This window comes from Sapajus apella, unplaced genomic scaffold, assembly GCF_009761245.1.
Source record: "Sapajus apella isolate SASKATOON/1434 unplaced genomic scaffold, GSC_monkey_1.0 scaffold5, whole genome shotgun sequence".
Taxonomy (NCBI): Eukaryota; Metazoa; Chordata; class Mammalia; order Primates; family Cebidae; genus Sapajus; species Sapajus apella.
The window spans coordinates 3,162,113-3,293,924 of NW_022436945.1; the positions used below are offsets into that span (position 1 = coordinate 3,162,113).

The following is a 131,812-nucleotide window of genomic DNA, read 5'->3' on the forward strand; positions in this document are numbered from 1 at the left end:
TACACCTATCAAACATAGATTAGGTCTTTTCACATAGTCCCATATTTCTTGGAGACTTTGCTCGTTCTTTTTTATCCTTTTTTCTCTAATCTTGTCTTTTTGTTTTATTTCATTAAGTTGGTCTTCGGCCTCTGATATCTTTTCTTCTGCTTGATCAATTCGGCTGTTAAAACTTGTGCATACTTCGCGAAGTTCTCGTGTTGTGTTTTTCAGCTCCATTAATTCACTTATATTCCTCTCTAAATTGTGTGTTATTGTTAACATTTCGTCAAACTTTTTTTCAAAGTTCTTAGTTTCTTTGCATTGGGTTAGAACAAGTTCTTTTAATTCCCAGAAGTTTCTTATCATCCACTTTTTAAAGCCTGCTTCTGCTAATGGAACACAGTCTTTCTCCATCAGGCCTTGTTCTGTTGCTGATGAGGAACTGTGATCCCCTGTAGAGGGAGAGGCGTTCTGATTTTGGGTATATTCAGCCTTTTTAGGCTGGTTTCTTCCCTTCATTATAAATTTATCCGTCTGTGGTCTTTATAATTACCATCTTTATAGTTGAGTTTCTGAATGGACGTCCAACTTGTTGATTCCCAGTGCTAATTTTTTTTTTTTTTTTTGAGATGGAGTCTTGTCCTGTTGCCCAGGCTGGAGTGCAATGGTGTGATCTCAGGTCACTGCAACCTCTGCCTCTGGGGTTCAAATGATTCTCCTGCTTCAGTGTCCAGAGTAGCTTGGATTACAGGCACCCACCACCAAACCCAGCTATTTTTTTGTATGTTCAGTAGAGATGGGGTTTCACCATGTTGGCCAGGCTGCTCTTGAACTGCTGACCTTGTGATCTGCCCACCTCAGCCTCCTAAAGTGCTGGGATTATCAAGCATGAACCATCACACCTGGCCTAAACCACGTTTCTTATAAATTATCTACTCTCAGGTATTACTTTATAGCAATGCAAGAACAGCCTAATACAGGAAATTAGTACCAGGAGTGGGGCATTGCTATAAAAATACCTGAAAATGTCGAAGTAGCTTTGGAACTGGGTAGTAGGTAGACATTAGAAGATCTTGGAGGGTGCAGAAGAAGACAGGAAGATGCCGGAAAGTTTGAAAGTTCTTAGAGACTGGTTAAGTGGTTGTGACCAAAATACTCGTAGTGATATAAACACTGAAGGCCAGGCTGATGAGGCCTCAAATGGAAATGTGGAACTTATTGGGAACTGGAACAAAGGTCACTCATGTTATGCCTTAGTAAATAACTTGGATGCATTGTGCTAGGACCCTAAGATTCTGTGGAAGTTTGAACTTCAGAGTGATGATTTAAGGTATCTTGCAGAAAAAAAAATTCAAAGTAGAAAAGCATTCAAGATGTGTCCTGGCTCTTTCTAACAACCTATGCTCAGATGCAGGAGCAAAGAAATGACTTAAAGTGGGAACTTACACAACGGAAAACAGAGCATAAATGTTTGCAAAATTTGCAGCCTAGCCTTGTGGCAAAGAAAGTAAAAGCTTCCTTGGGAGAGAAATTCAAGCAGGATGTGGAGCAACCATTGGCTAGAAATAGTCACATAACTAAAAAGGAGCCAAGTGCTAATGGCCAAGACAATGGGAAAAAGGCCTCAAAAGCATTTTGGAAATCTTTTCAGCAGCCCCTCTCATTACAGGCCCTGAGGCCTATGAGGACTGAATGATTTCCGGGGCTGGGCCTAAGGCCCCCTGCCCTGTCCAGGCTTGAGACAGTGTTCCCTACATCCTGGCTGCTCCAGCTTCAGCTCCAAAAGTTTGAGACCGGCCTGGGCAACATAATGAGACTCCTATCTCTTAAAAAAAAAATTCAAAAAAAAAATTAGCTGGTACATACCTGTAGGCCCAGCTACTTGGGAGGCTAATGGAGAAGGATCAAGTGGGAGGATTGCTTGAGCCCAGGAATTCGAGGCTGCAATAAGTTATGATCATGCCACTGTATTCCACCCTGGGAGACAGAGCAAGACCTTGTCTCTAAAATAAATAAATAATAAAAAAGATAAACATTTGTCTACTTAATAATGAAACATATATTTACAGGCAATTTGTGATAAGTTGAATTGCATCCTCCACAAAGATATGTTGATGCCCTAATCTCTGGCACCTGTGCATATTTGAAAATGAGATCCTTGCTGACGATGGAGTTAAGATGAAGTCATGAGGGTGGGCCTTTCATTTTAGATAACCAGTGTCTTTATCAAAAAAGGAGAGAGAAGAACACCATGTGAAAGAAAACACAGACACACAGAAAGAGAACAGTCATTAGAATCACAGGGAGAGATTGGAGTTATGCCGCCACATGCCAAGGAATGCTGGGAGGTGTTAGAAGCTGGAAGAGGCAAGGCAGGATTCTCTCCTACAGCCTTCAGAAAGATTATGGCTCTGTTAACAACTTGATTTTGCATTTCTCACCTCCAGACCTGTAAGACAACAAAATTCCATTGGTTTAAGTCACTTAGTTTGTACTACTTTGTTAAAGCAACCCAAGGAAACTAAAACACCATCCCTTCATTTTTTAACATAAATATTGTATACACTGTTCTACGCTTTATTTTTTTACTTATATGTCCTCATATTTAATTACAATAAAATATAAATTTTGCTTTACTTCTTTTTATTCTTTTTGTTTGTTTGTTTTAGAGTCTCACTCTGTCACCAGGCTGGAATGCAGTGAGTGATCTCAGCTCACTGCAATCTCTGCCTCGCGGGCTCAAGCGATTCTCCTGCCTCAGCCTCCCAAGTAGCTGGGACTACAGGCGTGCACCACCATGCCAGCTAATTTTTGTATTTTTAGTAGAGACGAGGCTTCACCATGTTGGCCAGGATGGTCTCGATCTCCTGACCTCATGATCTGCCCATTCTCAGCCTCTCAAAGTTGCTGGGATTACAGGCATGAACCACCGCACCACACACTGCAGTGAATGCGTGCTTTACTTCTTACACTTTCTTCATCTGAAGACATTAATATTTTTATCAACTCATTTTCTGAACACTTTTGATCTGAAATACACTGGATTTTTGTTTCCATATCCAGTTATTTTCTTTATTGGTCTCTATAAGATTATGCTAAATGGTTTTCTCAGCATTTTTCTTCTTCCTATTTTGACTATCATTAGTGAAATTTGTATGGTAGCAAGTAACAAAATCAAGTTATTTCCCTGGCCCACTCTGGATAAATCCTCATTATGTATTTCCATTGCATACATTTCAACTAAGCCAATTCTGCATTTTCTTTACATAGTACCAATACCCTTAGTTTAAGATCCTTATTAAACTAATAGTACGTGCTGTGCTCAGTGGCTCACACTTGTAATCCCAGAACTTTAGAGAGAGCAAGGTGGGAGGATCACTTGAGCCCAGAAGTTTGAGACCAGCCTGGGCAACATAGCAAGACCCCATCTCTACAAAAATTTTAAAAATTAGGCATGGTTGTACACATCTGTAGTGCCAGCTACTCAGGAGACCGAGGCAGAAGGATCACTTGATCCCAGGAGTTTGAGGTTACAAGGAATCGTTATCATGTAACAGCACTCTAGCCCAGACAACAGAGTGAGACCCTGTCTCTTAAAAAAAAAACATAGACTTAGTAATATGTCACCAGGCTACAGGAGTGTCCTATAAAACCGAAGGACAAGAACAGAGCTAAGCCTCACAAGAGACTTTAAGCAGGACCCAGATATCCATAAGAAAGCCTGAGAGTATTTTATCTCTCATATTAATTTTTCTTCATGTAATTTATTTCACTCTCTCTATTCAGCTTGGTATCCCCTGAGCCATGCCTCAGCTCCCAGATTTACAGCACTTTAACTCCAATTGCTGCTTTAATGAATTGTCTGTCTCTGAGTGAATCCCAATTCCAAATTACTAATGGAAAGGATCTGACTGACTCAGTTTGGCTCAGGGGCTCATTCAGGGTCAAATCAGCTTGATCTGGGGGCAGGGTTACTAGATAGGGTTCTGTGTAGGGGAGAACAATGGTCTTAGAAGGAGTGATGGCAATATGGTTTAAATTGCACACTTCATGAGGAACAAATCTTTTTTATTTTTTTGAGAGAAAGAGTCTTGCTCTGACACCCAGGCTGGAGTGCAGTGGCATGATCTCGGCTCACTAAAATCTCTGCCTCCTGGATTCAAGCAATTCTCCTGCCTCAGCCCCCCACCAAATAGCTGGGACTACAGGCACCCACCACTGTACCTGACTAGTTTTTGTATTTTTAGTAGAGATGGGTTTTCATCACATTGGCCAGGCTGGTCTGGAACTCCTGACCTCAGGTGATCCCCCACCTCGGCCTTCCAAAGTGTTGGGATTACAGGTGTGAGCCACCACACCTGGCCACAAATCTTCGTTTTCACTATCTCATCCTTCAAAAATTGTTTGAGATTCCCCTCTAACATGGGTCTCTCGGTTTGGTCTTGTTCTTCCATGCAGCAGCCAACTACCCTGTCTTCCTTTTCTGTCTTTCTCATTTCTCCTAAAACTTTAGTTTCCTCTGTCTCTGTCCTAAACGTTCTCCCTCTCTATGTTTTTGGTGCCAGCTTACATCTATATATTAGAGTTCGGTGTGTGTGTATGGGGTGGGGGTGAAGGATGGGAAAGCATCACATTTATTACTGTATTTTTCCTAAATATAGTACTATACCTAAAAGGTATGCTGGTAAACAAAATTTCTCCATCTCTTCACTTATTCATCTTTGATGTTCATCCTCTGTCTTCTTAAAAGTGATTTGGTCCTGGCGCGGTGGCTCACGCCTGTAATCCCAGCACCTTGGGAGGCCAAGGTGGCTGGGTCACCTTGAGGTCAGGAGTTCAAGACCAGCCTGGGCAACATGGTGAAATCTCATCTCTACTAAAAATACAAATATTAGCCAGGTGTAGTGGTGTGTGCCTATAGTCCCAGCTACTCAGGAGGCTGAGTCAGGAGAATCACTTGAACCCAGGAGGCAGATGTTGCAGTGAGCTGAGATCACACCACTGCACTCCAGCCTGGGCAACAGAGTGAGACTCTATCTCAAAAAATAAATAAATAAATAAAGTGATTTGAAGCAGCTTCCCTCATCTCTACATATGCTTTTCATTCTTTCTTACCTTTCTGCACCTTTTCTCCCAATATTGGCTAAGTCAATGCTTAGCCTTAATCATGGCTCTAAAATCTACAGGAATTATTCATTCCATTGACATCACCAATTCTAAACATCATTTCTTTTTTTGCCTCTGAACTTCCAATTCTCATTCCGAAAGGTCTATGGGAAGCCATCTCGTGTCTTGAATTGGGTTCTCTAGTTTAAGAGACCAAACTATGCCACCCCAAACATGTATCTTTAGCACAATTATTTTGAGTTGATTATTTTGACAACAGCATAGACAGGAAAACCTTTGAAAACAGAGTATAAGTTACCTTTTTGTAAAGAAAATGATCATTTGCAAGGGTGTCTCCCTCTGTATCAGGAAGAGAAGGATGACTCTATATCCATAAGAAATTCTTATCCATTAGAGAAGGCACCGATTTATATCCTCATTACAAACCACTACCGAGTTTAACGTACTTTTCCTGGTCACCTTCCCATAACTTGCCTCTCCACACCCTTCTTCCTTTGATTTAGCTGAAGATAGTAGTATATAAGCTCAAATTTTAGCTACCTCTTTTAGTTACTCATCCCTGAGTTTCTCCCATGTACATCTGGAACATACATGTTACCATACTTCTGCTTGTTTTTCTCTTGTTACTCTGTCTTTTGTTGTAGAGGGCCCAGCCAATAACTTAGAAAGGCAGAAAAAAAAATTTTTTTCTCCTCTACACTGGAAATAGACTCTGAGCCAGATAATCATTTATAGAAGTTTTATTAGCAAGTGCTCCTGTGAGGTGTTCTTGTAAGAAAATTCAGACTGGGCAGAGCGAGAAGCTGTCCCTGAATATAGTTGCAGCTGAGGTCTCAGCCCACCTACAAGGTACTCTGGAGCTGGAGTGGCTCTTCAGAGTTGTTCCAAATAGAAATGAGGGAGCCAGTTCTTTGTATTCCTCCATCAGTGAATCATTTATCATGGGACAGCATCTGGAAGGAAGCACAACCTTGGCCAAAGCAGTGCCCTGCAGCCATGGACAATTCTCGATGAGGGGTGCACCCGTGAGCTATTGAAAGCTGATGCCCCAGCCTCTTAGGATGAGGACATTTACAATGAAGAAAGAATATGGGCAGAACACCGGAGTGGCCACTATACGTGATATCAAACAGAAAGTCCAGTAAAGTAAATGTTGAGAGATCTGGGCTTTGGTTCTGGCTTTGCCAAAACTGTGTATCCTTAGATAAATCACTGTATCTTTATTGACATTGTTTGCCTCAATCACAAAACAAGATAACTGCAGAACAGTCTACAGGTGTTTATTCCAGAGAAGAAATACCACAAATACATAAAAAGGGGCATGCAAGTGACATGGTTATAATAATGAAATATTCAGCAATTTGAGGGGGGTGCTTAATAGTATGGACTTACATGCCCCAATTTAAAAGAATTAGATATAGCTATATGTACTAATTATAGAAAGCACTTTCAGTAATACTGCAACACACAAAAGAAGCAACTTGCATAAAAGGTAGGGTATGATTCCATTTATGTATAAAGTAAATCACACATAACTATGTACAAAAATGTATTTGTGTCTGGAAGGACAAAAACCAAAGAAACCTGTCTAAGTTTGGGACAGAAGGCCAGGCGCAGTGGCTCATGCCTGTAATCTCAGTACCTTGGGAGGCTGAGGCGGGTGGATCACAAGGTCAGGAGTTCACGACCAGCCTGGCCAACATGGTGAAACCCCATCTCTACTAAAATTGCAAAAATTAGCCGGGTTTGGTGGCACATACCTGTAGTCTCAGCTACTTGGGAGGCTGAGGCAGGAGAATCACTTGAACCCAGGAGGCGGAGTTTGCAGTGGGCTGAGATCACACTATTGCACTGCATCCTGGCCACAGAGTGAGACTCTGCCTCAAATAAAAAAAAAAAAAAAGATTGGGACAGAAAGCAGGTCAGGAGAGAAGAAAGTGTATTACTTTATCTTATATAGCTTAGGATTTTTTAATAGCCATATATTACTTGTGTAATTTGAGAGAAAAAGAATAAAAATTAAGTGAATTAACATAAGGTTGCTAAATGTGAAATCTGAAAGTTCAGCTCTGAAATTCCATGAATTTAAGGACCATTCCTCTATTTTAATTCCACCTCTCTCTCTTCCACACTGGTCCGCCAAAATATTGGCAGTCCTTACAAGACGAGGAGTTGATCTTGGCAGCCAGTTCAACCAGAAGTGATGGGGGAAGATGAGAAACCAGATACAGAAATATTCTCAAAAGTGGCCGGGTGCAGTGGCTCAACACCTGTGATCCCAGCACTTTGGGAGGCCAACGCAGGCCGATTGCTTGCGCTCACGAGTTCAAGACCAGTCTGAGCAATATGGTGAAACCCTGTCTCTACAAAAGACAAAACATTAGCTGGGAGTGGTGGTGCATGCCTATAGTCTCAGCTAGTTGGGAGGCTGAAGAGTGAGGATTGTTTGAGCCCTAGGAGGTCGAGGCTGCAGTGAGCTGTGATGATGCCACTGTACTCCACCTACTCCACCCTGGGTGACACAGTGAGACCTTGTCTCAAAAACAGAAAAATTCTCAAAAATGACTGTCCCTCACATTTAAACATGTTAGCTAAGGAAACCTTAAGAACTGATTTGATATGTCCATTGTACTTAACTCTAGTTTCGATTCAGTAGATGTAGTAACGGCGAGAAGTACTAAACTTGTAATAGATTCAAATAGATGTTAGCTGATCTACACTGTTCTCTGAGAAAGGATTTTGACTTTTAATATGGAAAGGAGAGTCAGCCTTCTAAAATGAGACTACTATCTTGGTAATCATATTTTTAAATATGTATACATTATTATATGGGATTCTTGGCTTCCGCTATTTTAAAAACAAGCTGTTGAGTCTATGAAGTTAAAAAAATTGCTTTACATCACCTTTAAGGTGCCCTAAAAGTAAAATATTTTGAAAGAAGAGTCTATTCATACATTGCACCATATAATACTTGTAATTATAAATACTAAGGCCCTCTAATACTTACACATGTACAATGCTGAAATTCTCTTCAATAATGCACAGAACACTGTAATACCCTCCAAAATTTTAGCCAAAGAAAGGATGATTGTCTGCTCTCCTTCTGCCAGAATGGGACTGTTTCAGGGGAAGGCTACTTACAGTGAAGAAAAGGGTCAAATCCAATTAAAATTGCAAAGGAAACTTCGAGAGGACGAATGCCATTAGTCCAAACTGGAATGTGGCCAAAACACAGGGTAATACTTCAACTCTTAGAAAAAGTGCCAGGGGGATATTTAACAACTGCAGGTGGCCAAATGCTTTCTCATAAGTCTCATCAGAGAAGTCATTTATAACAACAGTATTCACCAAGGTAAAGTAATATCATTTGACAAACTGCATATTCAATTACTATGTTTAAACTCTGACATTTGTCAGGTATCAGTTGAAACTGCTTCTCTCTGGGCATCATAGTGAGACCCAGTTACTAGATTAAAAAAAAAAAAATTTTTTTTTTTAAAAATAAACTACCTCTCTGTAGGACAAAAAATATGGAAATGAAATGCTCCTATTGTTAACTAAGGTTAAAACATAGGAAACAATCATAATTTAAATCTAGCATTGGACTTTCCTTAAATGAAAAATCAATTATCATTTTGGCCAATAAACTCAGCCTTGATATATGCATGTTTTATATTTTCTTTCTAAGTTTTATAAATCTTTATAAAATTTTAACCAAGATTTTGTCCTCCACAATATTTTCTTACTATATGCTTATTTTATATGACTTCAATCAGTTTTGTATTTTCCAGAATCTGCACAGGAATGAGCTTGACTAGTTTTTTTTAAAATATACAAATTAAACCATGCTGTGAAATATTATGATACCATTTCTTATTTCTTTTAAAATTTATTTTTCTTTTTATTTCTTATTTATTTTAAATAATTAAATTTTAAATCTCCCTCACTTCATCTCTTTCTCTCTTTCTCTCTCTCTCTCTCTCCTAAAGTTGTAAGAGAAACATTTTGTGAACTGTGATATAAAGGTGATGGAAAACGCAGGCCTGTTAGTGACATAACACATCCATTCTTGAATCCTGCAAAGGATATTATGTGAGCAAATGCACATAGTGAAACCTAAAAAGGTTCCAGTTTTTAAATGCTGAATGCTTGAGAGCTCTGCTTTTACCTGCTGTGATTTAAAAGGCTAGAGGCCTCATTTTAAGCCACTAAAATTCAAAGTGACAGAAACCTACAAATTTTTATTGCTGTGCATTTAATAAAATTTACATTTACAAGCTGTCAGTTTGAAATGTTGAATAACTGGTACTTTTGCATTCAGAAGAGCAGATTTGGTTGTGTAGGGGGTTCATTACTACCTACTTACACGTTCCTTAAATACTGAGAATAATCCTTCAATCTATGACTTTTGATATCTCTTAATTCAACACTGCACAAAAACACCATTGAGTTTGCAGTAAGATCAACAAAAGGAATTTATTGTGCTCCTATAAAGCAAGGCATAATTAAGAGCCCCTTTCTGCTTGTTGTAATGTGCTAATATGAGAACATTAGAACCAAGGTACAGTGTATTGCTAGGTGTCTGCAGCAGCTGCCTAGCTTTTTGGTAATTTACTTACTCAATTATGTCGACTCTCTTAAATCCACAACAGTGGTGGGTGGTAAGGTAGAGGTATAATAAAAAAACATAGAGTAGGAAACCCCTTTAATGCATGTTTTATGTGCATCTTGGGTAACATTTTTTTTGTTTGTTTGCTTTTGAGAACAAGAATTAAAGATTGTAACTTTAGGAAACTCTCAGCACAGGAATAAACCTGCATGGGTTTAAGACACCTCTAAAAATTATGAGATGTCTAATAATCCTATGATTATGTGGTCTGTTCTGAAAAAGAATATTAAACTAAATGTTTGACTCAGTATTACAAAAACAGATTATCTAATGGCTTCCAAGGGGGAAATATGAGAAGGACCATTCATAAAGTTCCTTAATAGTAATAAATTATACACACTTCCTTATTTTCCATGTAAATGCAAAGACAAGGAGAAACTCTGACAGGATGTGTTCTCACAGCTTTATAAGAAACACCTTTAATAAGATGTCTTCAAACTCCTGTCAATTTTAATCCACTATTCTTTTCAAATGAGCATCAGAAAAAAAATGCTCACTACGCTTATGAAATAGCTAATTTTTTCTTAATATTCAAAGAAGTTTTGAATCCCAACCTTAAAGTTTTAATTTTTAGAATGCATTTGTTTTGTACTTAAGTCAAAATACAAACTCGGAAAAAAAGTCCCAAAGTAGAAAATTCATACAGATTTACCTTGCCATTTACCTTTTCATTCAAATATGAAAAATTAAATTACTGTACCAAAATACAAATTAGCAACTTTGAAAATTCAAATTGATTCATTTGAAATATTATTTAAATTATCTATATAATTGCGGTATTCATATAAAAGGGCAAATTATAATGTGCTGATATAATTGCAACTTGGAGAAAAACACATTTTCTTTATATGTCAAAATTATGTGGCACTCATAGTCCATTTTTTCCCATGTTAAGTCCCACAGAATGTCTTTGATAAACCAAATAATCTCCATTTTACAGTTCAAAAATTACAAAAGAATTTACAAATATTAAGCACTAATTTCCATTGCAAATTAGATATCCTTAAACTTTCCTCCCTGAAACTTTTTACCCTCTTTTAGACAAGGTGACATCATTTAAAATAAGGAAGAACAACAACAAAAATCCTATTTTGTAAAATAACCTTTTAGTCATTACCTTTGAAATCACTTTTGTATCATTTATTTCTAAGACAATTTTTAAAATTTTTGTCTCAAAAAAGCTGAAGGTATAAAATATATTATAGCCAATTAAGTCCAATGTAATAATATGTCTAGTAATACCTTTCTAAATTTTCAAAAGCAATTTATGCCTCATTTTTAATTTTTAGTTACCAGAGGTGAATTAAATAGTTTGGAAAGAGGCCTAGAAAATTTTTGTTTCTAAAATGAAAGGTGAAATCTGAAAATGGGTGAGCCGCTACAAAATAACTGAAGAATGTGTTAGTCATCTTCTCTCTTTTTTCCCCCTTAATAATGAAGTCCCGGAGCTAAAAGAACCCTACTAAGTTTTCGCTGTGCCAACATCACATAACTGGCCTCTATATGAATTTTATGTTCATTCTCTACAACATGAGCGACTTGATATTTCTGCTAATAAGTCCATTCTGAAAGAGTACATACTGCTCAGAATATGTGAATGAAGATAATATCTATAACAGAGTAAGATAATTTCACCTCTCAAAAAAATTTAATTTAGAGTAGAAAAGATAATAGAGGAGAATCTTTTGCCCTTATTCATTAGGTCAGGGAGAGATCAGGCTAAACATTTTCAAACCTTTTCTCAAACACTTGATTTTAATGTCTGTTTAAATGCTAGGTTTATTGGTATAACGTATGCATTGAATATACATGGTCTCTATTAATCTGACTGGTTGCCTTCAAGATAACTGAACTTTAAGTAACTAAAATAACATCGATATTAATATAATTGTATTTACTAACCTCCCAGCACTCCTTCCAGCCTGGTATAAGTGTTAGAATTACAAGTCAGACAGGGCTGAGCAGCAATCTTCAAGAAAATTGCTCTAAATTGGCCTTCATTAGCTCTTACAGCACTGAAAAACAACTCCAATGCCTGCCTATGGAAGGTAAGCCAGTAGAAATAGCTCCCTATTAAAAAGGCAGCACATTAACCTGCTCAACAGGCATTCATCACATTCAATAAATACTATACAACCAAGAATCTTCAATGGCAAAATAATTCTAAATACTGGGACTGTTAGGACTGAATTTAAAATTCACCCTTTAATGGCATGTATGTTAATTCCAATTACTTTTTTTTTTTCAATTGTAGAGAATTGGAGATTGTAGCCAAATTTTAAAATTTCCTTTACATTATGTTCCTCAGATATAAATAATCAGTACTGCAGAGTAACAAAGAATAAAGAAACTAAAACTTTGAAAGAACTTCAAGAGGAAAATATATTTCAAAGAGAAGAATAAATCCTTCTGTTTCACAGCATCCCTTTGAAGAGTATGCTCTTTCTTGACATCTGCATAGTAAAAGGGAGTTTAATTTCCTTGGTCAACTCTTCTTTCTGAAAATCCTGTATTGGCAGACTTGGAAATGGAAGGAATTTTTCTCAGGGATTAATTCGCAGCTCTTCTTAACACTCGAAACGCTGAATATCTTCAGTACACAAGCCAGGGAATGTGGACCTTAGAGCTACACTTTTCAGCAAATAAATGTTTTTAAAACATATTTTTTCAATAGAGAGACTATACAAAATATATCAGTCTCATGAATTGTCTGACATGAAATTGATAGGCATATTAATTCCCCCAACTGAGCACCCTCTGGTTTACAGATTGAAAAAGTTCCAGCATTTTGTCCTTTATACTGGCATTTCCATTTCTAAACCTTACCACTGGTTTTGCTCCAAAAAATAACATTTCAAAACAGAACAGTAAAGTAACACATTTTAGGCCTAGCAAATGAGACCACCTTCTTGAAAGCCAGGTGATTTTTCTCAGAGCCTAAGTTCATAGCCAGTTCCACCATTTCAAACTAAACAATTTTAATTTAGTAAACATTTTTTTATAAAATATCAAGGTCCTGTGAATTCATGTGTCTGCTCAGTGAAACATGGCTATTCATATCAATTAAAAGATGCAGTTTAGAGGAGTGGCTAAAATTTAGGTCATAAAGTCAATTGATCCTAGTTTTACTATCTACTATCGATATGACCTTAAGCAAGTCATTGAGCCTCTCGAAGGCTCAATTTCCTACTCTGTTAAGTAGGAATGATATCAACAACTTTCTTACCGAGGAAATGAAATAATATTTGGAAGACATCAAGCATGGTGCCTAGCAGGAAACAAGTGCTAGTTAATGTCAGGTGTTATCTCTATATTCAAGTGGACTTTTTTTTTAATTAAAAATGATAATTAGAGCAAAATGACCATTTACATATTTTAAAAGCTCACTTATCAGTATTAATTCAGATGTTAATTGACTAATCCCACACTGTTTACACATATCAGATAAAATCTGAAAATCATTCGAGAAAATACTCTTGAACAAAATACTCTTCTACAGACTTTTTCCCTCCAAAATATTTGGTTATCTGTTCCTGTGGCAGAACATAAATTGAAAAATGGCATTTTTCTCTTTTCTCCAAAGCCTTTTGCCATCTTAAAAACAAGTATGTTTTTCTTTTTATGCCACTTGCATGTAAACCATATGGTATTTGAACATTTATTTCAAGGTTCATCTTGAAGCTGACTTTAATTTTTTTTCTTACATAGTCCACAGTTAAGTAGAATTCTAAAACCTTGTTTAATTCCAGATTCAAACAACTTTTTTTATTAGATTCATACTTACTAAAAACAAAATAAAACAAAAATCTGTGAAAAATATACACAAGATAGTAGTAGGCACAGTTTTTTTTCAGTTCTCTTGAACACACAAGCAACTTTTTTTAAATATAGGTAACAGAAATTATTTTACATTGCAACACCCATCATTACCCAAGATTATTTCTATGTCAGGCCTGTTCTTTACCAAGAAATCCATTTCTAGGGATATAATTATTTTATTAAAATTATTTTAAATTTTATGATTGAGAATAAAGGAGCATAGAAATTCAACATAAAATCTACAAATGGCTCTTTGTGTGAGGAGGGGCGAAAATTATTTCAAACTCATTCTCATTAAGGGAGCAGGGCAGCTTCAATTTAGTTTTCATATTTATAGCAAAGTTTTGAGTACAGCTCAGGCATGCCAATGGGAAACAAGCAACAACAGCAACAACAACAACAAAGCTTTCCAGTATAATGATGAACTTGCCATGTGTCCCAGAAATGACCACTCAGTGAAGGAAGGGACCCTGGCTCAGTTCCATGAGGAGTCCAGAGCTTCCTTCTGTCCTGGCGCCAGGGCCACTGTGGGATGCAGTTAATATCATGTATATGCAGATTACACAGATTTGGCCAGTTTACACTCAAAGCTGCCATTTTCTATTTGCCTCCCTCCATCCATGGAGGTGGGACTCTAGAAGTCAATGGGAGTTCAGGGCACACGAGCATGTGTAAAGCATGCCCTCACAGCCCAACCAGGCCCATAAAAGCCAGGAAATGAACAAATTCAAGTTCTCATAGAGTATTAATGTGCCCACAAACGTACCTACTTTATACATTTAACAGCTCATGTAGTAATGAAAAATGCCATGTAGAACATGTAGCTGCATGTACAAGGTGGGCTAGTTAATATATTTGCACCATAATTGTTTCATTCCCTATAGTTTTGGTTAGTGTAACACTGCAAACTGATATAAATAGTTTACATTTTATATGGAATTTCATGTAAAAGAAACCAAGGGGGAACGACAAACACGGCAAAAATCTAACGGTATTCTTACAGAATTTCATGAGCTCGATATTCCACCTTTTTTCCCCCATAAACTGCCAATATATTAACACAAAACTTTCAATTCTAGGATGATCACTCGTCAAGCCTATAGCTTAGCAAAAGGAAAAGGCCAGATGGGATATTCCAAGTCTCTGGGCACTAGCATTTCACATTTTGTCATTCCTCACCCAAGTTATCTCTGTACAGCCAGATATCGAGTTTGATATTTTGAAGTCCTAACATATTTGTCAGCTTGAAAACCAGGGAAGCCTGGGATAAAGAGTTGAATTTTAAAGTTTTCATTATTACTAGTGAGGTCTGGGTTTGGGTTGTTTTTCTAGGAGAAGCCAAAGGCCACTGAAGATGTTTTTCCATTAATTTTTCATAAGCATTTAAGCTAAAGGAGGGAAAAAGGATGGAAAGATGGGAAGACATGGTTTTCTTTGGGGAAGGAAATGAGAAGTCACCGCAAATAATTCACCTGGATAGGTAAAGGCGAGCAAACACTGTCTGCCTGGCAGTCCCTGACAACTTCATTACCTTCTTCCCAAGGGAGAGGCAGAGTCTTTCGCTCCATTTCAGACCCGCAGGGAAAGGGCTTTGAGAAGGGAACTGGGGAGAAGCACGTTCCAGGTGTGGGCTCAGCTCGGCACTCGCCACAGGCCTCCGCAGGTGGCTCTCCTTGGCAGGGAGGCCGGCGCAAACCCACCAGCCTGGGAAGCCTGACATGACCTGCGCCCGCCAAGGCTGGCAGGAAGCGACGCCGGGGTTCTCCGCGAGACGGCTGCCTCCCCGCAGCCAGGCTCCTGTGCTCCGGGGCAAACCGCTGCAAGGTCCTAGTGAGGCCGAACTCGACCCGCCGTACTCAGCAACCTGACGCCCACCCACCCACACCCCGGTCTCGCCCCCCGCCCCAATCTGGCAGATGCCTGGTCGTCCCCCTAAGACCGCACCCGGATTGAGTGACTGCACAGGCGCTCGCCAAAGAGCTCGGAGCCCCGGGGAAGCCGTGGCGCCTGGCAGCTCCCTCTCCTCTGGGAAATGTGGGGGCCGCAGGCCTAGCACAGCGTGCGCCACGAGACTTGAAAACTACTGGGAGGCGGAGAGGGGTCCCGTGAGCAGGGGCGCCAGGAGGGAGCTTGACGCTACGGACTCTCAGCCTTGGTGGCCTGGCAGGAGGAAGTGGCTTAAATGAAGGGTCCTGGCTCCAGGCTTGACGCCCCGCTAGATAAAACGATCACCTCCCTGAGAGGAGGTCTTGGGCTTGCCGTGTTCCCAGCGCCCCTGGCACAGTGGCTCCCAGGACACACTGATCGAGCAGAGTCCAGACACCATCCACTCCCCTTGCCTACTCGCCCAGCAGCGCTAGGCTTTTCCGTGAGGCCCCGAACCATTCGAATAGTAAAAGTGCTGGGCCTCACCCTCATCTGCTGAAACCAAGCAGTCTCTCCACTGTATTTTCTCGCGCGCTGAAGTTTGAGGCTTGCGAGGCCCTGACACTGCACCGGGCTTTTTCATTCTGGAAACTCCCCAGTCCCTCGTTAGCGTCTCCATGAGGTAGACATTACCAGCTCCGTCTTCATAGAAGAGCCTGCGGCATTAAGAAGGTTGGGGGCTTTTAAAGGCCCACGCAGGAGGTGGCTCCTTCGCAAACGCAGCGTCCGGCAGGGTCAAGCCCTGTTTGGATTTGGGGAATTCACGGTCCCCTCTCCCTAGTACTTGAACCAACTTATCTTGCACTTGCCCCCACCTCCATTCATTCCCCGCGTTCCAGGGAATGGGGTGATTGTTGCCGGGGCGTTAAGGGAGCGCCTAATGTCAAGGTCAGAAGCCGGTTACAGCCAGCTTCACCTGGCGGTGCTCCTGCTCGGAGGGAAGTGGGGTGGGGGGACATTGGCCTGGCTGCGCCAGGTGGCCTTCGCAGGATCCCCGCTGCGCCTCTCAACCCCATCCCATCCAAACCACAGCGCGCCTGTGGCCACTAGCCCATTTTATCCCATTAAGCCCCTGTCCCTCCCTGCCGCGGGGTTCCACTCCACGGGTTCCGGGGCTCTGTCCCTCACCTACCCACTCCACCGGTGCTGGCTACTCCAATCTCCACCTGGCGCCCAGGTTTCTGGCCTCGACCTTTCTGCTGATATCATCAATGGGATCTCACTGCCGCCGCTGGGCAGCCGGGCAGCCTTACACTCCCGACTACAGCTCTCGGCCTCCAGCATCGTGGACGTCCCGCTTTTAGGGAATGGAAAGTGTGAAGTCAGTGGTGAGTAACTGGAGTGTGATAGTGATAAAACTGAATCCGCGTATGCTTCCTGCCAGGCCGAGAACTCTCAGCGTCGAAAAGCCGGGTCTCGAGTGCAATCAGTCCTGTCTCTACGCGGATGTAACAGACCCAGTGCTCTGCTTGGGACAGAAGGACCCGGGAGTGGAAGGCAGGGTGTGTATGGCTAGCAGCTCTGAGCCACTGTGATCACCGTTTCCCGTTCGAGACGCAGAGAAAGAGGAATGCCAACGCGGGCCTTGGCCTCTTCCTGGCCTCCTCCCTTTGGAGAGGCCCGGATTAGCTCAGCAATTCCGCTCACTCGCCCCCGTGCCCTGGAGAAAGGAATGTTCTCTTTCCAAGCTGTTTCACCATCTGTGACAGTAGGATAACAATACCTTCTCTTTCCACAGATATTCAGAGAAGCCTACCTGATATGAGGCACAGGAGAAGGCAGCGGACAGGCCTGGATAGGGACGCAAGCTCAGCCAGACACGAGGTTCAAATTCAGGGTCCATCACTTGGTTAGCTGTAGGACCATGGAGAAATCCAGTCCCTGGTACCTTGGGCCCCTCAACTATTAAGTAGGAGTGGTAATATTATGACCCCATAGAAAGGACGGGACCAATTATCTAATGGGCATAGATAGCTTGCCATGGTGGGCGGGCCCTATGGCAAGCTCAACAATCGCTGTGGCGTTTCCCCGGCTTCAGACCGCAAGTGTGTCCATCAGTCTTGCTGGCAGTCTTTCCACAGGACCAAAGGGAGGAGACGCGGACGTGAAGAACCGAACGACGAGCCGGTATGCTGCGTGCTCCCGCGAAAGGCAACCTTGGGCTTTCCGGAACAGGCCGGGAAGCTGAAAGCACAGTGACTCCCTTCGCTCTCCCAAGCCCCTAGGCCGCCGCTATGCGCCGAGCCAATTAGGAAGTGAGATCGGCGCAGACTGGGTTGTTCCAGAACTAAACACCGACGCAGACGCAGCGGAGCCGGGAGGGGCCGCAGGGGCATGGCTCTTCCCAGCCTTCCCCGACCCCAGCGCTGAGCACTGGGAAGCCTGGGAGCACGTGCCAAGGGGAGCTTTTAAATTTAAATGTCCAGAGTAGCCTCAGAGGCGGAGGTAAATTCCAGCAGAAAAGCCCCCTCTGCCTCAGGATGTCATTCAGCAAAATGGAAAGAAGCTGCTCCACACGTGCTTCGAAAGGTTTTCTGGGATGGCTTAAAAATGCGCCTGAGCCGGCCGGGCGCCGTGGCTCACGCCTGTAATCCCAGCACTTTAGGAGGCTGAGGTGGATGGACACCTGAGGTCAGGAGTTCGAGACAAGCCTGGACAACATGGTGAAACCTCATCTCTACTAAAACTACACAAATCACCTGGGTGTGGTGGCACGCACTTGTATTCCCAGCTACTCGGGAGGCTGAGGCAGGGGAATTGGCTTGAACCAGGGGGTGGAGGTTGTAGTGAGCCGAGATCTTGCCACTGCACTCCAGCCTGGGTGACAGAGAGAGATTCGGTCTCAAAAACAGAAACAAAAACCTGAGCCTTCTTGTGAATATGTCCCAGAAGGTCCTGTTGGCACCCCACCATTTTTTCAGGCATTTATGATCTGACTTACTATTTCCAGGACTGTGCACCAAGCACATTCATTGCCAACCATTTTACATGATTTTAGTCTCAGTCTACAAAATAGGTACTAAGCCTGTGGATCCTTCCGCACCCGGCAGGCACCCAGTAAGTGGTTGATAAGATGGAGTAAGCAATCAGGATTTCTGATCAGGATTGCCTTCCCAGAAGGGGCATTTGTGAACCCCAAATGAATTCTGCCCTTTCGCTGGCATCTTATGAAGGACTAAGAACCAAATGTCCCACTCAATTTCTCAATCAGACTTTAAAGCAATCTTTCTGCCCCACCCAGAGATCTAGGGAATTACAGTCATTACAATAGGAATGTTAGCATAGCAGTTTGCCCTTTAGGAATAGGCTGGGCAGCAAAGGGCAGCTAAAGCACCGCTCCAGGGCCCGAAGTCCTTCCAGTAGCTCACAAGCGTACAATCAATCTAAGTCAAGAGCCTGCTTTCTCTGCCAGAACAGCTTGAAGACAGGCTTCCAACCATCCCCCAGACCCCAGATCTCTTCCTATAGGGAAATTCTGCAGCCTCCTCTGCTAAGTGGAAATTGCTATCTTCGTTGAACAGGTGGCAGCCAGCTCCGCGGGGCTGTGACTGATGCAAGGCCACCCAGCTAGTGAGTGGTCTTGTCAGTCTTGAACTCATATTATATCCCTCAAGTCCTTGTCTCTGAGCAATCACACTCAATTACCAGAGCATTTACTAACTACCTCATCTTCCCCTGTACTGGTAACGTCTGTAAAGGCAGCTTACATCCCAAGAAGGAATAACAGCTGACAACAGTGAACTCCTACTGAATGTCAGGCATAGAGAAAAATGTTGTACATATGTATTTTTAAAGCAAACATAAAGCACTCACATTCTGCCAGATCTGACCTTAAGTGCTTTACATATATTTATTTAATCTTCACAACAGCCCCTCATTTTACACAAGAAGAAATGGAGGCACAAAGAGATTGTTTATTAGTTCAAAATTACCTGGCTAACACTTGGCAGAGCTAAAATTAGCATCCAGACCTCTGATTGGAGAGGCCCCCTCCAAACTGTCATTCCAGGCAACAGTTAGAACATCTCTCTGCAAGGATCCTTCAGGCTGCACGGGCCTTTGGTAGCTTCCATATTTGTTTGCCTGACTCTCAGGCAAATACCTGAGATTCCTTCCCAGGTGAACTGTGGTGCCTTTGAAAAATAGGCTAATGTGTATTGAGTACTTACTATACACCAGGCACCAGTAATTGAGTACTTGTTAGGTGCCTGGCATTATTCTAAGCCATTTACAAATTCAAACTCATTTAATGTTCAGCAAAACCCTGTGGGATAGATTCTATCACTGCCCCCAATTTACAGATAAGCAAACTGAGGCCCAATATTATGCAATCGGTACAAGGTAGAGTTGGGGTTGACTCTCAGGTTGTCTGGCTGCAAATGATCACGTGCTGTATGTAAAAATGGAGGTTCCACTTGCTCAGAGGCCTCTGCATTAATATTCATCATGTCTTTTTCTCCCAATTTACATACGGGAATTTCTTTGATGGAATTTTCCTGTTGACCTAAAGCTTCAAGCAACCTAAAGAGAACACAGAAACACTATCCCCAGGCTTGATCTCCCTTTTTATATTGGTAAAATGAGCAGCCAAAGCAACTCTTGGAGGGTTGAGGCTCGAGACTTGTGCCTGGAACATGAATAGCAGGAAGGCCAGACTTTCCATAGCTTTAGGGCATGTTCTTACAGGTGCCGGTGGCGCAGCTACATCCAGTCACGGGTTATTTTTGCCTATTTTCTAGGAGTCACAAAGCGCATTCACAAACATCCTTCCTTGCAAAATCGCAAAGATGTCTCCACTGCTGCTTCAAGCTGGCCAACAAGATGAGCCAGGCAGGCTTCTACTCTGTCCTGATAATCACATGTCTTCAGCCTGCACCTTCAACTTATTTATGTCTAAAAATGTGTTGTCAAAATGCTTCTTTTTTGATCAAGGCCTGATCTGGGTGGTGGGGCAGGGTAGGTGTTACCGAGAAGCCAGAAGCATTAGCATTTACACTGGCTGGTTCACCTTGGCCACATCCACTCCACATCTCCTCCCTGGGCATCCCCAAAGTCACTGGGTCAGAACAAAACTGGAGGCTTTGGCAGTGACCGCATGTGATCCACAGCAGACGCTGGAGGCCGGAAGGGGCGTCCTGCGCGGTGGGCTCCTTGGCTGGGACAGTGGGGCAGGCGCCAGGAGGAAGGTGCAGCACCGAGCCTTGTGCGCCGCTGCGGGCGGGTGCTCGAGTCAACGGGAAGATGTGGAGTGAGAGCCGCGCCGAATTTCAGACCGTGGCGCGTGATTTCTTCTCCACCTCTGTTTCCCTAATGGACACCTGGTCTTGTTGACCCTCGTGGGTCATCGCTGCTTTTGCACAAAGAGAAGCGCTCTGAGACCCGAGCTATGCCCCGCAAACTCAGGGTGGGCTACGCAGGGAGGGCCTGTGGCTCGCCCAACACATCCTCTCGGCGCTCAACGACCGCCACCACCCCCGCATCCTGCCCCCCACTCCCAGCCCCCTGACCCGCTCAGGGGTCTGGCGGGACCGCGGATAACCTCTGAGGATTCCCAGCCAGCCTCTGGGAAGCTCGAGGCTTTGGTCCTGTCTCCTTGCCTGACAGGGGCGCGCCTGCAGTGTTTCCCCTACAATCGCTCAGGAGTGGCTCGAGTGCTTCCTCCGCTTGCTCGGGTGGCTTCCCAGCGAAGGTCGGCGCCCTTCCGGTGCCTGGGCTGGAGCCGTATGGAGGTCGCAGCCATTTTTGGAGAGGGTCATTTTAAACCCCCTTTACAGAGGCGGTATCTGAGATTCTGTGATGTATTCCTAGTAAATCCTGAGCTAACTCCACTGGCCCCCGCGAGGATCTCCCTACTCCCCAATGAACAAAATGCCTTCGTCTATACTAGGACATTAAGCTGGACTGTGAAGCCCTGGTACACGGTGTTAAGTTTCTAATTCTCTATCTCAATGGCTTCACCCAGAGTCTAGCTTCAAGTGGGTAGAGGGTGGGGAGGGAGAGAAGGGGGCAGGGGAAGTGACCCCCAAAACAACCTGTGAAATGTTGGCATGCAGTAGAGTTCGCTGTATCTCCTAGACCTACCAAACTGGGTAACACGCGGGGACTCGGAATTGGGAGACTTAGTTTGAGCTTTCCGTCTACTAGCCTGTTTCCTCACACCAGAAGTGGCCATAATTATTCACACCTGGTTTGTGTGAGTGCCGAAAGTGAGAGGAAGGTGAATTGCATCATCTCGTATTAGCGCTGTGATCTTGAGCAAATTACTTACCCACTCTGTGCCTAAATTTCCTGGCACATTGTCAATGCTCCCCATCCCCAAAAACAAAACAAAACAAACAAAAAACCCTTTGCCTGGCTGGATGTTTTGAAGCTTGCAAATAAAAAGGAGGGAGCCAGTTTCTCCCTTTCCCCGGCCCAAGGACAAAACAGTCTCACCTCTGGTGATGGTTCTGAGTAGAATTTTCTCGCCAATTACTAGCCCTAGCCTTGAGATCTGGGGAAAGCTGCACTCGCCTCTCTGCCCTTCCATCTCCGTCTATAAAACCAGTCCCTGAATATGCAACAGTCTCTGAGGCCCGGTCCAAGCTCTGACTTTTGCTCCTTGGTGTAGGGGCCCTCGGGTTAGAGGAAGGGTTCGAAAGGCTAAAGTCGGGTCCATCCCATGTGCCCCTCCCTCTCCACCCGTTTGGGCGCGGCTCGGGGTGGAAGCCCTGGGCTGTAGCCCTGCTTTGCTGCGGCGGGGAGGGAGGACCTTCGTGCCCGGAGTTCCCGCCGCCACATATGGTCTGTGGATTTAGGTGTCAAAAACCGGAGAATTAGAAATGGTAATTTTCCGTCATTATGGCTGAAACGCGATCTGTCACAACAACTGGAACATGTCTCCGCGCTAGCGAAAATAATATTCGTGATTAGGAATCATTACGCACGTCAAGCTGAGTCCATTAAGTTGTAAGGAGAAATTAGCCTTGACGGGCGGAATCAAACTACAAATATACAGGCCTCGCCTTCAGGAGGCCAAGCGGCGGCACTCGGGAGGAGGCGGCCGCAGTTGGTGTTTTTTTAATAGGAAACTGCCCCGAGAATAAATACTCCCTTCCCCGCACTCCGATCGGATTCTCTTCTCCTCTTCCCACAGACTAGTCCCCACCCTAGAAGTGGGAGGGGGCGCGGAGGCGTCTCAAACATTAACCCCAGGCTTTGAAGTCCCACGCTCCCGGGCCAGTTCCTGCCTCACCACTTCCAAGCCGTGTGACCCTGCCCAAGTCACTTGACCCTCCTGAGCTTTGCTTGCTGCTCTGCAAAAGAGGTATAATCCCACACACTTCATAGGGTTCTCCCCAGGATTCACTGAAGAGTATGGTCAGTGCAAGCACCTGGACATGGACGCCGCAGAATCTGTTGAATCTTCTTTCCTTTCCTGGAGCTCCAATCTCTGCCTCACAGTGGTTAGGTGGTGGGGGCTGCAGTGTGTCTGTGTGTGTGTGTGTGTGTGTGTGTGTGTGTGTGTGTGTGTGCGCGCGCGCGCGCGCGTGTGTGCTGGAGCTGAGGCATTGGGATTGAGTGCCCAGAACTGGGAAACTTGGCAATCAGGCACTAAGCAAGGGAAGCCAGAATCTCTGAAACTGACCAGGGTGAACACAGAGCAACTGATGTGCCTTGCTGAGCCTTATACCCTCCTTCCTGTTACCCCAGGTAGGAAGAAGGGCACTGGGTCCTCCAACCTGCCTGTGAGGCCCGACAGAGACACCTGCACACTAGAATCTGCACTGTCACCAAGGGATGGCACATGGTAAATGAATCCTTACCTTTCTGGCTGCTGCCTCAGTCTCCACTGGAGAGAGAGAGAATTTGCTATTCGAAGCCGGGAGTTTTGGAAAGATTATCTCCCTCTTTTGCAGATTGGGAAAGAAGGGGAAAGATGCTGAACAGGAGTCTAGAAAGGCTGGTTCCATCCAGCCTTGTGGCCTGATCATCTTTTGAGAGCTTGCTCTCTGCTAAGCACCCACTCCAAACGGCATTAACTACATTACCTCCTTTTATCTCCAAGCCAACCTATGAGTCTCTTTATTCCTTGGGGAGAATGAGAACCCAAGTTTAGGGAACTCACTCAAGGGCCTTGAAGCTGAGGAAGAAGGAAAAGTGGAAGATAAGCCTGGCCCTGCCTCCAAAGCCTGTTTACCACTCTGCCATTTGGACCTGCAAGGCTTCAAATCAACAGCTCTCCTAGCTGGCTTTTTCTTGTTTCCTACCCGCCCTTGAATTCCACCTCTCAAAGAGCTTGGGGAAAATGAAATGCACTAAACGTAAAACATTTAGCTCTGTGCCTGACATAACATTGGTGCCCATTTAGTCACGTCTCCGGGCCTCATTTTTCTCCTCCATAAATGGTACCCTCATCGCTGCCTGGGGAAATCAATGCACGTGTGGCCAGCGCTGAGTAGTTTGGAGCCAGAAAGACTAGGTTCGAACCCTAGCTCCTCGGCCAGGGTAGTGTTGATCCCCCAAAGTAAGGTAATGGAAGTTGAGCTGCTAGGAGGAATGAATGAAATAATTCATGGAAAGCACTTACTGCAGAGCAGGAAAGAGATTAGGTGCTAAATAAAGCACTGGTTACCAGGACACAATGATTGGTCTGCACAGGCTTGGAGGTTTGCTGCCCAGGCAGAAGGAAAAGCGGCCTCCAGCCCTTTCCAGAAGCTTCTCAGCCTCCCTCGCATCTCTGAGCAATGGGGACCTCAGATCCCATTTCTGAGGCCCCCAGGGTCCTGGTGCTAAAGTTCATTCAGTGCCTAGGCCACCCTGCCACAAGACCCTGGAAGACTCTGTTAAGAAAGTGGGCGGGGAAGGAAAGGGGTGGGAGCCTTGTTGCCCAGGCTGGAGTGCAACGGCTAGCACCCAGAGCCTGGGCCTGGCCTCTGCCCTCACTGCTCTGCCTTTGGTACTCAGTGAATCAGGACTGAACATATGGACACAGAGGGACAGAGACTAAGCCCAGAAGGCAGACATGGAGACAGGGAGGTGGTGACCCAGCCTCAGTATCTGCACCCACTAAAAGCACTCTTACACATATTTGATATTCCAGTGACCTTCCTCACTAACTCCCAAAATAATATAGCATGTTCACAGGCACTAATCCACAGCGTATTTTATTTTTCTTTTGGCACTGCCATTCCTTATCCCTAACTAGGCTGTAAACTCCACCAAGCCAGGGACCTTTCTTCTCTGCATCCCTGGTACAGAATAGGCTTTCAACTATTATTGCTGAGTATCTGAGCAACTAAATAAATGAAGGAGCAAAGAAAGAAGGAAAGAGAGAACAGACAAGGATTCCACAACAAAGATTTGTCCCTTTAGAGAAACCTCTGTTTGCACATTTCCTCGGAGCTCATTGTTGAGGGTTTCCCCTGGCTGGACACCTTTGAAAGGACAGGACTCCAGTTCTCCTTCCTGCATCCTGTGGCCACCTTCTCCATGTGTGCTTGGCTGGCATTCTCCTCATTGAGTCCTCCTGGCAGCAGGACTCAAGCCTCTTATAAATGAGACAAGTATATTTAGGAAGCGCCTCACTGCAGGCAGTATTTCATGGAAAACAATGATTATAAGTCAAATATTTGACATCTTGGGAAAGAATTATTTTTAAAAATTCTTCTGCAGATTCTTTTGGACAGAGGGAATGCCCTGGAAAATGAGGCTCCCTTCAATGTGTTTCTTTTCTAAACCTTAAAAGCCTGTATATTGAATTTCTTTTTAAACCACAACTACAGTTGTGGTTGGGATATACAGAACCTATTTCTTCAAAGAAGGTTTCCAGTGGGGACTGCCTTCCCACTGTTTGGGTTGTTGTTATAATCAATCCACACTTTCTGTCTACCTCTTACCATCTTCGTAGATATATTGTTTTTAAATGTCCTTTTTTTTTTTTTTGGATGGAGTTTTGTTCTTGTTGCCCAGGCTGGAGTGAAAAGGTGTAATCTCAGCTCACTGCAACCTCTGCCTCCTGGGTTCAAGGAATTCTCCTGCCTCAGCCTCACTAGTAGCTGGGATTACAGGTGCCTGCCACCATGCCCAGTTAACTTTTTATATTTTTAGTAGAGACAAGGTTTCACTATGTTGGCCAGGCTGGTCTTGATCTCCTGACCTCAGGCCATGTACCTACCTCGGCATCCCAAAGTGCTGGAATTACAGGCATGAGCCACTGTGCCCAGCTCATGTCCTTGTTTAACTTTGCAAAACTTATTATCAGCTGGGCTACAAGTACTTGGTGGTGCCAATTACTCAGGAGCATGTAATCCTATCAGTAGCCCATCTTTGTTGGGGCTATTCATTTTTTCAGCAAAGTACTGTAAACTAGGTCTTCAGGAAAGCCTGGCTCCAAGTCCACCTCTGTTTCGATGGAGATTTTTCAGGAGGAAGCTTTCATTGCCTTCCCTCCTGCAGTATCAAAAAGACATCAAGCCTGAGTCACTGGGTCCAGCTTTTCCAGCTGATTGCTCCTGGATGAGTCATCAGCTTCCTTTGCTCCTCTGGCCCTCAGGAAATCAATACTACCTGCCTTCAGATTCAAAAGAAGTGGCAGTGTTCTTGAACATAAAACACTCTAGGTAGAGATCTTTCCTCTGAAAACATTTCAATGCTTACTATATGCCAAATCCTGCTCTGGAAATCCAGAGAGCAAGGGTGATTGTGGGAAAGCAGCTATCCCAACGATCAGCACTGCCACAGGCTCATATCCCGGTGCTGGGCCTAAGCCCATGGACCTCAACAAAGCATCCGAGGGAAGCTGCTCTGCCAGGACCCAAAAGGCCGAATCCCCTCCCATGCCTCCCCTCCCCCACCCTCTCATCCCCACCCAGGACAGTCCCCGCTCTCCACCACCAGCCACAACCTCTCCCAGAGTGTCTCCACACACCCCAGCCTGGACACTACCACAGTTTCTTTCCAATTTCAAAACTGAACCATTTCCAGAGTGAACCTGAAACGGAGAATGTGTTTTCAGGGCCCTTGTTTTTCAGCCCTTATCTGGTGATGGGAAGTTAATGTGTATTTTAATGCCATCAAGTATGAGATGTTGGCAGGTGGGGTTTGCTCACTGCAGGAAACCCACCAGGAAAAAATCTGAGGGCTGAAGCTGGAGAACTTGACCAGAAACAAGCCTGCCTCTTGCACTGGGCCTTTTCCCCCAGGACCCGCCCCCAGCAGGCCAGGAGAACAAGAGTGAGAACTTGACCAGGCTTGGAGAGTGCCAGCTGGTCCTCCCACCCCCACACCAGCTTTGTAAGGGTCTCCAGGCCCTCAGAGGGTTAGATTGGAAAGGGTGTGTTGGGAACAGACATAGATGAAGCTGAAGGACCCTGGCCTTATTCATGTGTTCTTCCAGTATGTTTTGGAGGCCAAAAAGTAACAGGCCAGTGCTAGGTGCACTGGGTTGCTGGTAAGTGCATGAGTTCCCATCCCTGTATTCCCAGAGGCCCCGAGGCCAGATATCAACAGAGCCCAACTCCGAGCCCAGGTGATAAGGGCTGGGAAGCTGGGACTTAGGAGGGACTGTTAGCTCAAATTTGGGGAGTGGGTGACTCAGTGAAGACCTAAGATCTGCAAATCAAGATCTGAAGGGATGGGAGAACTTGGCCAAGTGAGGTCCTCCCTGCAGCCCGCTTTCTGTCTTATCTACTCTGCCCTCAGGAAGTCTTTATTTTCCTCACCGCCTCTGCGTGGGTGTGTCTTTAGCTTCCTTTCTCGGGCACTCCAAAGGTCCAAGGATGCACTGCTCAACTTCTCCGGAGAAGGGGAGGGGCAGTGTCCCCGGCCTCCTCCACAAAGAGGGATTCCTGGGGGCCGGGTCACCCTGGTGACAGCTCTGCCTGCCATCCAGGATGCGTGTGGAGGACTTCCCGCTGCAGACTGACATTGGCAGAAATACTCGCCCGTGTGAGCAGAAGTTTCATTACTTGGTTTTTTAATTCTCAAGAGCCTCAAATCCATTGAAGCCCTTTCCAAAAACATAAGCCAAAAGGAAGTTGACCAGGACAAACCCCAGGCCTGCTGATCCCTCAAAGCTTCGGGGACAATTCAGGGCCACTTACACGGTCGCCCAAGCTTCTTAGCGACCTCTGAACCTACGAAGCCTGGTAAGCTCCGATGGCCACAGTCCTGCCTGCTGCGCACAATGAGGCTGCACCGCTGCTGGACACCGAGGTCCCGAGTTGGCATTGTGGGCATTGCCCAGCCACTCCTGCCCGGCCAGGTCCCTTGTGCCAAAATCGGTGGCACCCCAGCGCGCAGGTGCTGGTGGGTGTTGGTTCGCAAAAACCCCGCTGCCCAGCTCTCCCGCGCCTCCCAGGGAGGCCTCAGTGCGCACAAGGAAAACCATTCAAAAATGTTAATGAGCTTATTAAAAATGAGCAGCTTTACTGGCTCTCGTTTTACAGCGAGCTGCCCACCCTCACTTTCTGGTGGACCACTGGCGAGAAACCACTTGGGGCATTTTTTTTTTTTTTTTTTTTTTTTTTTTTTTGGCCTTAACGCGTTTTTCATCCAAGGACAGGGGACTCTCAGGAGACTAGTGCGGCCACAGAGGACTAGCCTCAGGCCTTCTCCCTAAGGAGCGCAGTGAGTTGGAAGAAGTCCTCCCGGAGGAAAACTTGGACATTCCCAAACAGCTGACTGCTCAGGCCCGGGAAGGCTGATGGCGGAGCCCCAAAGATAGTGACCTTCCTGGGGAGGTCTGCAGGGCAGCAACTTGGGGCGAATCTTTCAACCACCTCCCCATCCCGGCGCCCAAACAAAAACTGTGCTCAGGAAAGGCACGACTCATTATTTAAAGTAGAAAGTCTTTGTGCTTTACTCCACTGCAAGCCAGAGGTGAGTCTGAACTCTAAACGTTACCCAAGAGTCTTACAACTTTTTAAAAAATAGGGGCCCAGAGAAAAGCAGTTAATTGCCTAAAATTGACCAAGTCAGTGGCAGAGTTGCCTCAGGCCTAAGGAGCCCGGGTCCTCAGACGGCCTTACACTGTGTACCTGTGGGGTAATTGAGCCCGATTTGACCACCTCCCACCCTCGAAGGTGCAGGCAGCAGAGAAGCTTCCACATAGTGCATCCTCCCCCAGGCGCAAGGGCACACACCAAGGTCCTAGGGAGAGAGCCTGAGTTTAGCTAAAGAAGGGGGCCAGGACAGAGATGGAAAGAACTCACCAAGAAGCTCCCAGGCTCGCCGCACAGAACCCAGCGCCGGATCCTCACGCCGGGAGTTTAAAGCTGCGATTGCAGAAGCGGTGCGGATTAATGCAGGCGCTCGCAGGGGACCCTAAGGGCTGCGGAGACTAGGCGCTCTGGGCTCCCGGGGCGCACAAACGACGCGACGGCTGGAGGCACCAAGGACTGCGAGCTGGGGCATGGATTGGGAGGGAAAGAGGATGAGAGCGGGCTTTGAGCCTGGAGAACTCGTCACGCATGTTCACACAAGCTTGGAGGAGAAGTTTAAGCTCAGGAGCGAGCTTACCTCTCGGGAGGCTCAAAGGAAGGTAACACCCTCACCCCCGCAGCTACCCAGTGTTCCCTTTAAACCGTACATTCCAACAGAACAGAAAGGTGCCATTCGCTAGTGGCCGCGGATTCCGGGTCGGCTCTGGGTCGGCCAGAAGCCACGCTCCTACCTTTCCCCGCCCGCTTCCAAGCAAAATCCCGAAAGGGCAGGACTCAGGCTGGAGTGCGGGGCTGCAGGGCGCTTTGCCCAGTTCTTACATCCCCGAATTGCCCCACATTTAGACTTTCGACGTTTTCTTCACTGGAGGCACAACTTCAGACACACACCCAACATGTTTAAAAGAAATTCATGGTTCAGCTTAAACGTATACCCTACACCAGACCACCCCTGCCTGCAGGGCTCTGGGAATCAAACTTTTATAAATGCTTTAATAATTTGAACAACCCAATTTATATTGAATAACTCCTGTATGTGACTACAAAACCCCCAGTTTATTAGATGATGTAAGAGTTTATAATACAATTTTTTGCAACCCTACTTCAGCATTGCCTCATTCCTAAAAGTATCAGGGGAGCAAAAACTGACAGAAGCCAGGGTCTCTAGACCTTTGAGAGACCCTAAGCTCAGCAACCTACAGGACACTCGCAGGAGTTGGAGGCAGATTGTTTTACCTCAGCCAATTCACCATTGCCCAGAAGTTCAGAATAATGATCATGGGAGCAATAATAATGAACCCATACGGGTTGCACAGTGTTTAATCGTTTTCAAAATGCTTGCACACGTTAGTGATCAGGCCACTCCAGACCCAAAGCTGGCAGAAAAGACAATCTACCCTGCCATCTGAAATCCTAAAATATGCTTCTGGGCTTTGAAGGACTATGGACTTGGCCTCTAAATGACCTGTGGCCATGGATAAGTTACATCGGCTCATCGAGCATGTGTTTCCCCAATTGTAAAATGAATGTCATGTGCACCAGGCTACAGGGAGCCTCTGCCAACCGGATCTTAACAGGATTTGGAAGCTCATCACCTGTAACACTCCGGACAAATGAATGGAGTTGTTTTTTGTTGTTCTTCTTATTGTTAAATATTGTTTGATTGCTCCTCCAGTCCTCCTTGGGATTAGAAGCCTCTGCTGCTGCTTCCTTCGAGGCTCTGGTCTGGCCTTCATCCACCTCGCTGGCGTCTGTAAAAGCGGTGGGTCCAGATCGTGTACAGCCACTGGCCTAGCTACCCGCCTTCAGCGTTTTCCGACTTACAAAGCGCCGTCAACAATTTGCCTTCTCTTGCAGTCCCCACGCAGTTCTGTTCGGTTGCCAAGTAAGGTGGCTGGCAGGCTGAAGTGTGTGACCTGCAAGGTGGAAGCCCTGCTGTGCTCAGGCAGCTGTCTGGACCCTTGTGCGGATCTGCCTGGGATCTGGTAAAGAGTGCTGCCCAAACGCCCCCGGTTCCTCTTTTGGGGCCCAGAGGCTCCTTCGACCAGCGTGCGGGTTTAGAAATGTCTGATTTTCTCTGTTGCTCACGTTCCTTTTCTCCGCAGCGCAGGAGGCTTTCTGTAAAACTTCGTGGACTTTGCGTTGAGAAAGCCAGATTCCACATTTTCTTCCCAAACACGGACTGAAATGTGGGTAGAGAAGAGTGGATTGTTGGCCTGGCTGGTGCTGAGCTCCAGAGGCCGGTTAGGGATTTAGAGCCCCAGGACCCCCGCTTGCCAGGACTTCTGAAGACCCAGGATGAAGTTCTGCCTCTATGGGATGTGCCATTGCTAGGATCTGCTCCAGAGGCGTCTTGGAGAGGAAGCCAAGAGCCCGCATTCAGCACACTCCCCACTACTCAGAAGCCCCCAGATGTCACTCTTCCACGGGCCCTGTTTCTCAGGGTTCTGGACACTGACGTGGCTGAGCCCCTGCTCAGAGGACAGGCACTCATGGTCGAGCCCGATTACGACCTTCTTGAATGATGTGTCAATGTCACCCTCTTCTATTTTCCAGCGTGGGGGAGCAGGGAAGGTGCTGGGATTCGGTGCAGCCTTTAAGCCATTTTCTAAAATGAAACCCAATCTCAACTCACTCTGTCATCCCTACTCATCTACGTTACTCTCTGGGGATCCGAGAGCCCCTCAAACCTAATATCTCGAAACGAGAGGCGGTTTGGGACTAGCTAGGGCAGGAAGTCAGGTCTTTCTTCCTCCCCACCCCCAAACTCACTCTCTCTCTCTCTCTCTCTCTCTCACACACACACACACACACACACACACACCCAGACCCACCAGCCATTTGGCAGTTGGTTGATCCCAAATTTGCTGCTGGGAGTAAGATTTGTGGGCTCGACTTGAATCCCTGGGACCAATTTCAGAGCAAGTCATAGCCTGTTCCGCCCTCTTTCCCAGCCATTCCCCTCGCCTTGGTTTATCCATCTGTACAGTGGGTGGGTCGAATTCGAAAATCTCCAAGGCCAGCTCTAAGATTCATTCGCTAAGCGCCAAAGGGACTGAGAATGATGAAGAGGCCGAAGGTCCACCGGGCCCAGGCGGCGGTTGCCACTGCTTCGGGCGACCAGGCACAGAGAAGGCCGAGAGGGCTCAGAGGAGCAGCCGGGGTTGCCGGCAGTGGGTGAACGAAGATGCCCTTTAGTAGGCAGGGCGGGCAGGGAGCAGGACTACTCATCTTTCCAAAAATAAAATACAATAAAAAATAGGAAAAAAAAAAAAAAAAAAAAAAAAAAAAAGAAAGGCGGCGAGAGGATAGCGGAGAAGGAAAAGAAAGCGATGAAATAAAAAAGTAATAGTGCAAATTTTTACCGGGAGCCGCGTCCGCGGCAGAAGACCCAAGTAAAGACACGGATCTGGATCGCGAAATGCGGGGAGAACTCCTCGGAGCAGAAGCTGGACCCGAAGGCCGCCTCCAGCTCCCAGAATCAGACCTCAGAGCATTCTCTCCGACCCAAACCGCGGGACAGCTCGGAGGGAAACTGCCATAATACGGATCAAACTGATTTCATTTGAGTCATTTTTCCCGGGCAGCTGGACCCAGCCGGCGGAGCCGGCCCAGGCAGGGGGCCGGAAAGTGGGAGAAAGGGAAGGGGCGCCCGGGTCCGCAGGGTAGTTGGAGTCTGCGCTGGAAGATGGAGCCGCTGGGGGTGCGACCCAGACCTCCGTGCCTTTTCCTACTCTATAGAAACTCCCTGGTTCTCCACCACCCAGTCAGCAAAGATGGAGAACAAACTACCAAGTTAAGACGCAGCAAGAAGCAACTGCCTTTTCAGAAAGGGAGAAAAATCCCTCCTCTTAAAAAACCTCTCGGTAAGTGGTGATCCCTGGGGAGAGGAAGAGAGGAGATTCTAGCATTATCGGAAATGTTCCAACTCTCTACAAGGAAAACACATTCATGATTAATTTCAAAATTAAAATAGAATTTTAAAGCGTTTTGTAAAGAAACAAGATGATTGCAAGAAGCATATGGAAGGTAGTTGGACTGGAGTGGGGGACCGGGTGGGAGTGTGCATATCCCGAGGTCCTTTTCCTCTCCCTTTACATTTTGCTGTTTCCGGAAGCGGGGATCATTTTGTGAAACGCTTGGTACCACGCTCCGCCCTGGCCGGTCTGAGGACTTGCAAGACCCCAAGTCAAGGTCTTTAGAGTACCAAAGCTCGGAGGCCTGGGAGCTGGGAAAAGTCGCCGCTGCGGCGGAGAGCTAATCGAGCTTTCGGCCCCAGGTGAAATTGAAAGAAGCCTCGGCCTGGGTTTTGGTGTTTCCCGGCTCCGGTCCCGCGGACTGGAGGCTTCAACGTCCGCAATGTGGCATTAACTCTTCCTTGCTAGCTGGGCACTAGGCTTGAGCGAGCGGCTAGTAAAGGTGAGCATTTAGCTCCAGTGAATCCGTGGCATTCTGGGGAGTCTGGGAGCTCCAGCTGGGTATGATCATCTGCAAAATGGGGTAATAAATAACCGGTGCCCTGCTCATTTTCTGCTCCCCTGGTGAGCTTCGCTGAGGATCAAATGACGCCCTGTAGTTGAGTGCGGCAAAGCCCTTTGAAACCTTGTAGAGCGCCAGTTGCACCTGTGGGAGGTAAACTCGCAAGTGACCCTTCTCCGAGAGACACGTTTTTCGAGCCTGGTTTGCAACTAATCGCTTCCGAATTTTAGCGGGAGTTTTCACCAAACCTCTCTTGAAACTAAAACTAGATAACGTAGAGAAACGCTCCTAAAATCGAAAGCAGAGAGAACTGGGGTAGGGTAAGGGGAGGAAAAAGGGTCAGTATATTGGGATGGGGGAAAAGTCACTGGCTGGGGCTTCAACCATGCGGTCTTACTAGGCTCTGAAACCGATGCTCACGGGAGGATGGGGAGAAATCCTAGGAATTTGTTCCCAGATTCAGTGGGATTCATCCATGACTCCTGCAAAGCCCCCGAAGTCATTATTTCTCTGAGCTGCCCAGGTTTACACCGTGCTTGAGGAGTGGGCGGGCAGCAGGTTTGCTCCCAGGAGAGACTAAGCATCCTTGGTGCAAGGAAAAGAGGTTGGAAAAGGTCCCAGCTATTTGCAGCCCTCCTTACTGGTTTCCCAAAGTCGAAAAGAGACAGTGTCAGAGAAAACGCGGCGTCCAGAGGGCAAGTTAAACTAAAAGTTTATAAATTAAAGAAAAAATACAGCGAATAGAGCTTCCAAACCTCACAAATCTTTTTACAGTTAATACTCTAGTTGAGTGCACAGTGCCCTTAAGGAGGCGAAAAGCGGCGAGGTTGACAAGACAGGTAGGATCACCTGTTTCAGGGTCAGTGAGGGGCGGAGAGGGGAGTCCCGGGCCACAGCACAGGAGTTGCAGGGGGTGGAAGATAAAGACTGAGGGCCAGGAGGCGGCACTGCCGTGGGCGCCGTGGAAAGGCTGGCCAGGGATATTCACATTGAATACAAAAATAACCGTCATTTGAATACAAACAACTGAAAAGTGCTACACGTCTTAACCTCCTTTAAACAAATAAAAAGAAACTGAAGAAAAATTTCTGCAGAGGGCTGCCCGGCTGTGCGCTCTCCTCGTTCGGGGGCTCCCAGGCGCTTCCTGCTTGGGCGCGGACCTGGGCTTCAGAGAGGGAAGGTGTGAGACCCCCGGCTTGCACCACGCTCGGAGGCTCCCTTCCTTACATTCAGCACCCTAATCGGGCGCCCCCACCCGAGCTCTGACACACCGGAGGGGTGGAGCGGAGGGCCTGAAAACCCAAAACTTCACGTTACAAATCAACCCCTGGCCTGGTGTGCCTGGGACTGTCAGGATTTCGCACCCCTTGGTTACAAAAGCAATTTCCAAAAATAAAAGATATGTAGATACACATAGATTGGTAGCATGGATACCATGAACTCGTGTGGCCTAGTGCAGGACGCTCCCAGCAGGCCTGAAATTCCGAGGATTCAAGGCTATGTGGTTTCCAGGAGTTCCCGCTCAGGGAAAACACCACCCCCAGGCAGACATAATTTGAATCCAAATTCAACTCCAACATTGTCGTGACAATAAATAGAGTCCAGGGGCTTCCAGGCCGGTGGGCTATCAGGGCCCCTAGGCCATAGGGTGCCCCTGTTCGAATTAGAAAAAGGCGCCCCCTCGGGGCAGACTCAGCCCAGCTGCCAGAGCACAAGTCCTGGCCAACCGGAGCTGGAGCTGGGTTTCACCTCCCGGTGCCCCCTTGGCTGGGCGCCCCGTGCAGGCTACAGCCTACAGCGGTCAGCGGCGGTCCGGAGCCGGGGCGCGGGAATCACTCGCGGCCTCAGCCCAGGCCAGTTCACTGGGTGCCTGCGGCGGCCGCGCAGGTGGAGAGCGCCCAGCCTGGGAGGCAGTAGTAGGGGTAATAGTAGGAGGGCTGCAGTGGCAGAAGCGAGGGTGGCCGGAGCACTTCGCCGGGCAGGTATTGTCTCTGGTCGTCGCGCACCAGCACCTTTACTGCCACCTTCTTGGCGGCGGGCGCCGAGGCCAGCAGGTCGGCGGCCATCTGCCGGCGCTTGGTCTTGTAGCGACGGTTCTGGAACCAGATTTTCACCTGCGTCTCGGTGAGTTTCAGCGACGCAGCCAGGTCGGCCCGCTCGGGCCCGGACAGGTAGCGCTGGTGGTTAAAGCGGCGCTCCAGCTCGAAAACTTGCGCATGGGAGAAGGCGGCCCGCGAGCGCTTCTTGCGTGGTTTGGGTGCCGCCGGCTCCTCCTCCTCCTCCGCGACGCCCGCCGGCCCGCTGCCGCCCCCGCCATCGGCCCCGCCGCACAGCGCGGACACGTGTGCACCTCTGGGGCCAACACCGTCGTCCTCGGTCCTTGGGCTGCGGTCGTCTGCGGACCCCGGTGGGAACAGAAACAAGAGACTGTCAGCGCCACAGACGAGGTGAGACTGGGCCTCAACTGCAGGGGTCACGGGGGTGGGGCGGAAATACACTTTGATCCCACTCCGTCGGAGCTCTGGGAGGCCCTGGGCCCGGGAGGCAGATCTCAGAATCTTGCCCCACTGGGTATCCGATCTAGGCCTCTTCAAAGGAGGACGGCTGACTCAGCCGCTGTGCCAACGCTCTGTTGTCAAGACCAGCTCCCCACCCTCTCTGGGCCCCAGGCTCCTCTCAGTAACTTGGGGCACTGGACCCGATCATCCGTGAAAACTCTCAGCTCTCAGCGCTGAGCACTGGAGTTCTAGGCTGCATTTCCGTCTCTCTGCTTGGGTTCACGCGCCTCCCCACACTCAGTTCACACGCACACACGCGCGCGTCCTCGCAGCACACACTTGGTCTGGTGCAGGTAAGGGAAGGTGGAGGCGGATCCAGGGGCCAGAGGTAGGTAGAATTGCCCGGGATTGCTGTGAGGGACATGCAAACAGTCTGAGCCAAGGCCTTAGATGGGCTCCTCTCCTCTTCGCAAGGAAATGAGAGGATGGACTGGAGAGTAAATAGAGGGGGCTACCCCTGCCTCGAGTTTTGGGACCCTAATCCCACACCAGCTTCTCAGCCTCTTACCCGCCCTCCCGAAGCACTCCAACAGAAAGGTCCAGCGCTCCCCGCTGCTTGAGACTACAGAAGCTTGCACCCAACTAGGGCAGGCACCGGGATCTTCCAGACCACAGAACAGGCCAGGCCACGGCTGAGGAGGCCTCTCCCGCCTCCAGGACGAACTGAAGGCCCACTCCGGGATCTTTGGCCTAGGGCTGCTCTCCCAGACCTCGGGTCTGAGAAAGCCACACCAGCCCTTTCCCTAAAGCTCTAGTTCTGCAGATTCTCAGCTCTGGCCCACTCTGAGGTGTTCTTCACCACATATCCACCTACTGTGGGGCCAGGCCCTGGGACCCTGAGCTGGCAGGGTCTCTGGTCCAGAGCTAAGGCACTGGCTATCTGAGGTGTCTGAACCCCTTGCTTTTCGGCTTCCCTGATTTTGGGGGTTTGGGGACAGACACGGCAGAAAGCATTGGCGACGAACTCAAAGAACCGCGAATGCAGGGGGCAGCGATTCTCCAACCCAGTCTAATGCACATGGGCCCGGAACGTCTTAGGCCTCGCCCCGGGACGGGACGCAGAGCTCTGAGGAGCTCCTCCGGTCTCTCCCGGGCTCAGTTTCCCAAGGGGTAGAGCAGCTCGCGCCAGCTCGCAGAACTTCGGGACTTGGCCAGCCTCCGAGCCCCAGGGCGCAGGGTGCTCATAGCCGGCCATCCCACTCGGCATGGTTGCCCTCCACGTCCATCCCCCTAGCCCGGCCCCCATCCCCGCGAAGCCGCAGCAGACCTGAGACGCTGGCGGACATCTCGCTGTCGCTCCGGCCCGCGGCTTCCTCCTCTAGGTCTTTGGAAGTGGCCAGCTCACAGATCGGCTGGCCGAGGCTCAAGGATCCCCCCGCGAAGCCGGCCCGGCTGGCCCCCGGCGCGTCCGCGCAGCGCCGCCTGCTCTCAGTCTCCTCGCTGAGCGCGGAGTCCGAGTCCCAGCCTTCCGGGCTCTCTGCAGTCCGCCCCGCAGCTGTTCCGGTACCGGCCGGAGACGCCAGCAGAGAGTCCTCGGCGCCCCCCAGCGCGCCCGCGTCCCTCTCCCCAAAGAGCCGCCAACAGCAGACAGCGGGTGCCGCAGCCACCGCCACCGCTGTGCCCCCGGGCGCCGGGCGCCCCTCTGGCGCGGCCAGTCCCACGCGCTCCTCTTTCTTGTTGAGGATCGCCTGGATGGAAAAGGGCGTCAAGGTGTTGGCGCCGCGCACAGCCATCTGCGCCGCGGGCCGGAGCGGCCGGCGGGGCGGGAAGCTGGGGCGCCGAGCAGCTCCGAGCTGGACGGAGAGCGCCGGCGGCCGTAGCGCGAGTGAGCCGGGTGCGCGAGGCCGCAGCCGCCCACTCCTGCGCGGCCCAGCAGCCCCCGCCCCACTGCGTCCCAGGATCTGCGCCGACCCTCACCCCCACCTCAGAGGCCCACCCCGCCCGGTGACCCCCTCCCCCGGAATCCAGAGCCAGACGCTCTGCTTGCGCAGCTCAGCTGGATTATCTCAGCCCTTTTCGCCCTTAGGGGCGGGCCGGGGTCTGCCCCCTCGGGGGACGTGAAGGAGGATTGGCGGGGGCCCCTCCGCAGCTGCAGTCCCCTCCCGAGCGCCGCCGGGGCGCGCGGCCCGAGTCACTTTTCTTTGAGCGCCTGTCCCTTCCCCGCCTGCAGGATTTCGCTCCTGGCTCGTCCTTCCCTGCCGGACTGGGCAGGCTCTTCCGGAGCCCAGCCCCGGCGGCGGCGGCGATGGCGGTGGCGGCCGCGGCCGCTGGATTCCAGGAGGCGCGGGGCACCTTTTTACCCCCTGCCCGGGTTTTATCTGTTTCTTTTCTCTTTCCTTCCCTAGCGTTCCACTGTACGGCCCCCCTCCCGCGAGGGTGTCATTCCTCACTGCTGAGTGACAGCCTCAGGCCACGCCCCTCCACTGGGCTGTCCCGGGCGCTCCCGGCCGTGCATTGGCTGGCTCCAGTTGGGCGACGCTGACTTTAACAGACAAAACTGGGCACTTTGCGCCGCTAAAGACAGGGTCTGACTTAACCCCTTCTCTCCTAAGCCTGGTCCTCGAAGCACTCTCCAGCAACTGGGAGGCTCATCCACCGGAGGCAAATCACGTTTCTCACTCTGCAGATGTATCCACCTATTCCAGCACTTTAATAGAATACTGATAATAAGTTGAGTCAAATCTGCGGAGAAAATCCAATATAATGCAGTTCCATAAATCATGCTCGTAGTTTCTGTTCTCTAGGAAGAGTCATAAACACGAAGAACAAAATGCATCCTTTTTTCTCCCTACAGTTTCGCTGATACCTCATTGCTAATGCTCTTTGCTGAAATGATCAGTTAATTAAGATCACTATAGAAATATTTTTCTTTCCTCGCCGTCTTTGATTTGATTCAGTTTTTATAGAGGAATTAGAAAAAATGGTTTCGTTAGAAGTAAGGTCAGGAGAGGAGAAGAACTGAAAGGCATCTTTGGGAGAATTTCTGTAAATTTTACGGTTGTTTTCCTGGCCGATCAATACTGAATTTAATTGGAGTTTGTTAAGCTTTGCATCAGGAAGAAAAGAAAACTTTCATTTTTTTAATCTCTTACCTGTGCGTTGAATAAAATTATAAATAGATATGTTTGTTTGCTTAAGAGTATATCTAGGAATTACCATAATAAAGTGATCCAGAAGTGACAATACTTTTTGCTCTTTAAAAAAGAAGAAATGCATTCTATTATGTAATAGGAGGAACCAAGCTAAGAAATACAAATATTGTGGTTATATAAAAACATTTTTAAATTTGTTATTCCTTTTTTAACATAAAATTTGCTCAATTAACGTACTTCACTGTTCTCCATAAACTTTACCAGAGGGTTAACACCAAATACACAAACTTGAACCATTAAATATGTTTAAAGGACTATGATTTAACTTTAATAAATTGCTAGGACTGGTGTTTTTGGTATCATTAAAATAAATAACATTTTCCCTTGTTGCTTTGTTTTTGGTGGTTCTTTTTCTGCACCGCAGGAGAAAATACACCCACTATTCATAGTTTTCAGCCTCAGAATGAGGTTTTGCAGCATCTATAGTTTTCAGCATTTCTGCTACATGATGCTTTCTCGATTTGTGCAGACCTCGTAGGGTACCTGGGGAAAAAAACACTCACTTCAAGAGGTCATTGCCCTTTATAGCTCTTTACAATTACATCAGTATTGAAGGAACGCGGTTTAAATTTGGTGTCAGTGCTCAGCAAGTGTAAGGACGTAGAGGGGAACACAGCTGAATGCTTACCGTCTTTCAAAACTGTGTGTCCTCTCCTCCCCGCTATGTTATTTAAATTATCGTTCTCCGCACCCCAGGCTGGGATGCTGGGAACTACAGTGAGGAGATTGACACCAGTTGCCTGGAAGGTAGGGGAAAGGCAGACATGGGTTTGGTATCCTGCACAGCTATCTCTTTGTGGATTTAGGACTTGGTGCTAATAGTGGAGTGAGATCCGAACCATAAGGGCAGGCAGAGACGTTTGGGGGCTGAATGACAGAGTACTAGAGTAGGTTTGGGGCTATGTAAAGACTTGCTTGAAAAAAAAACTACGCTTTAGTTGCGAATCCCTCCCCTCTTCCCTTCGATTCGATGTTTAAAAATAAATCCAAATCACAGTTGGATATGCTCCTGCCACAGGCTCGGGCAGAGGTTTTTAAAGCGCGAAAAGATGTGGTTCGGCGATTTTGAGTTGTTGGGTATTTTTGTGTACCAGGAGTGTGAGAAAGACGTTCCGCGTCTTCCGGAAGCGCACAGCAAGGGAGGCTCCTGGTGTCATCTCGGGCCACTGCGGCGCTTAGCCGACCATTAGGTCTGCGGGTGACCGTAGGCAGGGCCGGGAGCTGAGTGCTTGGCGAGAGAGTGAACTCATGGGTCCTGAGCTGCAACTAGAAGCTGCTCCTAGTAAGGGTTTGGGTGGGAACGAAAAGGCTGTGGGGGACGGGAGGTGGTCAGATGCTCAGAAATACCCGGCGTCACTGCGGAGTCCAGGCCCAGAGTGGGGGTGTGTGGCGAAGGCGCAGCAGGCCCGCGCCAGTCGGAGGACCGCAGATCCTAACGCGATCTCGCGGGCGTGCCTGGGCCCCGCTTCGTGCCCATCGAGGGCGACTTCCTTCGGGCTCAGCTGTGAGCTCCAGGAACTTTGCAACCTCCCGACCGTGCCACGCTCCGGCCTGAGCCGGCCTGGGAGTCGGCGGAGAGGCGCGGCCGGGCGGGGCGGCCGGTGAGGCTTTTGGGAGGCGCGGGGCTCGCTCGGCGTCCGCGCCCTGCTCCCCCGACGCACCCCCTCGGCTTCCCCGGGCCCATCTTCTTCTAGTCTTTGGCCTCTCTTTCTTCTGCCTCCCTCCCCTCCTCCGCCACACCTTCCTCTTCTTCCTCCTCCCTCCTCCTGCTCCTCCTCGGCAGTTAGGATCTGGCGGGCCCCTTACGCGTTGCACCCTCCGGTCCCCGGAATAGCCCGGGCTGGGGACGCTGCTGTGCGGTGAGGCTTCCAAGGCGGCGGGCGGAGAGCCGGACTCTGCTGCGAAAGCCGGGAGGGCGGGGAAGGGGAAGCCCCGGCCCTCGGGGGCGCGCTGTAGGCTGCTGCGCACGTGCCCGCGCTCCCGGGGGCGCCCAGTAGGCCGGGGATTTCCTGGCGGTGCCACCGAGCGCCTCACCCCCAACGCCTGCCACCTGCGCCCTGAGCAGCCTTCTCTGACGCCAGTGGCCGGAGGGCGCGCCCACCGAGTGCTACCCAGCAACGAAAGGCCACGCGGGGCTCGTCTCTCAGACGCCGGTGACTTTGAAGTCACCTGCCTTCTTTAACTTCCAGTCCTTTAAAACGAGAGTTTGGACCCGATGCTCTCTTGAAGCCAGTGCTTCTCTAAGTGAGCAAATGAAGGGTATGTGTGGCGGGGAACGGGGGCCGGGGGCATTGCAGGCTCGCCAGAGCCAGGTCCAGGCAGAAGTCGCGCCCAGCACTGACCGTCGGTCCCAGTCCACAGACTCCCGAGGACGCTCCAAACCGCCTAAGCATCCCGAGCGTCGGGCACCCGCGCCTGCGTTCCTGAATTGTCCAGCCCCCTGCAGGGTTTTTCATGCACATGGTCCAAATATATCAGACTGCAGAGAGAAGCTGTATTGTAACTGACTATAATATAAAAGGTAGTTAACAAACATTGCTCACTGACAGTGTGCTAGGAACCAAAAGCCTATTGTTTCATTGAATGTACACACCGCTGGGACTGGAATGAGTAGAAAACATTGTTATTCCCATTTTACAGATGAGGAAACTGTGACTCCTATTAGTAAGTGGCTAAGTCAGGATTTAAATCAGGCTCTGTCTGATGTCAAAACCATTTGGATTTTCTACTTTAATCGAGTTTTCTCATTAACCTTCAGACTTATTAATTGTTTCCCATTATAGATCTTACCCATTTCTAATTACTTATTATTCATTGGAAAAGGAGCTTCGTTCGGATTTAAGGTAATCAAAGAGAAAATTCAGTCAGGCAAATCTAATGACTTTTTTTTTTTCTGTTCCACACATTTGAAAACAAATCACACCAAGGCCTGAGGATCTGAACGTAAACCTCGTTATGTAGAAATAAGGAAACACAACATTTTATTATAATCAACAAACTAAACCATGTGTAGAGACAGCCAGGTGATGGAAACTCAGGCTCAGAAACCAGATTATGTGCGCGGCTCTGAGTCGTAGAGAAGCAACCTCACGTAAGACCCTCTTCGGGACTTAGTTTTATTACCTAAAAAGCCAGGGTTGGAAATCATCTTTCAGGGTGTTAAAAAGTCAAGTGCCGGCTTCGAACCCTCCTGGGTAAGGTGGAGAACGAGCGCCACCTAGCGGGCATCCCTCTGGGGTTGTGTGTACCTTTATTACAGGGAGGTACGGGAATAAGCAGTACACAAAACGGAGTGTTTTGCTTCTAGTTTCGTGTCCACAGCCTCGCGCTGCTAGGGATCTAATAGCGGAGATGCTTCATTTTAAAAAACTCACCCAGGCACGGTCAGCACCTCCGCTGAAGATTCACCTTGCTCCAGGGCCAGGGGGAAGAGACTGAAGCAGGGCGCCGGAGTCTTAGGGTAAGTTTAAGAACCAGGCTGCAGCAAGCCCTGGCCCACCTCCTACCCTATCCTGCATTTCACGCTGCTGGTCTGCAGGCTGCTCGCTGTGAGTATATAACCGAAGCTCTCGCTCAATGACCATTTAGGTCACAGGCATCCCTGTGTGTTTTATTGACGCCCATAGGTATGTTTTTTAAGAAACTAATTTATTCACGATACAAACAGGTATTTCACCCTAAGCATCAGAAACTTCAGGCACTGAAAACAAACCTCAGTTTCACTCTCTCGCCCAGGCTGGAGTGAAGTGGTGCAATCTTAGCTCACTGCAAGATCTCAGTGGTGAGATCTCAGATCTCTGCCTCCCGGGTTCAAGCGATGCTCCTACCTCAGTCTCCTGCGTATCTGGGACCACAGGCATGCACCACCACGCCCGGCTAATTTTCGTATTTTAAGTAGAGACGGGGTTTCACTAAGTTGGCCAGACTGGAACTCCTGACCTCAAGTGATCCGCCCGTCTCAGCCTCCCAAAGTTCTAGGATTACAGCCAACTGGCTCCGAAGGGTTTTATTTTCTTATTTGGGTTGTCTACTAGACCGTGAGTGGATGGGTGGATGGCGGTTCTATTTACAGGCTTGGGGAGGGCAGGAGGAGGAGCCAGTTTGAATAGATAAAGAGAAAAGTGCCATGTACTACTGCTTGTGCTGAGTTTCAGGTGCTTGTGAAATACAATGAAAGTCCTCTGGATTTATTATATATATTTTTTCTCTAAGACACTGTTCTGAAAGACCTTGCAGTACTAAGCCAAGTTCTTCTCCGGAAATTTCCAGCTAGTTCCTATTTTGTGTCAGGCATTATTCTAGGAGCTGTAGTTTAAGGCCTTGTAAACTCCTACTTTCAACAGGCCAACATTCTAGTGGAAGAACATCATAAATAGGCAAATACCTAAACAAAACAATGGAAAAAAACATCAGATGGTAGTAAGTACTGTGAAGAAAATTTAAAAAGAGTGATGTCAGCTGACATCATACTGAACGGGCAAAAGCTGGAAGCATTCCGGTTGAAATCAGCATAAGACAAGAATGTCCTCTCTCACCTTTTCTAATCAACATAATTCTGGAAGTCCTGGCCAGGGTGATCAGGCAATAGAAAGAAATAAAGGGCATCCAGGTAGGAAGAGAGGAAGTCAGACTATTCCTGTTTGCAGGCAACATGATTCTATATTTAGAAAACCCCATAATCTCTGTCCAAAAGCTCCTTCAGCTTATAAACAACTTCAGCAAAGTCTCAGGATACAAAATGAATGTACAAAAATCACTAGCATTCCTATACACCAGCAACAGCCAAGCCTAGAGTCAAATCAGAAACATAATCCCATTCACAGTTGCCACAAAAGAATAAAATACCTAGGAATGCAGCTAACTAGGTAAGTGAAAGATCTCTGTGATGAGAACCACAAAACACTGCTCAAAGAAATTAGAGATGAGCTCATGGATAGGAATAATCAATAGCATTAAAATGGTTATACTGCCCAAAGCTATTTATAGATTCAATGCTATTCCTATTAAACTATCATTGTGATTTCTTTACAGAAATAGAAAAAAACCTGTTTTAAAATTCATATGAAACCGAAAAAGAGCCTAAATAGCCAAGACAACCATAAGCATAAAGAAAACTGGAGACATTATGCTAATTGACTTGAAACTATACTACAGGGCTACAGTAACCAAAACAGTGTGGTACTGGTACAAAACAGACACATAGACCAATAGAACAGAATAGAGAACCCAGTAATAAGGACACACACCTACAACCATCTGATTATCAATAAAGCTGAGAAAAACAAGCAATGGGGAAAGGACACCCTATCCATATGTGGTGCTGGGATAACTGGCTAGACATATACAGAAGATTGAAATTAAACACTTTACATGATATACAAAAATCAACTCAAGATGGATTAAAGACTTAAATGTAAAACCGCAAACTATAAAAGCCCTGGAAGAAAACTAGGCAATACAATTTTGGATGTATGACTAGGCAAATATTTCATGATGAAAATGCCAAAAACAATCACAACAAAAGCAAAAATTGACAAATGGAATCTAATTAAACTTAAGAGGCTTCTGTACAGCAAAGAAACTATCAACAGAGCAAACAGACTTCCTACAAAATGGGAGAAAATATTTGCAAGCTATGCATCTGACCAAGGTCTAAGAGCCAGCATGTATAAGAAAATTAAACAAAATTAGAAGCAAAAAACAAACAACTCCAGTGAAAAGTGGGCAAAGGACATCAACAGACACTTTTCAAAAGAAGACGCACATGCAATCAACAAGCACATGAAGAAAAGCTCAGTATCACTTATCATTAGAAAAATGCAAATCAAAACCGCAATGAGATACCAACTCACACCAGTCAAAATGGCTATTACTAGTCAAAAAATAACAGACACTGGAGAAAAAGGAATACTTACACACTGTTGGTGACAGTGTAAATTATTTCAACCACTGTGGAAAGCAGTGTGGGTATTCTTCAAAGACCTAAAAACAGAATTACCATTCAATCCAGCAATGCCATTACTGGGTATATACCCAAAGAAATACAAATTGTTCTAACATAAAGTCACATGCACTTATATGTTCATTGTAGTACTATTGACAACAGCAAAGATATGAAATCAACCTAAATGCCCAGCAATGGTAGAGTGGATAAGACAATATGGTGCATGTGCACCATAGAATATTACACAGCCATAAAAACGAACAAGGTCATGTGCTTTGTGGGAACATAGATGGAGCTGGAGGCCGTTATCCTTAACAAACTGATGCAGGAACAGAAAGCCAAATACTGCATATTCTCACTTAAAAGTGAGCACTAAATGATGAGAACACATGAACACAAAGAGAACAATAGACACTGTGGCTTACTTGTTGGTGAAGGGAGAGGATCAGGAAAAATAGCTATTGGGTACTAGGCTTAGTACGTGGGTGATGAATTTGTTTAACAAACTCCCACGACACGAATTTACCTACATAACAAACCTGCACATTTACCCCCTGTACGTAAAAGTTAAAAATGAAAATAGAAACAAAAAGCAGAGTGATGTGATAGAGGGTGACTTGAGGCTACTTTTCATGGGTGAGATTCAAATCTGAAAGAGATACCTTGTGAAGACTGAAAAAGAGATTTTCAGAGAGTGGAAGAAATAGTGCAAAACACGTTAGGTGCGAACCTCCATTATGGCCCAAATGTGTTCTCTTCAAAGTGATAGATTGAGATCTTAATCCCCGGTGTGTGGGATTAGGATATAAAGCTTTCAGGATATAATTAGGTCATGAAGGTGAAGCTCTCATGAATGGCATTAGTGCCTGTACAAGAAGAGACGAGAAAGCTTGCTTCCTCCCTCTCTTCCCCATCTATCTTTTTCTCTCTGTCTCTACCTCTCTCCTTTTCTCTGCCATGTGAGGATACAACAAGAAAGTGTTTGTCTCCAAACACTAGATCTACCAGCAATTTGAACTTGGACTTCCCAGCCCCCAGAACTGTGAGAAATAAATGTTAAGATTCCAGCCTATGGTATGCTTGTTATAGCAACCCTAGCTGACTAAGATGCAGCTCACAGACATAACAGCTGGCTCCTGTGGCCAGAGGACAGTGGGAGAGGGGCAGAGTGATGAGAGTTGGAGTCTAAGATCCAGCAGGTGTTTTTAAGTCTCAGTGAGGAGCATGGATTTTATTCTAAGTATATGGGAGGCCATGGAAAATTTTACACAAAGGGGCAGCAGGATATGATTTACATTTTTAAAAGATTACATTGGCTTTTCTGTAACAAGATGATTGTGGGGTGACAAAAGGAAATCAGGAAGACAAATTAGAAGCTAGTGCAAGAGTTCCAAACAAGAGATGATAGTGGCTTGGATTAGGTAGAACTGGAGATGGAGAGAATGGCCAGAATTGCCACCTATTTTGGTGCTATTCTTTTTAAAATATCCTAAAAGTAAAACAAAAAAGCACATATAAAAATTGACCATTTTAACCATTTTTAAGTGTGCAGTTCAGAAACATAAAGTACATTATTGTACAGCCATTACTGCCATCCATCTCCACAACGTTTTCATCTTGCAAAACCAAAATTCTTTCTCCATTAAACACCAACTGACCCTTTCCCCCTCTCGCCAGACCCTGGCAGCCACTATTCTATGTTCTGTCTCTACGAATCTGACTACTCTAATTACTTCATGTGAGTAGAATCACAGAGTATTTGTCCTATTGCGATTGGCTCATTTCATTTAGCCTGATGTTTTCAAGGTTCATTCATGTTGTAGCATGTGACAGAATTTCCTTCCATTTTAAAGCTGAATAATATTTCTTTCTCTATGTATGCCGCAGTCATCTGTCAGTGGACATGTGTGGCTTTCACATTTCAGCCACTGTAAATAATGCTGTAATGAACAGGGGTATACAAATATCTCTTTGAGACCCTGCTTTCATTTTTTTGTGTGTATGTATATACTCAGAAATGCAATTGCTCCATCGTATAGTAATTCTATGTTTAATTTTTTGAGGAACTACCATGCAGTGTTTCACAGCAGCTGCACCATTTAGCATTCCCATCAGCAGTGCATAAGGATTCCATTTCTCTACATCCTCACCAACACTTATTCTTTTATATTTGTTTAATCGTAGGAAAAAACACATGACATAAAATTTACCATCTTAATTTTTAAATGTACAGCTCAGTGGGGCTAAACCTATTCAAATTGTTGTGGAATGGAGCTCTAGAACTTTTTCATTTTGCAAAACGGAAACTCTATATCCATTGAACAGCAACTCCTTATTTTACTCCCACCCCAGCCCCTGGCAACCACCAAGCTTATACTTTCTGTTTGCATAAATTTGACTACTTTAGATACATCATATCCATGAAATCATACAGTATTTATATTTTTGTGACTGGTTTATTTCACTTAGGGTAATGCCCTCAAGGTTCATTCATATTGTAGCAAAATGTGCAGGATTTCTTTCTTTTTGAAGGTTGAATACTATTCTATTGTATGTATATATCACATTTTCTTTATTCACTCATTCATCCATGTGGGTTGAATTAATGCCCCTTCTAGTTCTTGGCTATTCTGCATAATGCTACAATAAAAATGTGTGTGAAAATATCTCTTAGAGATCCTGCTTAATGTTCGTTTGGATATGTACTAAGAAATTGAATTGCTAGATGATATGATAATTTTATTTTTATTTTTTTGAGAAACCTCCATACTGGTTTTCATAATGGCTGCATGATTTTACATTCCCATTTGCAGTGGAAAAGGATTTTAATTTCTCTACTTCCTCACCAATACTTGCTATTTTCTGTTTTTGTGATAGCAGCCATTCTAATCATTATGAAGAACATCTCACTGTGGTTTTGATTTGCATTTCCCTAATGACTGGGGATGGTGAGCATGTTTTCATGTACTTATTGGCTATTTGTATATATTCTTTGGAGATATGTCTATTCAAGTCCTTTGCTCATTTTGAATTTGTTATTTTGTTGCTGAGATTCAGGAATCCCTTATATATTCTGGTTGTTGATCCTTTGTTAAATACATGGTCTGCAAATCTTTTCTACCATTCTGAGTTGTTTGTCACTATTCTTGAAGGACTTGATAGATTGGAGGGAGGTGAGGGAAAGAGTCCTTCACTCTAAGAGATCTCAAGGTATCTCCTGGATTTGGGCTTAAGAGTTTGAGTAGTGGTGCTATTGATCTAGGTAGGAAAGACCTGAGAAGACTTGGTAGGAGTGAGAGTGGGAGGCAGGTGTTCAGTTTGGGGTGTATTATTACATCTGAGATGCTTATTAGACATCCATTTGGAGCTGTAAAGTAATCAGCAGTGAAAATGACATTTCAAGGAAAGTTCAATGCTAGAAATAGAAATCTGGGAGCTATGAGATGATAGGCGATATTGATAGAACTGGGTGTGTTCACATAGGATAGTGATTGTAGCCTGGCCAGAGAGAACTACAGGTGTAGCAACCAAGCCCTTTCAACATTTACAGATTTATTAGGAGAAGGACATTCACCCAAAGGAACTGGGAAGGAATCATCAGTTTTGTAGGAAGAACCAGGAGAGGCTGGAACTTGAGGAGACGGAGAGAAGAAAGTGTTGCCATAAGGAGAGAATGATCAGTTGTAAAATGTGCTGCAGTCAGGCAATGTGATAGAGACATGGCCCTTGGGTTTGGTAACATGGACGTTATTGGGAACCTTGATAGAAACCATCTTGCAGAGTGAAGGGAGCACATCAGACTGGAATGTGTTGAAGAGACTATAGTACAGGTAGAAGCAGAGTTAGTGAATATAGGTAACTCTTTAAAGAATTTGGCATGAAGAGGAGCAAAGCAAAGCAGTGAGATGGAAGATGGAGGGGGTCCTGCATCTAGAGATTTATTTTTAGATAGAAGATACTATAATATACTGTTACACATGCTAATGTAAGTAAAGAGTGACAATGGATGCTCTAGGACAGAAGAGAAAACTGCAGTAGCAAAGTCCTTGAGACACTGAGAGAGACTGGTCTCTTTAAATGACTTACTTTTAAAAACTTAATTAAAAGGCCAAGCATGGTGGCTCATGCCTGTAATCCCAGCACTTTGGGAGGCTAAGGCAGGCGGATCACGAGGTCAAGAGAACAAGACCATCCTGGCCAACATGATGAAACCCCGTCTCTACTAAAAAGACAAAAATTAGTTGGGCGTGGTGGCATGCACCTGTAGTCCCAGCTACTCGGGAGGCTGAGGCAGGAGAATCCCTTGAACACGGGAGATGGAGGGTGCAGTAAGCCGAGATCATGCCACTGCACTCTAGCCTGGTGACAGAGCGAGACTGTTTCAAAAAAAAAAAAAAAAAAAAAACAAACAAACAAAAAAAAGATAAAAACTTATTTTTAAAGGAATCTTTATATAAATAACATATGAATAATATAGATATATTTAAAAATATGTAAATAAATGAGGCACAATTAACCTGTTGCCATATGTAATTTAAAGTCATAAATAAAGCAAGCCGGAGGAGGTGGTTTGTGCCTGTAATCTCAGCTGCTCAGGAGACTGAGTGAGAGGATTGCTTGAGGCCAGGAATTCGAAACTACTCTGGGCAATATAGCAAGACCCCATCTCTAAAAAAGTAAAAAGAAATTAGCCAGACATGGTAGACTGTGTCTGTAGTCCCAGCTACTTGGGAGGCCAAGATGGAAGGATTTCATGAGCCCAGGAGTTGGAGGCTGCAGTGAGCCAAGATCAAGTAATGGCACTCCAGCCTGGGTGACAAGAGTGAGACCCTGTCTCAAAAATAGATAAATAAATAAGTGTTTACACACTCTAGCTAGCTACAGTGCTGGAGGCTCCAGACATGAGGCTGGCTATTTGTTATAAGGACACATTGACAAGAGCTACAGATTTTACAGAATGCTAGTGCCAACCTGGACCTTCCTTTGACATGATTAGTCAGATTAAAAGGGAATTGACACAACAGAAATGAATATATAAGTTCACTAAAAGACATATGCCAGAATGTTCATAGCCTCATTTTTTGATAATAGACCCAAACCTAGAAATTATGCAAATGCTCAACAGTAGAATGGATAAATCAAGTGTGGTATATTCACAGAATAGGACACCATATAGCAGTGAGACCAAGCAGTCTACAACTACATGCAACCATATGGCTGAAGTTCATAAACGCAACGATTTAGATGACTCACTGTCACGTCCCTAGGGCCATAATGGACCTGGCACATGGTAGGGTCTTAGCAAATATTTATTAAATGAACTATCTCATTTTATCCTTAACACAACCCCATATTAGCAAGGCAGGTATCAGAATTTCTGAGATGTAGAGAGGTCAAGTGATTTGCTCCCAGTCACCCCGGTCATGGTTGCTACATTAGGATTCCTGCTAAAATATCTAGCTCTGTAAAATGTGTATTAACTCACCATCATTCTAAGTAACATTGCTGTTCCCTCAGCTTTTTTGCACAAATAACATATTTCAGTTTCTTTTGTTGTTGTTAAATCACATTCTGGGACCTAACTTGGAGATGTTTATTTCCACTATGGGATATCTTGGACTGGGATTTGAAAGAGAAAGGGCCAGAGGGCTGTGCTTTCAGAGAAAAAGGCTTAAGGTAAGGGGAGAAAGCTCACTGGAGAGATTTATGTCAAGGAATTTGCAGTAAACTCTGTCATTCCACCTGAGTAAGTGTGGCTAGAAACAGGAAGGGAAAAACAGGATACTGTGGTAACGCACGGGGTTAATGGAATGTCAGATGAACAGATGGGTTGGAACTGTCCTGGGAACTGTCAAAGGAGGAAGTCTGAGGAGGCTTCAGAGGAATCCTTACACAAATGCAGGTGAAGTGGGGATGGGGACGTGTGTTTCCTGTAAAGTCAAAAAGAGTTGTGAGAGAAGCATCAAAAGGACAAGCAAAGGCACCTCTGTCCAAGTCATCTCTCTAAAGTCAATCCACATTTGGGTCAGAAGGAAGTAGGGGCTCAGTAGGTTCCCATCAATTTACTTTTTAAGAATTAGAAATGATCAGTTATATCCTTTGACACTCCGGCAATGTTTACTGGGAAATAATTTTCTGAAGAGCCAGAGAATACAAAAATGACAAGGATGAAATTAACAACAACGTTCAAAGAAGGAAAGGCAAGCTCTTCTTGAATACTTCTTTTCGGTTGAAAAAAAAGTTTAACTATTTTAAGACTCAGTGAAGACTGACAAGTTGGTGTCTTCAATAACAAGTAATTTTGGAAAGGATGACTTTATTAGTGTATTCACACTGCTTATAAAGATACTCCCAGAGGTTGGGTAATTTAAAGTAAAGAGATTTAATTGACTCACAGTTCTGCATGGTTGGGGAGGCCTCAGGAATCTTACAGCAGGCATGTCTTATGTGGCAGCAGGCATGAGAGAGTGCCTGTAGGAGGAACTGTCAAACACTTATAAAACCATCAGATCTTGTGAGAACTCTCTCACTCTTATGATAACAGCATAGGGGGAACCACCTCCATGGTCTAATCACTTCACACCAGGTCCTTCTTTTGACACATGGGGATTATAGGGATTACAATTTGAGATGAGATTTGGGTGGGTACACAGAGCAAAACCATACCAATGTCATCTTTTAAAAAGCATTGAACAAATTCTACTAGTGGTCAAGGGGAATGCATTAATTAAAAGCTAATTAAGAGGCCGGGCCTGGGGGCTCGTGCCGGTAATCCCAGCACTTTGGGAGGCTGAGGTGGGTGGATCACAAGGTCAGAAGTTCGAGACCAGCCTGGCCAACATGGAGAAACCCCGTCTCTACTAAAAACAAAAATTAGCCAGGCATGGTGGTAGGCGTCTGTAATCCCAGCTACTCGGGAGGCTGGGGCAGGAGATTCACTTGAACCTGGGAGGTGGAGGTTGCAGTGAGCTGAGATAGCGCCATTGTCCTCCAGCCTGGGCAACAACAGGAAAACTCCGTCTCGAAAAATAAAAAACATAAAACAAAAAACACCCTGTTGAGAAGCTGATCCTTCAGATGTAAACTGAGCAAATGAGTACACAAATGATTCCTGAAAGATTTGAAAAATGTATTTGGAGTTTCCACTTTAGATACCATGGCAACATTAAGTACTTACAATGACCTTACCACAGAGAAACACCCAGATGCTGGATTGATTAAGTACTTGCATTGCATATGTAATGCTGGGTTTACTAAAGAATAAGGGATAGCCACTAGCCACAGGTTGTTCTTGTTATATTGAAATTGTAATATGTATTGAAAGGTGGGCTAGATGAGAAGAGTCAGAAGTGTGGCTGTGCTGATTGTTAAGCTATGGTCTCCTAACTCCAAACTCACCCTTCTATATTCTGCATTGTGGTGCCAGGATTGGGATTCTGCAAGCCAGACTTCTCCCTAGTCAGCAGGACCCTGTGAAGTTGAGTCAATAGAGGATGCTAAAGGAAGTCCAGAAGGCTGAGGTTGAAAAGGGGTCTTATTTCTTGTTTGGTCACTCTTTGGTTAGCATCACCCAAGCAACAGTTCTTCATCCTGGTAATGGCAGCTGTACTTGGTTCGTTTCCAATTTTCCACCCACACTCTTAGTACAAGCCAAGTTGTCCTCTCTCAAAGGTACCAGTACTGTCTGGGTAGCACCCCTCCTCAGAGTTCTAAATCCCAGCCCTGCAGGGCTTCTCCTCGAAACTTCTAATAACCTCAGTTTTTTCTTTCTGTTATTCAAGTCCTGGTTGTTTTCTGAAATTATTCTGTATTATATCAGTGTTACCTTCCCCCTCTTAGTTCTCTAATAGCCGTTTAAGCTAATTCCCATTAAATTATTGTCTTAGTCCATTTTGTGCTACTGTAACAGAACACCACAGACTGGGTGATGAGTTACTGCTTATACTTCTGGAGGTTGGGAAGTTCAAGATCAAAGGGTTGGCACCTTACAAGGGCCTCTTTGCTCATGATGGAGTCATCTCATGATGGAAAGTGGGAGGCAGACAGGAAAGAGAGCACGAGCTAGCAAGAGGGGCTGAGCTCACTTTTATAACAAACCCACTCTCACATTAATGAACCTACTCTCATGTTATGACAATCCATTGTCCTCATGTGTTAATCTAGGTATTTTGTGTCCTGATGAGAAAGGGCCTGGGAATAAGTTGGCTAGCCTGGAACCTGTGTGCTTCACTTGTGCCTAGCAACTACTTATATCCTTGAAATTATCTGTAAAGCTTGATGCTGGGTAAGATCTCTGATCTATGAGCCTGATGTAACAGTTGAGTATTCTATTGCATAGACCTCTGCTCAGAATGCTACAGGTGCTTCAGCAAAACGCAGGAGTACAGAAGCAAGAGGAAGACATAGGGTACAAGTATTAGGAGATCCAACAGAGAGGTGATGGATAACCCTAGGACCATTACTGGAGCCTCCAGGATGAGGTGGCAGCCAGTCCAGACTGCATCAGAAGGACTCAAGAAACAGGTGGAGAAACGGGTCGTCTTCAGCAAGATGCCTTCCGGCCTTGGACCATCTTTTAACATCTAGGGGTATCTGAGAGAGTTTGACCTAGATTCTTTTATATACTTGGCTTGCTACAAAAGCTCTTCCTTTCCTCCCCATCCATCAAATGTGTGGCAAAACAATACAAATTTTAGAATAGCTATTTGATCTTGAGTCTTTAGGACTCAAAAAAAGCAGGCCACAAGACTAAATTTATATTAATTACATTAAAATTAAAAAACTGTTCATCTTGAAGTACCATAAAGTGAAAACACAAACCGTGTGTGTGTGTGTGTGTGTGTGTGTGTGTGTGTGTGTGTTTGGGGAGGGATATGTTAGCAACACATATACATGAAGGATTAATATCCTGAATATATAAAGATATATAAAGAACTCCTAAAAGTTGATAAGAAAAACACAAATAAACAAATGGAAAAATAGACAAAAACCATGTACTGGCATTTCACAGGAAATAAGGATGGAAAATAAGCACATGAAATCATGATCAACCTTCTTGTAACCAATGCAAATAAAGGCCACAATGAGATATATTATCCCTATTAGATAGGCGAAAATCAAGAAGTCCTGTACTACTCAACGTCAGAAAGAGAAGTAATTTTTAAACACTACTGGTCTGAGTACAGTATGGTACAAACATCTGCGAAAACTTGTGGCATCATTTTCCAAAACTGAAAATATGCTTATCCTAGGAATTAGCAGTTGTACCGTGGAGCAGAAAGCTGTGTATATCTTAGTGCAAGGAATGGATACGGGTGTGAAGATGGATCAATTCCCTAGCTTCAAAGTAGCTGAGTGGTCTGCTGTTTCTGGTTAACAGGCTGATGGTCTCTTTAGGCAGCAGCCAGCCTGGTCCTTCCACTTATATCCTATGCCTACAAATACCATTTCTATATGTACAACAAAATGAGTAAGTTTAGGAAACTCAACCATAGAGAAACTTCACAAAAATGTTTAAAACAAAGCAAATTAATCTGTGAACAACCCAAGGACCAGTAAGGGGTGAATGAAATACATATATACACATATTTATATATATATATATATATATATATATTCCTTCAATGGAATACTATACAGCAGTTAAAATGAATCCAACTGGAGCTATGTTAACATAGATGAATCTTAAAACATAATGTAGAAGAAAAAAGCAAGTCTCAAATGATCCATAAAATGGTTCTATTTAGAAAGCAAAACAATTTAAAACTGAAAATATTGTTAGAGCTGTAGACAAATGTAGTAAAACTGATAAACAGCTATAAAATAATAAACCTTTTGTATAAATTTAGTAGAGACGGGGTTTCACCATCTTGGACAGGCTGGTCTTGAACTTCTGACCTTGTAATCCACCTGCCTCAGCCTCCCAAAGTGCAGGGATTATAGGCATGAGCCACCATGCCCAGCTGAAAAATTAAGGTTTTGTAACTTTTTTTTTTTTTTTTAGTTGGGGTCTCCCAGGCTGGAGTGCAGTGGAGCAATTCTCAGCTCATTGCAACGCCTCCCTCCTGGGTTCAAGCAATCCTTGTATCTCAGCTTCCCAGGTAGTGGGATTACAGGCATGCCCAACCACGCCTGGCTAAATTTTGTATTTTCAGTAGAGGCAGGGTTTTGGCATGTTGGCCAGGCTAGTATCAAGTGGTCCGCCTGCCTTGGCCTCCCAAAGTGCTGGGATTACAGGTGTGAGCCACCATGCCCAGCTGCTTTTTTTTTTTTTTTTTTTTGAACTTATTCTAAGAGAATGTCAAGGGAAATCTGTTGCCATTTAGATCTGCTGTGGGCACTAGCTAGGTGAATGAAGTGGAGGAAATCCTCAGACAAGACCTTGGTTCCAGTCCTAGTTATGCTTCATATGTGTGTTCTTAAGCAAGCTATGTAATGGCCCTGTGCTTACATTCTCCCAAGTATGAATTGGGTGTATGACACTCTTTCACAGGGCTGTTCTGAAATTCTTAAGGGTTTTCAAAGTTTTGTGCAACATCAGTTTCCATGGATGTTAGATTAAGTTTCTGTGTGTTTGGTTTGGGGAAAGAAAGCAGGTATTCTAAGGTTTAATAACCTGGGTTCAACAAAGTTAACCTGATTCCTCTCACAATTTCTTAGCATTTACATGTGCTGATGTGCACAGTGAATTTCCAGGAAGGGTTGCTGTGTGAGGAAACATCTCTTGGAACTAGTGTGTTGTGTAATACCAAGATATATTGATAGTATTATCTGTATCTTCCTCCAGGGTTTCTGAAAGGTTGACTTAGTGGCAAAAATGGCATCCATTACTGTCTCCAGTAGTCCCTGCTCTTCAGCTTCCAAAATACTCTCTTTAGGTTCCAGTCTTGCTTGAAACACCATTTTAGATTTATAAAAATAAACTCCTCCCTTCATCCACCAGGTGTTAGTCCTTTTTCCTGCTTCTCTCAGGAAGGTAATTTCTCCCGCTTGCTATGTTCTATGACAACCATGCCAGTGCAGCCTAGCTGTTTGCTTCATGTGGTTGTTCCCGTGAGACTTGAGCCAACATTTCAGTCCCTAGTGTTGGGCAAAGTAGTATAGCTCAACAAATGTGTCCTTTCCCAGCAGTTTCAGAGGTAAAAGTGCTGGTTATTTTCTTCCCCTAAGAACAGTATGTCAGTGTATTCCAAAAGCATCTTGTTGTTGATTTAATCATACAGATGGCTACACAGTGATTTTAATAAATGTAAGGTGCTCTTGTACACAGGATGAACAATCTATCCAAAAATCAAAAAACAAAAAATACAACAGCAACCTTTTCCAGCATTTCTTCTAGTTAGAACCATCTCCCTCTGACCTCAAATCAGTTAGGTTTTATCAGTGGCAGAGATGTTTGGGGAAAGGTTCTAATATACTGTGGTCCTAAGAGCAGTGAGCCTGCTGTTGAGGTGGAAAGATCAATGCCTCCCTCCCATGGGTTTTCATATAAAGAACCCTGGCCTGGGGGGTTTAGAAGATAAGAGTTCAGTCTGTGTTGCCACCAACTTGCCTTGAAATCTCATTTGGAAGAAGAGTGTTACCAGATGACCATTCCTAATTGGCATGGTGATGGTAACCCTTAGTTAGTAGATTCTAGTATGTAAAGTCTAGGTGGTAGGGGTCAAGTGGTACCACCCTGAGGAAAGAGACCTGAAGAAGGCAGGGAAGGACTGTGGTTGTAGATGACCAACTTCAACTGAACAGGAGCTAGCCATCGTCGGGAGCCACATCGCCCTGTCACAGGACACTCTGCTACCTTCACTAAGTCTTGTGTGATACTCCTAGCCTTGTCTCAGCTCCGGGGTGGGAAGAGCAGGTGGGCTCTTGTTCAGGTTGCTCACAGAGAAGCAGTGAGGCAGTGGCAGTGGTAACCACGCCGACGCCTGGGAAATGTCAAACTTGGAGATGGTCTCCAAGTGCTTCTCAGTGGGTTAACGGAAGCTACTGGATTTTAGACTGGATTTTTTTTTTTTGGAGTCAGGGATTGTCCTGTGAATTGCAGGATGTTTTGCATTCCCGACCTCCTCCCTTCTGCTGAATACTAGTAGTAGCAAATCACTGTGATGACTAAGAATTGCTTCCTCCTATTTCCAAAGTCCCATAAGCAGTGGTATTAGAACCACTGGAAGGCATGTGGTCTAGCTGACTTCCCCATCTTAAAATTCTTCATGTAATTCCACTATTTAGTTCCAGTGTCATCGAGAGGCAGCATTTCTTCACCCTCCAACGACTCGGTCCCTACAGGGTCATGCCCACAGCAGCCATTATTAAACTGAGTAACATCAGTGTCACAGTAATGCATTTTCAGAATGCATTGCTGGTGAATCAATCTAAAATTGACCAGTGCAAAGACTGTGACCAAAGGAATCAGGAACCTTGAAAACTAGTTCAGATTCTACCCTTTTACTTTTTACATTTTAAAATTTTAGATTTGGTTTTCTGATCCTGCGTAAATTCACTTAGAATAATGGCCTGCAACTCCATCATTGTTGTTGCAAAGGACATGATTTCGTTCCTTTTTTTTTTTTTTTTTTTTTTTTTTTTTTTTTTGAGACAGAGTCTCACTCTGTGACCAGGTGCTAGGCTGGAGTGCAGTGGCACGACCTCGGCTCACTGCAACCTCCACCTTCCAGGTTCAAGCAATTCTCCTGCCTCAGCCTCCCGAGTAGCTGGGACTACAGGCGCACGCCACCACGCCCAGCTAATTTTTTTGTATTTTTAGTAGAGACAGGGTTTCACCATGTTGGCCAGGATGGTCTCGACCTCTTGACCTCGTGATCTGCCTGCCTGGGCCCCCCAAAGTGCTAGGATTACAGGCGTGAGCCACCGCGCCCGGCCGATTTCGTTCCTTTTTATAGCTACATAGAATTCCATGGTGTACATGTTCCACATTTCCTTTATCCAATCCACTGTTGACAGGCACCTAGGTGGCTTCCTTGTCTTTGCTATTGTGGGTAGTGCTGTAATAAGTAAGTGCAGGTATCTTTTCGGTAGAACAATTTACTTTCCTTTGGGCATATACCTGTTAATGGGATTGCTGGGTTAAATGGTAATTTTAATTTTTTGAGAAATCTCCAAACTGCTTTCCACAAGAGCTGAACTAATTTACAGTCCTACCAACAGTGTATAAGTGTTCCCTTTTCTTGCTAACATCTGTTATTTTTTGACTTTTTAATAAAAGCCATTCTAACTGGTATGAGATGGTACATCACTGTGGCTTTGATTTACATTTCTTAAGACAAATCACTTTAGATTTTTGAGCTTTGGTTAAAACTCATCTGTATAAAAAAAAAAAAAAAATAAAAAAAAAAAAACTCATCTGTATAGACAAAAATGAGAAACTCTCGTGTTCCTCGTCTCCAAGGGACTTTCTGTTCTACCAAGTTCTACCAAGTTCAGTTCTACCGAGAAAGGCCATCACAGACTCATATTTGAATGTGAACATGGAACAATACATCTAGGATCAATTAGAGAGAAGAAATGGTTTTCATGCAGACAAATTTTAAAACACACACAAAAAATTCTTACCACTCAAATTTTGGTAAACATTTTATAATTTATATATAAAATCTCAGTAAGAAACCATGTAAAATGACAGAAATATCCACCTTACATTAAGACTCAAAATAAAAAAAAAAAAAACCACACTGAATGTAAATTTTAATTATAAAACAAGAATATGAACAAAACATTTTAAAATAATCTCAATTATTTGGCAACTCATCACATCATTGCAAGAGACAAATTTGATCGTAAGAAGTTTAATCTTATGAAAAACTGAAGTTGGACAGTTTGCTCGTATGAGAGTTAAAACATGTTTAATAAAACATGTGGCAATAAAGCCAGTTTCTATACTGAAATAACTGTGTATAAAACAACATAAAATCCTGAAACTGAGTAGACAGGAGTGACCTAATCTTCAATGCATTTCTCTTTACTGAAAAAGACATATGGAAAGAGTATTGGTAGAAGCTTCAGAATAGCACAGAGAAGAGGAATGAACACCAACAGAGGGGTATCTGCTGCAGGTGACTGGACGCAACTTTACCTGAACCAGAACCTATTTTATGTCAGTGGGACTGGTAGTAAAGTCACAGATGCAAGTATAATCTAAAAACAAGTTACATTCTTAAAAAACAGAGTCACAACTGTGAACAGAAAAGCAATGGAGAACCTTTCTTTAGCTAAACTACTTTACTTGGATACATGCGAATTTCTGCCAGATCATATTAAGATAGTTACAGGGCAGGCAGAGACCTAAAAAATTTTCTACTAATGACTGCATAGCATTTTTAAAACCCTTTTTTATTTAAAAAAAAAAAAAAAAAAGAATAAAGTAAAATAAACAGATATATAGTAAAGTTCACAGATAAGTTTTCTCTGTAAAATAAATAAAATGTTCATTGATTAGCATCATACATAGAGTAAAATACAACCTATTTTTACATGTTTATATACTATACACAGATTACCAGTAGGCAGCCTGGTGTCTGTTGGGCTGGAAGGGTTTGCATTAATGATGTGTCACATTGGGAAATCCCAATTTCAAATGTTAAAATATACAACTACTTTGTTTTGAGTTCAGATACAAAGTAAACTTATTGTCCTTTATCTGAAATAAATGTACATAATATCTTCTATGAACAATAGTTTATAAAGCTGTTTAAAACATAACAAGAAAAAGCTTGCACCTAGGGACTTACAGCACATGCGTATCTTTTTCCTGGTTAAAGAGAAGCCTACAGCCACCGAGGCATGTCTCTTTCTTCTCCACTATGTTCTTCCATAAGCCTAGGGCAGCAGTGGTCGGGATTATCGCTTCGCTTTTTTCACGGGGGCTTCCTCTACCCTTTGCTGGCCTCTTGTTCGGGCCCCAGGAGGGCTGACTTCTCTCTTGCGCTTGACAGACGGGGAGAGCTGTGTCTTTGATCTGCATTAAGCAAAGTCAAGGCAATGGTGAGGGTTAAAAGCAGCTGCTTCAGTAACTTGGGAGTTCCTTAAAAAAACAGAAGAGTTTTGAACTTGACAGCCAATAACAGTTATACATGAAAAGGAGCTATTCTGCGAAGAGCTTGAGCTAACTCGTGATTTGCTGTCAGCCTCACACACAAACACAGGACACTGGAAGAGAAGTTTGAAGCCTGCACTCTGGTTCCAGCTCTACCACACTCTAGGTGCTGATGGTGCTCAAGTCCACTTCCTTCTCTGGGCCCTAGTTCTTTTATCTATAAAACAAAGACATCAACAGCTGGTCCCACCAATATATAAACTGTCCCAAGTTCAATCAACCAGCAAGAACACAGCAGGATTGCAACCTGGGTCTCACCAAATGCAAGATCATGTTTTACAGCACAATATTACAGAAAATGGCTGTGATGAAAAGGCACCGGAATTTCAGAAGAACATTCTAGCCAATCTTCCTGTCACCAGCATCTCCCTGTTGATCTAGCCTGTAATTAAAATTATTTGTTGGAAACCCCAATTAATCACATTACTATCCTGGAGATGTATGAAGTTTCTCTTGGGTCTCTGACACTTTCAGGAGAAAATCATCCACAGAATAGAACACAGAGCCTTTATAATTCTGCCTTCTACTTGTACACCATCTGGGACTGTAATCCTGCACCTTCTGCATCACAGAGCAAGATGTCCCATCTTTGGAAACCCCCACAGAGAAATGCAACTTTACTGATATGAAGACTTGAGGTCTTTACCACAGCATTTATTGGCTGTGTTTTTTCAGACTGCAAGTTACAATCGGTATTTTAAAACCACATATTAAAAATACCACTCATATCACATCTATTAAATTCGACTCATGAAAGTTTTGTTTCAGTTACAGTAGCAAGAATGTGAGCACCAGCTATACTGCAAGACATTCTTATAGTGGGTTGTTGCCAAAAATTCTGAAAGTCTTACACACATAGATCTCTCCCACTAGACTCGATGATTCTTTAGGGCAGCTGCTGAGATTTATTCATTTTTCTAATTCCAGTGCCTAGTGTAATGCCCAACACATGGCAAGCAGGAAGTAAATGTCCTGTCAATGAATAAAAGACTTGGGGAACCAAAATTGCAGGAGATGGAGAAATGGGGCTCTACTTGATATGAAGACATGTTTTTCATTCCTTCTTTGACAGCAAAAGTAACCTCAAACTGAGTCAAAAATTGTTGCAGATGATGTGGTTTTGGCATGTGTTGACAATGACTGAAAATGTGTTTGTTGATAATCCATTTCAAACTGTTTTGATGGAAAGCCACCAGCCACTCAATGAACACCTTTTCAGTGAAGGTGCCATGTGCGGCATTGTGCTGGGTGCCAAGTGGTAGCCGACAGAAGCTCTAAGTCAGGCTGCTTCTCCCTAGCCATGTGAGCTTCGTAGCTTTTCCAGGCCCTTCCAGTCCACCCAGAATGTGGTCTGTGACCAGGGGCACTGGTCACTGAGGAGCTTGTTGGAAATGCCAACTCTCAGGCCCCATGCTAGACTTACACACCCAGGATCTGCGTTTTACCAAGAGCCTGAAGTGATTCAACCACATGTTCAACTTTGAGTAGTATGCATGCAAACCTTCCTGAGATTCTTTCCTTCACATATAAAATAAGGGTAACTATTACAGTTCACTGAATGAGCGTTAAATGAGAGCACGTGTATGAAAGTGCCTAGCATTATAGTTTGCTTTCAACATAGGGAAAACATGCACATACATACTAACAGCACATATATACAAGTATGCTGTGAAGATGAAAATGTGGTAAGAGAGGTCAAAATAGTCTTTGTGTGCAGTGAAAAGTTTTTTATTTTTGAATATGATAATGCTTCTTAGAAATCATGACAAGTTCCTATCTTAGGAAAGAAACAGAGGGGTAAATAAAATACATATACCGAACCAATGCTATGTGGCATCTCAAGTGCCCAGTACTGACCAGAAGTGCAGCAAGAAGAAGAGGTGAAAGTGGGCTGAAGCAGGATGGAAAGGATTTGACTTAACGGGCCGTGATGGTGGTGAGGACACTCCTCACTAGCTCAAGCAAAGGCAAGGAAGGCAGGCTCATGGCCACCTCTGGGAAGCAGTAAGACTAGTAAGACTGCAGTGAAAGGTGTAAGCTAGCAGGGGCTGTGCCTGAAAGAGGGAGCTTTATTACCTCATCACCTCTCCAATGCTCTAGCTAAAACAGGAATGATTCCGGGCTGTTACATGCTTTACCACACTACCTTGCCTTTGGTCTTGGTGGATGAGAGAAGGCAGATAAGGCTCACAGGTATCAAGCACAAGCCTGTGTGGCAGTCCACTGTGGCAGGGCCAGACTGGTGAGGCCACAGAGAAACCTTCTGCAGCCCTTCCTATTCTTCTTGGAAACCAATGATCCCCAAAGACAGTTATTTGGTGAGACAAAATCTTAAAGGAAATTAGGAAGAAAGCATTACTGTACCAAAAATAGTCTTAGGGGATTAAAAATGACTTGAAGTGTGAGCAGGGACTTACCTTCCTAATGGGGGAGATTTACTAACTTTTTCGCTGGTAGGTAACTTCTCTTTTGCTAATTTTTGGCGATTTCTAGGAGAAACTGTGTCTGGGCTGCCAAGTTTGGATGCTGCACGTGCAGGTGGCTTGCTATGTTGCTTTCTGAAACAGATTATAGAAACACTGGGCAATGGTAGCACTGAATACTCCAGTCCCTGGAACTATTTAGGAAATATGAGGCTCCTTGTGGGCAAGTCAGAACAATAGAAACTAAAATCAGAAAAATGGTTGGCTTTCCTGACCACTGCTAAGAAGTCGATCTTAATGTCACCTACAACTATCTTGGCTTGTGTGATACTATCTTTGCTCATACTGTGCATGGTATTTTATTGTGATTTAGAAAAAAAAAAAAATCTGTGAAAAATAGAAAATATATTGGCTGACAAAATAAAGATCACAAAAGAACACATCAGGGTAGAATAAAGGGCCAAGATTAATGAAAGTACAATTTACAAGGCTAAGTGTTAAGGCCCAAGTAGTCAACTGCACAAGAACCTGATAAGGATTTCTGATTTAACAGTAAAACCTCTAAAAAAGGAACTTGTTTAGCCAGTGTATTGTTCAATTTCAGGCAGCTCAGTAATGAGGATGCACTTTGAAGAACAACCAGAAAATACGGTAAAACAATCCTCTTCTAGATTCATTAGACCACACTTGGTATAAAGTTTGTTTCTGTCTATCTATCTTGAGAAAGAGTATCTATCTATCTATCTTATCTATCTATCTTAAGAACCTTGCTCTATCTATCTATCTATCTATCTATCTATCTATCTATCTATCTATCTATCTATCTATCTTGAGAAAGAACCTTGCTCTCTTGCCCAGGCTGGAGTACAATGGTGCAATCTCTGCTCACTGGAACTTCCGCCTCCCAGGTTCAAGCAATTCTCCTGCCTCAGCTACCCAAGTAGCTGGAATTACAGGAGTCTGCAACAACGCTTAATTTTGTATTTTTAGTAGAGACGAGGTTTCACCATGTTAGCCAGGCTGCTTTCGAACACCTGGCCTCAAGTGATCCACCAGCCTTGGCCTCCCAAAGTGCTGGAATTATAGGTGTTAGCCACTGCACGTGGCCTTTTTAATTTATTATTATTATTATTATTATTATTTTTAGAGACAGGGTCTTGCTACGTTGCTTAGCTGGTCTTGAAGTCCTGGCCTAATGCAATCCTCCTTCTTCAGCCTCCTGAGTAGCTGGTATTACAGGCAAGAGCCACTGTGCCCAGCTGCACATATGCTTCTAAAAGAGGATAAAGGTAACTGAGGAGAACAAATAGGGATGATGAGGGGGATCAAAAAGCAAGAAGACCTGGAAGCTGCCCTCAAATACATAAGAGAAAATTATACAGAAGTTTCGGAAAGTAAAACTAGAATCAAGAGTAGAAGCTACAGGGAGGCCAGCTTCTACTGAACACAAGTCAGAGAATGCTAAGGAGGATGTAGCTTCCCCTGCCACTGAGATCCATGCAAAAGCAGGAAGACCCTTGCAGAGGAGCTGCAGGTGTAGCGACTCAGGCACTGGCTGGCTAGTGGTACTAGATGGCCACCGAGAGCCCACCCAACCCAGACAATCTGTGAAATTACGAAGACACCAGAGCCCTGGGACTGATAAACCAATGCCAAATAATCTAAACTAGAGAGAAAAGAATTCATTTGAAAACCAAAAATTTATATTATAGACTGCATGAAGGAAGAGTTTTGATAATTCCAGTGATTACAAAACCATATAAATCAAATAAGATTTATTTTTAAAGAATTTTTAAAAGGCAAGCCTGAGAGCAATTTCTAGACACTCACTTGAAGATGGCTAGAAGGCCTATGGAACTTGCTCTGAGGTGAGCCCTACTTTCCACAACTGTTTAGAGGGAAGCAGTAATTCTGGTGGGACGGATGCTATACCCAGATGCAGGGGTGTTGGGCTCCAGCACCCTCACCCTCTCCTAGCAGCACCAGTTTTGATTCTGTGACTTCTTTTCTATTTATCTGAGCTGCTCCACCTAAAAAACAAATATGAGATCACCTTATTTTTAGCCATGTGAGCTTCTAGAGTCCTTTGGCTCTAAAATCTGATTCTTTGAGAAATTAAACCACGGCACAAATGGCTAATAATGTGTTAAGTTTGAAGAAATTAGAAACAGGTTGATTTTAAGTCTTTATTTAAAGACAAGATACTATTATCTTACGATGTTAGTGATATTTTTGAAATAAATCTTCCTGAACTTTTTGATTAATCTTGGATAATGAAATTAAACAAGACAATACCAAGATTAACAGCTTGTAAATCACATCACTTAAAAGTTAAAAAAATACATTTTTTCAAAGACAGAGTCTCACTGTCACCTAGGCTAGAGTGCAGTGGTGTGATTACAGCTCACTGCAGCCTCAATTTCCTGGGCTCAAATGATCTTCCCATCTCAGCCTCCCAAGCAGCAGGGACTACAGGCCACCATGCCTAGCTAATTTTCAAAATTTTTTTGTGGACATAGGATCTCCCTATGTTGCCCAGGCTGCTCTCAAACTTCTGGGCTCAAGTAATCCTCCCACTTTAGTCTCCCAAAGTGTTGGGCTGACAAGCATGAGCTACTGTGCTCAGCTTGGAAAATATTCATGTTTGGTAAAGTTTTTAACTGGTATGATGAAACTACACAGTTATGTACCATTTCTCAAAATGCGCCACGGGGAAAGGAACACTGGAATATGTTAACAGGTATGATAATACAGACCAACATCAGAAAAGGAGTATCAGCAAATAATGCTTGTTTGAACAGAGTTCAACAGGCTTCTTTCCTTTAGAGTGGGGCAAACCCTTAATATTTTAATGAACATGTAACGTAGGAAGGACAGAGAATTCACTGACATTCCCAAACTCATCTACCATTGCACTCTTCTTCTTGGAGTCTTCTGGCTACAATAGGGCTTGAGAGAACACATTTTGGGAAATATATGCAAGTACGGACCTCCTCAAAAATGGTCAAATGTGGGCACGTTCCTATGATCAAACTACTGCATAGCACTGGTGAGGTGCATGTAAGGACGGTGGTGCATGAGCCTGGTTCCTCCTGCTCTCTGGAGTTGAATTAAGCATGTTGAGAGCAGGGACCATGCCTTATGTATGTCTACATTTATGAATGGTGCTCAACACAATACCTGAAGGATGGTAGATGCTCAAAAAATATGTGTAAAGAATTGAATGAGTTCCACCAAATAGGCATTTAAAACCTGGCAAAGACTCTGAAGTAATCCCCAAAGTGGTTTAGAACAGAAAATGTGTTCTCCAAGAAAAACTATGTGCCCTCTGCTAACAATGAAAATGAAAGAACTTCCACTGCAGCATGAATGATTCAGTTCAAAGAGAATGCCATGAAACCCAAAGCTGTTTTCAGATGGAGAAGCTGGTGACAGCCTCTGGCAGCTCTGTGCTGCCCCCATTACCTCTGAGTCTCTGATCTGGTGGTGGATCTTGTGGTGGCTCCTGAAGGCTCGTCCTCTTCCTCTTCTTCCTCTTCCTCATCAGACTCCTGCTCTTTCTTGTCCTCCGTTGGTTCAGAAACTGATTTCTGGCGTTTTCTTTCTGGCTCTGAGGATTCTGTTCAAACAGAAGGGTAACACCTGGATTATATAATTCCCAAAGATACTTCCAAGGGAGAGAGTCATGGAGTTTAGAACTTAGGACATTAGGGACTTGGAGGCAGAGAAGTGGTTTTCCACTTCCTTTTTGTTTCAGCACTTGCAATTCACAACTGTTTAACTTAATCTCAAACACATTTGGGATAGTTTACATATGCAGTTCACAGCCAGCGTTCATAAAAAATTCATGTACTCAGAAAAGCGTCTGGGATGTACCATTTCTGACACAGGATTAGACCTATTTCACACATATTTATGTAATATTAGTATTAGCTGTATCCCATTGGATTTTTTCCTCAAAGAAAAACTCTTAAAAAGGTGATTTTGAAACAATAAGACTTTTTATTAAGAATTTGCTAGAAACATACCAGCATCATCTGATGCAGCGAGAGAACGTTTGGGTTTTCTTCCTCTCCGACGCACACTGGCTACTATTTTTTCTTCACCTTCATCCTAGAAGCAATAAAATTAAAGTTGAAAGAGTGGTCAACTGAGTATTTAAATTGATTTCTAAACAACATATCTTGATAAGAAATTTAACACTTACATTGCTTATACTTCTTTCCTGTAGGTTAGCTGTTTCTTTGTTGGATTCATCTTTAAGAAAAGGGAAATCTCTGCATTAATATTTTATTACTGTAAATTTAAATTTCAACAGTCAGCCTGGCTTGTCTGTCAATGTATCAGTATGAATCAATACATTGTTATACACTTCATCATTATTTTGTAACAGACAAGCAAAGACAGAATCAGAATACCTAGTAGAGATCACATCAGAATGTAAGTCAGGAAACCTGTTTTCGTTTCAGATTTTATTTAAATTTGCTGACCTTCAGTTTCTTCATCTGCAAGATCACAAGTTGGGTTAGACTACTTTGTGTGTGTGTTTGTGTGTGTGAGACGGAGTTTCACTCAGCCACCCAGGCTGGAGTGCAGTGGAGCAATCTCGGCTCACTGCAACCTCTGCCTCCTGAGTTCAAGCAATTATCCTGCCTCAGCCTCCTGAGTAGTTGGGATTACAGGCGCCTGCCACCATGCCTGGCTAATTTTTTGTACTTTTAGTAGAGACAGGGTTTCACCATGTTGGCCGGGCTATTCTCGAACTCCTGACCTTGGGTGATCTGCTCGCCTCAGCCTCCCAAAGTGCTGTGATTACAGTCGTGAGCCACTGTGCTCGGCTGGGTTAGACTACTTTTATGATCCCTTTCAGCTTAAATGTTCTGACCCCAAAAAGAAAAAAAAGGCACATAAGGAGCCCACAATATGCCACAGTTAACTGCACGTCGGAATGACATACAGGCTGAACATCCCTAATCTGACGGTCCCAAATCTAAAATGTTCTAGAACCCAAAACTTTTTGAGCACCAAAATGACCCTCAAAAGAAATGCCACTGGAACATTTTGAATTTTGATTAGGAATGCTCAATTGGGAAACGCAAATATTCCAATATCAGAATAAATTCAAAATCTGAAACACTTCTGGTGTCCTAGCCACTTTGAATAAGGATATTTAACCAGGACTTTTATTCTATTTTTATGAGACAGGGTCTTTCTCTGTTGCCCAGGCTGGAGTGCAGTGGTACAATCACAGCTTCTTGTAATCTCCAACTTCTGGGCTCCAGTGATTCTCCTGTGATGGCCTGCCAATATGCTGAGATTATAGGTGTGAACCATCGCACCTGGCTAATGTGAACTTCTAAATCTCAATGTAGCTCTGCAAGTATTATGATTCCAGCTTATAGTTTGAAAAAACCAGGCTTGAGTAATTTGATTTATGTAATTTTCTCACAGTCACATAACTAGTAAGTAGAGTGATAGGTAGAATTCGACTCCAAATACATCACGGTGGTTAAAAAAGTACATCATATTATGACCTGTTGTTTGTAGGGTGTGTATTTACATTCTTTATGCATTTGCTTTCTGCAGATGTTACGATTTTCTGAGAATGTATCATGGTAAGAAAAATAAAGATTAGTTCAACACACTACTTGAAGCTGAAATTATGGGGATATTCACCAGGCACTCAAAAACTCAAAGGCACTTCTTTTAGTGACTGTAATAATTGCACTCTTTTGCAAGTTTAAAATACCAATGAAGATGAAAAACTTAATCCAATAGAAAGGTCAACAAAGAGGTCTGTCTTAAAATGGTCATAATTTTACCTAAATTCAGAAAACATCCCGAATCACACAGCTTTAATTGGAGTCCATAAAGGGCACTGAAATTATAAAGATTTCTTCTTGTATGGATTCAAAATACTACAAAATTATTAATAAAAACTGGTTAAGATCAAAAGTGCTGAACGTCCTTTCTCTTTTAAAAAATAACAAACCTTAATTTACCAAGACACAAGAAAAAGTGAAGAATGATCACCCATAGTTAAATGTTGAAAAAATTTTATATGCAATAGTAACAAATAATATAGAATGCTCCCATTATTCTGCCACCCAGAGCTAATCATTATCAACATTTTGGAATATATTTTTCTCCCTGGAATGGAGAAAAAAAGTCAAAATAATTTTAATTCTTGAGTCCTGGGCTCTATAAACCAACAGGTAGAGTCTTTCCTAGATACAAGGACAACTGTTTTTACCAAGAGGGCCACCCATTTCAATGAGAAGCAGAATGGGAGTCCCAAACCTTCTCCAATGGCCAGCCTCTCCTACCCCTCCCTCAAATCACACACAGAGGAATGCTGTAGGTACATACCTGTTTGCATTACTTTCAGTTTGCTGCTAGGTGGAGACTGTTCTACCTACATTTAAATAAACACAAAAAAACTAAAATCAGCAGTTTATAATCATCACACAGAAATGCACTCAATGATGTAAAAGGTGGTATAGGATCTTTATTTACATAGGCAGACCCTTTGAGACCTATTTTCTATAATTGATTAAGTATATGTAGCAAACGTGGATGCCTGAGCTTCTAAATACAGACTTTCCAACAAGCGTCTTCTCTAACCTCCTTGTTGTGACGCTAGAGGATGAGAACTGAGGCAAGGCAGTATGGCCACTGTGGTTAACATTCCCCAAGGCAAACCATTTTACATGTTGGTAAATGCATTCACATGTACTTCTCTGGTTTTGTCGTATAATAATTCCATGAGATAAGTACTGCAGGTATCATTATACACTTTACATTCAAGGAAACTGAGTCACCAGAGGGTCCCATGACTGGTCCTAAGTCACAGGTCTCAGGCTAAGTGGCAAAGTTGAGGTTTGAATCCCATGTGCTTTTGTTAGTCAGTGAACACACGTCTGTCCTCCTTATAATGCTTTCCTTGTAATGTCCTCCTTATAATAATCCACTGAAATGCATGCAATGGAATCCTGATACAATGATTTTGGTAGGTATATGCTTCAGGTTCAAAGAAGGACATTCAAACATAAAATATCGCTGATGATTTTCCTGCACTGAAATCTCTGTATATTTTAGGTCAAAGTGAATTCCACAGTAAGTAGTAAGATAGCAAGACAACTCAGAAGTCTCTATAAAGAAGCCACTATCTCAAAATCAAAATCCTCATATAAAATAGTTGATTTGTATATTTTAGCCAAGGGTGGCCACAGGAAGATACATCCCTAGATAATTTTTAAATAATCACACTCATAAGTTAGGATGGAAATCTGAATGAAGAACAATCAAACTGCTTACACAAAGATACTACTAATCAAAATATTTGAATGGTTACTCAGTATTTAAGAAAGTCTTTTAAAGCTTTTCAAATACTTAAAAAAAATAAAGTTCAAAATACTAGATATTACATTATACTTCAGGTTAAGAGCAAGTATTTGAAATTGTCATGTTTTGTAATTACTTACAGTGACAATGACCGTATCTGCTTTGGAGTCGTCTTCTAAAAAAGAAAAAAAAAAAAAAAAAAAAAAAAAAAAAAAAAACAAAACCAAAACTCCGTCTCAAAAAAAAAAAAAAAAAAAAAGAAAATCAGTTTGAAATTTCTTGTGTGTGAACTGAAAACACACCAAGTACCTACTCATTTTTAATGTTGTTTCTACAGGGTATTTGCGAGGTCTTCCTCTTTTCCTTTTAACAATTATTGGCTGATCTTCCTAAGGGGGAAATAAAAAAAACAACAGCAATATAAAAATAATTTTATCCTTCATTATACAAAGTTTTCTCAAAAATCAGATTGACAGTTCCTACGAGAGCTCAAATCCTAGCTTTGTCACTTTAAGAATATGTGACCTTGGGCTTAGTGTTTTATTTACTTTTCTCACTGTAGTTTCCTCAACCTGATAAATATCACTAACTGCCATAAATTAATGTAACTGTGAGGATTATGAGAAAATAAAGTAATCAAAGTGTTATCTTTTACTTCTATAATAAATATGTATGTCCATTTAAATTGGCATTTAGCCCAAGTTAGTTGTGACCAAATGTTACTCCTTTTAAGAAATAAAGTCCACTGAATATATCATACATAGAGAAATGAGAACAACAACAAGAAAAGATTTAACAATGGGCAAATCTGGCAATGGTTATCTAGAGCTGGCTAGTATACAGGCTGTGTCTCTTGATTTATGATGCTCAGTTTCAAGCCACTGCAATTCTCTGCTCCACGGGCTCCCTGCAAATCTATGGGTTTAGAGTGGGCAGGGCTGGGGGATGCGCTGTCTGTGCCCGCAGCCTCCAGGAATCCATGACCTCGCCTCATGAACTAGGTTCCCTCGAGCATTCCCTGCATGCCTTCTGCATACCCTGCTGCTGCTCCCATTCCATCCTAGCTGGACTCCATGGCTCAGACAGCCTACTGTTTGCTGCTGTGTGCCTGGCCTGGCAGCTCAGCATTGCCAGGCCAGGAACCTGACACTGCCACTGATGTAGAGCACTGAGCTGGTCCCATCTGGCCATGAAATAAGTAGGTTTCAGACAAATGTTTTGATGAATTAAGGATGAAGAGAACAAAATTAATCAAAATGACACTCATAAAATGCACTGTATGAAATGGTGTCCCATGGCACTGTAAAAAACCCAGCTCCTGCAAAGTACTTAAGAGAAACTAGAGGTAATAGTATTTAACAAATTTAATTTGGTTTTAGTGCTTAAATAATTGTGAACAAATAAATATGAAAAGCACATCTCACCTCCTGAGATTTTATGGTGTCATCATCGTTCTGCTCTGTCTTTTCACCAGTAGCTTCACTGCTGCTATATTCATCTGAAGAAAAGGCATAGCTTAGTTCACTGGTAGTGACCATGGTCAGCCTACCCCACCTTTACCTAGGTGACCTACACAGCTCCAGCCACACATGAACACACACTCCATTTTCATGTTTCTACCCTCAAAATTAATAAGCCTCAGTTTGGCTGACTAGTAAACAGCACACTTTAGGTATAGCAGGATCCAAATTAAAAAGGATTCCCTAGCCCTACTAATCTTAAGCATGAGGAACCTCATTATACAGGGAAAGCAAATGAGATATGCTGACTGCTTTGAAGGCTCAGTCAATTTATCCAAGCAGATGTTTTACTCACCTTTTTCTTCCATGACCCTTGAGGCAGTGCTGTTTGTCTCAGAACTGGTTTTAGATAATTCTTCCAAATCGCCAGAGTTCTCTTCCTATAGAGAAGTTGAAAAAGACTAGAAGCTTCTTCAAACTGAAGCTTTCACCCATTCATCCTCCCCACCCAAGTTTGCCTTTCTATTTCCAAAACACTTCCTAGTTCGTTTTTAGAACAATTTTTTGAAAAATGTTTTTGAAATGTAACTATTATGGCTGCTAAGATGATAAAAAAAAAATAAAAATTCTGAGAGCAGAAAAGCATGAGATAAAGTTCAAGTATGAAATGTCAAGGCCATTTTCTTTCCTGCAAAATAGAAATTGCTCTTCTTGCTCTGCTTGGATTTTGTCTTTTCAAGACAAACTCCGAAGAAAGAATGGACAGATACTGGCAACAGATATTTTTCTTTGTGGAGTGGTGGAGGGGAGGGATGTAGGGGAGCAATAATTTGGAAGGTGCCCAGGAGAATTTCTGGGTATCCAGATGGGCTGACTTGGAGCAGTGATCTTTCAGCAATGAATTATTCCCCCTTAGTGACAAGAAAGTACTCGGTGTGAAGTACCAAAACATTGATACTATAATATTAATATAATATATAAACAAAAACACGTAAAGTAGAATAAGATCGAGATGAAGCGGGAAACTAAAGCTTTACTTTTACTTTCATGGCCCATTATAAACAACTGCAATGTAAATCCTAATTTCTATTAGTTTTAATTTTACTTATTTTTGAATAGAAATATATTCTCAAGGTTCAAAATTTAGAGGGGTCTATAATGAAATGCCCTCACCCCTAACTTCCCTACTGGGAGGCATTCAATGTCACTGGGTTTTGATATAGCCTTTCAGGGATTTGGAGGGGGTGGATAGAAAGCAAATCCACATTTCACAGTCTCCTGAAACACTGGAATTTCTGGCCTACCTCACTTGAGATATGTTTAGATCTTCATTCTTTTTTACCTAACAATAAGGATGACACAGAGCTTCTGTTACTTCCTAGTAAAAGAAGAATCAGCTCAGACATTTCTTTTATTATTTGTGCTTGCATTACAAATATTGTCTTTGTCTTATGGGGTTTTTTGTTGTGGCTATTTTTGCAGAAGTCAAGCTAGTGTCTGTTTTGGAAGGGTCAATTCAATTAAAATAAGGTTAACAAACTCTGCAAATTCATTTAGTTGAGCATCTGTAAAGTATTAAGTCAGAAAATACGAAACAAACAAGTGAGGGGCTCATTCTAAAGTCCTCTGTGTCGTGTGACCCCCAGCTTCCCTTAAGGTACTTTGACAGTACGATATAACTAGGTCCAGGACACGTAATTACAATACATGACTCATAGGTAATGTCAAAGGTGAGCTCACTTTCAGTGATGGTACCAGGGCCAATCTACAGAGTAAATATTAGTAGAGCTTAATTTTTTTTTTTTTTTTTTTTTTTTTGAGACGGAGTTTCGCTCGTTACCCAGGCTGGAGTGCAATGGCGTGATCTCGGCTCACCGCAACCTCCGCCTCCTGGGTTCAGGCAATTCTCCTGCCTCAGCCTCCTAAGTAGCTGGGACTACAGGCACGCGCCACCATGCCCAGCTGATTTTTTGTATTTTTTGTAGAGACAGGGTTTCACCATGTTGACCAGGATGGTCTCGATCTCTTGACCTCGTGATCCACCTGCCTCGACCTCCCAAAGTGCTGGGATTACAGGCGTGAGCCACCGCGCCCAGCTGAGCTTAATTTTTAAGAGTTTTAGATAAAAGGCATATATAAATAGTGGTTCTACCATTTCTGCTCACATCTTGATGACCTGTCATATATCCAATTGGGAGAGCGCTGATTTCGAGGATGGAAGGTCAACCAATTTGGGAAAGCCAAGGAGAAACCTATTTGCTCTGACCTTATCAACACATCAACACTGAGACTTCACACTGAGACACTCATGCTGCACTGCCATTTTCAGTTCAGAACCTCTTCAAGGGCTCTGTGTGTGTATGAGAGAGACAGTGTGTATGTATGTGTATGTGTGTGAGAGGGAGAAAGCATGTGTGTGTGTATGTGTATTTGGGTGTGTGTGTTGGATAAGGTTTAGGAACAGACAGAAGTTTTTGGGGTCTTCTCCCTCATTTCGGCCAGAACATCTACACTTGTATCTGTTTCATATAGTGGGCTGAAGATGTCCTGTGTAAAAGTCTTCAAACCATTGGATGAACTGCATTTCTGTTTTTGAGCTGGCTCTGTCAGGGCCAACATTCAGTCCTGTAAGCACTTAATCAGATCCCGATGACATGCATGCAACTCACTTTTTACTTCCTTTTATTTTTCCAGTGCCTGGGATTTTTCACTTACTCAATTTGGGTCTTCTTTTGGTCTTACTACACAAATTTTAGAATAATGACTTTATTGCTTTTCATAAAATGGCACATATTTGCTACACAGAAAACTATAACAGGAATGATGAAATCACTCCCAACATACTGTCCAAAAATTACTAATATTAACATGATATTAAATAAATGCCATTGCAGACAGCTTTCCATGTAAGAAAAGATTCTTTTGTAGTAACTGAAAATACTGTGTATATAAAACTGCTTAATGAAAAGTTAAATTAGATTATTTAAATTTAACATGAAAAAATCATGAAATAAGAGAAAATAAAAAGATACCCTTTCAATCTGCTTTTCTTCAAATTTAGAAGTATTGTCTCACAATTTTTTATTTTGGACAGGGCAGGGAGAGGGATAGTGTACGAGCCTGTTTCCTCCTTTGGTCACAAACAACTGAAATTCATGACCATATGCCATTTTCCCTCTTTGGCTACAAAATCCTTTCCTACTACTTTTTATTTAGTTAATTCGTTACTGGGGAAAAAAAGAGACTAAAGTGTGATTTTAGAGAACTGGAAGTCAGCTCAAGTATTCTCATAACTGAACTTAAATACTTTTGGAATAAGGTGTTGAACAATTTATAAAAATATAAATTAGGGAAAGAGAGAGGAGGAGATGGAACTGGTTCATACAATGAGAAATTTTAGAGTACTGAGTCTCAGACATGGAAGAACAGCCAAGAAGAGGTATCTAATGGGAATGAAAAAATCTGAGCCTACAATAAAAGAGAGGGCAGAGCACAAATAAAAATTTGTGAGGAGCTTCTGTGAGTCATAAGATGAAAATAAGACTACACGAAAAAAGGCAATGGGTGAGGTCAATCCTTAGAGTACTCAGATTTTAGAGGCAGGAGGTGATATGGTTTGGCTGTGACCCCACTCAAATCTCATTTTGAATTACAGGTCCCATAATCCCCACTTGTAGTGGGAGGGATGCGGTGGGAGGTAACTGAATCATGGGGGCAGGTTTGTCCTGTGCTGTTCCCCGGACAGTGTATAAGTCTTCATGGGATCTGAAGCTTTTGTAAAGGGGATTTCCCCTGTATATGCCCTCTTGCCTGTCACTATGTAAGATGTGACTTTGCTTCTCCTTTGCCTTCCACCATAAGCGTGAGGCCTCCCCAGCCATGTGGAACTTTGAGTCAATTAAACCTCTTTCCTTCATAAATTACCCAGTCTCGGGTATGTCTTTATTAGCAGCATGAGAACAGACTAATACAGGAGGTAAGCTAGAGAGCAGAGTATTGACATTGAAAGTAATATATATAACTGTATTTCAATATTTTGGTACAAATATATTTGGCACATTATACTCTGAAAGAAAGCATTTAGAAACCTTAAAAAGTCAATAATACTATTGAACAAAAACCTAAGCAATGATTGTGATAGTTAGACAATCTTGCAGTTTATGAATTATAAGTGCAACATTTGATCTTTGGAAGGATATTAAAAAATATACACCTTTTATAATAAATTATTAGAGACACATAAAGAGGGATACTAAAATGAAAAAAAATATTATAATAAGTATTCACAATGCTGTAATTAGGCCTCCCGACCCCTGCCCAAAACTTAAAATTAACATGTGGAAAAAATACCTTTGTGTCATGTGGCTCAGTTTCAGAACACTGCCTTTGTGCTGTTTCTATTCTGGAATCCAGGACATCTGGATTATCATCTGTAAATCAGTTCAGACAGAATCACAAAGGAACAAAAGCTAAATGAAAAATGAAATACATAGTTCTATTTTAATACTGTTTGAGCCTTCTTTCTTAGGCCTGTGATACAGAGAAGTCAAAAGTTACTCTATATTTATAATATCATGTGCTTTTAGTACTGAACACTTGCCTTTCGCCCTGGCAAAGTAAAAAATAAAACAAAATACAAAAATCCCCACATATTCATGAGATACCAACGAAGTGGTGGGTTCTATGGGAAGGGCTTAGTGTATATAGTTCCCAGAGATACTTTAACTTTCTAAATGAGTTACCACCTAAGAGGTATAGCTTAGTAATTGAGACCATGTACTTGAACACATTAGGAACTCAATAAATTGTTACCAAATAATATATTTAACTCTTCATTTTTTCTCATGTATTCATTCAATAAGTATTGAATTTCTCCTTTGTGTCAAGTATTAAAGGTCACTGTGCAGTTTAACATGAGTCACTAGCTACATGTGGCTACTGAAATATAAAATTAAAATAAAAAACAATTAAAAATTCAGTCTTTCGTTTCCACTGACCACTTTCAAGTGCTCAACAGTGACATGTGGATAGTAGCTTCTATACTAGACAAAATAAACATAGAACACTTCTATCACTGCAGTTCTACCAGATAGCACTATTACAGACCATGACAAAATCAACATTATGAAGCCCAGAAGAGCTGTTAGCAGCACCTAGACTAATGTGCTTCCCTAGCCCTGTAGGGCACCCGCTTATGATATAAAATGCAGACTGTTAGTGGCATCTGGCTGGGCTCCAGGGTGTGGTTCCAGAGAAAGCTTGGCTTTGTCTGAGATCCCAGGGTTGGGTTTTCTGCAGGAAACAATCTAGTTTCTAGACTGAGGTCCAGAAAGAACCCTGGAGGTATCAAGCCAGTCTAGAAACAAATTAGCCTCAAGACTTGTGAAGTAGACAGTTACTATCATTAAAAATTCTGAGGCTGGGCGCGGTGGCTCACACCTATAATCCCAGCACTTTGGGAGGCCGAGGCGGGTGGATCACGAGGTCAAGAGATCGAGACCATCCTGGTCAACACGGTGAAACCCCGTCTCTACTAAAACTACAAAAAATTAGCTGGGCATGGTGGTGCGTGCCTGTAATCCCAGCTACTCAGGAAGCTGAGGCAGGAGAATTGCCTGAACCCAGGAGGCGGAGGTTGTGGTGAGCCGAGATCGCGCCATTGCACTCCAGCCTGGGTAACAAGAGCGAAACTCCGTCTCAAAAAAAAAAAAAAAAAAAAAAAAAAATTCTGTTTTTGGCTTACTCTTTTGGATATAAAAATATAATTTTCAAAGATGTCTAAAATAGAAACATATATAAATACCCAGTTCATCTTCTGAAGAGGGATAGTGCTTCTTCCTTTTTCTTTTAGGCATATGCCTTTCTTCCTCTTCAACCTGGAATTAAGAATGACCATATTAAAGTCCACAGAATCTTGATTCAAATAAACTGAAATGGGGGCACATGATATTAGTTTCTAACCTTTGGAATAAGTTGATATATAAATTTTAAAAAATCTAGAACACTTGATATTTAGATTTGGATTAGACTAATTTTGTAAGCTTTAGTCTCTTTTCTGGATTTGAATGTAAATTTATATAAAACATGTAAATCTGTTTCTCACTACATACTATATTTTGATAATTCTAAAACACATGATTTAAAAGAATTTCCATTTCACTATCTCTGGAGTCAGCCTATATATATCTTACAACTGATGGCATGTCATAATTAGTAGTATTTTTCTACTGTCTTAGTGGCTCATTAACAATGGACTTCTTATACTTGATGAAAGGTAGTCCATAAAAAACATTCTGAATGTACAACATGGGCACCTCCAAACAGTCCCCGGAACTGCCAAATTGCCTAAACATGGAAAGGGCATATATAGATAAAAGTGACATGTGGAACACTTAATATACCCACTTAATATTTAATTTCTACAAAGCAGTAGAGCCTTTCTAAAGCCCTTCTTTGTGCACAGTGCAAATGTTATATATAAAATATCAAACACTTCAGTTTACTAAAACACACCTCTTTAGGATCTGCTTCAACACTGTGACTGTCTACGGCTTCTGTGCTGTCTTTTCCACCACTGGGTATTTCTGAGTAGTAAATAGAAAAAAGCAAAAAAATCTTAAATATTTTTCTATTCCAATACTTATTTTAGGTGTGTGTCGGGGGGCTGGGAGAAAACCGAGTTAGTAACTTTATTGAGTAGGAGTTATGTACAAAGTATTGTGGTAGATATTTCACAAATGATTTTTGGTGGGATTGTCCACACAACTCTATCAGTTACGTTATCTTTTTTCCATTTGTAGATGTGAGTGAATGGGGTTCAACGAGAGCAGTAACATGTCTTGGGTAACAACACTGGACTTTACACAGAAGGCTTCAAGGCCCTTCCTCCCAGTTTGTGTAGGAACACAGTATTAAGAAATAAATTACTGCATCATAATCATCAGGCTAACAAACATTCACCAGTCAAACAATACCAAATAGGGGAGACGGTGTGGAGAGACAACTGGTACGCCACCTAGGGTCAATTTAGTACATGCAGTAAAGTTGAAGAGGTGCCTATAACTGAGCAATTCCACACCTAGAAATACAAGTATACTACATATGCACTGGGAAAGGTATGAGAACATACACAGTAGCACTCTTTGTAACTGGGAAAAGTTTCAAAATACCTAAATGCGCAAACTAATGTACAAAAGAAGCAGAAAAGGGCCGGGCGTGGTGGCTCACGCCTATAATCCCAGCACTTTGGGAGGCCGAGGCAGGTGGATCACGAGGTCAAGAGATCGAGACCATCCTGGTCAACACGGTGAAACCCCGTCTCTACTAAAACTACAAAAAATTAGCTGGGCATGGTGGCGCGTGCCTGTAATCCCAGCTACTCAGGAGGCTGAGGCAGGAGAATTGCCTGAACCCAAGAGGCGGAGGTTGCGGTGAGCCGAGATCGCGCCATTGCACTCCAGCCTGGGTAACAAGAGCGAAACTCCGTCTCAAAAAAAAAAAAAAAGAAGCAGAAAATACGAACTGTGGTATATTCAAAAGCAATTGAAATAATTAGAATTAATACAAATCAACAGGACAAAATCTCAGAACGCTGCTGAATGGGCAAATAAGGTGGGGAGGGTTTATGTAATATTAGGCCATTCCCCTAAAGCAGGCAACATGTGTTACATATTGTTTATGGACACAACTAATACAGAATAGGGTTCCTTTTGGAGTAGGATTACAGGGAAAGAGATTGGGATTGGGAAGGGGTAAATGGGAATTCTACTCTAACTGTAATATTTCTTAAAAGACATGTGAAGCAAATATACTAAATTTTAAGATAGGGCAAAACTAGGTTATGGGGCACATGCCTGTTTATCTTTTGTTTGAAATATGGTATATGTTATAAAAATAACTGTATAAGTAAATAAACCTCTTTCCCTACTCTTTCAATAGGAAATTAACAAAATTAGTAGGCATCAAGAAAATTCTATGTTCAGATAATTTGAGAACGGAATTATCTGTCCAGAGTTGGCAGCCTGCACAGGTTGTGTGGCCACCAGATCTCATCCCTAGGAGATGACCCACATTAATGTGACATCCTTGATATGCTATCATCCTGAAACTGCCGGTCAGAAGTTAACACATTTCACAGTTGGGTACTTGCAATCCCAGGGGACTATGCATTTTGTATTCATGTTGGTTTGAGTCAACTGAGAGGTTAATGGCAAAGTTCTAGCAGCTATTTAAAGCATGATATCACTTACAAGCTGTATGACCTGGAATAAGTCACCTGGTCTAAGCCTCGTTTTCCTCAACTGTAGGAGTGATGCTGTTAACCATCACTTTACTGAATCATATGAATTAAATGAGAGAAAATTTGTAAAATAATTAACACAAGGCCTGGTATGTAGACTGTACTCAATAAACGGTAACTATAATTAACATTAAAACTATGATTATGAAATTCATTAACTTACCTCCTTTGTTATAAGATTTGCCATGAATTTCTTCATTTGTTCTGAAGCCTGAATTTTCAACCTAAATATACAATATAAAAAATATTTATGGATAGTCTCACAACAAATTTAAAGACAAAAAGAAAGAGAGAGGAGAGAAAGTAGTTTATATAGCCTTGCCGTTTGTACAAATGCCAAAAGGAATTGGGGTACACATTCTTTTTAATTTCACCCAGAAGCTCAAAAGCATGCAACATCTTTTTGAAAAAGTTTCAGTTTAACAAATTATTGTGCTTATTCTGTCTGTCTTTAAAGCAGCAAATGGCAAAGAGTAAGAAGAAATACGAGAAACATTTTCTGAATTTCATAAATTTCCCTTCCCATCCAAATCCTGCATGATTTTCTTTTTTCTTTAAAAACTCTATAGGATTCTGTAATAAGATTTCTTAATTGGCAAATCTTATCAATTCTACTATTTTTTTTAAACTAAGTGGAAAGCCTCAGAATATCCTACAATACCCTAAGTCCATGCTATAGACTTTTGTACACATTTGGAAAGGACATTTATGCTCAACTGGGGAAAAGACAGCTGCTGGTAGGACTCGGGACTGAGGTAGGATGGAGAACATGCCAGCTGACTTTGTAAGATTCAACCCCATTTAAAATCTTTTTAACCTTTAAAATTTATTTTATTAAAAGAAATTCATTACTAGAGAGACAGGGTCTTGCTATGTTCCCCAGGCCGGATCCAAACTCCCGGGCTCAAGTGATCCTCCCACCTCAATGTCCTCCGTAGCTGGGACTATAGGCCATGCCACTGTGCCTAGTTATAATCTTTTTTAACTCTTGGATGGCAAACTTGAACTACAACAAGTGGTACTTTTCTCTTTCTTCTTATTCAGCATATGTTGTATGAGTTTACAGCTAGAAAACAGGGTGCTCGATGATGAGGATGCTCTGATCCCACGATTCACTGACAGTACCCCAGTTCCTCTTGGGGCATTGGAAAGAATGCAATTGTCTGCAGATTTGGAAACATTTTACAAAATGTTCACTCCTGGTACAATACAAGATTCCTTATAAATACATTTAGACAGAAAGTACGAAAAACAAGACTCTTTTAAGCACAAAAGGGATTATGAGAGCCACATCTGGGAAAAAATAGTACACATAGCAGTTACAGGTTAGTATCTTAAGAAAAGCTTTTTAAAAAGATAAAGTGAAATTTAATTGTCAAATTAAAAATTTTATCTATAGTATCAGGATTTATGATATCAAAATCCAATTTTCAATTCCATTATAACAATAAACAATACAAAGTTCAGAGTTCTTCATCAGTGGCATAGGTGAACATGGAAAAGAGCGAGTAAAAGCTGCTTTCAGAATGCTGAACTCAAATGAAGAGCACACTACCAAATGCCTCATGGCATCTACAGAAATAAACAGGCAACCCCTTTACTAGATGTCTCCTCCTCACTAGCTCTCAAAAAAATAAAATAAAATAAAAAATCCAATAACCACAAAAATCAAAACCATTACAGTAACTTACATTTAGTGATTCATTCACCAACAAAGGCTCCCTCTGGAGTTCAGCTGTTCAAAACCAAAAATGAGATGTAAAGAAACTGAATAATGTTTCTGAAATGTAGAGAAACTAGTTTGAAGATTTTTAAGATAGGTAAGAAGGGCTATGTCACCAAGTGGCTTAGTTGCCTTCATAAATTATAAAATTCAGACCAGTTATTTCCCACAATCAATCCATGTTGTACTACCAGAAAGTACTAGACAACAGAAATTAATGTTGCCTGCATTTTTATAATAATGGCAGTGGTACATTAAATCACTATGGTGATTTAACTATGTTGGTGATCTGAAGCTTAGAAAAAAAGTAAAAGACCGTAATGTAGCTGTTAAGCTGCAGTATAACACAGGTTCATTTAAAATAATGCCATCAAATGAAAAGTTAGATCCTATCCCCTCAAACAGCAATGGTCTGTTTATATTCTTTGGAAACATGAAGTACAAAGTCTACTGTTTTTACTCAACAATGACAGAACACACATTTTTCTTTTAAACAACTTCCTTTTACGTAAGTAGATCTCTTACTGAACTGTACCTAAACACAGTAAAGCTATCTGAAAAATAACTGTGGGAACAAAGGACTTCAGAACCCAAAAATGTTAGCTTCCTGACAATTAACAAATGAGACGTCAATTATTTGTAGTATAAAACACCCGTGCACATTTTAATTAATGTATCTGTCCAAGTTTTGAATAGATTAGTCATCTTCAGGGTTTTAACCTGTCAGCATAAATGACTTACCAAGTCTTAGTGTGGTCTTCTAGGACTGGCTGCCACTTCTTACATGTCTTCTGAGACCCTTTCAGATGGCTTTATGTAAGAAGGTCCTCAACTGCTCCCACTCCCCACACCTCCCCAGATAGTCATGGCTGAGGATTTACATGCACTATTCATTGAATCTGAATCACTCCACACCAACTGCCCTTCTCTTTGCCTTGTACACCTAATGCACACCTACTCATCATTCAATATTTAGCCCCAAACGAGTAACAAGTACTTATAAAAATTCAGAACTTATACAGGTTGAGCATCTCAAATCCAAAATGAGAAATCTGAAATGCTCCAAAATCTCAAATTCTTTGAGTGCCAACATGACTCACAAAGGAAAGGCTCATTGGGACTTTCAGATTTTGAATTTTTAGATACGGGATGCTCAATGAGGTGTAATACACATATTCCAAAAACCTAAGAATCTGAAATCCAAAACACTTCTGATCCCAAGCATTTTGGATTAGGGATACTCAACCCATATAGTCTTTGACCTCCCTCCCCCAATGCAATTTTATGGAAATACGTGGTAAAACACATGTAGTGATGTACATTATGGAAGTTTGTTGCAGCTCTATAATAGTAAAAAGCCTGAAACTACTAAAAGATATAAAACTGGTATTATGATTACTTAGCTATTAAAAAAAAGAAAGTGGATCTGTATATGCTAACAAAATAATAATGGATGCCTGCAATATATGGTTGAGTAAAAAAAATCTAGAAAAATAGAAACATAACTTTATTTTTGTTTAAAATATGTAATTGTACTGAAGGTGGTTACTCATAGAGAGTGGGGAACTTTTTATGCATTTCTGTATATCTTACTTTCTGTAATTAAAAGATAGGGAGTGGGGAAGAGGTTGATTTAGCCAATACAAGTCTTCCCTGAGGCCCTACCTCAGAGAAGCTGACTCTCACAGTCAAGTTCATATCTTTATTATAGTACCCTGCTTATTTGCACGTTCTTTTCAGTGAATGACGTATCTCCATCAGTCACCACCATGTTTATTTCCCTGTACTCATAAGTAGCAGACTTAATGATGTTTGTCAGGGAACTAATTTAAAGAGCCAATCTGACTACAGCAGACAATACTGGCACCTTCCCCAAGAGCCCAGACTGTTGTCTGGAATACCATGTGGATCCAGGAACAGAACACTTGACTTATTTCTAATAGTAAGCTATATTCGTCTGGTCACAGTAATTAGCTTAGGGTAGACATATGTACTTATACTAAATCAGAAAAAGTCTCAGAATTTTGGCCAGGAATGGTAAGCCAAAGCTAAAAATAGAGGCTATGAATGAGAAAGCAATGATCCTTATTCAGGGGATGAGGAAGAAGATATAAAATGGAGTTTCTACCAGACGTGTCTTTGGAGCTATCTGCATCCTCTTGGATTATGCTTTACCTAAATTTTTCAGTTTTGTAAGCTAACAAAGTCTCTTTAAGCAAATACTTATAGAAGTTTCTGTTATACGTATTTACAACCAAAATCACCCTGTTTATTCCATCTGACTTGCGTGGACATTTTAACATTGTGGGAAAAAAGAGAGAACTGGCTTAAATTTGGCCACATACTCTATAGTTACTAGTACTTAAAAAAAATATTGTAGGAATCAGAAGAAAATACACAATCATGTTTGCAATACAAACTAGAAATAATTCCTCACTATCACAGTTCTCATTTCTATTTTCTTAAGCCAGTATGTTCCAGCCTCCCAGGAATTCCTGAGGCTTTCCATCAAGAAATCCACAAGGGCCAAACTAACATTATTTGTCTTACAGACACGTGAGTGCTCAATGTAATATTCCAGAGGCCATGAAGTACCCATAATTATCTGAAAAGGCTTAAAACCCAACCATCTATCTGTAATGTTGAATTTTCTTCATATACTTCAACCAAAACAATAAATAGCAACAGGATTGAATGTGGAAACAGATATGAGAAACAGCTGTTTCCTATTAAGCCAGACTTAAAAGGATTTGCAAAAATGCAACGCAATTTCGCTTTTATCACTTAATTGTGTTGTTTTGGAAAATATTGCTATTTTTCATGAAAAAAGAGTTAACTTACAATAGTTAATTATATTGAATAATAGTGACTTAACATTTACTTTTCTCAATTTTAATTTCTTATTTAGCAAATGTCAACACGTATAAGCCATATAACAAAATCTCGGGTTTTTGGTAATTTTTCTGTAATCTTTTGGTCCTTGAGACCAAAACGTTTAAGAGCTCCTGCCATTATCCCTTTCTGACACTGGGGCTCTCCCTTAAAATCTGTAGTCCGCAATAAAGACTGTTGCACAGAGACTGAGAAAAGTTTATATAAGCTGAGAGCAGTTTCTGTGCAGTCACTGGGGCAAAAGCCAGAGCAAGAGACAAGAGCAAATGGTTTAAAGTGAGCCCTTAGGCTCAGATTAACCTTTTGGAAATGAGCTGCTATAGCGTCTGGCGGCAGGCTAGGGGTATGGAGAAACATTTTGGGGTTAGAGCAAGCATTTGCTCCAAAACAACTTTCGTTTTGCATTATTATTTGGAAATAATCAGATTTAAACAATTACCCTACATAATGTTGATTGACATTTCAGTAGAAAAAGTATATGTTAAAAATATAATAGTAAAGAATTCCCCGAATTCTTTTAAAACAGCGAGAGGCATATTAATATAGCCTGTATATTACTATGCATCAGCTACTGGTGTTTAGAAAGGTAAAACCATATGCAAGGAACAATCAAAAACAATGTGAACAACCACTCTAAGGAGCTTACCTATTCCACTTGGCTTTCCCCCACACAGACTTTCTGGTGGTACCAAAATTTTACGATGTTTCTCTTCCTCTGAAGGCACATAAGCCTAAAAAATCCAAAGCACCATAAAAATAAGTTAACTGGGGTTTTTTACAAGAAGACTAACCTCGAGTGAATTAAACAAAAAACTCCAGCATCTTCAAACAATATAAAAGTCTACTTTCAAGAGTACACAGAACTTTAAAAATAAATACATCAGCCTTTAAAAACAAAGCAAATTAAGAAATCAATCTAATCTCATTTTTCATCCATCAATGGGTCTTCTATTGCTTTAAAAGCAAAACCCCAACTCAGCATACCACACAAGACTCTTCCTGATGGGCTCCCACTCCCTTCCAGGCTTAAGTCTCACCACAGCTCATCATGTACCACTGCAGTGCCTGAGACATACCACGTGCCCTCCTATCTCCGGGTCTAGAACACAACACTCTTTGCTTGAAAGGCTCTTTTTCTTTCTTCTGGGAAATTTCCACTCTACTTTCAAAACTCTATTCCAGTGTCCTCCTTGCAAACCCTCCTGTCTACCTGCCCATTGCTCCTGTTGGGCAAGTTGTTTTCTTCCCATGTTCACTGCTGTCTTGTCATACATACTTGGATGGTGCCTTGAGAACAGGCTAGAAAGGGGATATGGAGCCTAAATTGCATAAAGTACCCAAGCCATGTTTTTAAAAAAAGCAGATTTTATTCTAAGTATGATGGGAAGCCACCACCAATTTTAGGCAGAGCAATGACAGGGCCTAAGTTATGTTTCCAAAGACTACCTGCAGGGCTGTGTGAATCACACTAGAGGACGGCTGGAGTGAAATAAAGCCTAATGGAGGTGCTATGAAGTAGTGGCTTGGCCTAGGGTGGTGACTGCAGAAACAGAAGTAGATGGACTCATGTTGTATTTTGGAAATGGAACCTGTAAGAAATGGCGATAGATTAAATGTGGGATGACAGAGAAACTGAGGATGACTCTTGTGTTTCTGGCTTGAGTAAACAGAACTGATGATGGCACTATTTACTAAGGTTATTGAGGTTCTTAGCTTTTTCTTCCCACAGGATATAGAAATAACAACACTAAATGTCCTAAGTCCAATGAGAACAGACTCTATGTACCACATAAGATGAAACAGTATTTAATCACTTTCAGTTCAGCACAGCTGAATTATAAGCCATACCTCCATTTTCAAGTCAGCTTTCAGTTCCAATCCTCCCAAAACATTCAATGGAGACTCTTCATTGCCTAATGAAATTCAAGCCATTAGTACAATTTAAGAATTTGCTTGTAAAATACATCCAAGGTCAAAAAGTCATGGATAATATAATGTGGTTATGACAGGCTGTGCCACCTTTCTTTTCTGGTTTATTTTGCTGTCCGTAGAAAAGGATCAAAAGGCGTATGTATAAAAAGGATCTGGATGAAAGGCAGGGATCATTTGCTCATTTTGGGTGAGTGAAATTCTTGTTTGCAAACTAGGATGGCTGCCCAGAAAGAATGATAAAAGTATTATTTGTGCAGACATCTGTTTCCAAGTATTTTTCTGCAGTGATCGCTATCAAGTTTGTCCATAAAAAATATTCTGAGTCATTAAGGTCTATTCTCAGTAAAGGTGATTTATGAACAGATTCACTTTACTTGCTTTATACTAAGCACAGCAAAATTGAGCAGAAAGTTAAAAAACTGTGAGTTAGACAAAAATAAAATTTTCTCAGCTATAGAGAGTGAATTCTACTCTAGTCTTACCTCTTTCTCATATCCTGTAGATTGTATGGAAGGTTCTGTAGAAACCCTTCTATTTTTGCTTATTCAGAAAAAAAGGAGGGATGAGTAATTATAGCAATGACTGAATGACTGAATCACAGAAACTTCTGGAGCATTCAATTTACTCTAGGCTAAATTCAATAGAAACTTGTAAAGTTACTTATTTCAACCCTTGGAGCAATTCTTAAAGTCTCCTAAGTCTCTATAATGAGCAAGACTAAATCTATTGGCCTCAGCTTCCTGACGCGGGGTTACATGATGGCTAAGGTCTGTTTCAGTTAAAAGTCTAGGACACCAGAGTGGAAAAGAATTCCTCTGCCCCTTCAAGTCCAGCCCATGGGTACCCTTTGACTTCTTACAGCATTCTGTGCTTAATTCCATTCTATGCAACTGTCATACTTTAAAGTGTCACTGCTCACTTTTCTCCTGAGGATTTATCCTTGCATCCCCAGATCCTGGTATCTGGTATAAAGTATGTGAAGCTGGATGGTATAGGAAATGACTGAGAAAATATCTTTGAAAGTTATTTCTAAAAGACTAGAACTGTCCAAAATCTGTCAGCAGGGAAAAATGTTTCCTTTCTCATTCGAATATATGCTAAACTAGAAACGAACTCATTTTATCTGAAAAATAAGCTCAGTTAATAATGTGCTCCCTTGATTCAAAGGAACCAGCAGACTGAATGAACAAATACTTCAAAGATATTATAATGAGATAAGGGCTGGAATCATGTTTGCCTTTGTACTATGATCCCACCTTATTATCCACATTTTATACAAGAAATGGAGGCTCAGAAGCTTTTTTTGTTGTTGTTCTAAGAGGCACCCAAGGACCATGAAAGTTATTGAAATTTCCTAACTCTATTTTCTTATTTGTAAAATGAGGATGGTAAAAAAAAACATATTGCTTTCTTTGGGTTGTGGTAGGGTACTCTTCATTTTGACTGACAAGAAGCCTGTAGATCAAAGTGGTTTAGTAAGTTGTAGCAGTCATGTAAATAACACATGGACTTCCCAGGTCTCAGCCTCCTGCTTTTACTCCTCCCCACACAGGAGAAATGGGCCAAAGGTTTTAAACTTTTAAACACAAGTATCTTTTAGAAAAGCTTGACCTTCAAGTTTGACGAGAATTATTTTGCAACATTATGATACAAGAAAAAAATTTGTAGATATTTATCTTTCTGGAACCAGAATCATCTTTTGAAAGTGTCCTAAATGCACTCTGCTGTACAATCATCTTTGTAAGATGTCAAAATTTGCAATTACGTACAGATTCTCACCTATGTCACACACATTTTCTTCAGAAGACAAAGTAGCCGTTAAGTCTCCTTCCTCGTGGAATGATTTCCTTGTGCTGTTATCATCTCCTGTTTTCTCAGCAGATGCTTGATCAGTCCATTTGCCACTATAATCACTCTTTATAGCTAAGTCCTGCTCACATTTAGGAGCCAACAGAGCTACGCTGTAGGTAGCTGGAAGGATCACTGTGTGGGAAGGAGCAATTTGTGATTCTTGGCCAGTAATACATTTGGTGGTACTGGTTTTCAAGTTATCTTCAGGCCCCTGCTGCTCAGGAGGGAGAAAGGAATGCTCAACTGTGGTGCCTTGGACAGGTGGCATGTCATCAGCATTAGCACCGGTATTTACTGCTGCCAAATAGTGAACACTAACAGAGGGATCCTGAGCTGTCTGCCCAGACGTCTGTTCCGTGCCTCTTGGGTGGGCAGGTGAGTTAGCACTCCCTTGTAAGCCCCTACCTGCTGAACAACTTGCTGTGCTGCTGCCTGCTGCTGTCTCTGTAACCAAGTTCAACAATACATTCTTCTCTTCTGCATTTATGAGGTGTAAAGTGCTCTCTTTCTGCTCTCTTCCTGCAAATGGTCCTATTTCAGGGCACTCCTTGCCATGCTTCTCTTCTCCTTCTGCACAAACAGTGCTTGGATGGCCTTGCCCTGCAGAAGGGGTTTGGACTGATAGCCCATTTTGCCTCTGCTCAGTGCTCACTGCCATCATGGGACCCAGTTCTTTGCCTCCCTTGAATGGCCCAGGACACTGGCAGTCATTCTCAGCAATTAGGCTGGGCATGGGGACCTTGTGCTTGCTCACTTTTGTGGCTGACAAGTCACTGTTTCCTTCTGGGTTGTCTGCAGTTGGCTGATTCTCTTCATGTCTGCTGATGCTGGCAGAAATTGGCACACATTCTGCTGTGCTGGTGGAGATGATGGCAGCATCACTCAAGTCTTCCACTCTTGTGATGGTGAGCTGATCTTCATCCTGGAGTACAGCACCAATCATGACTGCTTCACGCCCTTCAGAGGTGCTTGTGGAAATCATGGCAGTGTCACCCATCTCTTCTGCTGGTGTGACTGAGGGGTGGCCTTCCTCCTGAGGGACAGCACTGGACACTGGGCCCTCACAGTCTTCCACCGAGCTCGTAGAGATGATAGCACTCCCGTCTTTTTCTTCCATGACTGTACCAGCTCGCTCATTTTCACTTTCAACAACCACACTGGAAACAGAAGCCTCACACTCTTCTGCTATGCTAGTGGAAATGAGAGCACATTCATCCTTTTCCTCTTTGCTGGTGGAGGCAAGAGGACTTTCAGCTTCTGGGGGTGCACTGGGCATAGGCCCCTCAAAGTCGGCGGTGCTTATCAAGACTGGACCTGTAGTCCTTTCTTCCATTGCGGCAGTAACTGGCTGCAGACTTTCAGCACACTTCATGGTCGTTGCACTAGAGATAGGCACTTCAAACTCTTCCCTTATGCTTGTGGAAATCATGGCACACTCATCTTTCTCTTCTTTTCTGCTGGCAGTGAGCTGGCTGTCACCTCCTGAGACTGCACTGGGCATGGGGGCCTCAAATTCTTCTGTGCTTACTCTGGTACCTTCCATATTTTCTTCAGTTCTCAGAGCAGTCGAGTGACCTCCTTCTACATCTATAATGGCGCTTATGTGAGGGGTGTAATCATTTGTGGTACTGGTGGAAATCATTAAGCCTTTACCTTGACTTTTACCCCCAGCTACGCTATTTTGGTTGGTAATATCATCACTGGCTGTAGTCGCCATAAGGCCATCACACTCTTCATTTTCTACAGAGGTGATGATGCCCTCATCTTCTTTTTCACTTGGTGATGTGTGAGCAACTTCACATTCTGGGACTTCACCAGATACAAGAACATCATAACTACCCCCCACCAGGCCAGTGGAAATAGTGATATCTTCAACTTTTTCAAGCTGACTGTCACTCTGATCAGAGGCAGCACTAGTCATAGGTCCCTCACAACCTCCTGGAATTGGTGTCACTTCATCCTTTCCAGAGACTGCACTGGTCACACTGCTTTCCACAATGCCTTTTGCACTGGAGCAGATATCTGTGTCTTTACTTTCTTTCTCTGTACCACTCATGCTGTCAACATTATTTTCATTTGCATTCATGATGGCAGCTCCAGCCTCAGCTTCCACATGCTCTACCACAGTACCAATCTGACTGTCCCCTTCTACACTTTCATAAATCAATACTCCTTCACTTTCTTCTATCCCTGTGCAAGTTGAAGCATGCCCAATTTCATTTCCTCTTCCAGTACTAGTCACAACACCCTCCCCTTCCTCATCTTCCTCTTTTGCACCTGTGCTAGTCACAATGCCTTCATCATCACAAGGACCAGCAGCAACTAATGGTACATTAGTGCATTCTTTGGCTACTGTGCTGTCCATTGCAATCTCTCCATTTTCTTCTGATTCAGAACTCATAGCAAAGCCTTCGCTGCTATCTTCTGAACCTGTGCAACTTGCTGGCCCTTCTCCATCTTCTGTTATCCCCGTGCTGGTAACTGCACTCTCGCCTTCTGTACCATCATTCACAGAACCATCTCCTTCTTGGCTGACGCTTGTTCCTGGTGGTGCATCATTATCTACCAGGACAACACCTGCACCTGTAACCATGTGTTCCCCCTGGGACTCTGCTCCTGTTACTGAGCAGATCACAAAGTTATCACTTCTGCCTTCTGCTCCTGTACATGTCACAGTGCCCTCTGTTTCTTTTTTGGGACCCATTCTCATCATATTTCCCTGGGAGCCATCCACCTCTTCACTGCTTATAGATCCTGCTCTTATTTCTGTCCCAGCACTTGTAACTGCTCCATCACTTTCAACTTCACTAATAAAAGTAATAGTTCCTTCAACAATTTCTGAGTCTCTACTTGAAGAACCATCACATTTTTCTTCAGAGCCTGCACTGGTTACAGCATCATCCTTTTCCTCTGTCACAACGCTATTTACATTGGCTTCGATTTTAACTGCATGAATAGCCAGTAGGTCTGCTGCTCTGTCCTCAGACTCAGCCACAGCGCACTCCCCACTATCTCCTTCCTTAGTGCTTGTGAGGAAGGTTTCACTTTCAGCAAATCCTGCTGTGACAACAGCCCCACCTTCTTCGGCTGCAGCAAAAACAGTGCACTCACTGGCTTCTGCACCAACACGAGGAGGATTATTTCTGGAATGTATTCCTATTATGAGGCCTTCGTCTGCCTCAATGCTGGTGCAGGGCAAAGCCACTTCATTCTCTCTTGTTTCCAAAGAAGTGGTTGTGGCAGCCCCAGCCTTCACTGGACTTAAGGTGACATCTTTGTTCTTCCCTTCTGTACTAGTGGCAATGGAAGTCTTTTCTGCTCTCCCAGGTCCAGTTGCCACATCCTCAGTTTGTCCATTCCTTTGCTGTAAAACGGGGGGTGCAGAGCCACTTCCAGCACTGGTGTCTACCTCACTGTTCTCATTCCTTCTTTCAACATCAATAGATATGTCTTTTACTTTGCCTAGGCCTCTTTTATGCTTAAGTTTGACAGTTTCAGCATATTTTTCTGTACTTATGCCTACAGGATGATCAACAGCACTGCCATCCTTCTTGTCATTCTCTACTGTTGCTTTAACTGTCTGCTTTAAATTGGGCTCTGCATTTAAGTCACTTTCTTTCTTGGCCACGTCTACTAAGCCATCTTCTTTGGTAACATTCTCATTTTCCACAATCATGCCCATTAACTTGCTTCCAAGAGGCATGATTATCTTTCCTTGTTTACCATCCAATAAAGTAGCCTGGTGACCTTCTGGAATGTGTCTTTTGCTAGAGATGCTTGCTTTCGCTGGTGTATCTACTGTGAAACTGTCAACACCTTCTTTGCTGTCACTTGTCTTAAGGACTTCTGATTCCTTAACAGTCAGACTTTGGTTAGGGAGAGCAGAGTGATCCACAGGGGAAGTGCTGGCTGTGCCACCTTCTAAAACAGTTCTTTTGTCAAAGAGGGGAATTACATCAGGATCACAAGATTCTCTCAGAGGCACAACAGTCACTGAACTTAAGGATGGAGAAGAGTCTAAATTTGCGGAATGTTCAGGAACAACATCTCCTTGAGCAACACATTCTTCAGTGGGTTTGGCTGTGTTTTTCAAATTATTCTGTACCCTGTCATTTTCTGATGGGACACTTGGTAACACTCTGTGAACAGTTTCATAATCTATATTCACGTCATCAGTTCCTCTATGAATGGGTTCTTTCTCCCCAGGATTCAGTTTGGACACAGCACTCTGGAAATGCATTTTCTTGGTCAGGCTACTTCTGTGGTCGAAATGCTTTTCAGAATTACTATTAACTCCTGTTCCTCGGCCTGACTTACAAGCTGGAGCTGTTGTTTTTGAATCTGCTGTGCAAGTTCTTAATTCATCCTTTAAAACTGTGGCAACCATTTTTTGTTTCATATTTTCAGAGTCAATGTCTTGCTGAGAATTATCATTGCTGTTGTCTTGGGTTTTAGATACTTCAAACACATTTTCAATGCCTGGCTCAGAATCAATTTCCATTGGCTCTTGTTCAGGGATCAATGTCGTATCACCACTCTTTTTTGGTCTCTGAAGGGAAGAGCTGCTGGGAGTGCTCAAAGTATTTGCTGCTAATTTTTCTTCTCCTTTGGTCATTTCTTGTGATAAGCTCCCCCTACGGTTTTCACACAACCTTTTACTTAATTTCTTTTCCATGGCTGAACTATTACCTCTGGCCTTTTCATGATTACTGTCAACTTCTTTACTATCCTTGTCATCTGATTTATTTTCTTCCTTCTTTTTTATGTCTTTACTACTATGCTTCAAGCTTCTGCTTTTGTGTCCATCTGACAACTTTCTCTCAAGCCTGGTGGAAGTGGAGTCTTTATCACTCTTATATTTCTCCTTTCCTAATGGTAACCTGGCTCTATGACTAGAATCTTTCTGTGTACTATGTGCTGAAGAAGAAGCAGTCTCTAACATAGGTTCAACACCAGTTTCTTCAAAAGGTTTGTCTTCAACTTTAGACTTTCGCTGTTTTTCTGAGTCATTCTCTTCTGTGTTCTTCTCCTTGTCTGGTTTTGGAGTGGCTGACTGTTTTGTGACACCTTCTTGTAATTCTGTTTCTACAACTTTTAACTGTTTGCCTTGACTTTTTGATTTAGACTTCAACGTAAGTTTCTCCTCTAACAAGCTCTTTGTTCGTCGTTTCTCCTTGTGAACAACCTCTTCTGGTTTCAAGTTACTATCCATGTTAGTAGAGTCCATATCACACTTATCTTCTGAATAACTTTCACTTCTTCTTTGTAATGTAACACCATGTTGCTTGGAACTCAGAGAATCTTTCTGAATTTTAGAATCACTTGATCTTCTGGACTTGTGCTCTGCCTTAGTTTTTTCAGCTGACAAGCGTCTCTCTTTTTTGTTGTTTTCTTTGCGAACATTCTCATCTGTTTTTATAATATATTCAGAAACTGGTTTTCCATCTTTGCCTAATACTGATAATTTCCTTTCATTCCTATGTTTACTTTTTCGTTCGGCTTTATCATCTGAAGAAAGCTTTGTTTGTTGACTTTGCTTCTGATTATTTTCCTCTGCTTTTAAACCTTTCTCAGAAGAGTGAAGTTCAGTCTCATCACCTGTTTTATGCATACAATCACCTTTATATTTATGTTTCATAGACAATTTGTCTTCTGATGGAGTTTTCTCTCTTTCAGTCTTCTCCTTGGAGGATTTCACCTCTTTCTTAAGCAGGCTTTTCAAATGTGGTATTTCAGAATCATCTTTCTTTAGATGCTTTTCATTTTTAAGTGTGCTTTTCTGTTTCTGGGGCTCTTCGGTGCAAATTTCTGAGCGTTCTACTTGCCTTTTTACATCTCTTGTGTCAGTCTCTTCCTGTGCCCCCTCCATCACAACAGGGGTAGATGTCCGTCTTTTATGTTCTCTTTCTATTTTGGATTCATTTTTGTTTTCATCAACTACATGCAAAGACTCTGAAAGTCTCCGGGCAGGTTTACTTGGTTCACTTTTTGCATGAACATGCTTCAGCTCCTTTGAAGAAGACATCTTTTCCTTTTCACAATGCTGGAGGAAACAAAGGTTAAAATATGAGAAATACCAAAATCAATTTTTAGATTCAAATGTAACATTTGGGTGTACTTAATATGTTAAGTGCTGTCACATATGTAACATCTCACTTAATTCATGCAAGCAGTCTGTGTAGGCGTCAAAACCTTCCCTGATTTAAAAAATAGGCATTGTTGAGTTGATTTTAAACAGTTAAATTCCTCAATAAACTAACAGGAGTTTGCATCGACCACATTTTACAATAAAAAAAATTCTAAACAATATGAACACAATTTTATTAGATTATTTCTCATAGAGATTTATCATAAAATAGAGTTAAATACTCAAAAATATGCCATTAAAACATCAGGAAATTGAAGCTCAGCATGATTCCGTAACTTTACACCCAGGCCACAGTAGGTGTGTTAGAAATTAGTTTAGATTATTTCATTCCAAGTCTAATACTCCTTCCAGTATATTACAGGCACTGATTTGTCTATACATTCATTCTTCAATTCTGCATCACTAGAGCTCACTAACACACAGTACTTGATAATAAATATAAGCTGAATAAATGACAGTCCAATGGTCTTTCCATTATAAAACATAATACATGAAGGCAATTTAAAAACTGTATGCTGAAATATACATTTCCTATATTTTAATTTAGAAACCTGAATTATGTATGGCAACCTCATGGATTTAGGCTACTTGTACAACATTCTACACATGAAGCTTCAAATGTACACAATAACTTACAGTAACCATATCATATATAACATATGTATATGTTTATGTATTCAAGGAAGGATACTGAGAGACAATAGCATCTAAACCTTCCTCCCTGCCCTGTGATTTGGCACTAAGTGGATGATTAATATTAATGAGTGGATGTTGACTAAATTCACTTCAATAAAGACTCACTGACTACTAGCTATAATTATTCTTAGGCAAATAATGGGCCAAAGTTCTTAGACAGACCTTTGTGTCTCTAAGTCAGTTTAACACTGCATCTCCTTAAATTCCAACACAAAGATTAATGTACTTCTACTAATAATAGAGTCCATTACATAACAAGACCTTCATAAATAGCCTAAAATTAAATTCCTCAAAGAACTAACAAGAGTTTGCCTCAACCTAATTTTGCAATCAAAAACTAATTCTAAACAATGTGAATACAATTTTATGAGATAATTTCTTATAGAAATTTATCATAAAAGTTAAACATATTAAATATATGTCATTAAACCATCACTATCTACTTCTAAATAAGCCTTTAATTTCTGAATAAATAAATTAAATTTACGTTTGCTAATAATGAACAAATAATCATTAAATTACTGCTTTTTCCCTCTGGAAATATTAAGATATTTTAGCTACAGAACTATAGGTAATGTGGCTTTGTAAAGAAGAATTTTAAACCAGTGAAAGCAAAAGTTTGTCTCACGAAAATAATCCTGAACAGGGAAGAAAACATTATACATCATTTTTACTGTTTAAAATGATCAAATCTTGGAAACAACCTAAGTGCTAAAATATAGGCACATGCTTAAATAAATTATGGTATACCTGTTAAATGTAACATTACACAATCATTAAATAATTAGGAAGCCTAAAAGGTAACATAAAATGAGTAAAATGTTAAAAACAGTTTGCCAGGTTACTTCTAGTCTAAAAAATTATGTGGACCTGTGGACAAGGAATAAAGGGGAATAAAATGGATAATCTGTTATAGTGGAGGGATTTTAGATTTTAACTTTATCCTCCCTTTTTCCTTTTTTGTTATTACTGGCAATTTTGTTACTGCAATTGTGAGAAATGGGAAAAGAGAAGAAAAGTAGCTATAACCTAGATAAAAGTAAATATATAAATCAACTCAACAAAATGGGGAATTTGGGACATAACAAAATGGGATTTCAAAATGGTGAATGTAAGTGATTTTTTATTTTGCTTGAAAAAAGTCAAATTACATTCTAAGTTTTACTCTAAAGGACTAAACAGTCTATATCTAACAAAGAGCATTTGAAACGAGGTTTTATTAAGACATACCTCACTTGTTTTAAGGGTTTCTTTGGAATCTTCTTCAGATTGCTGTTTCTTTTTGGAGCTCTCTTCAACATTCCTAAGGGGAAAGAGTCAAATATAAAGTGTGAGTCAAATGTAAAAATTTTTCAGGAAGGTTGAAAAAAGTAAAAAAGCTTTCCTTTACTATAATTTTTGTTGATTTTATTATTATTATTTTTTTGAGCAGAGTCTTGCTCTTGCTGCCCAGGATGGAGTGCAATGGCACGATCTTGCCTCACTGCAATCTCCGCTTCTGAGTTCAAGTAATTCTCCTGCCTCAGCCTCCCAAGTAGCTGGATTACAGGCATGCGCCACCACACTTGGCTAATTTTATATTTTTAGTAGACACAGGGTTTCAACATGTTGGTCAGGCTGGTCTTGAACTCCTGACCTCATGTGATCTACCTGCCTCTGCCTCCCAAAGTGCTGGGATTAAAAGCTTGAGCCACCATGTCCAGCCTTTTCCTATAATTTATACACTTGATCCACAAATGGAGACTTGTTATATTTCAATTTAAATCCTATCAATTCTTAGTCAACAAAGGAGAGCACAATCCCAAATATGGCATGAACTGTTCTTGGTGCTAAAGGAAAGTACAGCTAAAACAAAAATTGCTAATTTGTTGCTTAAAGATGAATGTTTTAGGGGCTATAATTATACTTTGAAATTACTACCTTTTGAGTAAACAGGGCAGTCTTATGTATTCAGATCAATAAGGATGAGATGTAGTAACGGTAAGAAATCTGAGAGCTTACTACTCTTACCAAGTTCTACAAATTATCAATTCAGGTATCTTGAAGTCTGTGATAAATTTACATAAATACAGCTTGATGGAGTAGCAAAATTGTAGCCCATGGCTCACATGACTTCACAGCTACCCTCAAGAGTCTCTTTAGCTTTCTAACTCTTAAAAAGTTAACAATGATAATGTAGTGTTAACAAGGAATCTGGCTCAGATTCTGGATTGGGGGAGAATGACGGAATACTGGTAAAAATAACTGCATGCAAAGACTGGAAATAATAATTGTAAATAAGTGGTTACCGAACACCAACAAGAAGAATACTTCCAGAGAACTTCTAGAGGATCCATAAACTCTGAAACTCTAGGGGTAATTGTTAGATTATATATGTACATTTTTCAGGGGAGAGGGTCTAAAGCTCTCATCAAATTATCAAAAACATCTGGGACCCCCCCCAAAAAGATTAAGATACACTACTGAGAAATGTTACAGATATTAACATTATGATACTAAAGATGAAACCCTAAGGTCCTCCATAAACATGCAGTAACATACACATCTAAAGTACAACTCTTTACCGACACTTCAATGCCTCTCTTCTGAAAGCACCCCAGGGGTGTGTTATAAGGGAAACATGACCAGATAAAATATGTAAAATATGTACCTTGAATCTTTTTTTCTCTTTTTGCTTAGGGCTACTTTTTTCTCTAAAACTTTCCGTTCTTTAAGGACTTCTTTAATTCTGGGGGCTTTGGGTTCCAAACTCTTAGTTGATGACTCTTCTAAGTCCACACTACTCTTGCCTAGAAAAGAAGTAATCAATAAAATGTATTTCAGAAAAGAGTTTTATAAACAGAGTAATATTTACTTTTCATTAAGATTTTTCTAATTATTGTTAAAGTTTGGCTTTAATATTCTTAAGTTGTGCTGGAATAGACATAGTATTATGGATGAAGAAGTCTTATCTTTCCTATTTCAAATAATCACATAAGTGCCTGTACGTGTGAATTTGAATTCGCTTATTACATTGGATTGGTGCCTAGAGGGAATACAATTTTGTTCAAGGTAATATTCCAGGTAAATGTTTGACATTTTAGTTAACATAAGCATAGATTAATTTCATTAATGACCAGCAAGGCTTGATTACTCATATGTTAACAATCTAACTTCCAGTGATAATTCAATCATTATGGAAAAATAAACTGCTAACAAATGAGTTGCATAAGCTGGTATCTGGTAAAAGGTTTAATTTAGATTTAGCAATATAATTAAGATGATTAATCACGAGATTAAAATATAAGGAAATTTTCAACATTTGAGAACAGATCATTTTATCTTATATTTAGATCTCATAAGTAATATGAGAGTACCTGGAAAATAATGAAATATAAAAGACAGTTTATTAAAAGTTAACATCTATACCTTGACTCTTGGTTTTTGAACACTTTGTCTTTTCTGCTTTCTGTTTTCGTTTTTCTTCAAGTTTCTCTCTATTAATTTGCCTTCTTAAAAGCCTCTCCTCTTTTTCTTTAGCCTAAAATCACAAAATATCCTAACAGATTATTAGGCAAAGGCAAAACATGCTGAAAAACTGTATTTTTTTAAAAGTTTTAGTATACCCTTCAGATATGCTTACAAATTAATGGGCTCTGAAAAAGTACGCAAACACTACATATATATACACACATTTATCTGTGTGTATACACACGTATGTATGTGTATGTTTCAATCTGGAAGCTACCAGAATAAAAGAAACAGATGTTAAAATGGGCCATTACTCTAAAAGAATGTCATTAGTTTAAAGGATGGTAAAGGTATTGCTTTGGGAAAAAGTGATTAAATAAACTGGTTGTTTCTATTAAAAAGATAGCTGTGAAAATATCTATGAACATCAAGTATATAAGGTCTTTTCAACTATTCTTATAGAAAACAGTTTAAATAAAGATTAAAGTGATAGCTAGTTCTACAACACATATGACTTGCTGGTTATACTCTTGGGAGCCAAGCTTTGGACTTGGAACTTGCAGCTGTTGTCTTTTAAAGCAGAAAGAATTCACAATCATTGTCTACTCCCACTACCCTTTTCTGGCCTGGAGTGCCAAAAATCTAAGCAGGTACATAACTTCTAACCATGTAACTTTTTCAAGAGATAAGCCTGGAGGGAAGGCAAGTCACTACTACTAGCATTTTGAGGTAGTTTCTTGAAATCATTTTCCTATGTAACAAGATTTTCTGGTTCTGAACTTTTCATATTTTACAACTTTTCATATTTTAATGTTTCTGAAATTGTAAGCTATCTTAAAACTAACATACATATGTAACAACACGGTAGTAATTTTCTTTAAAAAGCTGTTATTAATTCAGGGGTATATTTTATAATTGGAAATATTTTTGAATCCAAGAAATAGGTGGATAGCATGTCCATCTCAATTGCATGTTAATAGCTGCATACCTTATCTTCGCATGACTGGATCTACACTGGATTCAAACATTTCCATATGTGAAATATTTAGGTTGTTACCAGTTTCACTACTACAGGTTGACCAGCCCTCATCTGAAAATCTGAACTCTTTGAGCACTGACATCTGTCACAGGTGGAAAATTCCACACCTGACTTCAGGTGACTAGTGGCAGTCAAAATGTGGTCAAAACTTTGTTCCATGCACCAAATTATTAAAAACATTGTAGAGAATAATCTTCAGGCTATGTGCATAGGTATATAAAAAACACAAATGAATTTCATGTTTAGACTTGCGTTCCATCCCTAAGACTTTTCACTACGTATATGCAAATATCCCAAATTGTGAAAAAATCCAAAATTTGAAACACCTCTGGTTCTACCCATTTTGGATAAGGGATATTCACTTTTATTAGTAATAATGACACAAACATCTCTGTCACATGTTTTATCTACTCTACCTAGCTAAATGACAAGGTTCCTGAAGGCAAAGCCTGTATCTCTCTGCTTTACATGCACACCAGCACCCCACACACAGACTAGGTTAAAACAGCAGAACAAAGGGGACTTACAATAGACTGTCGTCGTTGTTCCACAGTAAGCTCATCATCAGAATCACTATAGTACTTGGAGTAAAGATATGGCTTATGTACATAAGCATGCCGTACACTTTTTGTTTTTCCTTCACTAGAATCACTAGTTTGAGTTTTTGTTTTATTCTGTTTGTTGTTCTCTTCATCTGTAAGAAAGTTAATATAAAGAGGAGTATGTCTGTGAATGAGCATAAAATCAACATGATGCTGTACAAGGAGCGTAGGCAAGATCAATAGGAGGTCCAAAAGGGGAAATATCAGGATGTGAACATTTCAGAAACTGACTTTTTCAAAAGCTATAATTCATATTTTTATATCTTATCAGCTTCTCACACATAAATGAGACAAGGAAAAATTAGACATAGTTACTTACGCTGTTAAACGAAAAACTTCAGACAAATTAAATTTAACAGTTTTTTGGAGCAAAGAATAATCCATGAATCTGGCATCACACAGAATCAGGAGAGGTCTGAGAGCTCTACTTTGGCAGCACAAGCAGAGGGCTTTTACAGGCTGAACATAAAAGCAGAGGAAATACGTGACTGACTGGCTACAGCTAGGTGTGTGCCTTATTTGCCTTAAGATCTGGTGGAAAGTCCCTAGTTAGAGGTTAATTGGTGATTTCTGACGAGCTAAGCTTAAATTTTGTTTTACTGTTTAGACTGGGCTTCAATCTGCCTATGCAGGAACCCAAGGCACTGGAGCTATCTCAGCCTAACAGCCTCCACTACCCTTCAGTGTTCTCTTGACAAATAATTCTTATTTGTCACTGGACTTGATAAGAAGCTTTATCATTGCTAGGTTGAACAAATCCACTGGAAGCTGTACTTTAAAGTAAACTTGAGATTTTAATGACCACCTCTAAATTTCTCATTTAGGGAAGAGGTGGGAATCAATAATGGAAAGGTAATTTGTTTCGCTTCAACAGATCAAGAAAAAAAAGTAAACAAGGTTTTCATTTCCTACCACATAGTACTCTTAAAATAACCACCTTCTTCTAACTTTTTAAATCCCATACATATAAAATCTGGTCTTATCCAGGAAAAAAACTTCAGAAGACCCAAAAAGGCATCAATAATTAATTTTAGTTAGGGTAGAGAAAGTGGAGTGTTCACAGGATGGGGAGCACTCTTCCTAAACAGGTAATACAGAACTGACCTCATGAGGACAGATATGACAATTAGGAAGTGCTGCTGCTACGTTTTTTAGTAAAAAAATTGAAGAAAATAAAGAAAAAAAATGAGAAGGACTGCAGAATACATCTACAGTATTAAAAGCTGCTACTTTTTCTCTTCTACTATTTTCTCTAGGTACCCTATCTGAAAGCTGGCCACAAATTTATAAGATGCTGTCTACAGGCAATTACAATTAAAACTCAGTATTTTTATTACTCCTAAATTAATAGTCATAAACAGAATTTAATCATGTGGTAAAGAGCAGCATAAGATATTGGTAAGACACATAGACTCGGGTTTGAAATCTGCACTGGTGCTCATGAGGTGCATGACTGGACAAGATACGGTCTCTCTGTGACTTTGTTTCCCCTCCTGTATCGACTTCCTGGGGTTGTTCTGAGGACTACAGTAGTTATTACATGGAATGTCCTTAGCAGTGCCTAGAAGATAGGAAGTGCTCAGGGGCGGTTTTCTGAAAAACAAATTGTATTATAAAGAATTCAGTCTTGTCCAGAGAGGTCTGGCCTTTAGTATTAGCTTCTGGGAGGTAATCTACAAGCCTCTGGAATGCATGCCCGACTGCAGTGTTTCAGAGTGCTAAAGGCTCTTGAGTCAAGCTAAATAGTCTAACAATATGATTTAAGGTCAGAAGCGTTGGGTCATGGAGTATGTATGAGCTTGACCTCTAGAGGGGGTAGAGACAGATCAGCCAGGTGGGCAGCCAACTCTGACTACATGCTGGAGCCTTGGTAAGAAGTTTGGATTCCAATGCTCTGGTGAACTTCCCTGGTTGGCAATATTCTGCGTATGCTGTCAGACATCAATGCAGAGGAAGTAACTCAAGGGGGACAGTTGGAAGCTACTGTTTGAAACTTTCCTGGACTCTGCCCTATATGCCTCTTCCTTTGGCTGATTTTAATATGAGTACCTTAACTGCAGTCAACCATAACTGAGTATACCACCTTCCAGTAAGTTCTATGAGACCGTCTAGCAAATTATCAAATCTAAAGGTGGTCTTGGGGAACCCTGAACTTGCAACTGGTACCATAATTGAGGGCAGTGTTGTGGAATATGATGCCTCCAAATGTGACACACACAAATAAAAAGCATCTTCATAAATATTACCTCCTCTAAAATTTAAATTAATAATTATACCAGGGAATAAAGTTAAGGAATGAAGAACCAAGGGTTGTTGAGATTTAGTAACTTACCAAGCTTGCTCAGACATAAAATTTTGCAGCTGGGACTCAGAAACAAATCTTCCAACTACAAAGTCCCATGTTCTTGCTACTACACCACACTGTCTTTCAGGATATAGGCATCAGAATACACAAATAATGCTCAACAGGATGTTTCAGAAGCATTATTAAGTAAAATGCTTTACCATCTGACGTAATCTCTCCTTCTTCCATGCTATCAGACATTACAACTTCCTCCTCAGTATCTTCTTCAAAAGATGAAAGGTCACTGGTATGGACAGAGCTAACAGTGATGTCTGTAAGTCCATCCATATCAGAGTCTATCAAAGAGAAATCTTCAAGAGGAAAACAAAATACAGAAAAAAATCACCTTATTATGAGAACATACTCAGAGCTCAATTACTAAATTACATTTAAAATTTTCTGCTTTAAGTATATGTCAAACTATCAAATAAGGCAGAATGGTTTACAGAAAATACAAAGGCAAAGTAGACTTCTGTAAAAATAACTAAAATATTAATTTACAATGTATAATAAAAAATGAATTTTAAGTAACTGAAGTATTTACTACCCAATATTTTAAAGATTAGGACATGCAACTATGAATTAAGTTGCTTAAAATAATGTATGTGAATAAATTATATGACATTATAAATTCCTACTTTCTCTGTTAATTTACTCTGTCAACAGATATATTAGTGTAGAAAAGAAAAACACAAATGTTTATTGCTTTTCTCCGTAAGCAAAGGGGATGTAAGTTTCCAATGTTTTGAAATACAAGTATTAAATAAACTTATTAAAATGTGAAGGCAAATTTGATGCTTCCCTGATCCCAAAATAGATACTCTTTGTTCCTTAAACTTTGTAGATGTTTGCAAGTTTTTATATACCTTCTTTGGTCCCTTCAACGGTTTTAGCTTTATTACTGTTCTTTTCTGAAGGAAGTTTTAAGCTCTCTATTTCTTTTTCCTTTGCTTGTTTTTCATCTTTAACTTTTTGTATATCTTCACTCTTTCTTGAGTGATCAAATTTCTTTTCAGTCTTTTCCTTCTTTTCCTTCTTTCTTTCTTTCTCATTGCTGTCTGGCTTCTTTTCACCTTTGTCTGTTGATTTATTTTTTTGCTCACTGCTTTCCTGTTGAATATCCTTATTTAGCAGAATTAAATTATTATGTTCTTTTGTGTAATTTTTAATTTCTTCAACTGGACAGGGGAGGTCGCTAAACTCTTCAGGCTTCAGGGCTGTTTCCAGTCCTTCACCTCCAGAGTCAGTTGTAGATTTTTCTTTATCAGTCATGTCCTCTGAAGTTCTTTCTTTGTCAGTACTAGCATCAGTGGTTGGCTGAGATGGAAGTTTTTTTGATGCTCTCTCACTGGTCTTGGCATTTGATGTTTCTGTTGAAGCCCTAGCAGCACTGGCTTCTTGGTTAAGAGAAGTTATGGTTTCCAAAATCGACATGGCATCATTGGCTACATTAGCACTGGGCCCAGGAGCAGGAACACCTTAAAGGAAAAGAGATGCTTTAGAATAAATTTAATCAGAAGGAAAATACCTCTCCTGCATCAATACCCTATCCATTGTCATCTTTATATGATGCATATGCTGTGCAGACCATCCGTGTATTCTTTTAAAGTTTCAGGTACCAGTAATAGTATATACCATATTCTGAATTATCTACCTCTCTAATATGCTATTTTAGGAAGGGCACCATGCAAATCTGAGAATTGTCTATTTCCTAGCAAAAGACTATTTTCTCTAAGTATTTTAGATATTCCTTCTATTATGCTCACTCACACACACTCTATTAATAAAATGCTTACTATTTTTATTAATCTAAACAAGGAAATGTTATGGCAATTAAGGAGTTTAGGTGATATTTAAAGTAAGTACAGTTTCACTGGAATAGCCAAATAAAGAAATATTTTAAAGAACCAAATATCCCTAGCTTGATATTCAGTTCAAGAAGAAAAACAATGGAACTGACTAAGAGTAAAAGCAAAGCACCTTGTGTAATAAGGGAAGAGTCTGGTTTCTCATCATCAGGAGCTGTGTTGCCACTTGCTTCCTCTTTGTGATTTAGTGTGGCCAAAAACTCATGCACAGCTTTCTCCACCTGAGGTCTGAATGTGTGGTTGATCTTTGGATCCACAACCTGAGAAATAATTCGGTCAATACCAGACTCCAACATTCCTGATCTGCAACACAAGATAATTTATGGAAAGGTAAAGCAATAATATTGTATTATTTGCATTGATTACTTTAAAATAAAACTCTATCTATCTATCTATCTATCTATCTATCTATCTATGTATCTATCTATTATCCACCTGTCTGTCTGTCTACCCATCCATCCATCCATCCTTAAATTGTCTTAATCCATTTACTTGGATATACATAGACAATGGAAAGTAAGTTTCATGCTATAGCGGCATTTAGATATACCATAATATAAAAGTCTGTAAACTTTTTTACCACTGTGTCACTAGTGGAAATGCTGAAACAGATGAAACAGAACACCCTTAGAACTAGACACAGTACACCACCCAGGATCCAGTATACAGGTGATGCTTATCTCACCCCTACTCTGCTCATGGCATACAGGAATATGCTCACTAAAAAGCTGAGTTCTGGGTATAAAATAAACCTATGGACTCCACAACTTTTTTTTTTTAAAAAAGTAAGCTTTTTATAAGCATTAGAGTCCCCAGAAAAAAACAAAGAACACACACAAAGGATAATTTCATCAAATTACAAAATAAAAGAAGAAAAACTTCAGAGGAAAAAAATTAGAAAAACAAGACTTCTGGCCTTCTTTTTATTATCTTCCTGCTATAAAAACTGCATGATTTATTCATTCAACAATTATGTTATAAAAGTGTCTTCTATGTAACAGGCACTATGGCGGCCACTGCATGGCTACAAATTAGACCTGGTCCTGTTCTGGTTGGGGAGGCAGACACAAACAATTAAGACATGAGCTGACAGGCACTAGTATACATAATGCACTGTAGGAAAAGGGAGGAATAAGAAATTATTAGATATGTCCAAGATAATTAAGGAGTGCTTTATGAAGGAAAAGACATTTGAGTCGAGTCTTGATATCTACAGAAGAGAAGGGGAAGGAAGATACACGGAGTTGACGAAATATCATATACAAGAGACAAAAGAGTGATGAGGACAACAATCTGTGACATGTGCTTCCACACAAAGGCATCTGAGTAAAACACGAGGACATGAATTTATTTTAAGAAACACAATTAAATCTTGTTTCTTCCTAAAAAAAAGAAGTGGAGGAGTCAAAATACCCAGGAGAGTGCTGGAAGATCAAAGTGCTGGTCACTTCTAGCTTCTAAGCCTCAGTTTCTCTCTATGGAATGGGTGAGAAGCCATCTTTCCTTACACTTTACTAACGCTATTTCTGAGTGTAGCTCCATCTGGAGTGCGGGATGGAACAGATTTTCATTTCTGGAGGCACCCTGTCGCCTTGCGAAACTACAGTTCTACTTATGTGGGCCAAAGAGAAAAATGAGCCAACTCAGCACAAAGTAGGTTACCTGCTTTTTAAAGTTCTAAGATTTAAAAAAAAAAAATGCAAATCCTGCAAATATTGTTACATCTTAGAGGTGTATTTAAAATGTAATGGGTAGAAAAGATATTTAAAAAAGCAATCTTAAAAAGGTTTGAAGGTACAATAAGATACACACACACAAAAATTAAACTAGCCACTCCCAAATTATTGCTTCAGTCTCTTTCTGTTTGCCTATATTCTAGCCTCTTGTCCTGCAAACAAACAAAATACTTCTACTTTAGTCCTTTCTCACACAGAGGTCAGCTCCGATCTTACAGAAAAATGGAGTCCACTACTAATTATCATACTGCACGTAGGGGCCATAACTGCCTCACCCAAGTGGGGAGGAGCTGCAGCACCAGGTCAAGGGCAAAGCCAAAATGCCAACAGCTGGCGCTTTTCTGCTTAAAATTACTTCCTTGTCTTCCTTTTAAATTCTGTTTAGCCAAGATCATTATTCAGTTATCTAGGATTTTCAGATTTTGTTGTATAAATAAAAGCTTAAGTAGAATAAAATTTTCCCTCCTACCGAGTCAGCAGATCGGCTATTAAGTTGAACCATCTGAAATTGCTGGTATTAGACTATTTTTGTCTCACAAAATGGCAACCGCAGATAGCTCAATCTAACTGAGTCAATTATGTCTTAGAGCATATGTATGAAACACTGTTTGAAATTATATTTATTTATAGGGACTAGTCCATCCCTATACCTTCAGATTGAACACAACTAAATAATCACTTTAAAATGTTATTATCAGCATCATAAAATGTTACAGAAGTGAAATGAAAATAGTTCACTTAAAAATAAAAATAAATAATATAGCTAGAAGAAAATTTACAAATGTCCCAGGAAAAGCAATGCCTAAATAATCCAAGAGAAGGCATCTGCCTTTGCTCTTTCAAAATGTCTCCAGAAAAAGAGAGTCCTCATTACTCAAAGGTAAACTGCTCCAGTATTTAATCTCTGATGCAGCCACAAGAACCCCTTACCTCTCACCAAACGATTTTGTGATCACAATGTCTCACTGGTACCGCAGTAATTTTAAGTACTTAATTTTCACATGTGTAAGGCTGAGTTTAGTTCCCTTACATAAAAGAACAGAATGACTGCCTCCTTACCTTATAGATTTTGTATGCTATAAAAGTAAATGCACCAGGAAGTTTGCCTTCAATCTGACTGTCAATGTATGAAGAAAACGAATACCAGACGCCCAAAAAAATATGCTTTTAAAGCAATGCAATCATTTGTGAACAGAGAGGTGGCTATGCAAATCATTGAATGAAAGTACCACGTAATCGGTAGAGCTCTGTATAAACGTGTGTGAAGGAGTGCTATATCCTACCTCCACTCCCTGATCCCCTAGTCCTAAGCTATTTTGGTCATTGTTCTCAGAAGGCCTTTGTGGAAAGGACAGGCAGCAGGCCTGCCACCCAACAGATCTCTTTTGTTTCTACTTTTTCTAGAAACAGCTTTGACCTTTTCCCAGCAGGTATTATTATGCAGCCCTCTAACGGCATCTTTTGATCTCACCTGGACTCTTTTACAGGTTCCTCACACATCCTTTAAAATGTAAACAACAAAGCTATTGTTAATTTCCCTCTTTTCTTATGCACAAGGTGATACTGTCTGAGCCCCAGGCTCCTGGTTTCTAGTATTACCTGTGGCTAAATAGGTTTGTCTTTCAGTCAGGGTGTGAATTTTGATTTGTGGGGCTTCCTGTTGGTTGAAACTATCAGACTAGAGAGGCTTTGGAGAGGTTCCTATGGGACAAAAGGAGATTAAGAGGTGGCAGGTATAAAACAGATTTGTTTAACAGTTTAAAAGCTATACTTCATTCTCAAAGATGTACTTAAACATAAATACTTGTCCTGTCAGGGAGACTGAATGCTCTTTAAATAACTTAGTCACCCTTTTCGAGGGTATAGCAGGGATAGAAGGTCCTCTAGTCTTTGCAAATATTTACATTCAAGAACAAGTAGTGGCCAGGTGAGGTGGCCCATGCCTATAATCCCAGAACTTTGAGAAGCCAAGGAGGGAAGATCCCTTGAGCCTAGAGTTGGAGACCAGCCTGAGCAACATAATGAGACCCTGTCTCTACAAAAAAATACAACAATAAGCTGGGCATGTGGGTGCTCAGGAGGATGACTTGGGAGGACTGCTTGAGCCCAGGAGGTTGAGGCTGTAGTAAGCTATGATCATGCCACTGCATTCAGGCCTGGGCAACACAGTGAGACTCCCCTTCTCCCTGCCCCCTAAAAAGTAGAAGACTGTAAATCTAGTTTTCTAAGGATGCTCTAAATATTTCAGTTCTTCTAATTCTCATTATCTTATGTTCACTCAGAATGGCTCTGATAGGTCCAAACACTTTGGGCGGGGGGCGGGGGTGGTGGTGGAGCTATATCATCCATAGTAGCAGAGTTAAAAGTCATTGCAAAATGCAAAGCGGGGAGGGGGGCACTGTATTAAAAGTTGACATGAACTCAAATCAAGAGAAAATATTTTCATTTCAGTAATCTTTAATGTCTTTATTTGTAAAATAAGAACAAAATAAAGCCTGCTTGCTCTCTTAGGGTCAAGAAAAATGGTTTGTGAAGGCAACTGTGTATATCATCTATTAACATTATATCTAGATTTTTTCAAAGTTATATTGTTATTTCCTTCCTTCAAAGGTCTACAGGAACAATCAGACTGTTAAAATGTATAGGGAAATGTGAAGTAATTAGACCTAAATCCAAAATTATGCTACATCACACGAAATAGCCACACCAAATCTAGTAGAATTGTCAACATCATTAGATGAGCAAACTTCTACGTAATGTCTCTGCTTTCAGGCAAAGTAGGTTAGGACATTTTAAAACCTGCCCAGACTCTTTCTGAGACTTACTTGAGGACTTGTTGTCTAATGTTGTTTCTTAGCTGGTTCTTATTGAGATGGGGACTCCATGTGTGAGTTGCCAAATGATTTGCAACAAAGTTGTCAACACGCTGTCTCAGATTCTGATAGGCAGGCTAGAGAGAGAAAAAAGCAAGTCTTCAGTGTTATACAGTATCAAAATTGATCTCTCAGAAAAGTATTTTTAACAGTGTGACAACAAAGTTTCACAGTTTCTGACAATTCTGCTTCAAGATAACTTACACTCATTCAAATACTACTTATTTTGTCTAAGACAAGGTGTTTGGAAATATGAGGAATACAAAGAAGATAGATACACCTCTTATTTATAGACATAGGGCTGGAAAATAAGATGCACAAGTGCTATCATTAGATGATTTGGAGTAAAAATGGGAGAGGAGCTGAGGAAGTATGCCTTCACTGAAAATGTGGCCTTTGAGCTGGAAAAATCAATTTCACAGTGTAGCTAGGAATGGGAATGGCTGGCTTTGCAGATACAGTCGATATAAACAAAGAGCAAGTGGATGAGAAAACTGGAGGCCAGGAGCATTTAGTGAGCCCCCAAATTGGTGGTCCAATTTGGCTAGAAAAGAGAATACAAAAAGGCAGAGAAATGATGTTAAGTCAGAGGTTGGGACCAGGTGCTAAAAGGCTTTGGGTACTTGTACAAGAAGTTTGGAATTATAGGGTAGAGAAAGGGAACCTCCTGCATGTATGAGCAGAGTGACAGAGCAGCTAAACTTTCTGATGATTAGTCATCCTAAGTGGAAGAGTAAACAGACACAAACTACTTTCAGGAAAGCATGCAATAACTACAGTGAGGAAGGTCTGCACTAGGGTGGCAGAAATCACCCAAGATAAATTACTGAGGGACAACTACTTGAACTAGGCATTCAATCTGAGGTAAGGCAGTGGTTCTCTACCAAGAGGGATTTTACTGCCACCCCCCAAGGGACATCTGGCAATGTCTGGAGACATTTTAGGTTGTTACAAACGACGAGAATGCTACTGGCATCTAGTGGGTTGAGGAAAGGGATGCTACTGAATATCCTACAATGCACAAGACAGCCCCCACCCACAGCAAAGAACTATCCAGCCCCAAATGTCAACAGTGCTGAGTCTGAGAATCCCTGATATGTTCCCTAATGGGAACATGGAGAGGAAACACATATTATATCATCTCTACTTAAAGGGGCATTGCCGGGAAGGAATATGTGACCAGCACTCAGGACTGTACTCCATTTCTTTTCTTTTCTTTTTTTTTTTTAAGAGGAAGAAAGAGAGAAAGAAAGAAAGAGAAAGAATAAAAAAAGAAAAGAAAAGAAAAAAAAAAAGAATGGAGGAGAGGAAGAAAGAGGAAGAGGAAGAGGGAGAGAGAACAAGGGGTGTTGCTTTATTGCCCCGGCTAGAATGCAGTCTAAAAATGGGTATGCCTGTAATTGTGTTTAATAATAGAGACATAAAAAAAAAAAAAGAGGGAAGAAAATAATTAACATGCAGCCAACCAATATTTCATTTAAACCTATAAATAGGTGTGATGTGGTACTGATAAGAGGGTATATTTTGTGTATTTAAAGTGAAGAGTTCTATAAATGTTAATAAAGTCCACTTGTTCCGGATCTGAGTTCAAGTCCGTAACTTTCTGTCTCACTGATCTGTCTAATATTGATGTTGAAGTCTCCCACTATTATTGTGTGGGAGTACAAGTCTCTTTATAAGTAACTTTATAAGGTTACTTTATAAGTAACCTCACCTTCTGCTATTTGCCTCCTTTTAGCTTCAAAGTTTATACTCCAGTGATAAATGGTCATATCTGTACCTGCCATTCCCTCTGGTTGTCCATCTGACAAACTTCTCACCTTCAGATCTCACCCTAATCTGTAAAGTCATCTTGACACCAAAATTAGGCTTATGGGCTCTTCATCCACATTCCTACTGTTTTCTATATGTACGACCATTCGAGCAATTCTTGCACTACATTGTATTTTGGGGAGCAAGGGGTATTTATCCTCCTATTAAAGTGTAAGCCTCCTCCTCTACCTCCCTTACTCTTTGTTTTCATATAGCCTATCACACTGCTTGGCAGATGAGCAATTAAAACATAGTTGTTAGCTGACTGGGTAACTATCTCTAACAGAATGATAAAGGTTTTATCCCTCTGAAGCCCTTTCATCAATTCCAATTTTCAGGCTTTTTCTGATACTTATTTGCCATCCTACAAGGAAGTCTTATGATCATTTCCCATGTGTCCATCCATTTATCCAAAATCACTATGAACTAAAATTAATTGTTTTTTTAATTTTTTTTTTTTTTTTTTTTTAGAGTCTTTCTCAGTTGCCCAGGCTGGAGTGCAGTGATCTCAGCTCACTGGCGCCTCCACCTTCTGGGTTCAGGTGATTCTAGTGCCTCAGCCTCCTGAGTAGCTAGGACTACAGGCAAGTGCCACCACGCCTGGCTAATTTTTGTATTTTTACTAGAGATGAGGTCTTGCTATATTGGCCATGCTGGTCTTGAACTCCTAACCTCAAGTAATCCGACTGCTTCGGCCTGCCAATGTGCTGAGATTACAGGTGTGAGCCACCACACCCAGCTCTAAAACTAATTCTTAATACTTTCTCCCCAGTGATTCAAAAGCCTAATTCTCCTTTTCAGTATCCCTAAATCTAACACGCATTCATTAGGCTCTAACATCACATGCATTTGGCATTCTAGTCTAGTCTTCCCATAACAATTTCAAATTTGAACTACTCAACAGGTAATTTGTCTTGTTTTCAAGTTCTCCTTCCAGTAAAAAGTTGAGTGGTGACTACAGATATATTAAGTACCCATTGAGAAGTATTCTCCTAGGAACATACATGTGCCCACATGTACATAAACACACACACACTACACATACTTATACCCATTCTTCCTTTTCCAGTGCTTAAGGTCAAAAGTCTTAGAGTTATCCTCAAGTCCTCCCTTTGTCTTCTACTTCACATGCGTACATTAGCAAATTCTCTCAGCACTAGCATGAAAATACACCTAGAATCTGAAGACTTCCCACTACTGTTACTGACCCCATTCTGTTCCAAGGCATTCTCATCTCCTGTCTGAATTATAACAACTGGCCTCCTTGCTTCTACCCTTACTTACAATAAAGTAAATCTTCTAAAAATAGGGTAACCATTAATTTATTGACCCATTCAGATCACAACTTAGCTTGAAAAGGGAAGCATTTACATATGGTCAACCCATCTGAAATGGAAGTTAACCATGTCCTTCTTTTGCTCAAAACCTGCTAATGGCTTCTGAGCTTGAGTAAAAGCCAAACTCTTCCGCTGGCTCCCAAGATCTGCCAGATCTCCTGCCTCAGTCTCCCAAGTAGCTGGGACTAAAGGGCCTGCCACCACACTTCTTGTCACTTTCTCCTTAGTGGGTCTATCTCAGGTCTTCTATACTTGCTATGCTCTCTTCTTGGAATGCTCAGGCCCCAGACAGCTGCATTGCTCCTTTGATTCCTTCACAGATAGCTCAAATATCAGCACAATGAAACCTACCCTGAACAACTTACTCGAAATGCAACAGTAAGCCCATCTATCCCTCATCTTGCTTTTTTCCATAAGACCTATCATACATTATTTGTTGTCTATTTTTTTTTCTGCTAGGATGTAAGCTCCATAACAGTGGGATGTTTGGTTCACTGCTGTATCCCTGGCATCTAAAAAAATGACTGTACATAAGAGTTGCTCAAAGAATGTTTGTTGGGTGAATAAATCGACCAGGGGCCATTTATAACAAAGACATGTCCAAATAATCAGACTTTGTTACCTGAGAGGAGAGGTCCCATATATACCCGGTTAGTGAGATCCCTGAAGGGCCTCTTTTATCTTCCCCCTCCTCACACTCTACAACTGCCAATCAATGCAAAGGAGACAGAATGGCTTTGTGACCACTAAGCTTGCTCCAGAGATCTGGACACTGGTAGTCTATAACGGAGGAGTCTTCACAGTAGTTGGGACTTAGGATTGCCCATGGTTCCATTTCTTTGGGTGGGAAGAGCTGACTCGTCTGCTACAGTCAGATTTCTCTCCTGGTTAAGGACTATCATTGACCCTGGACAGTTTTGGGGGGTTTCTGTGGTCTTCTGGAGTAGCAGCAGACTTTGGTGCTTCTCATCCTGGTTTAAACACACTCAACTAGATGACAGTTTTGCTCTTACAGAGCACCTGGAAGCTATCAAATGTCTTGATTCTTAAATATGTATGTGACTGACTTAATTTGCTATAACCTTATATGCTACAAGTTAAGACTTTTTGATAGAAAGCAGGTCAATCTTTGAGGTTCAATTATCAATTGCATGACACCGCAAGTGGCAGATGAAATGCAAGGATTCCATTAAAGTGATGCTCGTTTGCATGAATAGGAAATCTTACTTCTGCTTTGGCCCACTCATCACATTGATATGAATGTTATGTTTTGATGAAGGAAACTTTGAGTTTTTCTGGGGGGAAGCAGGGCAGGGGGAGGAATAACTTCTTTTTCTTATTAATTTATTTTTTTGGGACGGAGTCTCACTCTGTCACCCAGGCTGGAGTGCAGTGGTTTGATTTCGGCTCACTGCAACCTCTGCCTCCCAGGTTCAAGTGATTCTCCTGCCTCAGTCTCCCAAGTAGCTGGGACTACAAGGCTGGACTACACACCCGGCTAATTTCCTATATTTTTAATAGAGACAGAGTTTCACCACATTGGCCAGACTGGTCTCGAACTCCTAGCCTCATGATCCACCTGCTTCAGCCTCCCAAAGTGCTGGGATTACAGGTATGAGCCATGACACCTGGCCAAGAACAAATCTTTTAAATCAAATTAAAATCTACCTGATTGCTAACTAAGGGAGTGGAAGAGAAGGAGAGAGTGATGGGGGCAAGGAAGCAACACAACCAGAAGATAACCTGTAACATAACCAGGAGCAGGTACAGAGGTGGGTGGCGAGGGGAAAGAGATTTTGTGGGAGAGTTCAAGTTAGCATCTGAGCGAGAAAAGAACTTCAACCATAGTCCAAGTGTTCTCTTTTGTCTGGGAGGGTGTCATTTCAGTTCTAATTCCTCAAAGCAACACAAATATTAGAAATTTTCATAATTATTAAACAGTATATGTAGTTTTATTGAAAAATGTGTTTTGTTGCCTTTTTTTTTTTTTGAGATGGAGTCTTGCTCTGTCTCCCAGGCTGAAGTACAGTGCTGTGATCTCGGTTCACTGTAACCTCTGTCTCCTGGGTTCAAGCAATTTTCCTGCCTCAGTCTTCCAAGTAGCTGGGACTACAGGTATGTGCCACCAAATCCAGCTAACTTTTTTGTATTTTTAGTAGAGACGGGGTTTCACCATGTTGGTCAGGCTGGTCTTGAACTCCTGACCTCAAATGATCCACCCACCTCGGCCTCCCAAAGTGCTGGGATTACAGGCATGAGCCACTGTGCCTGGCCATATTGTTGCTTTCTAAAGTTCCTACGTCTGCAGCTGAATATGTCTTATTAATAGATGAAGACGAGTTGAGCATTACTTCTATGCCTATTTCTAATTTTTATAGTTGTATGCCCTGAGAAACCTTGTTCATATAAATAAGTACTGTACCTGGGAATGAAAGAGTTTTGTTGCAGCAATATCATTCAATTCTTGACCTCAAAAAAGAGGCTAAGAACATTAAAATAGGTTCTTACGCCATGGTTCCTGAACTCCCTGAAACTATATACATTATTAGGTTGATCCTCATGAAATTGCCTATAGTCGACCATTCTGAAGTAGAAAAACAGCAGTTTAATGTGTTATTTGTGCATTTTTCTTGAAAGTCCTAACTTTTTCATTAAATGGTCAGAGCAGCTGTGCTTCCCTCATTCCCTCCAAGAAAGGTTTTAATCCTTTACTTTGAAGGGTGTGGCAGGGATATTATAGGCACGTAACAATAATATTTTGTGGGAGTAGGCAAATGAAAAGGTTGTGCCTCACACACTGCAGCAATACATTACAATTTTTAATTCGTATACAGTGATAATGCACAGATCCATGAGTTTCTGAGAACAGCACACTGAAATTTCTACTTGTTGAATACGAATAACTTACTTTATTTGGGTAACATTTACCTGGCCATGTCTATCTTTTCCCATTAAATAACAACAAAAATAATAAAGGCAACAGGCATTATTTCTAAAAGGTAGCAGTGCATATTCCTGAAGACAAAAGTAAAAAAACTGTACTTCCTAAATAGATGAACACCCAAAAGTGAATTGAATTCTCTGTGGTGCTAAACCTCCAATATCCTGAAAAATCACATTTTACGTAGTGGGCCCAGCATGACTTCTTATAAAGAAAGATGTACCCAGATATTCAAGAGAGTTCCCCAGAAGAGATAGTGGAACTGTGTGTAGTTCACCTGAAAGCTTCAGAAGAATCTGTGGATGTTGTAAACATACATTTCTCAAAGAAACAAGGCTCCTCAGAACAACTAAACATACTATGAGGAAACCCTCAGCCGGCACGGTGGCTCACGCCTGTAATCCCAGCACTTTGGGAGGCCGAGGGGGGCTGATCACGAGGTCAGGAGATTGAGATCATCCTGGCCAACATGACGAAACTTCCTCTCTCCTAAAAATACAAAAACTAGCTGCGCTCTTGTAATCCCGTTATTTGGCAAGTAGAGGCAGAAGAATCTCTTGAACCCGGGAGGTGGGGGTTGCAGTGAGCGGAGATTGCGCCACTGCACTCCAGCGTGGCGACAAAACGAGATTCCGTCTCAAAAAAAACAAAACAAAACAAAACAAAAAAACAAAAACCCCTCTCATTTCAAAACTCCAATCCAATGGACCCAACTAGAATTAACAAGCAGACAAAACCCCTACAAACCAATGAATTTTCCAACATGCTTCCCGCTTTCAGAATTCCTGACTCTCTCCTGTGGTTTTCCATCCATCTCACTGACTGCTCTTTGCTGGTGTCTTTGGCTCATTATTGCCAATCCAGCTAAGTTTACTTGTCCCTGCTGATGTCCCTTTCACTCTGACATTTACTACAAAATCCCTTCCCCTTTCCCGCCCCTCTTTTTGGACAGGGAACTTCGTTGCTGACCTTTCTCTCCTCTCCATTACTCTCCTGAATCTGCTCTCTTTCCTGTCCTTTCTCCACTTCGGTATCTGCCGTCACCTCTCCTGTATCTTTTCCCCACTGAATGACTCGGTTCTCTCTACCTCACCTCCCTCTCCCTTCTCACCTTAGAATGGTGACATGGCCTAAGTTACCTAAATCAGGCAGTCACTGCTAGAAACCATTCTGAAGTCCTTTCTCGGGTTTGCCTCTTTATCTTCGCACTCCTACCCCCACGATGTCCAGCAAAGCATACTGCACTCTACTTGATTCAAGAACAATTGAGTGATTTCTCCAAAGGACAAAGGCTCATAGCCCTTATTGCCCAGAAACCTTAAAAAGAGAAGGCAAACATAACTGCGATACAAAGTAAAATAGTAAGATATCAGATTGAATACAAAACTGGGCACTGCTAGCCCAGCTTCCAAACCAATTCCTGTAAGAACAATGCCTTAGTCTTGCTCACCAGACTGGCGTAATCACTGCGCCGAAACCATGCCTGGCACGTAGTAGGTACTTAAACACGAGTCGGTAAACGACCCATGCTAACGAATGAACACGCTGTGCTTTGGACAGTGCGTGGCACACAGCTGCAGCTCCAAGAGGAAGCCGCTGCAAAAGAAGCGCGCCCTTGGGTCCTCCCCTTCCCCCGCAGACCCCCAGACCCGGCGCTCCGAACCTTGGTGTCCACGTCGGCCAGGCAATCTCTGCGGAACTGGTCGAAGAGCCCCTGGCTCTTGAGGTGGTTCACGATCATGGCCACGAGCTGCGGGTCCCCGGCGCCGGCACCCGCGCCGCCCGCCCCGGCCGCGCCTGGGCCAGCCCCGGGGCCCGGCGGCGGCGGCGGTGGCTGCGGCTGCGGCGGGGGAGGCGGCGGCGCTGGAGGAGGCGGCTGCGGCTGCGGGTTGGTGGCCATGGCGGCCTGGGCCGGCGAGGGCAAGGGCCGCGACCGGCGGGCGCTCCTGGGAGGCGGCGGCTGCACTGGTCCCGCCGCCTGAGTGAAGCCAACGGGATGTTGTTACGGAACCAGCGGATCCAGGGCAACCCCGGAAGTGAAAGGGAACGGGGGGAATGGAGGAAAAGGCGGTGACAACTTCGACGAAAGTCCGGCAACGGAGGCCGGGAGGAGCCAATTTCGGCCGTCGTCGGACGCGAGCGCCCTCGCGAGTCGGAGCTGCGCCGGAAGCGGCGGCGGCAACGACGAAGAAGAGAAGGCTGCGAAGGACGCGGCTTGTGGAGTTTGGGCCACCGGCCAGGTCCCGGCGGTTAGGGCTTCTACCCGCGCGATACCTGGGGCCCTAGGGCCGACAGGGCGCTGGCTCGGAGCGGGTCTAAGCGAGGGCAGTGAGTTTCTGACCCCGCTCCATCCGCGGCGGCATTTTAGTCCTACCTCTCTTGCTCCTGTTTGCCGGAGCCATAGACAGTTATAATGCGAACCCTACGTGGATCTGCACATTCTAAACTCGCCCAACCCTCGTCGTTCTTATCCTGTGATCCTGCACTGTTCTTGTCCCAGCAGGTAGCTCCAAGGTCCTTCTGTCTCTCTTTTGCCTGCACATCCCATTTTCCCTCGGGCATCCCTTGTTCCTGGCCGTGTGCCTGAGGATTAGGCCCGATCCCTCCAGCCCCTTTTTCCTGTCTGTGGGAGGATTGCTTGAGCCCAGAGTTTGAGGCCAGCCTGGGCAACATGGCAAGACCCCACCTCTACAAAAAATTTTTTAAATTAGGCGGTATGGTGATGCCTGTAGTCCTACCTACTTGGGCGGATGAGTTGGGAGGATCACCTTAGCCCAGGAAGTCGAGGCTGCAGTGAGCTGTGATGGGGCCACTGCACTCCAGCTTGAGCCACAGAATGAGACTTCTCAAAAACAAGGGGGGAGAAAAGAAACTTTGTCAAGTATGTTAAATGTTTGCCTTATAACTTAATTAATAGAACCTAATTTCATTGTCAAACTAGCCAAATCAGATTTACTTAGAAACAGTTTGACTTCATTGTTTCAATTCAAATAAAGTATCTTGTGTGTTTTAAGCAGTATAATGAAGATAGCAGAAAGGAAAAAGTCACGGAATTAATCTTAAAAGATAATTATGATATGCAGTCAAGGCTAGGCATGGCAGCAAACCCTTGTAATCCTAGAGTTTTGTGAGACTGGGGCAGGTGGGTTGCTTGAAGCCAGGAGATCAAGACCAGCAGCAAAACAAAATAAAAAAGTAACCAGGTATGATGCTGCACAACCATAGTTCCAGCTACTTGAGAAGCTGAGGTGAGAGGATTGTTTGAGCCCAGGAGGTTAAGATTGCAATAAGCTATGGTGGTGCCACTGCACTCCAGCCTTGGTAACAGAGTGACACCGTCTTGAAAAAAAAAGAATAAGGCACTCAAGATTACAAGATTAAAATGGCACAACATATAAATGTTTTGTTCATTTTAAAAATTAGTTATGAAAAGGCAAAACTATAACATTTACTTATGTTGCTAAATTCTAAGTTTAAAAAATTAATGAGACAATAAGATATTTACTACTAAAAATGAATTGAGTCAGTGGCTAATAAATAATTTGTTTTTTGAACATCATATAGAAAGTCTCAGATATTTTCTAAAATGCATTAAGATGAGAACTTTATAATAATTCACAATCCATTTTCTGAAATGTGTGCTAATCATTTGTATCTGAGTTCAGGTTACACTGGGTAGACACATTATACTAGTTACAGTGTAACTTGAACAATTTTGTAGCCTTGAAAAGCATTCAAGGAATACATTGAAAAGATACATTGAAAAGGATATATTGAAAAGAATCCAGGTCACTGATCTGTACTGCCTTGGCTGCTCAAAGGTGATTTTCTTTTCATATGAATACAGGTCCTAGGAATGAGTATTGCAAATACCCGAACGACGACAGTAACAAGCATGCATTTAAATCTTTTTTAAAAGACTGCTTTAAGCAGTCAGCATTTTCTACCAATGACATCTTTGCTGTGTTTCCTCCTGATCGTCTATCTAGAAAAGAGTATATAATTTCTTGTTTAAAAAAATTATTTATTCCATGATGATTTAGAGGGACTAGCTTCAAACCAGTACAGATATTTCATAAATAATATCTGGCCGTTCTCTAACCAATAAATTTGTTGCACAATGAGCTACCTCACGTCTTTCAGCAAGAAATACATTGAATTTGAATAGAAAAGACATTACATAATAAATTAGGACACAATTAAAATTCGCTTTAAATGTATCTTTGGGGGACAGAGCATCACACTTCTACTCAATGAAGAGAAACATTTTTACAGTCCAGAGGCTTTTGTTTTTGTTTTTTCCACTTATTCTGTGAATTCATAGGGAATAGGTTCCAGCAGTTCAGGGTTCTTCCCATTGCTTCTCACAAACTGTGCTTCTCTGGGTGGAGCAGGCTAGTGGTTCAGTTGAACCCCGGTGCCTTTCTCTTTGGCTTCTTTTTCTGATCATTTTCCTTCACGCAATTCAGGAAGCGATCTTGGCTCTTAGAGTGCTTAATGTGCTCAATATGCACATTAATCCTCTTGGCAAGAATCTTGCCCTTAACTTGTTTGTTTACAACAATGCCAACAGCATGCTGGGAACATTGTAGATTCTTCTAGTTTTGCCATGGTAACACTTGTGGGGCATTTCTTTTTAAATAGTACCCATTCTGCTGATGTCTACAGTATCACCTTTCTTATAGATTCATATATATGTGGCCAAAGGAACAACTGCATGTTTTCTAAAAGGCTTAGAGAACACATATCGGGTGCCTCCCCTCTTTCCCCTTGTGTTCTTCATTTTGGCAAATTACTGCAAGAGGGTGGTTCCAACTGAAAGGAACAGAGTATATAAATTTCCAGCAGTAGTTAGGGCATAGAAGAGGTGAGATCGTCACAAAAGAAATTGCCATCATTCTCCTACCCTACTGTATGCATGTCTGAATTCAGAACATTTCAACAAGGGTCAGATGCTTTCTCCCTCAATGTGGTTGACTCTCATTTTGTTCCCCACGTCTGAGTTCAAGGTGACCGACTTTACAGTTTGCGAATTAGGGAAGCAAGAGTAAGTGATGATGGCAGCCATTACTGGTAGCCATTTGTATGGTTAGGTACCAGATTCCTGACAAGTGGTTGGTTCCTCTCTTTTCTACAGTCCAGCCTCCCCCACCACTCCCCAATCCTCCAGACTGTTTCTGGGAGCTTGTCCAGTGAAAGTCAAACATCGATGATCTAACCCCAGGGATCCCATCTGATTATTCAGCAGAGTTGTTTCCTTATTTTCTTCCCCTTGTACCCCCATGGGATCCCCACTCTTAGGCATCTCCATTCCTGACTAGGCTTTTCATAATCAAAGGCAAATTAGTATTTCCTAAATGACTCTCTATCAACTGAAAGCTTAGTAGAAACTTGGAAAGTTCGTTTTTCAATGATAACAGAAAACATAAGAGGAGAGGAAGAGGACATGTGTTAATATTATTTGTCTTTCCGATGCAAGCTGCATGGTCACACCTATTTTTGTTGTAGTATAAAATAGCGCCCTGTTATCTACGGGGATATATTCCAAGACCCCTAGAGGATGTTCGAAACCATGGATAGGACCAAATCCTATACTGTGGGCTAAGGATAGTGGCTCACCCCTGTAATCCCAGCACTTTGGGAGGCTGAGGTGGATGGATCACCTCAAGTCAGGAGTTCAAGATCAGCCTGGGCAGCATGGTGAAACTCCATCTCTACTAAAAATACAAAATTAGCTAGGTGTGGTGGCGCATGACTATAATCTCAGGTACTTGGGAGGCTGAGGCAGGAGAATCTCTTGAACCCGGGAGGTGGAGGTTGTGTTGATCCAAGATCACAGCACTACACCCCAGCCTGGGCAATAGAGTGAGACTCCATCTCAACAACAGCAACAAACCCCAAAATGTATACTGTGTATGTTGTGTTTTTTTTCAGATCTGATAACTCAGATGGCTACTAAGTGACTAACAGGCAGGTAACATACACAGAGTGGATATGCTGGACAAAGGGATGGAATGGGATGGTTCAGGATTTTATCATGCTTGTCAGAATGATGCAACATTTAAAATGTATTGTTTCTGGAATTTTCAATTTTGATATTTTCAGACCACAGTTGACCATGAGTAACTGAAACTGCAGAAAGCAAAACATCAGATAAGGCAGGACTACCATGACAGTGGGGCTGCGGAGTGTTATACAATGTTAAAGCGAGAAAGGGGTATTGATTTTTCCCCTAAAAGAACTTGAAAGAATTGTTATTTGATGTAGGGTCAGGACATGGAGGTGGGGGTGGTACAGGGATATGGTAAGGCAGAGAGGGAGAAGGGTGATTTTGGGGCACTTGGCAGAGACTGGAAACTTAATTCTCTACCATCCTGGGAGTGTTCAAGGGTAGGAGTGCTTTGGAAATGATGGCTATGTGAGAATTTATTACCTTGAGGAGCTGCAGAATTCAAGAGAGTGGCCAAGTCCTAGCTGATGGAGAAAAAAATGTGTCCAGGACAGCAAAATAGCAGTAATGTCAACTGAGACTAGGATTGGGATATGTGAGCCCCTGGGATATTGGAGGAGGAACTTCAAAAGAGAGAAATAGAGTGGTGGGGGACTTTCCGGTGAAGTCGGACCTATCAGTCACATTAGTTATTAATACTTTATGGGATGGGAGAGTACTCTGTGGGTAATCAGAAAGATTTACAGTGGTTCTCAAATTTTAGCCTGCACCAGAATCTCCTAGAGGACTTGTTAAAATAAAGTGCTAGGTGTATCATCCGAGTCCCTGATTTGGTAGGTCTGGGACAGGGCCTGAGTTTCCATTGTTAACAAATGCATTTAACAAATGCTGATAGAGCACTATATGAGAAACACTGGACTAGACAAATCACAGCCCGCACACAGGCCTAATCCATTCTGTTTTTTATAAACAAGTTTTATTGAAACCATACTTTATAGTTGGAACTTTTTTTTTAATAAGGGGATACTTCTTTTATGCAAGTACCATTAATTTTTTGTATATTTCTTTGTTGATAAGGTTTAAACTCCTGGTAGTGATAGCAAACAGATTTATAGAAGTAAAGTTTATTATGAAGTTAGGTAGCCTGTGTCTATTAATGCTACTGAGTTGCTGGCTATTTTGAAAATTGAGGTATCGATATTGCAGATGGCTTGAAATACAAGGTATCTTTTATATGCTTATAAAGATGGAAAGAAATTTTGCATTTAGCATTTTCCATTTAGTCTTTGTGAAAATTATTCTTATTTTAAAAATAGCCTTTGTGTGTGTGTGTGTGTGTGTGTGTGCGCGCGCGCATGTGCACGCATGTGCATGTTTCTTGAATATTCTAGATGGCACGTGGTATTCCGAAACTGAAAGTCACACCTCCAGGAATAAAATTAGGAAAAGTAGAAATTGAGGGAGATCTCTAGAAATGATGTAATATTATCTGAATACCCCAAATCTAATCCAGGTCATCTGGGTAGAAATTCTGAGAGGGATTTCTTTAAGTATAAATAAAAATGTGTATACCTGAGTAAAGATTGTATTCTGCATTTGAAGAAAGAGCTTCTTTTAGAGTGGGAGGTGGCTGGCACGCATCTATGAAAGGAAGGAATTCAAAGTGCCTAGAATTGGCCCTGTCTCTGGAGAGCATGCATTTGCTATTGGGTGCCAGCCATTAGGATGATCTCATTCATTTTTCCTCTGATTCTGTGATTGTTAAGTAACTGTTGGATCACATTTGGCTTCACATTTGGATTTGCCTGTGGGAAGAAAAAGTGCTGATTAGTAAATATAGGAAGCTGTCTACTTGGTGGTTATATCTCTCCCCATAAATGATTTTTATGCATAAAACCCTAAGAGCTTGGTGAATTTTGAAACCACCCAGGATCCAGATCTATTCTTTTTGTACTGATAGTCACCTCTAACCTTGCAAGACTGAAGGCTTGACCCCACACTGTGGTCAATGAATTGAAGTTTTGCTGTGCAGGTCCAGTCAGGGTGACCAGCTGACCTATCTTAGGTAACATCTCATTTTATTGGCCATATTTGTAATTTAAGTTGCCATGATTGCAACTTAAATTGTAGAGAAGGAGTAGAATACTAGAAAACTAGGAAAAGAAAGTTTTTCTTATTGAAAACTAGGACAAGACAAAGAAGTCTATTGACAACAGGGAATAGGCTGGAGGTGAGCACCTGACCCAAGCTGGACCAATTAGAATTTGGATTTTTGAAGGTAATTGATATCCCTCTCTTGGCTACATTGTAAGCCAATGTTTAGAGTAGATAACAACCAGATACTCTGTCATGTGTATGAAGCCAGTCTGCTAAGAAAAAAAAATATCCACCCACAGTGAAGCACAGATAAAACTGGGCAATGAACACCCTGCCTAAACTCCACATTCTCCTGAGGACCAGTTATGCTTGCTTTTACTGTCATTTGATTATGTGAAACAAATTCACAAGTAATGAAAGTCCTATTTTTAATAGGAAATACGCATTATTATGGTAATGGCAGGAAACTAACACAGGAAGCAACTGTGAGAAATTGTGCAGTGTGGATAGGAGTCTAGTGAATGCCAGCATTTACCAGCATCATTACCCCTTTATAAGCAAACTGAACATTGGCTTGACACGCCAGTACTGGCATGCATCAAAACATCAATAGGAGTCTGATATTCTTCAAGGCAGATGGGTTGTTCTTTTCATATTGGTGCCTCTGTTACTCTAGAGAGGCCATGGATTGGTGGGAACAAGTCTTTAAAAACAAGAACTGTCTTGCTAGCAAGATTTGGTTCAAGAATGATTTCTATGGAATTTAACCATATGCCTCAAAAGTTGGAATTTGGCTGTTAAGAGAATAAATGATAAAAGAAAAGTGAAGATATGCCTATTTCTTGAAAGAAAAGTGAACAAAAATATTCATCAGTAATTAGATAATGAATACTAAATTGACAGTTGTACATTTTTATATTTAAGTGAAGTGATTGTGGTTAAATGAATCACTTTTTCTGTGACAAGAATAAGAGACTGTGATTAAAAAGTGAGATTCAAATAATCATTAAAAAAAGACTGAGTGACAGCTAAGATTCTTCTTGATTGAACATAAATTTAAATGTCTACTATTTTAAGTTACTAGAAATGCACTTTGATGTTGCAAATATGTTGAACAAATTATAATGGTGGTTAAACAGTTTTTCATTAAAGCTTTTCAACAGAGAAGGGAGAAGGAAATGTACTTTATTTATATATTCACATTTTCTGTTATTAGGCAACCATACAGGGATTCTTATCATCTTGTTTGTCCCCATGTAGATTTGCTTAGGATAGGAAGGCCAATGGGCATGGGCCCCAGTCTCGGAGCAAATGTGCTAATTTTAAGGATAAAACATATTTCTTATATACACAATACATATATAAAATACAACAGGAGTAATTGGATAAGTAGAAATGACAGAGTGGTAGAAAATGATGTGCATTTATGTATTAAGTTGGTGTGAAAGTAATTGTGTTTTTTTTGCCATTACTTTTAATGGAACAAATCAGCATAACTTTTGCACCAACCAGATAGAACAGGGGCTAAGCTAACCAATGAAGCCCTCTGGGGAAAGTGGCCTTGAACCAGGAGATGTTGGGCAGAAGACGGGAACAAGTCGTAAGCAGCTTAATTTTCAAGATCAGTCATAAGAAAATATATATTCAGACACTCATAGGTATAGTCACTCCTCAAGTGGGCAATTTTCTTAATTTACAGAAAACATTAGATAGCTCTTTGATTAATGAATGCTGGAGGAACTAATTTAAATGAAATCTAAAGCAAAGGCAGCTGTATTTCAATTTCTTAGACTAAATGTGAAATATATTCATATAAAACAGGAAGGATGGGTGAAGTAGTTTATTTTTACAGACATAAGGGTGAAGAGGTGAAACATGGGGTCTTTTCAGCTTTGCATTTCAGCTTTGCTGTTTTCTAGCTTTATAACCATGAACAAATTGCTCAACCTCTCTGTGCAGTTTTTCTTGTGAAATTGTAAAAATAATAGACCTTGCCATAGGGTTTTAGAGAAGGTTGATTGAGATTGCTCATTCATTCCACAAATATGTTTTGGGCTCCTACTGTGTGCCAGGTATTGTAATAGGAATGGGAGAGAAAGCAGTTGAGCAAAACCGACAAAGCCCTTTCCCTAATGATCCTTCCATTTTAGTGGAATTGCTAGTCAGAAAACAAATGCATGAGTAAAATATCAGATAGAGATAAGCACTCTGTAGAAGATTAAGTGGTGTGATATGATAAAGGGCGACTGGGTGGCAACTTACAGATTAGGGCAGGCCTTTCTCACCTCCAGATGTCACATTCAAGTCAGCTGCGAGAAAATAAGGAGGGGCAGTCCTAGCAGGGAGAATAGCTGGTGCTGAGGTTCTGGAGCAGGAATCAGCTCCGTGTATTTGAAGAACGTGAATAAGATCATTACAGCTGAGGTTTATGAGCAAGAGGCAGAGTGGTAGTGGATGATATTAGGTCATGTAGGGCTTTGAAAACCAGGATAAAGAAGTGTGTTTTGTACTAAGTGCAATGCAAAGCCCCTAAAAAAAATTAACAGTGGGGAGTGACATGACTTCCTAATAGGTGAAAAGAGCTCATTGCCAGTCTTGGCACAAGGTAAACACCCATGTGTATGGTAGCTGTTGCCATTTCATTTAATCCTCACACCAGCCCTATGTGATAGTTACTGTGAAAGGAAATTATCCCAGACCTGAGCTGGGCAGAATTTTCTGGGCTAATAGGATTTTCAGTATCTTTGGAAAGGATCTAGTATTCCTGAAAAAGTACTAGAGTATTTTTCTGATAGCTTTTTTTTGTTTTTGTTTTTGTTTTTTGAGCTGGAGTCTCTCGCTGTCTACCCAGCTGGAGTGCAATGGCGCCATCTTGGCTCACTGCAACCACCACCTCCCAGGTTCAAGTGATTTTCCTGCCTCAACCTCCAAAGTAGCTGGGATTACAGGTACCTGCCACCATGCCTAGCTAATTTTTTGTATTTTTAATAGAGACAGGGTTTCACCATGTTGGCCAGGCTGGTCTCTAACTCCTGACCCCGTGATTCGCCCATCTCAGCCTCCCAAAGTGCTGGGATTACAGGCATGAGTCACCACACCTAGCCTTTCTGATAGATTTTAATGAGATTTAGAGTCCTTCTGGGAAGCTAGACTGGTACCACTATGCTGTTATTCTTTAGGTGTGTTCAGTAACCTTGAACCAGACATTTGAGGGCACAATGCTCTTTAAGCCTTATGCTAGCCTAATAATCTTTAAACCAGATATTCCTCTATTAAGTCATTGTTTTCCCTTAAAAGTAAATTTTTGACCTAGTTTTTTTTTTTTTTTGAAGTCTCTTCCCTTCCACTAAGCTTAAAATAAAATGTGTGTCAATGTTCCATTGAATTCATTTGAGAAACTACTTTGACAGTATCATTAATATCACCATTTTACAGACAAGAAAACCAAAGCCTGTGCATTTAAGCACTCCATTGTACTTACCAGCAGAAAGAGCAACTTAACCCAGCATTCTAAGAAGCAATGAAGCAAATCTGAACCCAAGAGGTTTCAGTTTCCAGTAAAAAAGAAGCACTCATTTCTTCTACCACAATCCCATTATTATCTGTTTTACTTCATATTGATTTGTAAAGACTGGTAGCCTGTAATTCATTAGGGCCCTCTTTTCGCCCCTAAGATGTATGTGTGCAGTTCACTCTCACTCTGCTTTATAACTTTTGAAAGTTCTGATTTGCTCTTTCAGTAACTAAACCCAGCCTTGGGTGAAACTTTTCTCTGGTTTATCAAGACCCATTTAATCTGTATTTATGGTCTAGAGTGTCACTTCCTTGGATCTTCAGCTTATCAATCCTGAGACTTTAATTCAGTAGTGTATATGGCTTATGCCAATCAACTCAACCAGATTATGTGGGTCTGCTGAGCTGAGGTAAATTGCTCATTGGCTGTTGTGAGAAGAACCCTGAATGAGATCACCGAGGGATGCTAAAACAATCTGGATACTTTTGGACTGGAGGATGGGAGGATCCCTCCTTCTAACTAACAAGAATTATATTCTTAGAATGAAATCAATTTCTTGGTGTACTGGAGTCAGTTCAATCAACTCCTGTTATATTTTCAGGAAATTTGTGAAATAGTTCATGACAACTTCGTAGCTTTAAAGTGGCCATTGTGGCTGTATTTATGCCACAGAAACTGGCAAATGCCACAAATCAGGGCTTTCTTTCCCCATAAAGTCTGTTTTTAAACACTTAGCAATGGTACCCGAACAAAACCAGGGTTCATTTTCCTGGCAAGCAACCAGCAACTCTCCATGAGAACACAGGTTTTGATCCATAAGATTTTTATTACTCATAGCAAGTAAAGAAAGCACTGGGAGCGTTCGTCAAAGCAGTGTCTCCCTGAGGCAAAGTGACAGGAGAGTTTTATGGGGCGATGGAGAGGGGAGAGATTGGGTTATCACATTTAGGGTTCCATTGGTGCAGATGCAGTGAGTCATCATGCCAGCACATAGGTCACCTGCTTTATAGCTTCTTCTGGGCTGGAGACATTAGCATGGTAATGAGGAAAGTTCACTTGGGTTAATCTGTAAGTTGCCAGGGTTTGTCAGAAACTGGTTTCAACGGACTAGGTGACTGTATTTCACACAGGGCCTGAAACAAACAGGCTGCAAGAGAGGAAGCTGTAAAGCAGGTAGTTTGGTAAAGCCGGTTGAATTCTTATAGTATCTGGAGACCTTCCCAATCTGGAGACCTATAGTATAGCAGCACACCAGTGCAGGTGCCTTGGAGGTTCTCCCCATTTTCTTCCTAGTTATAGGACAAGGCCTTTTTGGTAATGTCTCATGCCTCTGAGCCAGTGTGACCATTTTCCCCATGAGGTCTCTCTCTCTTTCAGTATCTCTCTTTCTTTGTGCCTGTGCCGTATGTAGGCTGGGAGCCCTAGTACAAGTGTGATTCCAGTACGTTCCAAATCACACCAGGCACATACTTTTTCCATTTCAGTGCCTGCCTTCCATTGATACACCAAGTGTATTGAGCTTGACAACTTTTTCAGCTAGAAATTGGTGGTGGGGGGAAGGGGTGGGGGTGAGAAGAGACTCTTCTTGGAATATGTTGATTTAGGCTGAGTGGCTTTTCATTACATGCAGAAGTAATATTTTGTGTCTCTATGCAAGATTCCCCCTTTATTTACTGCAAGGTTGTTTTTTATCAGGTCAAGGAGGAAGCTGAAGTTGGAGAAGGTGTGCTTTTCTATTCTCTTTTGTCTTTCAGTTCCTCTCCTCATTCTCCAGAATCCCCAAGAGACTATGTTAGAGTTAAATCAGCATGTGGTCAGCAGTCAGACAGACCTGAATGTGACATGTGATTCTGCTACTTATCAGTGGAATGACCTTGTGATGGTCATTTGAATTTCTAATCCTTAGCTTCCTGATCTACAAAATGCGTCTCTCTCTCTCTCTCTCTCTCACAGTCTCTCTCTCTCTCTCTCTCCCCCTTATCTATCTTGTCTTGAGCTAGCTCTGTACTTCACAACCTGGCTACACATTATATTTACTTGGGGAGCTTCTCAAAAATAGTTAATTCCTGGGCTCTGCTCCAAAAGACTGATTCAATTGGACTAGGTTTCAGCACAAACATCTGTCTATTTTAGAAGCTTTTTGTGAAATACTATGTGTAGCGAATGTTAAGAACGGCTGAGCATCTCTGGACCTCATCTGGCCGACATTCTCATTACCTGGATGTCCCTGGACCACAACAGCTCATGTAAATGCAAAATGAATATCCTTTGCTGACAGTCATTTTGTAACTCCAACCCTCTACCTACTCAGATTGGCAGGCAATGCAGTCATCTCTCACTTCTTGGCTTCAGGAGCCTTTTCATGGAATGCCCAAGAACCCCTGTTGGTGATCTGCAGATGAGAAAAATAACTATTGAGATCCTGTTCCCCTTGCTGAAGCTGGGAGGCCTTGTGGTCCAGAGAAATACTAGCTTTTGCAGTGGTTCATCTGAGAACAGTGGACCCAGGTCTTTCTCTGGGTAACCCTTGGTCGAGAATACTCTCTCCCCAATGGGCCTGGGTTGCCAGGGAAGAGAGTATTTATCTGAGAAACTGCATTGATAGTATCAATAATATCACCATTTTACAAACAAGGAGACAGAAGCTTAGAAAGGGTAAGTTTACCAGTCGGTCATAAGAGGAAACCTGACTTGACCATAAGACCTGACCATAAGGGGTCAAGTCTTCCACTTCGCCTAAGTGAAGCCAGGCTTCCCAAGCAATAGCTCAGCACTCAGGGAGCCACATTGCAATGAATTACAGCACCATCCATCTACCGCCTAGAACCAGCATTTTGTTCTAACAACATGGGTCTTCGTTACCCAGTCCACACTCCCTCTTCCTCTTGCTGATTTTCTTTTATTTTATTGTGTAAATTCATATATGTAAAAAAAGTGTGAAAAAGGATCTTCATCAGTTTACTTATCAGCTTCTTCTAAACCCATGCTCTTTCCAAGCTCCATATCCAATTTTAAAAAGTCCCTATTCCAAAACCAGTGGGTAGGAATGAAATTACTTTACCTAGGTGTAACTCAAAGGGATCATTGAGTGATTATTTCCAGAAAATGGAACAACTTGCTCCAAGGGTAAGCTCAAGTTTTCACCATGAATATGTAAAACACCCAGGTTTTCTTAGTTTCAACCAGTTTAGGATTCAGTCTCCACTAGTCAACTCATTATATGTAAATGGAGTTGATATGAATGTTGATCTAACAGAGTTGTTGAAAGTAATAAATGAGATAAGATGTAGATAGATCAATTTATAATATTTTTTATTGACACTGTTGCTAGTTAAGCTAATCAGTATCTCATTGAAGTTGCCACTTTGGGTGGTGAGCGTCCCTCCTCCTGCTCCTCCTGCCCTCTTCCTGTAGTCAGTGTAGTGGCCCTGACCTCCAGTGAGGACAATCCAGTGGATTCCAGGTTCTCACCATATCACCACTAAGATTATGGTCACATTAACCAGGGTGATGGGACCTCTCCATTGAAACCCAGGGCTGTAGTCAGTGATACTCTCTTTCTGTCTCCTGCTTTGGTTATGAGAGAAACTCAAGAAAGCAGCCCTTGCTCAGGTAGGCTTTGGGTTGGTTCCTGAGCTTTGATTTTCCTTGGGATTGACCTAAAGGTCTTCAGGGGTTGAGGAGAATACAGGAGAAGTTCTGTATTCATCCATGTTCTTCAACAGAGTCAAGCCAACGCACTAAGTACTGGGGTTATTTCATACTTGCCTTTCCTAAGGAAAGCGTAGTACTGTGTCTTGATTCTCATGGAGGTTCTTGCCTCTCCCCTCTGTTAGGAATCTGGAAGGGAGGTGGCTTATACTTAGCATTTCTAAATAGACAGTAGTTCTCCTGATTGAAAAGCTAAAACACTTCCACCCTGGGGTTTTACTGACCATTGACTTTTTTTTTTTTTTTTTGAGACAGGGCCTCACTCTGTTACCCAGGCTGGAGTGCAGTGGTGGCACCATCTTGGCTCACTGCAACCTCTGCTTCCTGGGCTGAAGCTATCCTTCTACCTTAGCCTCCCAAGTTGCTGGGACTGCAGGCACATGTCACCACACCCATGAAATATTTGCATTTTTCATAGAGACAGGATTTTGCCATGTTGCCCAGGCTGAACCATTGACATTTTAAGAAATGTGTGCATGTCCCTAGAAGGGGAGGTTAGTTTGGGATCCTCCCTCAGTTGCCAACCGTAGATTAAGTGGGTTTGATTATCTAAAGAGACTGGCTCATCTCTCGTATGGGAGGTCACAAGTGATATTCAGGAGGCAGTAGTGCTGACTAGGTTCAATGATTGCCTGGGTGAAGCAGGAAGGAAAAGGGAGCCATCCAGGTAGACAGGTTTTCTCTAGAGCAAGAGTTGGCCAGCCTCAGCCAGCAGGTCAAATCTCGCCTACTGTCAGCATTTAGTAACTTTTTATTTTGAAATAATTTAAGACCCACCTGCCACCTGTGTTGTAAATAAAGTTTTATTGGAACATTACCACTCTTATTTGTTACATATTGTCTATGGCTGCTTTCATGCTACAATGATGCAATTGAGTAATTGCAGTGAGAACTTATTTGTACCTTCTGGCTCTTTATAGAAAAAGTTTCCTGATTCCTGCTCTAGACTCGAAGATGCTTCTCAATCAAAAATACTCCCACAAACTGCTGCATATTTCATAATCTCCTTCACTGTAACTGGAAGGCCACAAAACCCTTTTAGAATCAGAGAACACAGGGTTGGAAGGAGGTGTTAGTGGTCATTTAGTGCAGTTCCTCATATGAGGCCAGAATCTCCCAATGGTGCCCTCTCAAGTGATCCATTAGTGGTGGAGGCCCATCATTGTGTGTAGTGGACAACTCAGCTTTTTGGGGAAGTTCTGGTTGTTGGAAAACAATTCCTTATATTGTCTAGGCTGTGATGGATGAGAAAAACTGTTAAAAGTGTTATTATTTATGACTCCCTCTCCAGCCTTTGAAGGAGGAAGACTTCATCACCAACAGAGTGGGTTGCACCACCTGTGTTGTATGGATCAGCATGATAATGTGGAGGAGACCTGAAGATGCTGCAATGGCAGATTTGCTCTACAGGGAGATGCTGGGTGCCACTAGACAGAAAGACCCCACAAAGCGAAGCTAGAGGGGCATGGCTGGATGGGTGGGATGAGAGAAGAGCTGCAGGTAAGGAAGGAGTCAAGGTGTAGAAGTTGTCTGAAATTATTCTTCAAAGATTCTCAGGTAGGATTTGGGTATTTGAGTACATTTCTAGATGCTTCAGCCAGTTGAAGAAAATTGGGGAAATGAAGGTGCCCAAGTGACCCAGGTGCATTTGGGTTGTGTCTGTCACTTTGAGGCTCCCATGCATTGGTCTTCTACTCTCAGTCCAAAAAACTTTCAGCCCAACTAGCACCCTAGGCATTAATTGTCCAAATTCTACCTCATTGCCTTAATATCTAGCCATGGATTCCCTCTTCTCTCAGCTCAGGTATGTCTTCCAAACCAGTAGATGTGGAGAGAGAGAGGTGGAGGAAGACTTTGTGCCATCTTTTTGGCCCATGTTGAAGGTTTTCCAGGGCACATGGTAGTGCCACGATCTCTAGATGTGCATCAAGGGCTCTGGCTTCCAGATCTATTTCTGCAGTAACTTTCTGTGCAATGCCTTGTTATCATTTCTCTTCTTCATGCTTTAATTTACTTTTCTGTGAAACAAGAACTGGAACTGGAACAGAGTTTCAAATGCTTTTTTTTTTTTTTTTTTTTTTTTTT

At 42.0% G+C, this 131,812-nt stretch overlaps 2 protein-coding genes and 1 long non-coding RNA gene across 5 annotated transcripts; all 3 read right to left on the reverse strand.

The window, feature by feature from the left end:
- Nucleotides 1-33,617: 33,617 nt before the first annotated feature.
- On the reverse strand, nucleotides 33,618-37,428 carry NKX3-2 (NK3 homeobox 2). Its single transcript, XM_032272684.1, has 2 exons — nucleotides 36,748-37,428; nucleotides 33,618-35,317 (listed from the first exon to the last, which is right to left on the reverse strand). The coding sequence occupies exons 1-2, from the start codon at nucleotides 37,211-37,213 to the stop codon at nucleotides 34,782-34,784; spliced, it is 1,002 nt and encodes a 333-aa protein (XP_032128575.1). The 5' UTR covers nucleotides 37,214-37,428; the 3' UTR covers nucleotides 33,618-34,781.
- Nucleotides 37,429-38,877: 1,449 nt separating this feature from the next.
- On the reverse strand, nucleotides 38,878-40,587 carry LOC116546412. The gene is made up of 2 exons (XR_004266704.1): nucleotides 40,373-40,587; nucleotides 38,878-39,911 (listed from the first exon to the last, which is right to left on the reverse strand). It is a non-coding gene; the product is annotated as an uncharacterized LOC116546412 (long non-coding RNA).
- A 17,566-nt stretch (nucleotides 40,588-58,153) lies between these two features.
- BOD1L1 (biorientation of chromosomes in cell division 1 like 1) lies at nucleotides 58,154-116,490 on the reverse strand. 3 transcript variants are annotated; one of them, XM_032272695.1, is made up of 27 exons: nucleotides 116,119-116,490; nucleotides 108,318-108,442; nucleotides 103,869-104,059; nucleotides 102,755-103,366; nucleotides 102,050-102,199; nucleotides 99,470-99,636; nucleotides 97,862-97,973; nucleotides 97,104-97,242; nucleotides 95,684-95,756; nucleotides 87,538-93,652; nucleotides 85,675-85,739; nucleotides 84,473-84,557; nucleotides 80,903-80,946; nucleotides 79,375-79,435; nucleotides 77,426-77,496; nucleotides 76,716-76,788; nucleotides 75,263-75,342; nucleotides 71,268-71,352; nucleotides 70,877-70,950; nucleotides 69,766-69,841; nucleotides 69,593-69,627; nucleotides 68,478-68,523; nucleotides 66,316-66,365; nucleotides 66,137-66,221; nucleotides 65,574-65,727; nucleotides 62,103-62,243; nucleotides 58,154-59,547 (listed from the first exon to the last, which is right to left on the reverse strand). In XM_032272695.1, exons 1-27 carry the CDS (start codon nucleotides 116,353-116,355, stop codon nucleotides 59,430-59,432), a joined length of 9,264 nt encoding a protein of 3,087 aa, XP_032128586.1. In that variant the 5' UTR covers nucleotides 116,356-116,490; the 3' UTR covers nucleotides 58,154-59,429. The 3 variants fall into 3 exon arrangements, with proteins under 3 accessions (XP_032128586.1, XP_032128589.1, XP_032128593.1); XM_032272698.1 differs by lacking the exon at nucleotides 62,103-62,243 and having other exon boundaries at nucleotides 116,119-116,355; XM_032272702.1 differs by lacking the exon at nucleotides 62,103-62,243 and having other exon boundaries at nucleotides 59,527-59,613.
- Between the last annotated feature and the right edge of the window lie 15,322 nt (nucleotides 116,491-131,812).

What these genes read in the sequence shown, in the direction of transcription:
- BOD1L1 (XM_032272695.1), bottom strand. Translation starts at nt 116,355, where the DNA reads ATGGCCACCAACCCGCAGCCGCAGCCGCCTCCTCCAGCGCCGCCGCCT. An exon ending in GGGAAAGCCAAGTGGAATAG is followed by an intron (nt 80,947 to 84,472) that starts GTAAGCTCCTTA and finishes GGTTTTGAACAG; the next exon opens with CTGAACTCCAGAGGGAGCCT. An exon ending in AAATCTCCCCCATTAGGAAG is followed by an intron (nt 59,548 to 62,102) that starts GTAAGTCCCTGC and finishes TGCTTAATGCAG; the next exon opens with ATCAAAGACACAGCTCTCCC.
- NKX3-2 (XM_032272684.1), bottom strand. Translation starts at nt 37,213, where the DNA reads ATGGCTGTGCGCGGCGCCAACACCTTGACGCCCTTTTCCATCCAGGCG. An exon ending in GATGTCCGCCAGCGTCTCAG is followed by an intron (nt 35,318 to 36,747) that starts GTCTGCTGCGGC and finishes CGGGGTCCGCAG; the next exon opens with ACGACCGCAGCCCAAGGACC.